The following is a 144,179-nucleotide window of genomic DNA, read 5'->3' as shown; positions in this document are numbered from 1 at the left end:
CAACACCCGGCATCATGGTGTGGGGAGCGATCTCCTACACTGGCCGTACACCACTGGTGATCGTCGAGGGGACACTGAATAGTGCACGGTACATCCAAACCGTCATCGAACCAATCGTTCTACCATTCCTAGACCGGCAAGGGAACTTGCTGTTCCAACAGGACAATGCACGTCCGCATGTATCCCGTGCCACCCAACGTGCTCTAGAAGGTGTAAGTCAACTACCCTGGCTAGCAAGATCTCCGGATCTCTCCCCCATTGAGCATGTTTGGGACTGGATGAAGCGTCGTCTCACGCGGTCTGCACGTCCAGCACGAACGCTGGTCCAAATGAGGCGCCAGGTGGAAATGGCATGGCAAGCCGTTCCACAGGACTACATCCAGCATCTCTACGATCGTCTCCATGGGAGAATAGCAGCCTGCATTGCTGCGAAAGGTGGCTATACACTGTACTAGTGCCGACATTGTGCATGCTCTGTTGCCTGTGTCTATGTGCCTGTGGTTCTGTCAGTGTGATCATGTGATGTATCTGACCCCAGGAATGTGTCAATAAAGTTTCCCCTTCCTGGGACAATGAATTCACGGTGTTCTTATTTCAATTTCCAGGAGTGTATTTTCAATGCTATGTTAATGTGTTTTCTTATTTTGCTCTTCAAATTGTGGTTTTCTGTGTTGTCGTGTGAAATATTGTGACAATAATGGCGTGTGAAAAACGTAATACTAGGCTCCAAAGTAAACAGAGAAATGACAGTGAAAACGAAAGGAGTGTGTTAGCGCCGCCGAGTAAAGAATTAACTAATGTTCAAAGTAGTAATTTGGTAATTGTGCATAGGGAAATGGAGCTGGCTGCAAATAATGGTGTAGGCATTGAAACAATTAGTGAACAGGGAAGCATTTCATTCCATTGCTGTAATCTGTAACACCTGAGGGTATAAATACATTAATCCTCAGGGGGGTACACGCTTACTTTGTGTACCATGTGTGTGGCAAGTACAAGGAGCCCTAGCTAATATGGTATTTGCTTATACAACTTTACACATCGGTACCATATTCCTCTAAAACAGAATTACACAGCTTTCTGATTATTTGACAGAGAAACAAACATCTTTTTACTACATCAGTGAGACATGTTTACACAATTACACAGTTGGATAACTTCACACTTATGAAACTGTATTTTGTCTGTACTTTGTGAACTGTTTATATTTTTTCGTAACCATTGTGATACTATGACAACTTTGAATGATGTATTTGGTGTGGGATCATGATTTTTAAAGTACGTTTAAGGTAGATGACACTATTGAAATGAGCAGAGAATTTGTTTTAGGTTTTGACATTATTGCAGAAAGCTACGACGATTTTGAGATTTGACTGAGGTGTCATGATGTTATTTTTACGACGACGATGTGTATTATGCTGTTGAGGTATGTTTATGATCAATAAGCTGATGCTATATGAGGAATTTGATTATGCTACGTATCTGTTATGATGAAATATTGAAGAAGTGTCGACGAATATGTATATGTGTAATAAGGTAAGGAATAATGTTTGGGTTATCATTTATCGAGTTTAGATTTGACCAAACTCTTTCTCTTGAATTACGTGTAGTCGTAGTAAGCAGCAGCAGCCACAGCAACAGCAGGAGCCGCCATGCATTGCACTCAGCATGAATAATAGGTTTTTTAATGTTTTTGTTAAATAATGGAATGCAGCAGACCAAGTAGGTTATTTGTTGCGCACAGGACCAATTAAAAAAAAAAGTTTTGGCGATCTCTGTAATAGTAAAGTTAACAAGAGTACAAGCACGAGATTTTCAGTAGAAAACACGAGATAAGAAGAAGATAGAGCTCGCGACTTTCAAAGTCATCAGAAACAGAAAACGGAACTGGATTGAACATTGTTTGAGGAGGGACTGTTTATTGAAGGAAGGAATAGAAGGAATGGTGGAGGGAAAAAGGAGAAGAGGAAAAAGAAGATATAAAATGCTGGACAATATCAAAGGAGATAAATATTCAGAAATGAAAAGACTGGCTATGGTCAGACAAAAGTGGAAGAGGCTCAACCCGTGACAAGACCTGCTGTAAGGCAGAATACCATACTACTCCTCTTTTCTATGTGCTGCCCAGTGATCTGTAGCGCTCTCATGTCCATCCACCTTCAGCCAGTATGTTGCAGCCCGATATCTGATGTTTATAACGAACGGGTATATTCCAAGCACCACATGCTGCGAATCGACTGATGTGGTACCCAACGCCCCAGTATTTGATAGCAACATGGCGTTGTAGTTTGACGAGACTAGTCATAGCTGTCTTCGTGGCTCCCCGTCCGGGCTTCGAAACGTAAACGTCTGTCACGCGCCGTTTGCCCGAGTAAACTCTAGTCAACATGAATTTTTCTTCGTCAAGGCTGCGGTTCACCCCGCACCAAATGAACCAGTCCCGCCTGTGTAATGACACCGTTTTCGTCGGCACGCCCGTCGGCAGTAAAAAGAGAAAAGAATGTTGATATGCGCGCTGCGACGTGGCATCTGGGACAAAAAGTGGTCGATAATCGGCCGCTATTGGGCGGAATATCGCGCGATTGCGAGCGAGGTCACGGATACTTCGCAAACAGACTCGCGGAGAGGTTCGCTGGAAAGGAGGGTGAGGGGAGTGGGCCGAAAGTGACGGCGCGCGCCGCGGCGGCCATGAAATATTCAGCGGCCGCTCTGGCTCCGCTATCGCGCCGCCTCATCAGCATATCGGGTGTCCGGCGCCCGCGCGCCTCTGTCGGCGCTCTGCCACCTGATTGGATCGCCCCAGCCCCGGCGGCGGACGCCACGAACTCTGCCAGCGCAGCCGTCGCACGTGAAGCCGTCTGTAGCGTGCCGTTCCTTATTTGTAACACAACTCTCGATATGGTCGCGAGCGTCTACATGTTCAGCTGACACGAGGCAAGCCGAGATCGTCTACTACACGCTGTTAGCTCCGCTGTGTTTATTTTCAACGCAATCATATAAACGGTATTCGGTAATTCCCTTTACAACCTTCTAGTAAAGGGGAGTGAGCACCTAATACACGCTGTGTCAAAAAGAATCGTGCGATTTAAAAAAAAAATCATAACTATTACGTTATTTGAGATACGTGCGTGAACAAGGCACATCTACATCTACATCCATACTCCTCAAGCCGCCTGACGGTGTGTGGCGGAGGGTACCTTGAGTACCTCTATCGGTTCTCCCTTCTATTCCAGTCTCGTATTGTTCGTGGAAAGAAAGATTGTCGGTATGCCTCTGTGTGGGCTCTAATCTCTCTGATTTTATCCTCATGACCTCTTCGCGAGATGTACGTAGGAGGGAACAATATACTGCTTGACTCCTCGGTGAAGGTATGTTCTCGAAACTTCACACGAGCTACTGAGCGTCTCTCTTGCATCCACTGGAGTTTGTCTATCATCTCCGTAACGCTTTCGCGATTACTAAATGATCCTGTAACGAAGTGCACTGTTCTCCGTTGGATCTTCTCTGTCTCTTCTATCAACCCTATCTGGTACGGATCCCACACCGGTGATCAGTATTCAAGCTGTGGGCGAACAAGTGTACTGTAACCTACTTCCTTTGTTTTCAAACTTGTAATGTTATGTGTGCCTCACTGCTTTTTTTTAACTAATTTGTGCCTGATATTATGCGGAGAAGCTCATTAATGTATGTAAATACCGTAAATGTAAATGTGATTCAAAAAGTACTTCAAGTGAAGTCAAGAGCAACTGGACAGCAAGAAACTCTTTAGAGCGCAATCCCTGCAACAATAGTAGTGGTGAATCTTTGAGTATGGACTATAAAAAAAAGACAATTGATTATTGAAAAAAAAGAGAACTGTTAATCTGTATCTTGTCGAAAGAGGACGTGTTGCTAGGCCGTCGCTCAGAACGTATTGTTACATTTAACGAAAATTGATATTTTAATGATAAAACCGAGTAAAGTATGTGTAAGAGTTGCCAAACATTTATGTATACAAATTTTCTGGAAGTGAAGAATAGAAATATCTTGCTTTTGGAAAAGGAGGTGAACTTCATTGTCGTCGCCGTCTATCAATCGACAGAATTGTAAGTGTACAAAGTTCTCTAAAATATAGGAAAAGAAATGCATTCTCTTTAGTTTTCATTCAATAAGTAACAACCTCTCATATTTTCTTAATTACAGTAATTGGATTATGTTCTTGTACAATAGTATGGTGTTGAACTCCACTGACCAATTTTGATGTAGCTGGACTTGTAGTTTGAAGGAAGTTTGTGTGCTAAGCAATCTCCTTTTCTCACGAAAAGCAGAGTGCTGTTTGACCTTATTTACTTACAACAGTGGACCCTTAGGTACGAAAAGCTACGAAAACTTGGGCTCACTGCTATCCGCAATACGGCCAAGTAACTAACAGAGTCGTATTTTAAACCTTAAAGAACAATAACTTCCTCCAAATTGTAATACGTCACCAACTGGTGCAGAAGCTAGCTGATCATTCAAGGAGTCAGCAACCAAACTACAGGTACCAGTTACGACTTAAAGTAAAAATCTCAATCAAAAATCAGTCTCTCTCTCTCTCTCTTTCTCTCTCTCTCCAAACGCATGTATAAATATTCATACTATTAAAAACAAAAAGTCATTTTTATAGACTGCATTTCCTTAGGATTCTTCCAATGAATCTCAGTCTGGCATCTGCTTTACCGACGATTAATTTTATATGGTCATTCCATTTTAAATCACTCCTAATGCGTACTCCCAGGTACTGTTGGAAAGAGCCAACTCTTGAGTTTTACATTGTTCCTGCTAGTTAGCAGCAGTGTGCGCCCACTTCAATTCTAGTAAAAATGGTGCCCGGACAACAGAAAGCGCTTTGTGTTCTGCGTTTTGCGCAGTGTGTGCCAGTAATAACTGTTCAGCGTGATTTATGTACTAGGTATGATGTGGATCGTCCTGCAGCACAGAGCGTTAAACGTTGGCATAAAACATTCCGAAAAACACGTTGTTTGTTTAAATTCAAATCGCCGGGCCTTCCAAGAGCGTCTGGCGCTCAGACATCGAACGCATCCTCCATAGTTTCACGAGGAGTCCGCAGAAATTCGTTCGCCGTGCAGCTCGGTAGCTCAACAAGCTCCCGATGTCCGTCTGGCGTGTGTTGCGTCGACGTCTACACATGAAACCATAAAAAACTCAGCTACTGCAAGCTCTTCGTGAAGGTGACAAATAACAACGTACGGTGTTCTGTGATTTCGTTCTTGGCAAGATGGAGGATCACAGTTTTCTTCCACACTTAGTGTTTAGTGACGAGACAACATTCCATTTAAATGGAAAGGTGAACCGCCATAATGTGAGAATATGGGGTACGGAACAACCACATAAAGTTGTACAGCCGCGCGGGATTAGCCGAGCGGTCTTAGGCGCTGCAGTCATGGACTGTGCGGCTGGTCCCGGCGGAGGTTCGAGTCCTCCCTCGGGTATGGGTGTGTGTGTTTGTCCTTAGGATAATTTAGGTTAAGTAGTGTGTAAGCTTAGGGACTGATGACCTTAGAAGTTAAGTCCCATAAGATTTCACACACATTTGAACGTTTTTTGAAGTTGTACAATATGAGAGGGACTCTCCAAAATTTAACGTGTTTTGTTCAGTCTCACAGGAAGAGGTGTATAGTCCATTTTTCTTTGCCGAGAACACTGCTACAGAAAGCATTTATCTCGATATACTTGAGAACTTTCTTTTCCTACAGCTGGAGACTGATTCGAACGACTTCATTTACGAGTAAGATGGGGCACCACCGCACTGGCATCTGGAAGTGCGGGAATGTTTAAATCAATGGATCGGTTGCACTGGACCAAATGATTCAGCCTTAAATTATTGGCCTCCAAGGTCACCGGACCTGACTATATGTGATTATTTCTTGTGGGGGTTTATAAAAGACTCTGTGAGACATCGCACAAAAGCAGCTGTGCAAGCTGTAACTCAAGACATGCTCGCTGCAGTGTGGGAACAATTTGAATATCGCATTGACATATGCTGTGCATCTCGAGGGGGCCCTATACACCACCTACGAAAAGGTATGAAAAAAAACTTTGCTATATAACTGCTCGTTGGCTGTATGCTAGTTCTTTATATATTTTTTATTTATATTGAACCTGTGTGACCATCTCCTCGCGTTACCTTGCGTCCTGGCTGCTAATATACCAGGCCCATAAGAAATGGTGTCTATATTGTGACCCTTATTTGGTTAACTTCATAAACAAATTAATTATTTTTGAAATGTGCGCAACGGAAACTGGTGCGAGTTTCTCTAAGATAACACGTTCTGGGGTGGTTGAACTCAAAGCCGTCACTATAGCAGCTGGTAGCCTATCTAAATTCACATTGCAGATTATTTCTGTCTTTCATTAACTTTAGAAAATCGAACTGAAAAGGCTTCCCAGGTTTAATTGAACTGAATAAGATACATACTACCCATTTCATGTATCAGGTGACTGGGAGAATATTTCTTAACTGAAATGCTGGCTCTCATTTAATAGATCTATTTTCTACTTTGATGAAAACTTTAGAAGACGACACATTAGAATTTTTCTTTAGTTACAAAACTTAAGTCTGCATCAGCGTTAAACCTCTCATGGGTAGAACAATGACAAAACGGAAACACTACACGAGTAATTTCATAAATGACACATAATTTCGTAATAACACAAAAAATACATATGTGGCCCACACCGTCTTTAGCGGGATAATCGTCATTCATTCTTTAAGACTCACGTATCATCATGCATGAATTACACTACTAGAAATTTAAGGTAGGCCGCTGCTGAAGATGGAAAACCTCTATCAAAGAAAAGATTCTGGGCAAAAATGATGTACTATTGGCGCCAAAACGAAGTACGAACTGAACTCACAAAGAAAGTACCAAAAATAATTAAATTTCGCGACAGAAATTTCTCGATCTACCATCTGATACGCAATCCGCACTCATTGAGCTAAAAGTGAAGCTTATAACTCGGGAAATAGCTACATGAACTGATGGTTCCTGTTGCATGTTCACTACCACAAAGCAAAATTTTGCAAACACATTTCCGAGAAAACTATTGCAGATAAATTAAAACCGTAACCTGTACCGATGAAGGTATGTTGAATGCGTGCTATGAGCATAACCTGTCATGAATTTTTAGCCACATTAAGTCATTTTTATCTCACCAAATCTGCGAGCTGCTGTGCTCCCGCGTCCGGTCCGTCTTATGGCTAGCCCCACAGTGCTCTCCACGCGCCAAAATCCGACCAACGTTCCTATTCAAACGCGGTGGTGGGGAGACTCACCTCACCCCCGCACCAACTTTGTAACCTACCTTCGTGCCTGTTTTCATCTTTGCTTGCTGCTCTGGCCTACCTGCCGTTATTCTTGTAATGTTGACAATGACTGATACTCCCTTAAACTGTTCCCTTTGGTCCATGCTCCCGCTACATTTGATTTCCATTCATACCCACGCACACTCATACAGGATGGAACAAGGAGTATACATACAAACGCGGTGTGACCTCTTTGTGAAATTATGAAAAGGCATAAACAAATGCGTCAAATATTCCTTTCGCCCAGCGAAGTATTGAAGCTGCTAGCAATCAAAGGAAAACTTATATCTCGATATAGAAAACATAATTTCTTCCTACTGTAACCTGAGGCAAAACGAAAGTAACGCCTCAACTTTTTGAGTTTCCCATTCAGCAAAAAACAAAATTCATTGTATATGTTTATTACTTTCAGAAATATAGACATGCCAAATCGGATGATTCGTTTTGATACACCCGTTATTTTGAACTGGAATCCATTCCGTAAACGTACCGTTTCCATTCCACAAACATTTGAAAACATGGTTGGGAACGGGATCACTTTTACAAATAACTGATTAGTCGCGACCCAGTACATCACTTTTTATAGTTCCAAGAAATTGCTCGTGCACATTCTCTGCAAACGTGATGCAGTACGGCCTCTTCCAGTTCGGGAGTGCGCCGTTCCCTCGGAGCACCACATTCACGCCTGCAGACGGTGACGGTACCCTTTCTGGAATCCGTTGCGTAATTGTGGTGAAAATGGTATGAGGAGAAGTCGGCTATTGTGGAGAACGATCTTGATAAAGGCGACGAGCAGCACTTCCATCACCGCGAGCTTCGCCATGCAGAAGGATCATGTCGATGTATTCTGCAAACGTGTACCCAACCATTTTGCTTTAACATTCAGAGACGCGTAAACTACGTTCAAACTAGGCAAGAGAGACAGGAAATTCGGAAATTCGTGGTAAGTTCCTCTGGGACCAAACTGCTGTGGTCATCGGTCCCTAGGCTTACACGCTACTTAATCTGACTTTAACTAACCTACGCTAAGCACAACACACACACACACACACACACACATGCCCGAGGAAGGACTCCAGCCTCCTACAGGAGGAGCCGCGCGAACCGTGGCAAGTGGCGCTTAGACCGCGCGGCTACCCCGCGCGGCTTAGCGAGGCAGGATAGAAGCCTAATGACTTCAGCCGATCCGACCTAAGCAGCCGCAACCATGACTATCCTGTTGCATACCTACTTATCAAACACGTTTTCAAACGGCTGTAGCACGGAAGCGGTACATTCCCGGACATGTGTTCCTATTGACAATGTTATGTACTCACTCCCCTCTCCATGTCCTAGAAGTTTGTAACGGGAATTTCCGAGCACACTGTAGGTACAGAGTACTACTGGCTGAACTTCAGCGTCACATGTGATGGCTGTTTATTTTCAACTTCCAGTGCGTCGCGAAATTAAAACGACAGTGAAAATCCGATGAAGCTTTGCGCAGATGCGTTCCGCAGTGTCTCTTAGTGTGCCCGTCAATCGTGTCACGTCGCACATTTCAGTTACTTAGCTAGTTAGACATTTCATTGATCATTTTGCACGATAGTTCGGAATTTATTTTATTTTGCGTATGGCAATACAGCGACAATATTTTATATAAGTACTACAATAAGTAAACGAAATGTATAAAACAAAACAATGTGTAAATAGTACACGTGTAAAAAAACAAGCAATAGCACAAAAGGATAAAGTACAAACACTCAAGACAAAATAACTACACGTTAAAAGCTTGGCAAGACTGACTAGAATCTCATTCATATATTTAAAGCTCAATATCTAGATTGCACAGCCAATCCACAGCATAGGGTTTCACATATATAACCTCAGAGACAGGTCCGGCGTATCTTCTTAAGGGGGCATTCCTCAATAATATGGCGGACGTTCTGTTCTGGTGCTCCACAGTCACAGGCTGGTGAGTCGCATAGACCCCACTTGTACTTATATGCATTGCATCTTGCATAGCCACCTATGGTAAACTAACATACGCAAACAAGCGACAAACGTCGGCAAGCCCCTGCATATCAGCAACACTGAATGGTAACTACCAGCTGCTATTAGAGCCGACCAACAGGCCACAGCAGGGACACCGACGAGCTCGCCCACAGACGCACAAACAATCTGCCAACATTCCCTCACACTGTGCTTCCGGTATATGACCTATCGGACACAAGATCGATAACAAACCTAACTGTTGCAGGTTGATGACGCTGAACGAGGACCCTGTACCAGCACCCAGCGCCAGCCGCCGAGCAGCACAAACGCACAACGTCAAGGTATCGACACGCATGATACCCACTACTAACAAAGCCTATCCTTGCACAACCTATCGCAGGCAGCAAGACAACCGCTACTGCTCTTACCACACGACCTAACTATCGCAGAGGCTTTTTTCCCTTGGCTCTTGCCTTGGCACTTTTTTTCCTCTGCCCTTCAAACCGCTACCCTTCGCTCGATTTCGACCCAATCCATCTCCAGATGAGCGCATGTTAATGGTTACCCATAACCAGACGTACGCAAACATCGCAGTACCCACATCCTGCGACACCTCACTTTAGTGAATACTAACTCTTATGCAGAGATGGCAGTATACCTATTGTGTTGGCCATCATGCCGGTGTGGGCATGGAGGGGCTCCACCTCTTTTAAAAAAATAAAAAAAATAAAAACATGGCCCGTTCTGATACGGTTTAATTTAGTCCAGGTACATCTCTTCAGGTCAAAGCCCGGTAGTTCCAGAGTAGGATCTTGGATATCTTGTTTATTAATTCCAGAATCATTCCAAAAGTGCCGCCATTGCTCCTTGATGTCAAGTTGATGTTCTTGTGTATTAACCCATATAGGCTTCCGTGACTTCAAGCGGGTCGATGGTACTTCGGTATGTTCGGAATGATGTGGAACTAGTCATTTTACATTCATACCGCAGTTCAGTCTGTAGATATGGCTACATTCTGAACATTTCTAGTTTTTACAAAAAGAGAAAAGATATACAGATGTGAGTTAGTAATTCCTACCCACAACCTTTTACACATTACAGTAATACGGAACAGAAGGAGAAAATTTCTCAGTTTGTTTTCAAATTTGACTTTGCTGTTTGTCAGACATCTTATATCGACGGGTAAGTGATCAAAAAGTTTTGTTGCAGTATTGTGCACTCCTTTCTGTGTCCGGCTAGCGACAATTTTAATGTCGAGTAGTAAATGCCATTTTTCCTTCTAGTACTGTAATTATGCATATCAGTGTTCCTTTTGGACTGTAGTGGATTATTTACAACAAACGTCATGAGGGAATGAATATTCTGTGTAGCACTAGTCAGAATGCTCAACTACTTTGACAGATATCTACGAGATGGTCGTGGGTGAACATAACAAATTATTTTTACAGCACGTTTCTGCGCAATGAAGTCTTTCTATCTTAAAGATTAGTTACCCCAGAACATTATTTCACATGTTATTATTGAATAGCCGGTCGGTGTGGCCGTGCGGTTCTAGGCGCTTCAGTCTGGAGCCGCGTGACCCATACGGTCCCAGGTTCGAATCCTGCCTCGGGCATGGATGTGTGTGATGTCCTTAGGTTAGTTAGGTTTAAGTAGTTCTAAGTTCCAGGGGACTGTTGACCACAGATGTTAAGTCCCATAGTGCTCAGAGCCATTTGAACAATTATTGAATAAAAATATGCAAAATATGTCAACTTATTGATTTGGTTGTCCCCAAGATTAGCAATGATTCTAAGTGCAAATGTGTCTGAACTACGTTTTTTTAAGGGTTCCAAAATTTGCTTTTTCCAGTTTAAATTCCGATCAATATGGACACGTAAGAATTTTGAAGTTTCCACCCTATTATTTCCTCACCATGTGTTATACTTATTACTGGTGTAGTACTTGTAGATGTGCAGAACTGAAAATGTTGTGTCTTTTTAAAACTGTGAATGACACCATTCCTAGAAAACCAGTCAATTAAACTTTTAAGAAATTTGTTTCGATTTCTTCTGTTTCTGTATGTATACTTAGATTGATTACAATGGTAGTGTCATCTGAAAAAAAGGACTAATTCTGCTTGTTGTGTATTAGACGGAAGATCGTTTTACATACAATATGAGGAATAAAATTGACTCTTGAGTAACCCTACATGTGATTTATCCACAGTCAGATTTATGTCCCCGGACTATATTGGTTGAATTACTAAGTATAAATTTCTGCACTCTTTTGGTTAGATATGACATTATCCACTGGATGGTTATACAATCAATCCCATAAATCTTCAATTTATCTAGGAGAAAAATGCCTCAGATAGGTCGCAGAAAGTACCGAACCGGCATTATTTTACTATTGAGTTTTGAGCACACAGTGAGCACGTTAACATGTTAAGAAGCCGGCTTATTCCGCTACACATCAGGATGGGTGAAAGAAACTGTGAGGGAGAGGGCAGATTTACACCGGGGTGTACAGTTAAACAGTGGTAGAACCGACGGGCATTTTTCAAGCAGCCTTGTACATCCATTGTCCTTGATCATGTGCGACAGCTACCACGGTGCCCAGCAACCCATCAGCAAATGACGCTGTGGATGCCGCTATCGTTGAAGAACGATTGTGGACCACATAGGACCTACGGAGTCTTGCCGGCTACGCACCTCTGCACTTACTTGTGGTCCCCAATTGGTGTGCTTGGGTCCAGGAGCAAACACCAGATGTCCGCTGCAGAACAGCAGTGCCCCAGTCATCTGCTCCAGGGATCGTCCAGAAAGACGGTCAATGACGTCTAGGTGTCTACGACGTTGCGAGAGCGTTCCTCCTCCCCCCCCCCCCCCCGGCCACCCCCCGCCCCACATCCCCCCCACACCAGCTCCCCACAGGTAAGCACACCTCGCTGGAGCTCGATTGGTCAGTCAGCGGGCAGATAGTCAGTCGACCTACGTCACAAAGGGTTGTCGTGTTCTTCTAAAACTCAAAAGCCCTTATTGTCTCCAGTGCAAGACGCAGACAGAATGTGTAAGTAGCCTATTTGGATTTTTATGTTGGTAACGCCACTTAGTGCTCTATATGAAAATCGCTGACTGCGCTGTGTGCACTCTGTGGCTGGTTGGACTCATTGTTGGAATATTCGCTAGTGTAGCGTTAGGCAGTTGGATGTGAACAGTGCGTAGCCATGGGCAGTTGGAGGTGAGCTGCCAGCAGTGGTGGATGTGGGGAGAGAGATGGCGGAGTTTTGAGAGGTTACTATGAGCGAACGATCTGGACGTGTATCCGTCAGAAAAGGGAAATTTGTAAGACTGGATGTCATGAACTGATATATATATATATATATATATATATATATATATATATATATATATATATATACATATATACATATATATATATATAATGACTTTTGAACACTATTAAGGTAAATACGTTGTTTGTTTTCTATCAAAATCTTTCATTTGCTAACTATGCCTATCAGTAGTTAGTGCCTTCAGTAGTTAGAATCTTTTATTTAGCTGGCAGTATTGGCGCTCGCTGTAATGCAGTATTTCGAGTATTGAAGAGTTTTGTGAGGTAAGTGATTCATGAAAGGTATAGGTTATTGTGAGTCATGGCTATTCTTTTGTAGGGATTATTGAAAGTCAGATTGCGGTGCGCTAAAAATATTGTGTGTCAGTTCAGTGATGATCAGAATGAGTAAAGAGAGAAATGTCTGAGTAATTTCAGTTTTGCTCATTTGTTTGAAAATCAAATAACGTAAGAGTTTTTCCACCACTGTCATTCTACACATACAAAGGGGAAGTTTCAAATAGCCACACGAGTAAATTCTTTGAGCGCCTAAGCTCGCTTGTTCATACCATATAACTCGACTTCTAGCGTACTCCTACTGGAGGTGAACGGTTAAGTTTGTTTCCTATTACTTGTCCTGTCAAGCTCTTCCTGGCTAACTCTACCCTGAGGATGGTTGCTATGTGTGAATTTCTTGGTTGCAGGCAAGTGCCTGAGTTACAAAATATTACCTCACTCTCAGCCACATAGTGTTAGCTGCTCTGTGCGCTCAACCATTGACCGGAGTCACAAACTCCCGTCTGCCCAGAGTGTTTTGGCGTGATGTCAACAATACCATCCAGTGGCTTACCTGATTAGCACATCGGCTGGGATGGTATCTAATGCCTCGTCGCGCTGTGGTGAGAATAAAACTTTTTTAAAATTCACAATTTGCGCTCCGAACTTTTCCGGAGCACAGCAGATGCTTAGAACAACAGAGTCTCTGCCTAAGTGCGAAACGCCTGCTGGGGCGTTGCACCTGATTTCATGCAACCCACATAACATAACTGTAATACGTTTCCTTCCTCGGGACAATGACTGCAGCTGCAACATCGACGCTCCTGAAGCGTTTTCTATTGGAAGTGTTTGATCACCCACCTTACAGCCTGGTCTTCACTCCCTCTGATTTTTATAGCTTCACTCACATGAACTGCTGGCTGTGTGGGCAGCATTTTGGCACACACAGCAAGCTGCAGACCAGCGTAGGGAGTTACCAGAAAACATCTATGATGATGGTAATGAAAAGTTGATGCCAAACTACGACAAATGTGTAAGTCGGAGTGTTGATTGTATAAAGAAGTAGCTAGAAGGTCTCGCTAAATGTTACAAATAAAACAGCTTTGATTTTCACTGTGGTTTCCATTTCGCGACCAATCGGAACTTGAAAAAAACAACAAATAGTCCTTGTGCTAGGGCTATGATAGAGCCTATTGCAGATAATCTACTAACGAGTTTCGAATCATCACATATGTAGTGTCCTCTGCGCTTGAAACAGGCACACAGTAACCAAGACCCAGTCACATGTTGCCTATCGAAAGGCTTCCATGGCAACAAAAATTTGATTTTCAGTATTTCATATAATTGTTGTCACGGCTGGGGGTCTAGCTGTAAAGAGCGTCCTGGAAAACAAGAGGTCGCATGACCAAATCTCGGCCGGATCACTGAAATTTTCAGTCTGCTGTTCATCCAGGTTTCACATCTGGACTGTACTGCTGTAGGTCAGAGTCACGCAAGTCCCCGAACTGGCGTCCGATTGAAAGACTCGCCCATTCAATAAGCCACAAGCTCGCGGTTACATTGCATAATTACTGAACGTCTTAAAAATCTAAAATGTTATCATAATCTACTCATTAATAGATGCAAACCTACGTTAAAGGTTTAACACAATAAGTAAAGTATTAATGTAAGAAACTCCGTATTCGTCTGGAGACATAACTCAGGGCCCACAAATTACCTTGGCTATATTCCTCCAGTATTTGAGAATACTTCCAGGAAAATTTACCCATAACTTCAAACTTTATCGAAATTTTTTCTCGCTGACAGAACCCACAAAAAAATGAAAGGGAACAAGTTTATCGTTTGATACATTTTCGTTGTTCCTAGTGTACAATAAAACTTCGGCATCAGTCATGACGTTTTAGTTTATTTCTTCATTACCACGAACTCTACTGTCAATACACTTTCGAAACAGTATCCACATATACCACTGTACGTACCTGCAAAATTACAACGTTATACGGTGCTTAGTTTAAGAAAGATCACGTCCTAAGCGTTATGGGTTTTTTCGCCTTCCACATAAAGGTTTCCCACGCTGAACGTCAAATATTTAACACTTTAACTCATTTGTAAAGTAATCAGACTTTACAAGCTGTTTTACATATGAGAGCTCGATTCTGTAAAGAATCGCGGTGGCAGGTTTACCGGTAAGAACTAAATACGAATTTTTGGGATATTATTTCATAAAAAATACACTAAGTTTGATTTGTGGTGAGACGTTGTCGCATGGTGTGTGGTGCATGACATTCCTTTTATTTCCTTTGGAATCTGTGAAGCTTTTTTCGACGTGATGGTTACTTTAGCTTAAACTAGTCTGAAGATTCTCCTCTGTATCATGCCATATATATTTGTATTTCTTTGTGCCCCTGTTTATTTTATCGCGTGTAACATTTATCGAAACCTTTTTTGTCACTGCTTCCGCCAATTTAAATTATCTGCTAGAAAGTATTCGAATGTCCTTTATAATGTGAATCTGACGATGTAACTTCCATGGTTCTAGGAGGAACTTCAGAGGCTAAAAAGCGTACGGAATGAAGGAGGTTGGAATACCAAATAACTGAGGATGTAGGGTGCAAGTGATATCTCTGGGATGAAGAGGCTGGATCAAACGAGTCAGAAGACTGATAAGTGAAAAAAGAGTGATTCGAAAAATATATTGTCCCGCTCTTCCCAGAAGGTAAGCTTTCGAAATTTCAATAATAAATTTCTCTTTGATACACACTGCTTCTCCTATAGCTCCTGCCAATGGATTTGTTGATGATCTCTGTAACGCTCTCGTGCCGACTAAACGATCCCGTGGCTTATCGTGTCGCTCTATGTTGGATCTTTTCTATCTCTTCTATTGATACAGTTTAGTAACGGTTGCATACTGAGGAGGAATACACAAAAATCTGTCGAACAGTTCTGTAAGCCACTTCTTTCGGGAGGACTTGCGGTTTCTTAGGATTCCCGAATGATTGATTATCAGCGTCACATCTGCTTTTCGTACAGTTCTCTTACCATGGTCATTCCTCCTTAAGTCGCTCCGAATGTGTTCTCCTTGGCGGTGCTTGATTCCTAAAAATAAAAAAAGAGAGGTTCCGCTATTGTGACCTACCTCGCGCTGTTTCTGAAATTTAGACTTCTTAAAAATTTATTTTAAAGCTTTTCTTAGTATTTTCTAATATAAATACAACATTTGGTCTAAATCACTTCAACCGCAACAAAAGTTCTTTCGCACCACATCTCAAAATCTGCGATTCTGATTTTTTTGCGTCTGATGTGACGTCACAGCGTAGCGATGCGTACCGTCAGAAATGAAGCACTGTTCTTTTGTGTTTTGCAGTTGTTACTACTTCCAATAATTTTTGGCTAATATTGTGACTGAACACTAATGGACCTCTTCGCATATTTTGCACAATATGTTACATTTGTTGACGTTTAGTGCCAACTGCAGCTGCACCAGTTGCCGATCCTCTGCAAGTTTTCCTGCATGTCCTGGCGTTGTAACCCTACCATAAACAACAGCATCGTCCTCGAACAATCTCATGGTGTCTCCCATGTTTCTATGTTGTTATTTTTACTATTGTGATTTTCTGTCCAAAGACTGGTATGGTGTTGCTCTCCATGCTATTCTATCCCTTGCAAGCCTCCTCCTCTCCGACTACCCACTGTAAGCCACGTCCATCTGAACCTGCTTGTTTTATTCGTCCCCACATGTTCCTCTGCAATGTTTATCGAAACACTTACCTCCATTACCAAACTGGCAGTGCCTTCATGTCTCAGAACGCATCCTATCAGCCGATCCCTTTTTTTAGTCAAGTTGTGTCACCTATTTTCTTTTTCCCTAATTCTACTCATTACCTCCTCATTAGTTACTCGATTCAACTAACTTTGAGCGTTAGCATTTCAAAAGCGACTATTCTCTCGTTGTCTGAGATACCTGTCGCCCACGTTTCACTGCCGTACAATGCTGCATTCCAGATTAATAACTTCAGAAAAATCTACCAAACACTTAAGTTTATGATAGGTTAGCGAACCCGGCAGAGCTTCGCAATTGCTAAATATGTTTGTGAATTGGATTGCTTCCTAATATCCTCCTCCCCTCTGTCTATCCCTTGCCTCCTCCTGCCCCGCTCCCTGTCTTTGTCCATCGCCCCCCCCCCCTTGTCCCTGTACATCTCCTATCCCACACTCTCTTCATCCATCTCCTCCTCCATCATCTCTCTGTCCATATCTCCCTTCCCCTTCTTTATATCCATTTCCTCCACCCTTCTCTTTCCATCTCCTCCTGCCCTCTTTGTCTGTACTTATTTATTGTTCCTGCAACTGAAACCTTGGTTAGGAAGAAGTCAACATGAATGGGTAAATTGGCTGCAACCATTAGTACACGGGGTATGAGAGCGACATACCGAGCGAGGTGGCGGAGTGGTTAGTACACTGGACTCTCATTCAGGAGAACGACGGTTCAAATCCGCGTCCGGCCATCAAAATTTATGTTTTCCATGGTTTCTCTAAATCGCTCAAGGCAAACACCGAAATGCTTCCTTAGAAAGGCACGGCCGATTTCTTACACCATCCGTGACACAATCCGAGCTTGTGCTCTCTCTCTCTCTCTCTCTCTCTCTCTCTCTCTCTCTAAACACATCGATGTCGAAGGGACGTTAAACCTACTCTTCCTTCTTTCCATGAGAGAGGCCTTTGCAGCTGCTGCATCTGTGAGGATAGCACCTTTAATGACTGCATGGTTTTCATTTATAAACAGGTAGGCTTACAAAGTTAGCCATAAACATAAAACCGCACTTTCTCACAGCACAGCTCAGCATTTTCTTTCTCGCAGCCAGTTTAAAAGAAACTGTTCTTTGTATAACATGTGTATAATCATTTCCATTGGTTTAGGCTGTACTCTGTCAGCCAGTCAGTCAGTCTTTGCTTGAATATGTGTGAACTGAAACAAAACAATTTCAGTTAGATCATTAATTTATAGAAATTAAATAAGGCGGAATTCGTTGTTTTGACAATAATTTAATGGTATTTTTAATGCGTTCGTCGTAACAGTTGATGACGAACGATATCTTTTGTCTTCCCGTCCGGAGAGAAAACGAATAGTGCCGATAGTTTACCGACTCTCGAGCAAGCCATTGTGTCCGTCATAATGGAACGCGCTTGAGAAATTCTCACTCGGCTTACCTCCAATCGCTGTCTACGCTCTTCGTCAGTCTCATTGACTCAATTATCATGTAGTTGGTCTGAGTTGCGAGTACGCCGACCGATATTTTGACGCCTCACTGCTGGCATTTTTTTCCCAGAGAAATAAACCACGAACTGAAATCAACTGAATGTTTGCAACACACCACATTTCCAAGAATTGTCATGAATTCAATCTTTGCAATACATCAAAGATATGATCACCACCAATAACACACTGAAATATCGCTTTAAATTGTAATATTTTCGCAAAATATCGATATTAAATGCAGAATTTGTTGTTCTGAAAATATGCAACAGCAGAACTGTCAAACTGAACGTCATTTTTTTGTTATGAAAAGATGTGGCAGCAGAACTGTCAAACCGACTGTTAAATTTTTTGATTAACGTTTCGTACAAATATTTCATCCAGATTTCCGACATTTCCGGTGGGTTTTTCCAAAAGTTGCTTTCATACAAACGTTGCCCTGGCAATTAGGAACACAGCAACACCCGTCGTTTCACCACATCCCACACATCTGGTTATCTGGCGGGCCAGGGCAAAAGGCTGACGTCCTGTGAAACCAAGAACGCACGCGCTCGTGCAGCAGTATACGGTCGTGCATTGTGTTGCTGAAAAATGCCGTCGGGGGTGTGGCGCATAAAGGGTATGGCTATGGTTGCAAGATCTCATTCACGTAGGTCACACTGGTCACAGTGGCTTCAACACGCAGCAAATGTGATCTGTGGTTGTACCCAATACCACCCAACACCATAAGGCCTCGAGTTGACGAATGCAAGCCGGCCGCTGTGACTATGGGACTTAACATCTGAGGTCATCAGTCCCCTAGACTTAAAAATGCTTAAACCTAATTAACCTAAGGACATCACACACATCCATGCCCGAGGCAGGATTCGAACCTGCGACCGTAGCAGACGCGCGGTTCCGGACTGAAGCGCATAGAAGCGCTCGGTCACATCGGCCGGCCATTCGGCACGCACTCGTTGCCTACCGAAACAGTTCGTCCCATACGAGAAGCAATTTCTCGGATAGATACGTCACATTCTCTCATGCCAATATTGCACCGTCTTCAAACTCACTGATTTGACAGTACTGTTCGCGCATACGTCTGCGAGGCATCCATCACGTCTGCTCAAGTCACACTGATCGATTACCGTCGGTTTACAGCGACAAGGAGAGCCGCAGGGACATTTTGCCAGTAGGTGGTGTTGCGCCGCCATATCGATGTTGACCTTGAACCCGAGGGCCAGAATGGTTTCAAATGCTTATCATTTCTGCGGAACATACTACTGTACATGTCTTGGGAATATGAACGTCCTATCTCTAGTTGTTCAGGGTATTCTGTTTTTTATTAACATGAGTGTATCCACCCTTCGCCTTTATGGTGCCTTCAGCTCTGCTGCGAACACTTTCAGTGAGGGGTCTGAATGTCTATGAAGGAATGCCAGTCCATTCTTCCTCGAGCCGAAACCACAGAAGGCAATAATGCTGGACACTGAGCTCTGGAGCGAAGTCGACGTTCCAACTCATCCAAAAGATGTTCCACTGGCTCAGGTCGGGACTCTGGGCGGGCCAGTGCATTTCAGGAATGTCCAGAAACCATTGCCTCACAGATCCTGTTTTATGACAGGGCGCACTGCTATGCTCATAGAAAGAGTCATCGTCTTAGAATTGTTCCTCTGCCTTCTTTCTCTCTCTCTCTCTCTCTCTCTCTCTATTCGTTTAGTCGGTTCCGACTCTTCGTGACCCCATGAACCAAATCACGCCACTTTTTCCTGTCTTGCACTTTCTCCCGTAGACCTTCCAGGTTGGAACACATTGCTTCTGTGATGCCATCGATCCATCTCATCCTCTGACGTCCTCTTCTTCTAGTTCCTTCAATCTTCCCCAGCATTAATGTTTTTTTCCAGCGAGGCATGCCTTCGCATTGTGTGCCGAAAGCAGGTCAGCTTTTTTTTTAGCATTAGACCTTCCAGAGAGATATGGTTTTATTTGCTCCAATATTGATCTGTTGGTTCTCTTTGTAGTCCTTGGAACTCTAAAAAGTTTCCTCCAACACCACAATTCGAAGGAGTCAGTTCTTCGCCGTTCTGACTTACGCAGTATATAATGCTGTAAGATGAGTTCATATAATTATGAATTTAGTATTTTCTTATTCGAAAAAAGGGGATCAGGCTATAGCCAGGACAGCCCGAAATCGGAACACCATCATCTCCGTACTTCGCTGCTGGCAGTACACATGATGAGACATAAATTTCTCCAGACAGTCACCAAACTCAAACAATCGCATCCGATTACAGCTGGTAATGATTCATCAGTCCAAATCACTCGACTGCAGTCATCCACGGTCCTGTGGCGCGTCTCCTGACACCAGTTCAATGATCACTTAATTCTGAGTACAAAAACGTGTGCCTTATACAGAGCTGCTCACCCTTGAACCCCATTCTTTTTAACTGTCTACGGACTGTTCTTGTGGTATCTGGACAGCCGTTGGTCCTTTTCAATTAAGGAGTGGTTCTTTCCGCTGGTGACGTTCTATTTTGTACAGACACCGTGCACAGTGCTCTACGGTCCATGTATATCAGCACACGAATTCTGCCTGCCCCCAGTTTAGCCGTTCTTGTTCCTTCGCGTTTCCATTTCAAAACCTCGTCATCAAGAGTCGTCTTTGGCAGCTTTAGAACGGTTAAGAAGCCCCTGATGGATTTATTACTCAGGCGACACGCCATGACTAGTCCACGTACAACGAGTGCACCTGCCCTCCCATTCCGCTGTTACTTCTTCTATGCTGGCAACACAATACTCGCCGCCTCCTTTTATTCTGGCGTCCCCGCTTCTCGTGACACCTAGCGGTCAATTCCGTATTACATAGGGGAGTCCGGATACTTTTGATCAGACAATGTATCTGCCGATTTTCTTAGTTGGAAACGACGTGTGGAGTTGTATCTGCAGTAATGTTGGGCTCTACCAAAACTTCGTTTCGGTACTTTCGGTACAGTATATAAATGTCACTGTAAATGGTAATGCAGGTGGCATTGATAGGCAAAGAAACATAAATGAACGTGTAAGACAGAAACTGAGAGCAGAGGACTTCTCTTGGGTTTTTGTTTGTTTTGCACATAATAAGAACCGCAAATCATTCAGCGCGAGTCCATTGTGTTTTTCCTATTCTTACAGAACATAAATTGTATTATATAAGCAATAAAAATTAGCTGATCACTTAACTTCTGCGCTTTTATGTAACCAAACGAATTACTTTTGATGCAAGTACAGTTAACAGGCACAAACACAAAAAAAATATTGTTGTTATTTTATACTCAATAGAATGTCCTTCGTCATGATCAAAGGAAAGAGTCTCCTGTTATTACCTGTGAACGCTAAAGTTGTTTATGAGTAGCATAAACATGTTTTTTATCAGCTCCGCTAAGTACTGAAGCGATGTTTACTATATTTTTGTTTCGGTTTTTTTATTTTACCTTTTCTTGAGGAAATTGCGTTTTCTAGCCCTGTACCATATATCTGTACTATTTGCCTCACTGTTAGTACAACATCCCTCTGTTTGACGTCACAAATCAACAATTTTCGAATAAAATCTGAATTAATGGTCGACAATTACAATTTTGCTATAAATACTGTTTATTTTTATATAAGAGACAGGAGGATAACTTAGTAGAGCAAAAATGTTCCGTAGGTTACCTGGTCCTTATATCAGTCTCTAAACAGTTTCTAAACAGTTCACCGCTTTCAGTTTTTAGGGGCCTCTAGTGAGACACAGATCGCGTATGTAAAAAAATCAATTGTTACGAGATGACGCCCGATAGGTATGCAACACACATAACGGACATGTAGCACGGGCACTGTAACTGACCAAAGGTACTAGGAAAAGTACCGTAGTCTTAGCTTACTTACGACGGTAAGGGTTGGGTGGTTTGGGGAATAAAGTGACCAAACTACAGGGTCATCAGTCCCTTTTCCCTCACGCAAACAAGGCTCAAGATAAAACAACTCCCAAAATTAGTTTGGGAAAATAAAGGGGCTTATAAGAAAGGGGAAACACACCGAAAGATAAAACGAAAGAAACGAACAAAAAAGGGTAAAACGTACACCACAATGAAAAGCAGAGGAAAGTATGAAAATCATAGAGCAGATGGCCCTGTGCGGCCCCTCCCGCCTGAGGTTCGAGTCCTCTCTCGGGCATGGGTGTGTGTTGTTCTTAGCGTACCAGTTAGTTAGTTTAAGTAGTGTGGAAGTCTGAGGACCGTAGATATCAGCAGTTTGATCCCTTAGCAATTCACACACATTTTTTAGCAGATGGCCTGGGCTGGCTCATCACAATAAGAAAAAAGCATGAGCCAGTCACTCTGCAATACACGAAAATGTCCAGCCTAAAAGACAAGGGGAGTTGAACACATGTAGGGAAAAGACGAACACCAAGGGGAACAAAATGCAAAGAAAGGGTGACAAAGAGTTAAAATGGAGGGAGGGTGGAGGCCTTGGAGAGAAAGCCAGATGCCCACCCTTAGATTGCATGATAAAAAAAAACCCTCACATATAAAATTTTAAACTAAATCTGCCTTTGAGACATTGTCCTGCAACACCGTAGGTACGGTGCTGGGAAAGTTGAAAGTGCGCCGGAGAGCGGCTAAAATTGGGCAGTCCAACAAAATGTGGACTCGTTACAGAGGAGGTGACCATGTGTTAGCCACGTACGGCCGATGCTGAGCTCGCAGAGGACATCAGAGTCCCTGCGAGTGCCTCGCATGGATGACAGACACACACTTATTTGGAGTACTGGGGGTGCGCCATTCACTATCCCAGATCGCTAAAACTTTGTGGCCGAAGACCGATCGCAGATCAGTCTCCGGATGGCCAATCTCCAGAGTTGGTTTACTGGTAGCCTGTTTGGCCAGCCGGTCAGCAAGTTCATTTCCCGGTATCCCGACATGTCCTGGGTCCAAATGAAGGTCACTAAACGTTCACTGTTCCCGAGGGCATAAAGAGACTCCTGGATAGTCATTACCAAAGGATGTCGAGGGGAGCACTGATCGAGAGCTCGTAGGCTGCTTGAGGAGTCACTACAGATGATGAAGGACTCACCGGCGCAGGAGCGGATATGTTCAACAGCGTGATCAATGGCTACCAACTCTGCAGTGAAAACACTGCAGCCATCCGGCAAGGAGCGCTGTTCAGTACGGCCAAAGTGAGAATAAGCGAAGCCAACAAGGCCGCCGACCATTGATCCATATGTGTAGGCTATTTCTGAGCCCTCGAACTCGCCGAGAAGAGACAGAAATTGCCGGCGGAGGGCCTCAGGTGGAACTGAGCCTTTTGGGCCTTGCAGGGAGGTTGTGAATCCAGTCACAATTCTGGTCCTATATTGGAGGTAGGTTTAGCACCACATTTGCCCAGAACCCTTCTGCACTTGGCCTCCGGCGTTTGCTGTGACAGCCCGATACCCACTGTGCGAGGATACGCTGCGTGTCCGTTGGCCAGGTCCGGATCTAGGGTGGCGGAGAGGGGGGAGGGGGCGCGGGCGTTGGGGGGGGGGGGGGCGCAAACCTGGTTGTCTGCCCCGGATGTCAATTTCAGGAGACTCCAAATTCATATTCTTGAAGAAAACGCCTTGTTTCGCAAAGCGCCTAGCATCCAGCGATCGTTGGTCTATCGATTCTTTTGAAACGCTTACCAATTTTTACACAGTTTTGAACACATTCTAAGTTTATTTCTGAACGAACCATAAGTTGATTTTTGAATGCGTGCATAAGATACTTAACGTCTCTGCAGCGGAATCGCCGTTGCATCTTTCCCGCAGGCAAAAGGCGATGGAGCTACACGAGCTGAGCTGAATAAACCCGAACGGGTAAATGCCAGTCGCTGTTTGTTTATGTGGTTGATTGGGTGTGCGAATGATCAATGTTGTTATAATTATTAGCGACACCCCGACTACCAGAATGGAAATAAATGATTAACTGGAATAACAGATAAGAAAGATTACATATTATCTTCTCGGTGTATCTAAGAAAATGAAATTTTGTCAAAAACCTTTTGCCACAATGCTGCACTAGTAAGCGCGTGTTGTACAGTCCCCGGTTAGCAGCCACTTTAAGTTCTATTCTCGGAATAGCTCACGAAATAACTTGTACGAACACGCAGTAACGCCTAAATAGAGAATAAACGCAGGATAACTAGGCCGTTGATTCTGGCAGGGCTAGTAAAGTTAACTGGGGAATACGTTTTGACAGAAGCAGGCATAGTTACAGAATTAGTGATGAGAAGATTATTTGTTAGAGCGAGGAAGGAGAAGAAACGGGGACATCATGCAAATTATATGGAAGAATATGACTATTCCAAATTTATACAAAAATTTCGTACTGCTGATTTTGGATCTCATGCTTGAGAAACTAGAGCATATGAGTGAAATGTGAAACTATTTCCTAACAAAAAACTTTTTGCTTGCAGTAGGCCTAATACGCATTTGATATTGGTACTTCGTGCATTATGTTCTGACGTATTGTTTAAGTAAATGAGGTATATAAATATGATCATTTGTGCCAAAACAGTCTCGCTTATTTAGCGTGTGTTACAGTTGTTGCAATATTAGAAAGGCCTATTTTGATTTATCTAGCAGACAGTGACGAAATAGACGTAATGAAATCGAGAAACCACACCAGTCTTGGGTATTATTCATATTAACAGTTTTTTCAGTATTAGACAACGACATTTTGATTTTTCATGTAGCAAAACGTTTGATGAACTTCGATGAGGTAATAGCTTTTTTCGCAGAGAGGAAAGCACTCCGTGTAAAGCTGTAACAAGATTAGAGAGAGAAAAATGCTGAGACCTAACAATTGAAGAAATGTGTACTGTCTAGGCTTTCTCTTGTCTTTACTGATTTTATGTTCCCTATATCTAATTTGACGTCACACAAAAGAGAACGTTATTATCTAACAGGCAATAAAAAGCGCTAACTTTCTGAAGAGTTCTTATTCTCCCTGTCACAAATTGTCCCACCCAGTATTAATTGTGAGTTTGTGAGTTTTTATAAGGGGTGCAGGATGTCAAACCGGCCGACTGGGAGCAGGAGGGGCACCATAGGACATTTTAATTTCCATTGTCCTGAATACAAGCTTGATGGCATCCATTACAAAAGATACGTGTCTGAATTCCACAGAGCGACATACAGTGACGTGCGATAGAAGAATACTGTGCGAAGAGGCGTGGCACTTCACTTTGGCAGACTTGAGACCAAATAACATGTCTTACATTTCCTCGAACGTATATGCTTTATACACTGAAGAACCAAAGAAAGTGGTACATCTGCCTAATATCGCGTAAGGCCCCCGCGAGCACCCAGAAGTGCCGCAACACGACGTGGCATTGACTCGACTAACGTCTGAAGTAGTGCTGGAGGGAAATGACACCATGAATCCTATAGGGCTGTCCATAAATCCGTAAGAGTACGAGGGGGGTGGAGAGCTCTTCTGAACAGCACGTTGCAAGGCATCCCAGATATGCTCAATAATGTTCATGTCAGGGGAGTTTGGTGACGAGCGGAAGTATTTAAACTCAGAAGTGTGTTCCTGGAGCAAGTCTGGACGTGTGGGGTTTCGCATGTCTTGCTGGAATTGCCCACGTCCTTCGGAATGCACAATAGACACGAATGGATACAGGTGATCAGACAGGATGCTTACGCGCGTGCCATCTGTCAGAGTTGTATCTAGACGTATCAGGGGTTCCATATCACTCCAACTACACACGCCTCACACCATTACGGAGCCTCCACCAGCTGGAACAGTCACCTGCTGACATGCAGGTTCCATGGATTCATGAGTTTGCCTCCATACTCGTACACGTCCATCCGCTCGATACAATTTGAAACTAGACTCGTCCGACTAGGCAACAAATTTCCTGTCATCGACAGTCGAACGTCGGCGTTGACGGGCCCAGGCGAGGCGTAAACCTTCGTGTCGTCCAGTCATCAAGGGTACACGATTGGGCCTTCGGCTGTGAAAGCCCATATCGACGATGTTTCGTTGAATGGTTCGCAAGCTGACACTTGTTGATGGCCCAGCATTGAAATCTGCAGTAATTTGCGGAAGGGCTGCACTTCTGTCACACTGAACGATTCTCTTCAGTCGCCGCAGCTCCCGTTCTTACAGAATCTTTTTCCGGCCGCATAGATGTCGGAGATTTGATGCTTTATCGTGTTCCTGATATTCACGGTACACTCGTGAAATGGTCGTACGGGAAAATCCCCACTCCATCGCTACCCCGGAGATGCTGTGTCCCATCGCTCGTGCGCCGACTATAACACCACGTTCAAACTCACTTAAATCTTGATAACCTGCCATTGGAGCAACAGTAACCTATCTAACAACTGTGCCAGACATTTGTCTTATTTAGGCGTTACCGACCGTGGCGCCGTATTCTGCCTGTTTGAATATCTCTGTATTTGAATATGGAAGCCTATACCAGTTTCTTTGGCGCTTCAGTGTATATCAAACTCTTCAGAAAGATGTGCGCTACAAAATGAATATACACTCCTGGAAATGGAAAAAAGAACACATTGACACCGGTGTGTCAGACCCACCATACTTGCTCCGGACACTGCGAGAGGGCTGTACAAGCTATGATCACACGCACGGCACAGCGGACACACCAGGAACCGCGGTGTTGGCCGTCGAATGGCGCTAGCTGCGCAGCATTTGTGCACAGGCTGTCAGCCAGTTTGCCGTGGCATACGGAGCTCCATCGCGGTCTTTAACACTGGTAGCATGCCGCGACAGCGTGGACGTGAACCGTATGTGCAGTTGACGGACTTTGAGCGAGGGCGTATAGTGGGCATGCGGGAGGCCGGGTGGACGTACCGCCGAATTGCTCAACACGTGGGGCGTGAGGTCTCCACAGTACATCGATGTTGTCGCCAGTGGTCGGCGGAAGGTGCACGTGCCCGTCGACCTGGGACCGGACCGCAGCGACGCACGGATGCACGCCAAGACCGTAGGATCCTACGCAGTGCCGTAGGGGACTGCACCGCCACTTCCCAGCAAATTAGGGACACTGTTGCTCCTGGGGTATCGGCGAGGACCATTCGCAACCGTCTCCATGAAGCTGGGCTACGGTCCCGCACACTGTTAGGCCGTCTTCCGCTCACGCCCCAACATCGTGCAGCCCGCCTCCAGTGGTGTCGCGACAGGCGTGAATGGAGGGACGAATGGAGACGTGTCGTCTTCAGCGACGAGAGTCGCTTCTGCCTTGGTGCCAATGATGGTCATATGCGTGTTTGGCGCCGTGCAGGTGAGCGCCACAATCAGGACTGCATACGACCGAGGCACACAGGACCAACACCCGGCATCATGGTGTGGGGAGCGATCTCCTACACTGGCCGTACACCACTGGTGATCGTCGAGGGGACACTGAATAGTGCACGGTACATCCAAACCGTCATCGAACCCATCGTTCTACCATTCCTAGACCGGCAAGGGAACTTGCTGTTCCAACAGGACAATGCACGTCCGCATGTATCCCGTGCCACCCAACGTGCTCTAGAAGGTGTACGTCAACTACCCTGGCCAGCAAGATCTCCGGATCTGTCCCCCATTGAGCATGTTTGGGACTGGATGAAGCGTCGTCTCACGCGGTCTGCACGTCCAGCACGAACGCTGGTCCAACTGAGGCGCCAGGTGGAAATGGCATGGCAAGCCGTTCCACAGGACTACATGCAGCATCTCTACGATCGTCTCCATGGGAGAATAGCAGCCTTCATTGCTGCGAAAGGTGGATATACACTGTACTAGTGCCGACATTGTGCATGCTCTGTTGCCTGTGTCTATGTGCCTGTGGTTCTGTCAGTGTGATCATGTGATGTATCTGACCCCAGGAATGTGTCAATAAAGTTTCCCCTTCCTGGGACAATGAATTCACGGTGTTCTTATTTCAATTTCCAGGAGTGTATTTTTGAAAACTCGATTTCTTTTAATTATTGGTGTCCTATCTCAAACGCTCGAAGGGGAGCAAGGGGGCACCAGTACCACGTTTTTGCTCCCGTTCGGAATTATCATAGATCCGGGGCTGCCGCTGGCTCGGTATTCTCGGCTACCTACTCTGGTTCCTTCCACCGCCTGGGCCGCCAGCGGCAGCAAGCGTGGAAACCGGTCGGCGCTCTCAGGGCGTGCCGAGCAGCGGCGAGATGTGGCGGGCTCGCATGCTCCGTTGAGCTGGCCGATGAGTTGTGATGGCGAATGCCCGGCGTGGAAAACGGCTGCGTTATTTGACAGTAATGAGTGCAGGGAGGCCCACCGCCAACAGCTGTGGTGCGAGCTCGTTAAATCAGCGAGATATGTCTCGCTTAACCAGATTACGCGCGTCGAAGAAAAGAGGCGGCGTGAAAAGCAGCCACCACAAAACTAGACCGATGTGTGTGTGTGTGTGTGTGTGTGTGTGTTCTGAGGAGGAGTGAGACTGGCGGCCGGGAGGGAGAGGACATTAAACAATTATCTTGCCTTCTTTTCCAGATCTATTTCGGATCGACAAGATATTCGAGATCGACCCTAGAACAGCGGAAGGGGCAAAAATGACCCTTGTCATTCTTTTTTCTTGAATTTCGTATCCAATTTTTTTCATTCGTTCATAAAGTCATATGACTTCCTACTTTTGATTACTCTTCACGATGATGTATTAGTATGATATACACACATCAAAAAAAGTTTTGCATCACTCCAGTTCTCAGAATTCCTGAGGATAGACGATGACTGTGGATATTGTATCACAGACACAGTCCCTTTGACTGTTCAGAGATGTCACAAAATCCGCCCAAAGATGTACACAACCATGCATGAAGAGCCCCTATGAGATGGAGGGGGTCGGACAGCCTATCAGTTCCAGCCATTCCACCAGGAAGGAGGTACACGGCTCGTGTTGTCTGTAGTTCAACCATGCATAGACGGTCAATACCGCGTTTCGATCGCGTCCACACTGTTCTTTGTGCCAGGAAGGGCTCTTAACAAGGGAAATGTCCAGGCGTCTCGGAGTGAACCAAAGCGATGTTGTCCGGACATGGAGGAGATACAGACAGATGGGAACTGTCGATGACATGCCTCGCTCAGGCCGCCCAACGGCTACTAACGTAATGGATGACCACTACCTACGGATTATGGGTCGGAGGAACCCTGACAACAACTCCACCATGTTGAATAATGCTTTTCGTGCGGCCACAGCAAGTCGTGTTACGATTCAAACTGCACGCAGTAGGCTGCATGATGCGCAACTTCACTCCCGACGTGCATGGCGAGGTCCATCCTTGCAATCACAACACCATGCAGCGCGGTACAGATGGGTCCAAGGACATGCCAAATGGACCGCTCAGGACTGGCATTACGTTCTCTTCACCAATGAGTGTCGCATATGCCTTCAACCAGACAATCGTCGGAGACGTGTTTGGAGGCAACCTGGTCAGTCTCATCGCCCTTAGACGCGCTGTCAAGCGAGTTCAGCAAGGTGGAGGTTCGCTGCTGTTTTGGGGTGGCATTATGTAGGGCCGACGTACGCCGCTGGTGGTCATGGAAGGCGCCGTAACGGCTGAATGATACGTGAATGCCATCCTCCGACAGATAGTGCGCCCCCATCGTGCACATCTTGTGAATGACTTCCTTCAGGATAACGACATCGCTCGAGAAGAGTGGGCAGCCTGTTTTCCAGACATGAACCGTATCATAGATGCCTGGGATAGATTGAAAAGGGCTGTTTATGGATGAAGTGACCCACCAACTACTCTGAGGACTCTGCGCTGAATCGCCGTTGAGGAGTGGGACAATGTGGACCAACAGTGCCTTGATGAACTTGTGGATGGTATGCCACGACGAATACAGGCATTCATCAGTGCAAAAGGACGTGCTACTGGGTATTAGAGGTACCGGTGTGTAGAGCAATCTGGACCACCACCTCTTAAGGTCTGACTGTACGGTGGTAGAACATACAATGCGTGGTTTTTATGAGCAAAAAAAAGTGCGGAAATTATGTTTTTGTTGTACTGTTTTACAATTTTCTGTACAGGTTCCGGAACTTTTGGAACCGAGGTGATAGAAAACTTTTTTTGATGTGTGTATTTTCTTCGACATTACATTGTATACAATGAGGGTATAATAAGTAATGCAACACCTGCTTTTCTGGAGACATGTTGGTTTTATGCAGGATTCCAGCATACCATCCTATTCCCCACTCTTGGTTACAAAAGCCAATTTTTCAACGTAATATGCGTTCCATGCTACAGACTTGTTCCACGTTACTGGGATGACGTGTATGCCCGTGTGGACCACACTCTACTGGTCGACGTCGGAGCCATCGTCTCTCTGCATCACTAAGCTCCCCATCATCCATGTAATGGCTCCCACGGAGTGCATCCCTCATTGGACCAAACAGTCGGAAGTCGGAAGGCCGTAGGGTGATGAGGAGGAACTGTCTAATGAAACTTTGTGAGCTCTTCTTTGGTGTACAAACTGTGTGAGGCCTTGCGTTGTCCTTGATCAAGAGAAGGTCGTCACATTTTTGTGGTGACCAACAGGCAGAAGACGTTTCTTCCATTTCCTGAGGGTAGCACAGTACAGTTCGGAGTTGATCCTTGCACCATGAGGAAGGATATCAAACTGAATAACCCCTTCAGGATCGGAGGAGACCGTCGCCATGAGTCCACCGGCAGAGGGAGCGGCTTTGAATGTTTTCTTCGAATGGGAGGTGGTGTGGCACCACTCCATGGACTGCCGTTTTGTTTCCAGTTCGAAAGATGGACCCATGTTTCACCACCTTTGACGGTGTTCGACAAAAGATTGTCACGACCGGCCTCATAAAGCGCAAGAAATTCCGCACAGATTGGCCTTCACTGCTCGTTATGATCTTCTGTTTAGGCAGCGAGGAACCCAGAGGGCACGCGCCTTTGAGTAATACAACTGATGGACAAGTCAGTCAGCACTATCAACAGAGACGTCACCTCGAATGAACAGTTCGGCCCTCTTGGCACAGTCAGATACAACGAAGGCCCAAAACACCCGGGACTCACTCTGGACAGAACATACAAAAAACACCTTTCCAACTTGGCCAAGAAGATGCAAACACGAGTGAATGGCTCTGAGCATTATGGGACTTAACAGCTGAGGTCATCAGTCCACGAGTGAACGTTGTGAGAAAGCTGGCAGGCAGTACATGCAGAGCAACCACGTCAGTCCTCCGAGGAGCATCCCTTGCACTGGCATACTCTGCAGCAGAATACTGTGCACCAGTCTGGCTCCGAAACGCCCACGTAGTGAAAGTAGATGTCCAACTGAACTCAGTTATGAGAGTAATTGGTGGTACAGTCGGGTCTACGCCTACTTGCTGGCTACCAGTGCTTTCAAACATCTGTCCAACAGACCTCCGTCGAAAGGCTGCCCTTTACAAACTCTGTCAGCAAGTTTCTGAAAACAACTCGATCCTTCTGCATAACGATTTGCTATCACTCCCCAGGAAACGCCTCAAATCCGGAAGACCAGCATATGAAATGGGAGTCCAAATGCTATCCACAGGATTCGACCAGGACGCAGAGTGGAAACGTGAGTGGTAAACCACAAGAACCCGAAACAACGAACATGTAGGAATTCCAACAGTTCCAGTTCCAGGCTTCCACCAACCAAGGGGAGTGTGGGTGCAGTTAAACAGATAACGGACTGAAGAGGGTAGTGCAAATACAACATGCACAAGTAGGGCTTTTCAAGTGACAGTGTGTGTGACTGTGGTGACACCCAGACAATGAGCCACATTGTGAATGAATGTCCAATCAGACGCTTCCCTGGTGGCATTGAGAAGCTCCATCAAGCACCCCGCGAGGCACTCCACTGGATCGAGTCCATCAACATCCGAGTGTTGAAACTTCCTGGCCGAGACTCGAACTCGGGACCTTTGCCTTTCGCGGGCAAGTGCTCTACCAACTGAGCTACCGAAGCACGACTCACGCCCGGTACTGACAGCTTTACTTCTGCCAGTACCTCGTCTCCTACCTTCCAAACTTTACAGAAGCTCTCCTGCGAACCTTGCAGAGCTAGCACTCCTGAAAGAAAGGATATTGCGGAGACATGGCTTAGCCACAGCCTGGGAGATGTTTCCAGAATGAGATTTTCACTCTGCAGCGGAGTGTGCGCTGATGTGAAACTTCCTGGCAGATTAAAACTGTGTGCCCGACCGAGACTCGAACTCGGGACCTTTGCCTTTCGCGGGCAAGTGCTCTACCAACTTTTTTTTATTTATTTTTTTATTTTTTTAAAATGAAAAAAAAGTGCCAGAGGCAGAATCGAACCCGAGACCTCTGCCATAAGACTCCGAGGCCTAAACATCTTTTTTTTTTTCGAAAGAAAACAAAGACTCCGATTATACTGGTTTCTCCTTCCAGTAAACAAAAATGAGTCTCCTTCGTCTTGTTGGCGAAGATGCAATCCTTTGGAACAAAAAAAAGTTTCTCAAAGTCAAAATCAAATTTCTTTTTCCTTTAAGAACAAACTATGACGAAGAAATAAGGAAAAGCTTTTTAAGTCGTCATGCGACTTGCAGTTAAAGTCCAGTTCTTACAGGAGCTCCTGAAGCGTATCCGCCTACAGCATGCCAGCTCGTCCAAACGTGTCTTCTCATGGCGTAGGCGTGAGTTCTGGGTAGCAGATCTATTCAGTTCGGTTCGTTTTATACAGTTTTCAGCTTCTCAGGGCTTGGACGTTCCAGCTACTATGTGGGTCATCGAAAGTGCTCCGTAAGAAATTAGAAACATATTGTTTATAGCGTGGGTTGCGTATCAGGACGCAGTGTCGTTCGTTGAGATAAGTCCAATATCCTAGCGTAGACTTGTCGCCTGAAGTCATCCGACTGAGCTACCGAAGCACGACTCACGCCCGGTACTCACAGCTTTACTTCTGCCAGTACCTCGTCTCCTACCTTCCAAACTTTACAGAAGCTCTCCTGCGAAAGGCAAAGGTCCCGAGTTCGAGTCTCGGTCGGGCACACAGTTTTAATCTGCCAGGAAGTTTCATGTCAGCGCACACTCCGCTGCAGAGTGAAAATCTCGTTCTGGAAACATCCGAGTGTTGTCTGAGCCGTTTTGAATCTTGTGTACTGTATATAATGTCACATGTTCAATTTTATATATATTTCTCTGTTTTGCTAAATGTGTATTACTGTAATTGATGCATACGATAATAATAATAATCCCGAATGAGAGTGTCCACATGTTCCCAACACTGCAGGAGTCACAGCTGTGCACAGCCGGTCGGCACGCGGTAGATCGGACAGGTTTTGCGCGACCTCGTTGCCATGATGACAGGAGCCTCGCCCAACGACTCACCTTGCTTTTGTTCACTGCCAGGTCGTATATATCCGATACACTGGTTTTCCACCAAAAGAAACTCAGTCACACCTCTCTGCTTCTAACGCACCTCCATTACAGACGCCATTTTGAAGGCGTATAGCATCGGCAACTATCGGAATTTCATGAAACTATAGGCGCTAAGGAGAGAATATTCCATAATTTCCCACAACAAATTCCGCATTTTTTCAAACGAATCTGGCTGCGAGATACGAGGGCAGTTCAATAAGTAATGCAACACATTTTTTTTTCTTGGCCAATTTTGGTTGAAAAAACCGGAAATTTCTTGTGGAATATTTTCAAACATTCCCGCTTCATCTCGTATAGTTTCATTGACTTCCGACAGGTGGCAGCGCTGTACGGAGCTGTTAAAATGGCGTCTGTAACGGATGTGCGTTGCAAACAACGGGCAGTGATCGAGTTTCTTTTGGCGGAAAACCAGGGCATCTCAGATATTCATAGGCGCTTGCAGAATGTCTACGGTGATCTGGCAGTGGACAAAAGCACGGTGAGTCGTTGGGCAAAGCGTGTGTCATCATCGCCGCAAGGTCAACCAAGACTGTCTGATCTCCCGCGTGCGGGCCGGCCGTGCACAGCTGTGACTCCTGCAATGGCGGAGCGTGCGAACACACTCGTTCGAGATGATCGACGGATCACCATCAAACAACTCAGTGCTCAACTTGACATCTCTGTTGGTAGTGCTGTCACAATTGTTCACCAGTTGGGATATTCAAAGGTTTGTTCCCGCTGGGTCCCTCGTTGTCTAACCAAACACCATAAAGAGCAAAGGAGAACCATCTGTGCGGAATTGCTTGCTCGTCATGTGGCTGAGGGTGACAATTTCTTGTCAAAGATTGTTACAGGCGATGAAACATGGGTTCATCACTTCGAACCTGAAACAAAACGGCAATCAATGGAGTGGCGCCACACCCACTCCCCTACCAAGAAAAAGTTTAAAGCCATACCCTCAGCCGGCAAAGTCATGGTTACAGTCTTTTGGGACGCTGAAGGGATTATTCTGTTCGATGTCCTTCCCCATGGTCAAACGATCAACTCTGAAGTGTATTGTGCTACTCTTCAGAAATTGAAGAAACGACTTCAGCATGTTCGTAGGCACAAAAATCTGAACGAACTTCTCCTTCTTCATGACAACCGAAGACCTCACACAAGTCTTCGCACCCGAGAGGAGCTCACAAAACTTCAGTGGACTGTTCTTCCTCATGCACCCTACAGCCCCGATCGCGCACCGTCGGATTTCCATGTGTTTGGCCCAATGAAGGACGCAATCCGTGGGAGGCACTACGCGGATGATGAAGAAGTTATTGATGCAGTACGACGTTGGCTCCGACATCGACCAGTGGAATGGTACCGTGCAGGCATACAGGCCCTCATTTCAAGGTGGCGTAAGGCCGTAGCATTGAATGGAGATTACGTTGAAAAATAGTGTTGTGTAGCTAAAAGATTGGGGAATAACCTGGTGTATTTCAATGCTGAATAAAACAACCCCTGTTTCGTTGCATTACTTATTGAACTGCCCTCGTAAATGTGTTGCATTACTTATTGAACGCGCCTTGTACCAAGAACGGCGGAAGGGCTCAACATCACACCTCTGTAATTTCTCTTCTGAATATATGTAAATAACCCAACAATGAAGCAGCAACAATCAGAAATCATCCGGCGCTTTTGGTGCTCATTGTTGCGTTTTGGCACGTGCACATTCCAGTTTGCTACAGTTCGTATCGTTTCGATTCCAGCAGTATTCTTTCTCCATGAAAGACGTGTTCGAGTATGTCTCGTCAGTGTGGACTTTCTGATGAGAACAGGTCACATCCCTTAGAGAATTCCGTTGGTGATTCGGAAACTGACTTCACTAAGATAAGGATTTTGTACCAGGATCAAGCGAGGATGAACGAGCAGGGGCTGGTGGAGTAGGATTCAGATGTTAATCTATGCTAATCCTCACCTCGTCCATCACAGGAGGCCCAATTGAATGCCTCAGCAAAGATGGTTGCTAGGGATGGAACTGAGTGGGAGATTGCCAATTTTTCATCTTCCTGATGACGGTCGGCTGTGAACGATTTAAAGGAAAGAGGAGGCCCCACTACGTATGCTTGCCAACGAGCAGACGGCTCTGTCATCAATACTTTACATCTTACTTTTGACGATGCAGTGCTAAGTGTCATTAAGTAACACTCATAATCAATTGCTCTAAAAGCGCAAGGCAAAAAAAAAATGATTGGACAGCGTCGCTTAAGGAAGTGAAATATCTGATAGCAGTCACAAATGATCAGAGGATCATTTGTACAAAAAATACGTCTGCGGATGACATTTGCGCTCCTTCTTGAGCACCTACTTTCATCAAGGACGTTGTGCCAAGGGACATATTTCAGGATCCTCTCAGATTTCTCCGTTTCGCTGAAGAACGCCTTTAGTGCTATATCTGACATTTGGGGAAGTTCGTGGAAAACTGTATTCGTTCTTACTGCCTTGCAGAAAATATTACCTCAGACGAGGAAAACATGACGTAGGTCCACTCAGTTCACGTCCAAAAAAACCGAATATGGTCACAAATTCTGGATTGTTGCCAATGTAGCAACAAAGTATGTATGTAGTGCCTTCCCACGCCTCAGAAAGACGACATACATAGAGAGAGGCAATCACTTGGCGAGTATGTCGTTCTGCGTCTCATAGGGCCATTTTTAAATCAAGGAAGGAATGTTATGGTAGACAACTACTTCACATCTACTTATCTTGGCTAAGAAGCTCAAAGAAGAGAAGGCCTCATTAGTTGGTCCAACGTACAAGATCTGTCGAGAAATAAAGAAGCGAAATACTGAAGTACACCATATCACCATCTGTGCCAGAATGGCAACACAGACTGCAGCATGACTGTATACCAAGGAAAGAACATAAAAAATTTATTTATTTAAACTGGTCTGATAAGGGCCATCTTACATCAGACGGGTGTACACTGCATGCTGAAATAGCAATTAGTAAAGAAGGAAAGATGAAACCTGAAACCATGACATTCTACAATGCAAGAAAGTATGGGATGAATGTGGGCGATTAAATGACGCAGGCCGGCCGAAGTGGCCGTGCGGTTAAAGGCGCTGCAGTCTGGAACCGCAAGACCGCTGCGGTCGCAGGTTCGAATCCTGCCTCGGGCATGGATGTTTGTGATGTCCTTAGGTTAGTTAGGTTTAACTAGTTCTAAGTTCTAGGGGACTAATGACCTCAGCAGTTGAGTCCCATAGTGCTCAGAGCCATTTGAACCATTTAAATGACGCATGTCTTCTGCAATGTCGTGCACATAGCGGCAATAAATGCAGAGGTCATCTACAAAATGGTAACGAACAAGAAAACGGGAAAGGAAGAAGTGATCTGAGTAAACAGTGCAACAAAGCCATGTTCAGAGCACATGCAAGTATAGTACGGATCGTATTCGCTAAATGTGTCTAGAATGTTGTACAAATAGTTAACATACGGAAATTCTACAGTTTAGTAAACTTGCTAGTACGAGCAAGGATAACTCTGTGTGACACTCTTCTTCATAAACATGCTCGTCGCTGTCAGATGCATTTACTAACGCTTCTAAGGGCTTGCCAGGAAGAAATCATTTCGTCATGATAGTCACTCAGAAATACAGTCAGTACCACAGGAAAGTGTACGCCGTCATCTGTATGAAATAAAAGACAATGTTTAAGACCTGAAGATGACTTCTAAGACTGTTGAAACCGGTTGCCTTGACTAAAAAATATTTTCTGCGACCTCGGCTTTTGAATCTTTTTAACAAATATGTAGACATGAGGAATAAATATGCTGAACGTTAATAAAGTTTGTTTTATTTAAGAATATTTAAGAGTTTTCACATAAAAAACTTGGAAGCATTACTTCTTAGCACGCCCTCGTAACTACATTAGAAACGCGAACTGCGTCCGCACCAAACAGTTGATGAAACAGTGCTTGTAGTGACATTACTTTACTAGTCTGAACACAATGAGCTACTTGCATTGCTGTATACCTTCACACGTTTCATCAATAAGTAGGCAGAGACCATCATTGTCATTTAAAAAATCATGCATATATCTGAGACACGTAGAAAAGAAATTTACTACCGACGTTTATACATGTTAGTTTTTGAACACCGGAAAATATAAAACCCGACCCACACAAACGGAGACTAACGAATTAAGCTGTAACAAGGGTCAGAAAATAATTTTCTTTTTCGTTTGTGTGTTAGACTTTGCAGGTACAGCAAAACAAAGTCATTAAATTCATTTATGTTTAAATATAAAAACGTTGTGGAACACCAAACTCATTTCCGGATCATGTTGACCCGAAGACAACAGCAGGGTTCATGGGGTGATTAAATTTTTTTCCGGCGAGCTTATATAGCCCGGGCTCTATACCGTTTCGATTCGGAGTGCACGACCGTCCCCCCACAGTGGGTGTTCTACGTTTCTACACTGAATGGCCAAAGAAACTGCTATAGGCAGGCGTATTGAAATGCAGAGTTATGTTAAACAGGCAAAATACAGCCCTGCGCTCGGCAACGCCTACATAAGAAACAAATGTCTGGCGCAGTTTTTGGGTTGATTACTGCTGCTACAATTGCAGGTTATCAAGCTTTAAGTGAGTTAGGACTGAGTATTATAGTCGCCGCACGAGCGATGGGACACAGTATTTCCGAGGTGGAGACTAAGTGGGGATTTTCCCGTTCGACAATTTCACGAGTGTACCGTGAATATCAGGAATACGGTAAAACATCAAATCTCCAACATCGCTGCAGCCGGAAAAAGGTCTTGCTAACACGGGCGCAACGACGACTGAAGACAATCGTTCAACATGACAGAAGGGCAACCCATCCGCAAATTGCTGCAGATTTCAATGCTGGCCCATCAACAAGTGTCAGCGTGCGAACCATTCAGCGAAACATCATCTATACGGACTTTCGGAGTCGAAGATCTACTCGTGTAACCTTGATGACGTCACTACACCGAGTTTTACGCCTCGCCTGGGCCCGTTGGACTGTTGATGACTGGAAACTTGCTGCCTGGTCGGACGAGTCTCGTTTCACATTGTATCGAGCAGGTGGACGTGTACGGGTATGGAGACAACCTAATGAACCCATGGACCTTGCATGTCCGCAGGGGAATCTTCAAGCTGGTGAAGGCTCCGTAATGGTGTGGGGTGTGTGGAGTTGGAGTGATATGGGACACCTGATACGTCTAGATACGACTCTGACAGGTGACACGTACGTAAGCATCCTGCCTGATCACCTGCATCCATCCATCTCCATTCTGCAATCCGACGGACGTGGGCAATCCAGCAGGACAATGCGACACCTCGCGGGTCCAGAATTGCTATAGAGTGGCTCCAGGAACACTCTTCCGATTTTAAACGCTTTCGCTGGCCGCCAAACTCCCCGGACATGAACATCAAATGGTTCAAATGGCTCTCAGCACTATGCGACTTAACTTCTGAGGTCATCAGTCGCCTAGAACTTAGAACTAATTAAACCTAACTAACCTAAGGACATCACACACATCCATGCCCGAGGCAGGATTCGAACCTGCGACCGTAGCGGCAGCTCGGCTCCAGACTGTAGCGCCTAGAACCGCGCGGCCACTCCGGCCGGCACATGAACATCGTTGAGCATATTCGGGATGCCTTGCAACGTGCTGTTCAGAAAATATATCCAGCCCTGCAGGATCCATGGTGTCAATTCCTTCCAGCAATACTTTAGACTCTAGTCGAGTCCATGCGTGTTCTCGGGGGGGGGGGGGGGGGGGGGGTGTACGCGTTTCTTTGGCTCTTCAGTGTATGTCAACGGAAGTCAATGCCCTCACAGGCTAGAATTAAAGTGATGTCCGACAAGGATTACGAAGTGTGTGGACTGCTTGTGCAGGCTGCGGTAGCGAGTGTGGTACATTCGTTGCTGAACACATGACAGTAATGGCATGGAGCTAGACGGCAGAAGGAGAAAAAGCGTGCTGTGAACAGCGCTTTGGTCGCGTCGACCGCTGCTATGCCAACATGCGGGTAATTAAAGGCCGCCGTCGCGAAACTGTGAGTAATTCGCTGTGTCACGAGCGGTCTACCTTTCTGGTCTCCACCGCACGTACTCCATTCCGCAGCGAACTCATCAAATCCGGTTAATTAACCGCGTTTCGTGTCGGTCGACTTTGTGTCCACAAAGAGACACTGTATTACATTCGCAGCGCAGCTGGCGTGCAGCAGCTGACGTCAGCAGGACGCGACTTCGAATAGTCCTGTCGGCTGCGCGCCAATGGACGTTGGCAAGTACGAAACGTGCAGTGACGGCGAATCTGCTGTAACGGATACGAACCTGTTTCGGAACTTGCCAACCTACACTACAGCTAGTGTTTCCGTTCTCTATTTGCAATGAAGAATGGTTGGTATCTCCAGTTCGTACAAAGTGATGGGACGTAACGCGGCCGGAAAAGTCGCCTGTGACGACTGGAACGTACTGGTGCAAGTTACCGAAAAGTCGAACGTGTAACGCATAAATGGTTTATTAACTGGCAATCCACCTAATGATGATGGTGTAACCCACCGAACCGCGCGCTCGAAATAATAATTTGTAACTGGTTACAGCAATTCTAATTTCACTTTATATTCGCAACTGAAAATGATCGCATTTAAAGTTCTGAAATGCCTCCAATCTTAGCGAATGATGCACATTGTGCTGACTATTGTGTTGAACGGAAGAATATAGAGTTCTCCGTGACAGCAATTTCCCAAGATTCAGTAGAATCCAGTAGGCCAACCAAAAGACAATAGGACAGCAAAAATCAAATCGACCGTGACGTTCATAGCCGCGGTATCTGTGAAGCCTTGGTGATGGAATCCACGCCTTTACGATGTGCGATGAACGACGCCAAATTCTTCACGAAAAGTTTTCTGGTGGACCTGGATCAAACTCTACATTTCTAAAACAGTCTCGATACGGGTCATCGCCTTGCTATGGCAAGAGTTAAATTAGTCACCATTTCTGCCCAGCGACATAAGCCCTGCAGCAATCTAATAGCATTTGGGGAGATTTCAGATCAGGCCACTGTAGCACGTTTGCACTGCTAGCAGTCCGTTTACTGCCTCCAACTGGTTCCACTCAACTTAAGATGAAATCTCTGAATAAACAAATCAGGATAATAGTCCAAATTCATGTAGGCCAAAAGCCACACTAGAACCAAAATAATTCAACTTTCCGAGCTAATAAATTGTGTTTATTTTCTTTTTAATTGACGCTCGCCAGGATCTGTGGGCTGTCTATTCAAACATTTTGGATTGATCAGACTAGTGCCCCAGTGCATACGCAAAAAAGCCAACTCTAGTATAATGGAAGGAACAATTAATTTTTCGCAGGTGATGGTATTCGAGCTCCGCAGCTGTGGATTGAATTACTTGAACAAATACATCAAGCAGCCATTTTATATAAAACTTTATTTATGCCAACCTTCAGTTAGCGTGTTATATTCAATACAACATTTTTGTCGTTTACAGTTACAACGCTACAAATGCCCTGTGCTACATAACATCTCGTTCACCTCATGATTTCCGAGTTGTATTTTTACGTTTAATTAAGAGTTAGGTGCAGTTACCTTTATTCCGTCACTAGTAAGTCGTTCTATCACCGTTATATGCATAGCACAAATACTTTTATGAGACATTTTTGGAAGATTACTGTCAACAACCGCTAACTAATGTATAAAATGCATATTTGAACCATCAGCTGTTTTTATTTTACACCGAAGCATCTACCGGTTTCTGCTCTGTATACATTTAATTTTCGTATATTTGCAGAGCAGTACTGCTTTTGAAGTCTGGTGTCATATATTTACATTCATGGCATACGCTACACATTATAAGTAATGACTAAATACTCTTATCTTCACTGACGCACTGATGCAGTACGGCGTTTGCCTTGGGGCCAGCTAACGTGTTTGTTGTACCGAAAAACACACCTGAAGCCAAATTTCAGTTTTCTCATACACGCTTAAACTACTTCACCAGTCAGTTTTGTTTATAAACCTTGCATTGCCGACAAATCCCATATTCCTTGCTCAACAGACACCTATGGACTGTAATAAATAGCGCTACGTTATTTTACGGGTAAGCTTTTTTCTGGTTACATGATACAGAACGACTTCATCAACAATTAATTATCTACGTAGTGGAGTAGTGATGGCTAGGATTAACGGAATGGTGACTAAAGTAGATTGCATGTTATAAAAGTGATATGACATATTGTGCATAACAAATGGTTCAAATGGCTCTAAGCAATATGGGACTAAACATCTGAGGTCATCAGTTCCCTAGACTTAGAACTACTTAAACCTAACTAACCTAAGGACATCACACACATCCATGCCCGAGGCAGGATTAGAACCGGCGACCGTGGCATCCGCGCGGTTCCGGACTGAAGCATCTAGAACTGCTCGGCGACAGCGGCTGGCTGTGCATAACTTACAGGATATAACATCACATACCTTACATGTAGTTAACAGATTAGCATTTTAGAATGAGTAAAGTAAGAAGTAAATAACTTCCACTGTACGCAGTTACAAAATTGTCGCACGGGTAAAGAAAATAAAACAATGATGGTCATTTATTTATTACTATCGTGCGTTGCGATGCCTTCCTTCTTACGCAAGTGAAAACATAGGAATTAGACACAATTACACGTACAAAACAAATGAAAGACAACGACTGAATTCCAATAAAAATATATTTATGTCATAATTACAGTCTGTTTTCTTCCAGTGTTCAAGTTTTATCGAGAGTGGACGACACCAAATATGGAACGAATTCAGAGCCGCGCTGACAACAGCAACTGGTAGGTACAACCCATGTGCAAGAATAGAAATCCAAATTATTGAAAGAAATGCGATAGACATCCCGCGAAACGTTGTTGGGTAAATTTTAGAGAACATCTATTCGAAGAAAATTATGACTAATTAAACAGCCAAGATCACAATTCTCGCCGGCCGGAGTGGCCGAGCGGTTCTAGGCGCTACAGTCTGAAACCGCGCGACCGCTACGGTCGCAGGTTCGAATCCTGCCTCGGGCATGGATGTTTGTGATGTCCTTAGGTTAGTTAGGTTTAACTAGTTCTAAGTTCTAGGGGACTAATGACCTCAGAAGTTGAGTCCCATAGTGCTCAGAGCCATTTGAACCATGTTCAGAAGTATCCTGAAACTTTGTACATGCGTTTATAGACATCTTAACAATTTTGTACCTGGAAATGAAATAGTTTTAAAGCTTTGAAGAGCAAGGGTATTGTGCTTTTTCGTCATGGCATCATAGCTCAGTTCCACTGTACTTAAGTTTTTTCGGGTGCGGGAAAAGAAGTGACAGCCAAAAATACCTTTCTCGGTTTTCTATTGCACTTATTCACATTGTCAATCTCCGTTCTAATTAATTACGTCACAATGACACTGTATTGGACGCTGATGCATCACAGGAAGGGGGGGGGGGACGCATTTGTAGCAATGAAATTGTTACCGTAAATAAGCAGTTTGCACCACCTGCTTTCTTTATTTGACAGCCAACAATATTCTTTTGGGTTTTCTATTGCACTTATTCATATTGTCCAATCTTTGTTTCAATTAATTACGTTACAATCACACTGTATTGGACGCCGATGCATACTTAGATACACACAAGGATTTGAGGACCTGAATAAACTGGAGGAAATTAATCACACTGTCTTACATAAATTTCATCTGCAGATGAACATAGCACGAATACGTAAACACTGACTGGCAGCTTAAACACACTTGCAAATTTATCTACCATTTATCTCATAAACACATGAGCAAAAAAAAAAAAAAATCGCAGACATTTGCTCTACAATACAAGACATTGTAATACCGACTCTCGGTATTGGTAAACGTATAAAAAGCGCCTTACTTCAATATGATATACATTATTAGAGATTTGTTGTACATACCTAAGAAAAGTAACTGGTCTTCCTTTCATGTACTTCTCTTTACATTCGTAGCAACAACAATGTTGCACCATGGCTGTTATTACTACTAAAACGTGTAGAAATGTATGTCAAAACAGACGAATACGTGTAATATAAAAGTTTCGCTGTTACCACAAATTGTAGACAAGCAGCGATGTTCCATTACCACGTGGCTACCCCGGTTGGATGTTGACAACATGTCCAGTAGGCTATGCTCACTCAGTAGATGTTTATACCCTGTAACACAGTCCAGCGACATGCGGAATGTATTTGTAGATATAGATGTAGGTGGTCGGCTGAGCGTTCCCACTGCACGGCGACACTCAGAATGTCTGTCTGCCACAGTTCAACCGGAGCAGGCGATTCGTCGCAATGAATTCGTTGATCCTCGCTGCACTGAAGGCCAGGCTCCAGCTTCAAGAACAGGCTGAAAAATCTGCTGTGTGAAAAGTGTAGTGCAGGGAACCAAGCACCGAACCTTGTGAAAGTCCAGCTAAAATGGCACTATTGAGGGTAGGAGATCGCGTGCCCTGACGCGAAAGGTTCCACCCTACAGGCAGGATTCTAGGTGTCCATTATAATTATACGGGCTGTTATGCCGTGGTCGGTTGACGAATTCTGTGTCGATTCCCAACGTTTCGTCTCCGACTGCGGGAGACATCTTCAAGGGGGTCGTAGCGAGCCAGTGGGTGTGTTGGACCTTCCATTGAGCTACGGACCCCCTTGAAGATGTCTCCCGCAGTCGGAGACGAAACGTTGGGAATCGACACAGAATTCGTCAACCGACCACGGCATAACAGCCCGGATAATTATAATGGACATGATATTTCCGGCCGTGAAAGTCTACATTTTAGTATCAGGATTCTAGGTGGTGAGCACGTAACACTAGGATTCCGTGGACAACGTGTTTGTACAGAAGACACTCGTCCGTTGAGGAGTTACATTCATACTGTCATTGTAAAGAGCGTTTAAAACATTTCCTATGCAGTGCGATTCAGCTGCCCCTACCGATGTCGTTCTATACAGCCCGCAATGCCATATCTGGCCTTCAAAATATCACGCGCCAGACATTCATACTCTCTCGCTCGCTACGCTAGTCCTATAGAAAAATGAGCAGGACCTTTTTGAGGGAAATTTGATGAAGTGAAATTTTGTTCCCGGGTACGTTTCCACTACAGGCCACAGTTTTCGAGTATTCAAGAAAAACATACATAAGTAACCTTCAAACGCACGTCCATCCCAACACTCATTTCCTACCAGTTAGGATTTCCAGTGCATTGTTCGTGGCACTCCCTGCTACCACTGTACAAAAATTTCCGATTACCTGAACTATTCCCGATATTCGACCTTTTTTGCTCTACAATGACTGGGTTATTCGCCAGCAGCATAGTCGGCTGTTTCGTTAACGTTATGAAAGGAAAACGACTTTTGTAAATGTTACGCTAAAACTAACTGCGTTGACAATTCGATACAAACTTAATCCTAACGAGGTCAGTAGTTTCGTAGTCGGAAGGCATGACGAATACATCAATGTAATTGTTATTTTATGCTCTTAAAAATCACAAAATACTTTCGTAAAATTTACACAAATTTCAGTTTTGCAATTTGTAAGTGCTCGACGAAGCCGGTGGAGTAATGAGTCCGCCAGTCAATGAAGACCAAAAAAAGATGGAATCTACGGAATAATTCGTGCAGTTGTAAATTTTTGTACAATATTCAGAGGCAGTGCCATCAACAACAGTCTAGGAATTCTGACCGTTGTGGACTGAGTACGGGTTGGAGGTGCGTTTGAAGGTTACTTTTGTACCTTTGTCCAACAACTCACCGTGCTTTTGTTCACTGTGAGGTCTCCGTAGACATTCTGCAAGCACCTATGAATGCCTGTCATGCTCTGGTTTTTCATCAAAAGATACTGAATGACAGCTCTCTACTTGTAACGCACCACCTTTACAGGCGCAATTTCTGTACATATAGAGCCGCCACCAATAGGAATTCCATAGAACTATAGGGGTGACGTCGGAATATCCCAAGATGTCACACCACAAATTCCGCCATTTTTGCAAGCGAAATTGGCCGATAAAAAAATGTTAACAGCCATTGTACTTTCAGAGTGTCTAGAGTGGGTATTAAAGAGATGAGTTTAGGAACATAGTACAGCCCCCAAGAAATCACTCCGGTACGGAGTTCGAAATCAATTACAGATTGCACAGACCCATATTTCCAGCGGCGCTCCCGACGCGAAGGGTAAGGGGAGAAGCCCTAATATGTGGTAGAATGAGAAGCACCTGCCACCACGCACGTCGCAGATATTTGCAGAGTGTGGGTGTTGATGTATGCGCAGATCTTATAATGACATTCTCTTGTAAAGAATTGTCCACTATTTATTACTCTGTACAAATCGAGAAATGCGAATCTGAATGTCAGCTTTTTGTAAAGATAATGGAAAGTTTGAAACCGCGCTCCACACGCGAATGGCACAGGAAAAACCGTGATACAGTGGCAAGTACAATCTAACATCCAGTCGACAGTGGTTTGTAGCGTTCATCTGAAGTTGTACTACAAAGATTAGTCTAATTGGAATGACAGAACACCTAAACGAGATACATTACTTAGAGCGCGAGCGTTTGTTTTGCCTTCATTCGCTGCCCGATGTACGAGGTGCATTCAAGTTCTAAGGCCTCCGATTTTTTTCTCCAGACTGGAAAGAGATAGAAACATGTGCATTGTTTTAAAATGAGGCCGCGTTCATTGTCAATACGTCCCAGAGATGGCAGCATCGTACGGCAGATGGAATTTTACCGCCAGCGGCGAGAATGAGAACTGTTTTAAATACTTAAAATGGCGACGTTTTCCTTACTTGAACAGCGTGCAATCATTCGTTTTCTGAATTTGCGTGGTGTGAAACCAATTGAAATTCATCGACAGTTGAAGAAGACATGTGGTGATGGAGTTATGGATGTGTCGAAAGTGCGTTCGTGGGTGCAACAGTTTAATGAAGGCAAAACATCGTGTGACAACAAACCGAAACAACCTCGGGCTCGCACAAGCCGGTCTAACGACATGATCGAGAAAGTGGAGAGAATTGTTTTGGGGGATCGCCGAATGACTGTTGAGCAGATCGCCTCCATAGTTGGCATTTCTGTGGGTTCTGTGCACACAATCCTGCATGACGACCTGAAAATGCGAAAAGTGTCATCCAGGTGGATGCCACGAATGCTGACGGACGACCACATGGCTGCCCGTGTGGCATGTTGCCAAGCAATGTTGACGCGCAACGACAGCATGAATGCGACTTTCTTTTCGTCGGTTGTGACAATGGATGAGACGTGGATGCAATTTTTCAATCCAGAAACAAAGCGCCAGTCAGCTCAATGGAAGCACACAGATTCACCGCCACCAAAAAAATATCGGGTAACCGCCAGTGCTGAAAAAATGATGGTGTCCATGTTCTGGGACAGCGAGGGTGTAATCCTTACCCATTGCGTTCCAAAGGGCACTACGGTAACAGGTGCATCCTACTAAAATGTTTTGTAGAACAAATTCCTTCCTGCACTGCAACAAAAACGTCCGGGAAGGGCTGCGCGTGTGCTGTTTCACCAAGACAACGCACCCGCACATCGAGCTAACGTTACGCAACAGTTTCTTCGTGATAACAACTTTGAAGTGATTCCTCATGCTCCCTACTCACCTGACCTGGCTCCTAGTGACTTTTGGTTTTTTCCAACAATGAAAGACACTCTCCATGGCCGCACATTCACCAGCCGTGCTGCTATTGCTTCAGCGATTTTCCAGTGGTCAAAACAGACTCCTAAAGAAGCCTTCGCCGCTGCCATGGAATCATGGCGTCAGCGTTGTGAAAAATGTGTACGTCTGCAGGGCGATTATGTCGAGAAGTAACGCCAGTTTCATCGATTTCGGGTGAGTAGTTAATTAGAAAAAAAATCGGAGGCCTTAGAACTTGAATGCACCTCGTATCTTTGAAAAGTTCCATTCGTGCTACTGAAGCTCGAGGCGAAAGCTTCGATTGGTTAGGCTACAAACTAACCATCGCTCCGTTACATGCTTCAAACTGGGAATCATCGCACCGCTGCGACGCGGGGCAACATGCAGGTCGAATTACCTGAAACTAATCTCCGTGTGAGTTTCGCAACTGCTACGGTCGCAGGTTCGAATCCTGCCTCGGGCATGGATGTGTGTGATGTCCTTAGGTTAGTTAGGTTTAAGTAGTTCTAAGTTCTAGGGGACTGATGACCATAGATGTTAAGTCCCATAGTGCTCAGAGCCATTTGAACCATTTGTGAGATTCGCTATTTCTTTTCGTTTCTCGCAGAGTCACTGTCGGTTCTTTAGAAACACCTGGCAAAGGTCGCAGAACAACGCTTCGTTCTCAGATTCGCTACTCGACACCGTGTGGTGTGTTGTTCATAGACAGATGTGGCTCTGTGGAATGGATGCCTCTGAAGTGCGCCGTTGAGCACAGTACACGCACCGCACCATCCGGAGGCAAACACATGTGTTGGCCACACAGCAGAGCCGCACTGTGAAGCGAGGCTCCCGTGAGACGCGATAGCGTTAATCGGGCCTCGATGCTTCCAGAGGGTGCGCCCTGTAGTCCAGAGCTCGCCATACATCACTGTCAGTCAACAAGCTACCTGTGTAAGCCACAAACAACCACGTTTCATTTCGTGTGAAAATACAGGTTCACCTCAGGTGCATCGTGCTCTACTGAATGGTGGGACAGCTGCCGACATATGTGTTAAGAATGTCAAGAACACTGTCAGCTGTAATTTTACCTCCAGTTTATTGGCTGCCGGTTTCAGCAGTACAATACTCCATCATCAGGCCCTCTATACCAGATAGTGGCTGAAGATTCTCAATGACAACAATATATAACTTTTAATTCTTAATTTTTGTGGCGGTCCACAGCCTTAAAGCGTTTTGAGAGTGAAAACACGGTCCAATTAAGCTGTATTGTGTTCGTTATTCGTGCAATTGGCCAATTTCAACATGGGTCAATTTCAGGCAGATGTAATACGCTCAAAATGGGGACACTGATTCATACGTCAAATGTCTACAAGCTCTCCCATATGCATATAATTTATAACCCAAGTTACTTACATTTTTTTAGCTTCACGCTTCATTTCACATTCTAATGCCTCACTGGTACATGTGGACAGGTAAACATCGTATTTCTCTGCGTATGAGGCACAAAAACAATACAATAATGTGCATGATTATGTCCATTAGCCGAGACAAACAGAAAGGTGCCTACCACAGCAAAGGCACGGCTGTTATGGTATGACCAAATGTCTTTAAAGTTCTATCAGATAAGTTACAAGCTCAGTATTCACTGGCATATTATGTTCGTTATTCTCACATGTGCTATGTTCTTAAAGGTAGCGGATCGAAACTCATACATCATATGTCATGCCACATGTAATATTAGAAATTACCGTACGAACTCTGACCCAGAAAAGATTATGTCGGGCCTTGTAATGAGGCGTGCCAGTCTGTCTATAAAATAAAACAATAGTGATGTAGTAACAAATACGTCATGTTATACATGAGAACCAGTAACAGATTATACAAATATATACTAAGTGTATTCCCCTCCACTTTATCTCATGTACGATGTTATGATAAAATTCGTAAACCATAACTGGATTACATCATGTCAGTACAGTTATTTCAACAATATATTATAGTACACATGTAGGAACCCAAAGGTGTTGTGTAAAGCAGAAGGGAACTACTTCGGATTGCCTTTATGGGCCATCTAAATTACTGTACAACTTGCTGCGAAATGTAAGTAGTAGCTAAAGTTTTGGAGAACTTTGTGTTTAGTGCTAGCTGATACATTGCTTATACATCACGTATCATGTTACATGTACAAATCTAACATGCATTGTCATGTTAAAACCACTAAAAATATGCCGCACTTCTTCGTTTTTAAGTCAAACTAAAATCTGCATTAGTACAATGTTAATAGAAGGAACAGAATATTTTCAACCAACATAAACATTCATATATAGCACAGCAAGTTGAATTTTTAGTACATTGTACATACAGTAAATATTCAAATTCAATATATCTCTTATATGGTGCTGTGGTTCAGTAAGATAAACAACGCATAAATCTTTCTAGTGGCCGGCCATTGTGACCGTGCGGTTCTAGGTGCTTCAGTCTGGAACCGCGCGACCGCTACGGCCGCATGTTCGAATCCTCCTTCGGGCATGGTTGTGTGTGATGTCTTTAGGTTAGTTAGGCTTAAGTAGTTCTAAGTTCTATGGGACTGATGACCCCAGATGTTAAGTATGCCATGTGAACCATTTTTCTAGTGCACGAAGTGTTTGTATATATACAGAGTGTCCCATTTGTCTTGCCCACTCAAAATAACTTTTTTGTGCTGGATTCAATGAAAAACTGTTCCAACAAATGTTTTTTAACATTATTTGGTAGTTCTTGCTGAGGATATAAGTTTTATGTATCCCCACAGATGTAGGAGACACGGGGAAGCTTTTTAAATGTAACCATGTACATTTTATTCAAGAACACACTCATCCTTTCCAAGAATTATTCTAAAATGAATTTAACTGTACCATTTTATTCACGAAACTAGTAGCTATGGAAACGATAAATAATGCATAACTTCTAAATAGCATTTGAGTGCCTTTCATTAACTAAATCATTTAACCTCTTCATCACGCGTTTGAACATTTTACAAATTACCAATAAACACTGAATGCAATAGTACTTCACTGCACAGTAATAGGGTCTTGTTATCAAACAGTGCCATATTGCAGTTCTTATGACAATGCAGAAATAATCTGGCCCTTTGTAATAACTACGTGAAAAACAGGGCGTTTGCATCACATGCGCAAAATGGTGACCGTGGCACTCATACATAATGCCACTCTGCGGATAAAGGACGCCCTACATCGTGAAATCGACAGGAAGTGCAAACTGGCTAAGCAGGGATGGCTAGAGGACAAATGTAAGGATGTAGAGGCTTATCTCACAAGGGGCAAGATTGATACTGCCTACAGGAAAATTAAAGAGACCTTTGGAGAAAAGAGAGACACTTGTATGAATATCAAGAGCTGAGATGGAAACCCAGTTCTAAGCAAAGAAGGGAAAGCAGAACGGTGGAAGGAGTATATAGAGAGTCTATACAAGGGCGATGTACTTGAGGACAATATTATGGAAATGGAAGAGGATGTAGATGAAGATGAAGTGGGAGATATGATACTGCGTGAATAGTTTGATAGAGCACTGAAAGACCTGTCTAATCAAGGCCCCGGGAGTAGACAACATTCCATTAGAACTACTGACGGCTTTGGGGGAGCCAGTCCTCACAAAACTCTACCATCTGGTGAGCAAGATGTATGAGACAGGCAAATACCCTCAGACTTCAAGAGCGATATAATAATTCCAATCCCATAGAAAGCAGGTGTTGACAGATGTGAAAATTATCGAACTATCAGTTTAAAAAACTCAGCTGCAAAATACTAACACGAATTCTTTACAGACGAATGGAAAAGCTGGTAGAAGCTGACCTCGGGGTGGATCAGTTTGGATTCCGTAGAAATGTTGGAACACGTGAGGCAATACTGACCCTACGACTTATCATATAAGCTAGATTAAGGAAGGGCAAACCTACGTTTCTAGCATTTGTAGACTTAGAGAAAGCTTTTGACAATGTTGACTGGAATACTCTCTTGCAAATTCTGAAGGTGGCAGGGGTAAAATACAGGGAGCGAAAGGCTATTTACAATTTCTACAGAAACTAGATGGCAGTTGTAAGAGCCGAGGGGCACGAAAGGGAAGCATTGGTTGGGAAGGGAGTGAGACAGGGTTGTAGCCTCTCCCCGATGTTATTCAATCTGTATATTGAGCAAGTAGTAAAGAAAACAAATGAAAAATTCGGAGTAGGTATTAAAATCCATGGAGAAGAAATAAAAACTTTGAAGTTCATCGATGACATTGTAATTCTGTCAGAGACAGCAAAGGACTTGGAAGAGCAGTTGAACGGAATGGACAGTGTCTTGGAAGGAGGATATAAGATGAACATCAACAAAAGCAAAACGAGGATAATGTAATGTAGTCGAATTAAGTCGGGTGATGCTGAGGGAATTAGGTTAGGAAATGAGACACTTAAAGTAGTAAAGGAGTTTTGCTATTTGGGGAGCAAAATAACTGATGATGGTCGAAGTAGAGATGATATAAAATGTAGACTGGCAATGGCAAGGAAAGCGTTTCTGAAGAAGAGAAATTTGTTAACATCGAGTATAGATTTAAGTGTCAGGAAGTCATTTCTGAAAGTATTTGTATGGAGTGTAGCCATGCAAGGAAGTGGAACATGGACGATAAATAGCTTGGACAGAAGGAGAATAGAAGCTTTCGAAATGTGGTGCTACAGAAGAATGCTGAAGATTAGATGGATAGATCATACAACTAATGATGAGGTATTGAACAGAATTGGGGAGAAGAGGAGTTTGTGGCACAACTTGACAAGAAGAAGGGACCGGTTGGTAGGACATGTTCTGAGACATCAGGGGATCACAAATTTAGCATTGGAGGGCAGCATGGAGGGTAAAAAACGTAGAGGGAGACCAAGAGATGAATACACTAAGCAGATTCAGAAGGATGTAGGTTGCAGTAAGTACTGGGAGATGAAGAAGCTTGCACAGGATAGAGTAGCATTGAGAGCTGCATCAAACCAGTCTCAGGACTGAAGACCACAACAACAACAAAAACAACAACAACAACAACAACAATATCGTGCTACTACTTCCTCTGTGATGGCTGTACAAGCATCAGTAACGCGTTGCTGCATGTACTCTGGGGTTATTGAAACATTGACCGCTCCCCAAAGAAAAAAAAAGTCCAATCCACCTACCAGATTATTTAAGGACCGGAATTCGTCAAGTTCATAAGACGTTATGTGCAGGATATCCATCATGCTGATACCACATGACCTCCTCTGATTCAGAGGTACGGCGTCTAAGAGAACAGGAAGGGTGTGTCTTAAAAACCGTGCGTATTGTCTGTCATTTTGGTTGCCGTTTGCAAACAAGGTCCAACAATGGTATCTCCAATAATTCCGCTCCTTTCCATGGACGTTGATGCTCTACCTGTCGGAGTCATCGTGGATTGTTGATGGACCAATAATGCATGTTTCTCATGCTGACAATTCCTTTGTTGGAGAATGACGCGCAGTCGGTAAAAAACAAAAAAAAGAATTACAAAATGTTGCTGAGCGCACTGAAACAATTGAACCCTACTGTTGAAGTCATTTCCATGAATGGCTCTAAGTACTATGGGACTTAACATCTGAGGTCATCCGTTCCCTAGACGTTGAACTACTTAAACCTAACCAACCTAAGGTCTTCACACACATCCATGCTCGAGACAGGATTCGAATCTGCGACCGTAGCAACAGCACCGTTCCGGACTTCAGCGCGTAGAACCGCTCGGTCACAGCAGCCGGCCATTTCCATGAAGATCTTGGTATAAATGAACAAGGTAAGGACGGCATTTATGACGTTTGCACTTATTCTCAAGACGCCAACTTCATGTTGATTTCATCGTGTGTTGACTTGAGGATTCACGACTGCGGCAGTGACCACAGTGACTTCGTCTGTTCGTGTTCTACGACGATTTCGAGGTCTCGCATTTAAACTTCCCGTTTCTCGTAGACGAGAAATGAGAGGACCAAACATCCAGCGAGAAGGCGATGTCTTGGCAGGGAACCGTCTGCTGTACAGGAGTTGGGCCTGAACAGAATTTCACACCCTACAGCAAATTACATTACAGGTATGTACAGTAGAGTACAATATAGGCATAGTAACATAATAATCTCAATGTTTTTAACAGTACTAAACTAAAAGTTATTAAACTATTTCCTTCAACGTACTTTCTCCGTAGACCAGCAGCATTTCTACCTTCACGTCATGCCTGTACATCATACACCTTTACATAACAAAAATTGCATCCCCAATGTGTACTTCCTCCATGCAGTTACTATTTAAAATTTTAGAATGCATTCCATAATGGAGTGAAGCAGCGATCGGCATAAAACGCTAAAAAAATTAAATAAAAACAGTCTCGATCGCGTTTTCGGACTTTCATTAGCAGCAACCGGTCTCGGCCCTTTCCTTAGACCATATTCAGGCTTTGACCCTCGAATTCAACTTCTTTCGATGTTGTGCCAGCCAATATCTGTCTTATTAGTAGTAGTGCTTTGGCTCGAGTCAGTAAGATGTTGAACAAGGATGTGTGTGTGTCTGTCTGTCTCTGCATGTGTGTGTCTGTGTATAAAACTACTTCTTATTTATTTCTTTGTCTGGCAAAGAAACAAATGAGTAGTAGTTTTATACAAAGTCACACACACACGGACACACTCTGCCACATTCTGATATACGAGCCGCTCAACACGGAAAATTTCATCCTCTACAGTCTTACGCACATAAAAACTACCAACACACTTCACCCATCATCCCCCATCCCCCCCCCCCCCCCCCGCCTCTTCTCGTTTCTGAAATTGCAGGCTTTCCGAATGCACCTGTGGTTCGCAATCTATAGCTGGTATTTTTCCCATCCTAATAGGGGACTTCCTGTCCGCGTTGGCTGCCCTGGTGTCGGGTCCTCCCTCCCATTCAGCACCCCTCGCTGCTCTTCCCACCCGCGCACACTCACACACACCCAGTGACCGCCTTTATCGCTAGACAGGTCGCGCAGAGCACCTGCTGGAAACCGGAGCAGCGATCGACGACCAGCCCTCGCCTCACCTCGCCGCAACGCCGGCTCAGCTGGTGGCTCCATTGAGCGCGCCGGCGTTCTCTGAATGAGGCCCTGGTCTGGTCCCGTTCCACTGCGGCTTTCTGCCCACCGCAGTGGCGGGACTCACGGGGATTCGTTACGCGGCCGTTCGCTGAACTCTGTGGGCGTGGCGGCACTTTAAAGATCGTGTGGGGGCCAAGTGCCGTTTAGAGGTTACCTCACAGGGCGCACGTCTTTGTTATGGGCAGTGGAGGGCGTTCATATCAATCACTGCCACACTGCAAGTCATTAAAAGAGCTACAACAAGTAGGATAGCAAGCAACAGCCAAAGAAGCGCCAAAGAAACTGGTATAGACATGCGTATTCAAATATAGACATATGAAAACTGGCAGAGTACGGCGCTGCTGTCAGCAACGCCTATATAAGACAACAAGTGTCTGGCGCAGTTCTTAGATCGGCTACTGCCGCTACAATGGCAGGTTATCAAGACACAGGTGAGTTTGAACGTGGCGTTATAGTCGGCGTACTAGCGATGGGACACAGCATCTCCGAGGTAGCGCTGAAGTGGGGATTTTCCCGTATGACCATTTCACGAGTGTACCGTGAATATCAGGAATCCGGTAAAACATCAAATCTCCGACATCGCTGCGGCTGGAGAAATATCCTGCAAGAACGGGACCGACAAGGACTGAAGGGAATCATTCTACGTGACAGAAGTGCAACGCTTCCGCAAACTGCTGCAGATTTCAACAAGTGTCAGCGTGCGAACCATTCATTGGATCACCATCGATGCGGGCTTCCGGAGCCGAAGTCCCACTTGTGAACCCTTAATGACTGCAGGACACAAAGCTTTACGCCTCACCTCTCGTCACCTGTCGTCAACACCGAAAGTGGACTGTTGATGATTCGAAACATGTTGCCTGGTCAGATGAGTCTCGTTTCAAATTGGATCGAGCGGATGGGCGTGTACAGGTATGGAGATAACCTCATGAATCCAAGGTCCCACCATGTCAGCTCGGGCCTGTTGAAGCTGGTGGAGGCCCCGTAATGGTGTGGAGCGTGTGGAGTTGGAGTGATATGAGACACTTGACACATCTAGATACGACTCTGACAGGTGACGCGTACGTAAACACCCTGTCTAATCACCTGCATCCATTCATGTCCGTTGTGCATTCCGACGGACTTAGACAATTCCAGCTGGACAATGCGACACCCACGCGTGCAGAATTGCTACAGAGCGGCTCCAGAAACACTCTTTTCAGTTTAAACACTTCCGCTGGTCACCAAACTCCCCAGACATGAACATTATTGAGAATATCTGGGATGCCTTGCAATATGCTGTTCAGAAGAGATCTCCACCCCCTGGTAGTCTTACGTATTTATGGACAGCCCTAACCACTTGTTGGAAGGAACACTTTAATGCAAGTGTAATGTTTACTATATGAAAATTATAAATATAACGTGGAAGAAAACGGAGTTATTCAACTATACCACTGCCATTCGACTTGACTGTACTCCATATCCAGGTAGAGTTGCCATCTCTCCTCAGTGCACCTGAACGCACGGTAGTTACACCACTGCCGAAATATGGTCACGCAGGTGCTGCACATCACTAATTTTGACCTCGTACACCTGACTTTTGATGCAAAGATCGGGCGAACCTGCTGCTCCGAACCGTGGTGAGTCTCGTCCACTCCAGTGTCCTAGGAAAGTCTCGTTGAAGTAATTGCCTACAACGTGCACAATGTGCCGTTGGGCGCTGTCCTGTTGAAACACCACCGAATCCAGAATGTTGTCAGCAAACAGTCGAGGCTGCAGGAATTTCTCAAGCATTTTCAGTACGATGCTGACGTAATTGTTACTTCAGAGAAAAACGAAGGACCGCAAGAGAGTTGTTGAGTGGGATCCAGCCACACATTTACCTTTAGGAGTGTTCCATTCCAATTCCATGGCGATGTGTGGTTGTTCACCAGCCCATATACTGCTGTTGAGCCAATTCACGAGGCCATAGGTACACTATGTGATCAAATCTATCCGGACATCTGGCTGAAAATGACTCACAAGTTCGTGGCACCCTCCATCGTTAATGCTGGAATTCAATATGGTGTTGGCCCACCCTTAGCCTTGATGACAGCTCCCACTCTCGCATGCATACGTTCAATCAGGTGCTGGAAGGTTTCGTGCGGAATGGCAGCCCATTCTTCACGGAGTGCTGCACTGAGGAGAGGCATCGATGTCGGTCGGTGAGGCACCAAGTCGCATCCCATAGCATCCCAAACGTGTTCTATAGGATTCAGGTCAGGACTCTGTGCACAATAGTCCATTACCGGGATGTTATTGTCGTGGAACTACTCCGCCACAGGCAGTGCATTATGAACAGGTGCTCGATTGTGTTGAAAAATGCAATCGCCATCCCCGAATTGCTCTTCAACAGTGGGAAGCAAGAAGGTACGTAAAACATCAGTGTAGGCCTGTTCTGTGGTAGTGTCACGCAAAACAAAAAGTGGTGCAAGCCCCCTCCATGAAAAACACGACCACACCATAACACCACCGCCTGACAGATGACGTTCACCGAGCATTCGCCATACCCACACCCTGCCATCGGATCGCCACATTGTGTACCGTGATTCGTCCCACCACACAACGTTTTTCCACTGTCCAATCGTCCAATGTTTACGCTCCTTACACCAAGCGAGGCGTCGTTTGGCATTTACGGCTGTGATGTGTGGCTCATGAGCAGCCGCTCGACCATGAAATCCAAGTTTTCTCACCTCCCGCCTGACTCATAGTACTTGCAGTGGATCCTGATCCAGTTTGGAATTCCTTGGTGATGGTCTGGGCAGATGTCTGCCTATTTACAAATCACGACCCTCTTCAACTGTCGGCAGTCTCTGTCAGTCAACAGACGACGTCGGCCTGTACGCTTTTGTGCTGTTTGTGTCCGTTCACGTTTCCACTTCACTATCACATAGGAAACAGTGGACCTACGGATGTTTAGGAATGTGGAAATCTCGCGCACAGACGTCTGACACAAGTGACACCCAATCACCTGACGACGTTCGAGGTCCGTGAGTTCCGCGGAGCGCCCCATTTTGCTCTCACGATGTCTAATGACTACTGGAGTGCCTGGCAGTAGGTTGCAGCACAATGCACCTAATATGAAAAACGTATGTTTTTGTGGGTGTCCGGATAATTTTGATCACATAGTGTATGAAAGATAGCTTCGTCACCGAATCGGACCTGTGCCAACTAATGTTCATTGTTTACGGCCTCAATTAAGACATGGACATGGCCATGAGTGCCGCATACCTTCAGGTTCAAGACGATGAACCGCTCTGGGATGCCGTGTTCCCGGCTGAGATGACGTGTCGACGCTTTTGGACTCTGCTCGAAAGCCTGTCGCGTAGTCCCCACAGTTTCCTAGGACGTTTTCTCTTACTCACGTTCCCTGTTCGTTAGACCTTGTTGACCTAACCTCTAATGATTGTTCTCACTGGGACTTATGTGCGGTAACGTCGACGAAGCCGTTCTTGAACCTCAGCAAAAGGCTTTCCACTGAGTCTCCAACTTACGACGCTGATTTGTCGTTCTGTGGTCAGCATCTCTCAGATTGCCCACAATAAAGAGACAGAAATTAACGTTGTCCCAGAAATGGTTAGAGATTTCTCGGGCACTCTGCATATGTAGATACGGGTACGTCATTCCATGCTGCTTCAACTCTGTCGTAGTGACTGTCGATTGTTGGCGTGCCAGTCTCTCGGCAGCCCACGACCAGGTGTTCTTAAGGGTTCACAGATACGGAGAATGTGCTGACCATTGAACACACCCTGTATCGAGGCAGATCAGGGCAGTACGGACAACACGCGGTATTGCGTTATCTTGTTGAAAGATAACGATGCGGACATCTCGAAGATAGGGCACAGCCACTGGGCTGAACACGTGAAATGTAACGTCTGATGTCTAAATCAGCGACTACACGAACCGGAAGTAATGATATTGTGTACCCAATGTATCCAATGCCATCACACCAGCTGTTGGGCCTATATGACGATGGCAAACGCTATCTAGCAAGGCGCCTCAGCGCACGGAAACGTGAATCACGACGCGCGCACACCAGATCTGTCGTCTGCAGCCTTAAAGAGGTGGCATGGCCCTACTGAACTCACCGATTACGTATTAGGCAACGCGAGCATGAATACTGCGAAACAATAAGCCGTGGAAGCAGATGACAGACTACATCCTGACACTGTCGACCTCCAACACGTACAGGTAGACGTTTCTTCTTCTGACACGAGGCGTTAACGCGAACTTCCCCACAGGGAACCAACAATCAAATGCTAAATTTGAATAAGCGTTACTCCTGCTTAATTTGTGCAGTTACGCTGAACTGTTGGTGTTTTTATGGTGGACAATCTAATCAAAAGATTGGGCCATCCAGTCACCTATTGCTACAGTAAGCTCCGACACAAGCTTAACCCAGTGACTAACTAATTATTTTCCCCATAGCGGGCCCTATACATGGTGATCCATTGATCGTGACCGGGCCAAATATCTCACGAAATAAGAGCCAGACGAAAAACCTACAAAGACCGAAACTTGTCTAGCTTGAAGGCGGAAACCAGATGGCGCTATCGTTGGCCCGCAAGATGGCGCTGCCATAGGTCAAACGGATATCAACTGCGTTTTTTTAAATAGGAGCCCCCATTTTTTATTACATATTCGTGTAGTAGTAGTAAAGAAATATGAATGTTTTAGTTGGACCACTTCGTTCGCTTTGTGACAGACGGCGCTGTAGCAGTCACAAACATATGGCTCACAGTTTTAGACGAACAGTTGGTAACAGGTAGGTTTTTTAAATTGAAATACAGAACGTAGGTACGTTTGAACATTTTATTTCGGTTGTTCCAATGTGATACATGTACCTTTGTGAACTTATCATTTCTGAGAACGCATGCTGTTACAGCGTGATTACCTGTAAATACCACATTAATGCAATAAATGCTCAAAATGATGTCCGTCAACCTCAATGCATTTGGCAGTACGTGTAACGACATTCCTCTCATCACGGAGTAGTTCGCCTTCCGTAATGTTCGCACATGCATTGACAATGCGCTGACGCATGTTGTCAGGCGTTGTCGGTGGATCACGAAAGCAAATATCCTTCAACTTTCCTCACAGAACGAAATCCGGGGACGTCAGATCCGGTGAACGTGCGGGCCATGGTATGGTGCTTCGACGACCAATCCACCTGTCATGAAATATGCTATTCAACACCGCTTCAACCGCACGCGAGCTATGTGCCGGACATCCATCATGTTGGAAGTACATCGCCATTCTGTCATGCAGTGAAACATCTTGTAGTTACATCGGTAGAACATTACGTAGGAAATCAGCATTTAGATTGCCATCGATAAAATAGGGGCCAATTATCCTTCCTCCCATAATGCCGCACCTTACATTAACCCGCCAAGGTCGCTGACGTTCCACTTGTCGCAGCCATCGTGGATTTTCCGTTGCCCAATAGTGCAGATTATGCCGGTTTACGTTACCGCTGTTGGTGAATGACGCTTCGTCGCTAAACAGAACGCGTGCAAAAAATCTGTCATCGTCCCGTAATTTCTTTTGTGCTCAGTGGCATAACTGTACACGACGTTCAAAGTCGTCGCCATACCATTCCTGGTGCATAGGAATATGGTACGGGTGCAACCGATGTTGATGGAGCATTCTCAACACCAACGTTTTTGAGATTCCCGATTCTCGCGCAATTTGTCTGCTACTGGTGTGTGGATTAGCCGCGACAGCAGCTGAAACATCTACTTCGGCATCATCATTTGCTGCAGGTCGTGGTTGAAGTTTTACATGTGGCTGAACACTTCCTGTTTCCTTAAATTACATAACTATCCGGCGAACGGTCCGGACACTTGAATGATGTCGTCCAGGATACCGAGCAGCATACATAGCACACCCCCGTTGGGTATTTTGATCACAATAGCCATACATCAACACGATATCGACCTTTTCCGCAATTGGTAAACGGTCCATTTTAACACGGGTGATGTATCACGGAGAAAATACTGTCAGCACTGGCGGAATGTTACGTGATACCACGTACTTATACGTTTGTGACTATTTCAGCGCCATCTATCACAAAGCGAAAAAAGTGGTCTAACTAAAACATTCATATTTCTTTACGTACTACACGAATATGTAATAAAAAATGGGGGGTTCCTATTTTAAAAAACGCTGTTGATATCTGTTTGACCTATGGCAGCGCCATCTAGTGGGCCAACCATAGCGCTATCTGGTTTTCCCCTTCAAGCTAGACGAGTTTCGTTCTTTGTAGTTTTTTCGTTTGATCCTTATTTCGTGGGATATTTGGCCCCGTCACTATCAATGAACCACCCTGTATATACTACTTAAATCTGCGAAAATCAGCAAATTTTTACTTATACACTTTTCTCAGAATTATGTAAGTCTTTTGTTCGTAACTGTTCGTGCACTCATCAGCCAGGACCACTTTCGTAATAGCCGGTAACAGCAGCTACGCGTCGTGGCATGGAAGCAATGAGGCCATCGTAGATCGTTGGGCACCACATCTGCACACACGAGTCACCTAATACCCGTAAATTCCGCGGAGTGTGCGATAAGCTGTGACGCCGCGTTCAGTCTGTATGAGACGTGTTCGATTGGACTCAGATCTGGCGAGTTGGAGTACCAGCACAGAAACTGGAACTCACCACTGTGGTTCTCGAACCACTTCATCACACTCCTGCCCTTGTTACAAGGCGAGTTATCTTGTTCAAAAATGCCACTGCAGTCGGGAAACATGGTCGTCATGAAGAGGTGTACGTGGTTTGCAACCAGTGTACGATACTCCTTGACAGTCATGGTGAGTTACACGAGCTCCACTGGACCCACGGAGGCCGACACGAATGTTTCCCAGAGCATAATGGGGCCACCGCCAGTTTACATCCGACCCGCAGTGCAGGTGTCAAGGAGCTGTTCCCATGGTAGACGATGGATTCGCCTTTTTCCATCGGCATGACGAAAAAGGTATCGGGAATCATCAAACCATGTAACGCTCTGCCACTGCGCCAGTGTCCAGTGGCGATGGTCAAGTGCCCATCGATGTCGTTATGTTAACATTGACACATGCATGGGTCGTCGGCTGCGGATGCCCATCGTTAGAAGTGTTCGGTGCACTGTGTATTCAGACACACTTGTACTCCGTCCAGCATTAAAGTCCAATATTAGCTCCGCCACAGTTCACCTCCTTTCTTGATTTACCAGTTCTGCACAGACTACGACGTCCGACATCTGTAATGAGGGGTCGCCGCTCAACCCCATGACGTCTGGACGTGGTTTCACTTTGGTTTCGTCACGAGTTGAAGACACTCACCACAGCACGCCTCGAACACCCGACAAGTCGTTCAGTTTCCAAAATGCTTGTGCCGAGCCTCCGCGCCATCACAATCTGCCCTCGGTCTAACCCACATAGATCGCGCGCTTTCCCCGTTCCACACATGGACAGCACGCTCATTGATACTACTTCACTGTGCGTGTGTCTGACTGTCAGTCTCTCCTCGCCAGGGGATGCTACTATTGCCTGGACGTGTTTATATCGATAGTAGGCCGGTGGTCATAATATTCTGGATGATCAGTGTAAATCTATTCTTATTATTGATTGAAGAGATGAGGAATGAAGGTAATACTGTTTTAGAAGTTTTTATTGGTGAGGTATGCCCTAAGAAATACAGGCATTTCCAACGCTCATGGACATTTCTCACACTCATATGGTGCATCACTTTTCTTCTTCTTTGCTTTGTACGGTACACAATTTCTGGAGGGTGCTTCCTTGATAGGATTGGGTCGATTAAACTTAAAAAAACTTGAAACGATTGCTCGCAAAATATCGAAAGAAATCGAGTGTTATACACGACTAAATAGATTGCTTTCTCAGTTTTCCAATGCTACATAAGATGTCATGCCATCTATTAACGGAGAAGGACAAACACTAAGAAGAAACCGTAGCTGTTCGGCCTGTCTCACAGCCGGCAATATAATAATGGACTTGAAACCTACGACAAATTGTGAGCCGGCTGTATATCATTTTCAGTCATTGAGTCTCACTAACTCCAGACTGCAAATTGCGAAACACATTCGAACATCACTTCTGCCCCACACTACCCTCGACTCGCCTGCCAACTGACTTGTAGATTCCACAAGCTCCAAGCAACATCCAAAAATTGTTTGAACATTGAGCTCTTTCAGCTAATAAGGAGAGACGGGAGGAAATGATTGGCTTCTGACTCCAATGCGGGGCTTCGGATTCCTGCCGCCAACTGTGCGTACCTGGACAGAATTGCCTCCTGCCACTAATAACCACATTCTTACTTTCTGCTTAATGCTACTGGGAGAAAATTTGGCGTCATGAAAAAGTCTCCAGCCAATACCCAAGGCAGCACATACGGAAACAACACTCAAAAAGAATTATGAATCACCTCTGAAGCTTTCTTTAGGCATATAAGTGGATAACAAACGATCAGGTTCCAGCTATGAAGTGACCATCTCTAGCCATTGGATAAGACGGACAAATTCACCAGACTCTTACATCTCTGCACCCTCACACATGATGTATTACGACGTGACACGTTTCCTTTTATTCTCAGTCCAATATCGATGATCCCCTGTCCGCTGTAGTCGTGACTGATGATGCTGTGGAGTCAACATGGTATGTCGTCCTGAACGGGTTGACTTCAACAGAAGCCAGCGTAACTTCGGGTGTGCCCCAGGGCAGAGTAATAGGTCCGCTGCTTTTTTCGATTTACATAAACGATCTGGTTAATGGTATTAACAGCGGCATGAGACTGTTTGCCAATGATGCTGTAGTCTACAGGAAAGTAGTATCACACGAAAGTTGTAAACAAATCAATGAGGATTTGCAGAAAATTAATGCGTGGTGTAATGACTGGCAATTATCTCTCAATATCAGTAATATATTGCTATACTGCGTATAGCAAGGCGAAAATCCCCATTAATGCACGAGTACAAAATAAATGCCGCGTCTTTGGAAGCGGTAACATCCGTCAAGTATCTGGATATGACTATTCGAATTGATCTCAAATTGAATGATCAGATTACACAAGTAACGGGTATGGCAAACTCTAGATTGCGGTTTATTGGTAGAATCCTGAAGCGATGCAGTTCTTCAACAAAGGAAATAGCTTACAATACCTTAGTTCGTCCAGTCTTAGAGTATTGTTCGTCTGTATGGGACCCTTACAGTTGGGTCTGATTCAAAAGATTGAGAAGGTCCAAAGAAGAGCGGCAAGATTCGTGATTGGTACATTTAGCCATCGCAAGAACGTTACAAATCTCATGGAAAGTTTGAAGTGGGGCACACTTGCAGATAGGCGGTGAGCTAAACGGAAGGGGCTGATCACTAAATTCCAAAATCCGATCTTCACCAAGGATGTAGAGCACATATTATTACCAACAGCTTTCAGGTCGCTCAATGATCACCATACAAAGCTAAGGGATATTAGAGATCGTACTGAGGCGTTCATTGACAGTCGTTTCTCCCTCAGGCGATCCGCAAGTGGAACAGAGAGGGAGGGGGGGGGGGGGGGAGGGAATATGACTTTGGCATGAATTGTGCCCTCCGCCACACACCGCTTGGTGGCTAGCGGAGTATAGATGTAGTTGTACATCTAGATGTTACTTAGGTACCGTCTGCTGCGAAGCCCCTAGTTCAACCATGTGCGCTGAACGATGTGCTCCAAACACTTGCACTTTCAGAAGTGTTGTACCCTGTCGTCACATACGCCACAGATCACCGAGTACCCTGCTCTGCAGAGCAGTCAAGCCTTTGACCCGATGTTTTGTGATGAGGGGGCGTGGACGTGTAACTCCTCGTGATTTCATTCTTCTCCATCCATTTTCGACAGTAGCACTTGAACAGGCGACTAGCTTCACCGATCCGAGAAGCTCTTTCTCACGCGCCGGACGGCAACAGTCTGCCCATTGTCAAGGCGCTTATGCTAGAGGATTTCGCCATTTGCGATCCGTATCGTCGCCAGAATGACTCCCCACAGTCTCTCCTCAGCCTATAAATATTACATTACCACGTCACGTGACTGTAGCATCACCAGGCAACAATCACTATTGCGGTAGGCAGGGGTTGTAATGTGTTCAGCGCATGCAAGGTCATAACGGTACGGACTGGTAAAGGTGAACGGTTTGGACAGCCTCTCTAGTTACAACGCATTACTGCAATTCATCCTCTATGCTACTTTGGAACGTGGCTATAATTTCGCACCTTACAAGAACTCATCCACATACTTTGCCGTGATCTACAAACACAATTAGGTATCATGCGATAGGTTGTACTTCGTATATATGAATATTTAAAGGAGACTGACATTGTCACGTACGTCTTGTAAATAATAGTTAATGCTTATTGCATGAATGGTGACGGAGTGTCTTTATTATACGAGGTGCATTCAAGTTCTAAGGCCTCCGATTTTTTTTTCTAATTAACTACTCACCCGAAATCGATGAAACTGTTGTTACTTCTCGACGTAATCGCCCTGCAGACGTACACATTTTTCACAACGCTGACGCCATGATTCCATGGCAGCGGCGAAGGCTTCTTTAGGAGTCTGTTTTGGCCACTGGAAAATCGCTGAAGCAATAGCAGCATCGCTGGTGAATGTGCGGCCACGGAGAGTGTCTTTCATTGTTGGAAAAAGCCAAAAGTCACTAGGAGCCAGGTCAGGTGAGTAGGGAGCATGAGGAATCACTTCGAAGTTGTTATCACGAAGAAACTGTTGCGTAACGTTAGCTCGATGTGCGGGTGCGTTGTCTTGGTGAAACAGCACACCCGCAGCCCTTCCCGGACGTTTTTGTTGCAGTGCAGGAAGGAATTTGTTCTTTAAAACATTTTCGTAGGATGCAACTGTTACCGTAGTGCCCTTTGGAACGCAATGGGTAAGGATTACGCCCTCGCTGTCCCAGAACATGGACACCATCATTTTTTCAGCACTGGCGGTTACCCGAAATTTTTTTGGTGGCGGTGAATCTGCGTGCTTCCATTGAGCTGACTGGCGCTTTGTTTCTGGATTGAAAAATGGCATCCACGTTTCATCCATTGTCACAACCGACGAAAAGAAAGTCCCATTCATGCTGTCGTTGTGCATCAACATTGCTTGGCAACATGCCACACGGGCAGCCATGTGGTCGTCCGTCAGCATTCGTGGCACCCACCTGGATGACACTTTTCGCATTTTCAGGTCGTCATGCAGGATTGTGTGCACAGAACCCACAGAAATGCCAACTCTGGAGGCGATCTGTTCAACAGTCATTCGGCGATCCCCCAAAACAATTCTCTCCACTTTCATGATCATGTCGTCAGACCAGCTTGTGCGAGCCCGAGGTTGTTTCGGTTTGTTGGTTGGTTGGTTGTTTCGGGGAAGGAGACCAGACAGCGAGGTCATCGGTCTCATCGGATTAGGGAAGGACAGGGAAGGAAGTCGGCCGTGCCCTTTGAAAGGAACCATCCCGGCATTTGCCTGGAGCGATTTAGGGAAATCACGGAAAACCTAAATCAGGATGGCCGGACGCGGGATTGAACCGTCGTCCTCCCGAATGCGAGTCCAGTGTCTAACCACTGCGCCACCTCGCTCGGTGTTTCGGTTTGTTGTCACAGGATGTTCTGCCTTCATTAAACTGTCGCACCCACGCACGCACTTTCGACACATCCATAACTCCATCACCACATGTCTCCTTCAACTGTCGATGAATTTCAATTGGTTTCACACCACGCAAATTCAGAAAACGAATGATTGCACGCTTTTCAAGTAAGTAAAACGTCGCCATTTTAAGTATTTAAAACAGTTCTCATTCTCGCCGCTGGCGATAAAATTCCATCTACCGTACGGTGCTGCCATCTCTGGAACGTATTGACAATGAACGCGGCCTCATTTTAAAACAATGTGCATGTTTCTATCTCTCTCTATCGGAGGCCTTAGAACTTGAATGCACCTCGTAAAAACAGCGTAATGAATGATTGCCTATATTAGTAGAGGTTCGAACTCCAGTGGAGATGAAACGCCAGGCAGAACTCAAGTTCTGGGTGGAAGACCCGCACAGGTGTTGGTCCTGCTTAAACACAGGAAGTAGCTAGGCAGACGTCGTGGCACCTGAGCTCTGGAGCACACTAGGATGACGGTCGGCCGCTGTTGTCATAGGTGAGAGGAACGAAGAAGCAGCACCTCGGAAACCACGCAGGCTGGGTTATTTCCAAGGATTTTTACTCAGAAGCGTACCATTACACGAGTATACGTTTTTCCTCGCGCTGGACGACAAAAGACTAAAATATGGTTGGTCGGCATTCGGAAGAATCCGTAGAGAGGGAGAATGTTCCGCGGTTTCGGGAATATGATCCGTTTTCGGAATTACGATGGTGGGGAGCCAAGCCTTGCTGGGAAGCCAGGCTGGAGAGACGTGGTCCTCCGTTGTGAGCGCCCGTGTGTGACGGTCGCTCGATATCAGCTTTTGTTGGTACAGACGGACTTGCTGTATCTGCTCTCAGTAGAGTTTATAGTTAGAACAGTTAGGAACTGTACTGTTGCGAACCTATACGATTCTGGACTTCACCTCCGAGTTGGAAGTCTTCATCGAGTACGCAGCGTTCAGGAATTGAGAGCACTTCCTCTGCCTATACTTACGTTGAGACGTTATCTGAACTCCGTCCTTGTGGTTCGGAGTGCGCGTTTCTCGTCTGTAGAACACAGAGAGGAGAAGACAGTATAAGAGTATATTAGTCAGAGGACCGCCTTCTGCCGTCCTAGTGTTCGAAAGAGTTTATTTGTCGCTGGAGTTGTTCCATCGTCGCAGACGAGTACGAGAACCATCACTTCGACGCTCTGGACGCAGTACATACGGTGATATCGCAAATTGCTTCGGCTTATTAGGGCTATAAAAGCTAAACAGCTGTGATCACGTTAGTTTATTTCCACTGAGGTCCCACACCACCGTAGACTATCTTTGAAAGTAGTGTCTTCTAGTGTTTGGTACGTAGATGATGTCAGTCATTCCGCGTTACTGATATTGGACCGCGCAGTCATAATAAGGGGCAGAGGTGGGCAATTGATCAGTAATTTACTTAGGAAATGTAAACTTTGTAATATAAAGTTTTTTTTAATCTACAATAAATATATATAAGCAGGAACTACGTTTATCATTTAGTAGGATCAGTTGCCTTCATCATTCATTTATGTTTAGATTGTAATTTATATGTTAAAGTCCTTTAAGAGGTCCTAAGATCTGTTTCAGGGGGCAGTCAGCCGGCCAGTGTGGCCACGTGGTTAAAGGCGCTTCAGTCTGGAACCGCGCGACCGCTACGGTCGCAGGTTCGCATCCTGCCTCGGGCATGGATGTGTGTGATGTCCTTAGGTTAGTTAGGTTTAAGTAGTTCTAAGTTCTAGGGGACTGATGACCTCAGATGTTAAGTCCCATAGTGCTCAGAGCCATTTGAACCATTTTTCAGGGGGCAGTCAGACAGGGCCAAATCTGCATTTTAGCGTTTATTATTTTCCGTTGCGCACATTCATTTTACACCCGCCTGGAGTAGCATCTTGGAACTTGGAACTGTTCTAGCAGTTGAAGGAGATGTTTCGTCAATGCTCAGATTATACCAAATGCCGTCCGTTTCTGCACCACAAACTGGGGAACGAGCCTGGTGATGTGGTGACCAGCAGAGATAATCACCATTTACAGAGCGCACTGCGTTGTACAGATCTTCAACGAACATCACACTTGATCCTTCATATTTAGGGCATCCAGCTGTGGAAGATCCACAGCTTAGCGACAAGATCTAGGGGGACATGTGAAGGCACTGCTGTATGACCGACCCATCGCCAATGTGCAGGCGTTACAGGAGCATGTGGTTAGCCTGTAGGTGGCAGCATAGTGCAGATGCACACAAACCGTCGCAGTATCAGTATAAAGATGGCCGTCCCACTTGCGACTTACACCAGGGAAGAACAGCGTTCTGTTATTCGGTTTTTGAGTAGTGAAGGTGTGAAAGCTATTGAAATTCATCGACGAATGAAGGTTCGGTACGGCGATGCATGTTTGTCACAGCAGCAAGTCTACGAATGGAGTAGGAATTTCGCAAATGGTGTGACTTCAGTGGAAGATGCTCCTCGTCCAGGTCAGGCACAACGAGTTGTGACTCCACAGAACATGGCAGCAGTTGAAGCCATAGTGAAGGAAAACCGCCGAGTGACACTGAATGACACTGCAGCATGTTTACAGATTAGTCATGGGTCAGCACACCACATTGTGCGTGATGTGCTCCAGTTTCACAAAGTGTCTGCAAGATGGGTGCCACGGCAACTGACACCTGAAATGAGAGAACGACGTGTTGTTGCTTGTGATGAACTTCTTCGGCCCTTTGAACGAGAAGGTGATGGCTTCCTTGCAAGAATCGTTACTGAGGACGAAACCTGGATTCATTTCCACCAACCGGAAACGAAGAGAGCGAGCAAGGAATGGCGCCATTCCTCATCACCAAAACCAAAGAAGTTTCGAACAGAACCATCAGCAGCGAAGGTTATGCTGACTCTCTTTTGGGACGAAAAAGGCGTCATTTTGGAGCATTACATGCCTAGAGGGGCCACTATCTCCAGTGCATCATAAACACATCTCCTAAAAAATCATCTGCGGCCTGCAATCAAATCAAAGCAACGTGGTTTGCTGTCAGCAGGCGTCCTTTTGCAGCATGACAATGCAAGACCCCACACTGCCCGTACAATCACAGACCTCCATTTTGAGTGTCTTCCTCATCCAACATACTCACCAGACCTCCATATGTTTGGACCACTCAAAGACGCATTGGGCGGAAAGAAGTTCCGTTCTGATGAAGAGGTACGCCTCGTAGTGGATGAGTGGTTGAGCGGACTACCAAAAGAATTTTTTTCTAAAGGAATTTATGCACCTTGTAAGCGCTGGAGGACTTGCATTGAGCGTAGGGGAGATTATGTTGAAAAGTGATACAGCTTTGTACCACTTCTGCACAATAAATAATATTTAAAAAAATATATTTAAGGCTTTCATTTGATTCACCCTCGTATATTGCATTCCTAAGGCGAACCGATAGTCCATTAAGCTGATGTTCATAATGCTTGGGCTCATTAACGTAATTAGCAAGTGCACAGGAGAATTCTGTCGTTACAATCAGCTCAACAAAAAACATAAGTCGATTGACATTATTGTTATTTCATTGTCATAACTTTTGCTTCAGTCTTGCAAACAGACTTACTTCACTGAAAAGCTGAAAAAACAAAACAATGATACAGGCATCGTAGAGAATTTCAACACTTGAGTACATTGGTAGGCGTGCCTGCCACGAGCGGCGACTTTTCTCGAGTCACTCTTGCGCAACAGTTAGACAGAACGCACACTGGATACGAAAGCCACCAGAACGCTGGGGGAGGGACGTGATGGTGTTCCAGCAACGAGACACGAGTGCCGCTGCTGTGTGGGGGAGGTGTGAAGGCTTCGCTAGGCCGCCCTGCTGACTCACCGCCTCTGAATGGCCGTGCCTTCCATGAAACGTCTGAAAGGCTCGCAACGGCTGCGGTGGACCAGCAGCGTGAAATCCGTGGGCGGAAGGAAATCTGGATGTTGATGACAGATTTGGGTTTGCGTGAAGCTGGCAGTCAGTTGATGGGGACAGTTGGTAGTGTAGAAAGGGAGACGGTAGAGATTATTAAAAACGCCAGTAATTTTAATCGGAAGCAGGAGGGTGTGAAACTGAATGGTGTCTGCATTCAGGTGCTGAAAAAAAATTTGTGCGATAGCAATAGCAGATGACAATGCCCAACTTCGCGTGAGGTTTGAGCCATGTGACACCACACTTCTGTGCTGGAGCAGGCAGAAACGAAATTTTACTTCGGTGAGTAGCTGTCCATACTGTGCAACGGACATTAATAAACATCTGTAACCATCTTGAAGATGTCTTCTGCACATGGTGACGAAACGTTGTATTTTTCCAAGACATTCACTCGACCGTGGCACAATAGACTGGAATAATAAAAATAGTGAAATAATTGATCAAAGTCAATCATTAGAACTACGCGTAAAGAAACTAAACGCTATGTCAGCTCCACATAAGCGTTGCTTCCTACATACACTGGCGGAAAAAATCGCAGCACCAAAAATTCATTAAATTTTGGGAATACATTGCGTAAGGCTGGTGGTAGTAGCGCCACAATGACAATCCAAACAGGTTTGCTTTAAAGTTCGCTGTAACGGTCGTGAACGTTAGTTACCTTTGAAATTGAACGTGATAAGGTGGTGTCAATTAGAATGCCTTGAAGGCTACGAAGACACCATTATCAACACCTCGCGGAGGTCGAATGGGGTCGTGTAGTAGGGCTACGAGAAGGTGACTGTTCCTTCCGCGATACTATAGAAGGACTTGGCAGGTAACATGATTAACATTACGAGATCATAGGTTAATGTAAGTGCGAGATAAGCCATTGCAAATCAGAAATGCTGGTATATTAATAACCGGTGTAACTGCTAGAACGTTGAAAGCAAGCATGCAAACGTGGATGCAATGTTTTGTACAGGTGCCGGATGTCAGTTTGTGGGATGGAGTTCCCCATGCCTGTTGTACCTGGTCGGTCAATACAGGGGCGGGTAGTGTTGGTTGTGGATGACGCTGGAGTTGTCGTAAAAAAAAATGGTTCAAATGGCTCTGAGCACTATGGGACTCAACTGCTGAGGTCATTAGTCCCCTAGAACTTAGAACTAGGTAAACCTAACTAACCTAAGGACATCACAAACATCCATGCCCGAGGCAGTATTCGAACCTGCGACCGTTGCGGTCTTGCGGTTCCAGACTGCAGCGCCTTTAACCGCACGGTCACTTCGGCCGGCGGAGTTGTCGTACAATGAGTCCCATATGTGCTCGATGGGAGACAGATCTGGTAATCGAGAAGACCAAAGCAACATGTCGACAATCTGTTGACCATGTTAGGTTACAACAGAAGTGTTATTCTATTGGAAAACACCCATTGGAATGATGTTCATCAAAGGCACGCAACAGGCCAAATCACCAGACTTTGCAGATGCGGGTCCAGTGTGTCTAGCACCCAGACAGAATCAAATGATAGTTAAATGAAGACCCTAAGCTGTCGACAGGCGTTGATATACATCAATGGGGACAGCTGAAAATGTGTGCCCCGACCGGGACTCGAACCCGGGATCTCCTCCTTACATGACAGACGCTCTATCCATCTGAGCCACCGAGGGCACAGAGGATACTGCGACTGCAGGGATTTATCCCTTGCACGCTCTCCGTGAGACCTACATTCCCAACTTAATGTCCACACAATACATTCGTAGTGCCCCTGCCCATTACACTCATTACCCGCAGCAGACAATCTTACCGAGTCCCGTAAGAGTTCGTGCAATGCGTGTGCATCTAGCACAGAAGAAGAAGTTCAATGGCCGGTTAGCCTTAACTATATGAAGATGTTCTTTCGGACATGTCCGACAGACAGTAATACCGCAAATTGAGTCCACCTTGATGCAAAACACCCTGTTATTCGTTTATTTCTTTATCATCCCAAGCTAGTTTCGGCGACAATTATCACCATCATCAGAGTTTTTTTTTTAATCTTATTTATTGTATGTTCGCGAACAGCAAGATGGCGTAATATTCTGGATCCAGAAACAAAGTGCAAAAGTTTTGTTTTCCTGTGCAAAAAACAGCTACACACAATCCAACGAACATGACATAATGTTGGCTAAGTAAAAAGACGGCAACAGAAAAAAAGAGCACAGAAATCGTGTCACAAACAGCGCCAATGATTGCTTAAAACATGCTGTAGCATACAATAAATAAGATTAAAAATTTGTCGCCGAAACTAGTTTGGTATAATAAAGAAATAAACGAATAACAAAGTGTTTGCAGGTGTGATTACTCTGCTAGCAGGTTGTAGTCCACCAGAGTGAGTGATCCGTCGTCAGTGTGCATAGGCTCGACCTCTGTAGGAACGAGCAGCGGAACAATCCGAAACCTCAGAAAGTATTTTATCTTCCTGATTATTCCTCTTATCCTTCTGAGACTTTGATTTCTGTGAAGATTTCCTCATTTTATCTTCCGGGAGCGAAGCAGACCATATTTTTCTTCGGCCTGTAGCCTGTGGTTGCTGGTCCTCGTCTTGAGAGGGGGCACCTTGACAGGCGTCCACGTCCGTGGTGACGCCAGAGGATGACTAGGCATCTCTGTCAGTGTTTAGCATCAAGGTGGACTCAATTTGTGATATTACTGTATTTCTATGCAAACACGGACCAAATGGAAGAGTACCAAGATAATATTATTGTCCGAAAGAACAGATACCATCTTCATACACGCAGACAGAATGGTTGCAAGCCCTCCTAGTCTCCTTCTAACGAACGCATGTCCATGGCTGGCACCGAGGCAGAACCAACTGTCATCAGAAAACACGACAGGCCTCCACCCCGCCATCCAATGACCTCCCGCTTGACACCACTGGAGTCGCTCATGACGGTGGTTTGTGACCAGTGGAATGCACGCTACAGAGCCGTCTGGGTCGCAGCTGTCCTTGAAGTATCCGATTTGTAACAGTTCGTTGTGTCACTGTGGTGGCAGCTGCTGCTCAGACTGCTGCTGCAGATGCAGTACGATGCGCCAGAGCCATACGCCGAACACGATGATCTTCTCCCTCGGTAGTGCTACGTGACCATCCGGAGACCGGTCTCCTTGCGACCGTACATTCTCGTGACCACCGCTGCCAGCAATCTGTGCATTGGCTACATGTCTGCCAAGTCCTTCTGCAGTTTCGCAGAAGGAACAGTCACCTTCTCATAGCCCTATTACACGACCCCATTCGACTTCCGCGAGGTGTTGATAATGGCGTCTTTGTCGCCTTCAAGGCGTTCTCATTAACACCAGCTTACCACGTTCAGTTTCAAAGGTAACTAACGCTCACGACCGTTACAGCGATATTTAAAGCAAGCCTGATTTGTATTGTCATAGTGGCGCTACTAGCGGCGGTCTTACGCAATTTGAACAGACGTCATCTTGCAGCAGAAACACGCTTACCAACTTTCGTTTATGTCGCACTCCTTCTTGGTATTGTGATGTTTTTTCTGTCAATATACACTACTGGCCATTAAAATTGCTACACTACGAAGATGATGTGCTACAGACGCGAAATTTAACCGACGGGAAGAAGATGCTGTGATATGCAAACGATTAGCTTTTCAGAGCATTCACACAAGGTTGGCGCCGGTGGCGACACCTACAACGTACTGACATGAGGAAAGTTTCCAACCGATTTCTCATACACAAACAGCACTTGACCGGCGTTGCCTGGTGAAACGTTGTTGTGATGCCTCGTGTAAGGAGGAGAAATGTCTACCATCACGTTTCCGACTTTGATAAAGTAGCCCATCGCGACTGCGGTTTATCCTATCGCGACATTGCTGCTCGCGTTGGTCGAGATCCAAAGACTGTTAGCAGAATTTGGAATCGGTGGGTTCAGGAGGGTAATACGGAACGCCGTGCTGGATCCCAACGGCCTCGTATCACAAGCAGTCGAGATGACAGGCATCTTATCCGCCTGGCTGTAACGGATCGTGCAGCCACGTGTCGACCCCTGAGTCAACAGATGGGGACGTTTGCAAGACAACAACGATCTGCACGAACAGTTCGACGACGTTTGCAACAGCATGGACTATTTGCTCGGAGACCATGGCAGCGGTTATCCTTGACGCTGCATCACAGACAGGAGCGCGTGTGATGGTGTAGTCAACGACGAACCTGCGTGCACGAATGGCAAAACGTCATTTTTTCGGATGAATCCGGGTTCTGTTTACAGTATCATGATGGTCGCATCCGTGTTTGGCGACATCGCGGTGAATGCACATTGGAAGCGTGTATTCGTCATTGCCATACTGGCGTATCACCCGGTGTGATGTTATGGAGTGCCACTGGTTACACGTCTCGCTCACCTCTTGTTCGCATTGACGGCACTTTGAACAGTGGATGTTATATTTCAGATTTGTTACGACCCGTGGCTCTACCCTTCTTTCGATCCCTGCGAAACCCTACATTTCAGCAGGATAATGCACGACCGCATGTTGCAGGTCCTGTACGGGTCTTTCTGGATACAGAAAATATTCGACTGATGCCCAGGCCAGCACATTCTCCAGATGTCTCACCAATCGAAAATGTCTTGTCAATGGTGACCGAGACACTGGCTCGTCACAATACGCCAGTCACTACTCTTGATGAACTGTGGTATCGTATTGAAGCTGCGTGGGCAGCTGTACCTGTACACGCCACCCAAGCTCTGTTTGACTCAATGCCCAGGCGTATGTAGGCCGTTATTACGGCGAGAGGTGGTTGTTCTTGGTACTGATTTCTCAGGATCTATGGCCCCAATTTGCGTGAAAATGCAATCACATGTCAGTTCTAGTATAATATATCTGTCCAATGAATACCCGCTTATCATCTGCATTTCTTCTTGGTGTAGCAATTTTGATGGCCAGTAGTGTATTTTGGTAACAAATATCAAGAACCACTGGAGCCTAGATAACAAGAATAATTTATTTTTGCACTAAACTAAGGATTTTTCAGCCCTTAAGGATTTTGTTGACGTTCGTGTGGATGTTCAAGGTGAAGATCAACAAAAGCAACACGAAGATAATGGAATGTAGTTGAATTAAATCGGGTGATGCTGAGGGATGTGGTTAGGAAATACGTCAATGTAAACTCCGTCCACAGGCCCTGGTGGACCCATGGGTACCGACCGGCCGCCGTGTCATCCTCAGCCCACGGGCGTTACTGGATGCGGATACGGAGGGGCATATGGTCAGAACACCGCTCTCCTGGCCGTAGGTCAGTTTCCGAGACCGGAGCCGCTACTTCTCAATCAAGTAGCTTCTCAGTTTGCCTCACAAGGGCTGAATGCACCCCGCTTGCCAACAGCGCTCGGCAGACCGGATGGTCACCCATTCAAGTGCTGGCCCAGCCCGACGCGCTTAACTTCGGCGGTCTGACGAGAACCGGTGTTACCGCTGCGGTAAGGAGATTAGAAAATGAGACACTTAAAGTAGTAGATGAGTTTTGCTATTTGGGGAGCAAAATAACTGATAATTGTCGAAGTAGAGAGGATATAAAATGTAGACTGGCAATGGCAAGGAAAACGTTTCTGAAGAAGAGAAATTTGTTAACATCCAGTATAGATTTAAGTGTCAGGAAGTCGTTTCTGAAAGTATTTGTATGAAGTGTAGCCATGTATGGAAGTGAAACATGGACGATAAATAGTTTGGACAAGAAGAGAATAGAACCTTTCGAAATGTGGTACTACAGAAGAATGCTGAAGATTAGATGGGTAGATCACATAACTAACGAGGAGGTATTGAATAGATTTGGGGAGAAGAGAAATTTGTGGCACAACTTGACTAGAAGAAGGGATCGGTTGGCAGGACACATTCTGAGACATCAATGGATTACCAATCTAGCCCTTGAGGGAAGCGTGCGGGTTAAAAATTATAGAGGGAGACCAAAAGACAAAAATACTAAGGACATTCGGTAGTTTGTAGTTTGCAATAGTTACTCTGAGATGAAGAGGTTTGCACAGGACAGCGTAGCATGGAGAGCTGAATCAAACCAGCCTTTGAACTGAGAACCACAACAATGACACAAGTTTCTTCCAAAGCACTTCAGCCTGACATTAGCGTTTATTACTATTTGTTGCATGTGATCATTACAATCGAGCGCATTTCAGGCGATTACTCGTGAGGTATTTAGGGACTGTACTGTTTCCAGTCATTTGTGTCTGCAAACAGCGTGATCGACCAACAGTGTGATTCATCGCTGAATACAATGGGATGTCACTCATCAGTAATCAATGCTTACCTGTCACGACACTACTTTAGACGCAGTTGTTTGTGTTGTGGTGATAAGAGTAGCCTACACATGGGACGGTAATTCCGTAGTCCCTAGGCACTACAGTCTGGAGCCGAGCGACCGCTCCGGTCGCAGGTTCAGATCCTGCCTCGGGCATGGATGTGTGTGATGTCCTTAGGTTTAATTAGTTCTAAGTTCTAGCCGGCTGATGACCTCAGAAGTTAAGTCGCTTAGTGCTCAGAGCCATTTGAACCATTTGAACCGTAGTCCCTGTGCTACTAGTCTCCAACCAATGGTGCTGGGTGACACAAATGTTGTGAGGTGCCGGGGCTAGAAGTGTATTTAACACTAAATTCTTCTAGAATTCACATATGTAAATGATGCTCTAAGCCCCCCCCCCTATTCTAACTCCGACTTTCGCTGTTGCACAAGGATAAAAAAAAATACACGAACTGACTCTAATCAACCCTGCCAGTGGAGTAGAAGAGAGTTTGGCACCTGCAATAATTTAATTTGATAAATAAGTTAAATAAACGAAGGTTTCATTAACATAGTGAAGAATGATAGGGTTGCTCTACCGATTAACAAAATGAAAGTTTTGTCCAAAATAACAATATGATTTATTAAGACTAAACACAAAATAATAAACAAAAACACTTGAAACCTTTACAATACATCAAATTGACTCAAATTGGATACTCAAACAAACGCTGTGAATGTGAAGTTGTCCCTAAACTAGATTGTGAGGATTATGACGAAGTGGTATGTGGAGCCAATTCCTTGCAACTCAAATCTTAAGAGAAAACACACAGCCAACCCAACATTAATTGCTGCTACTCAAGACAGAACAAAGTTAGAAAAAGACGAACAGGCGCGCTCTGCTGAGCTCTGATTATCACCTAGGAAAATCCCTATCTGCCGGTGCTGCGGACATACATTACCAAACTGTCTTCTTAACTGCAAGAACACAATCTGGCGTACCGCAGGCGATGGCTGGTTGCTTCGACGTCCTCGACCGAAAGGCGAGAGCCGACTACCCAGAGCACCCGTACAATGCCGAACACCGAACATTCCCGCCCCCACCACAGTGGACGTGGTTAAACGTTCCAATCAGCAAATCGAAAACCGGCGGAAAATTCCACTCCATTGCCGGAGCACTACCATTCCACCAATGGAAATTCTTGGCGCCAATTTCTGCGCTGATTTTGCTACGTCACGGAGCTATGCCCTGAGCAAGCCAATCACAGTTACTATTTTGCAGAAAGCGCGAGAATTTTCCCGCCACAACTGCCTGGGTACACAAGTCATTCCCACACCTCGCTGGTAGCCCACCAGAAAGTGTTTTCGCCAAGATTCTGCGAAGTAACGGAACCTCTAGCCCAGTCGCTACTTCAGACCCCTCCGGGCGTGTCTTTTGACAATGTCGGCGTCTGCAAAGCATTCACTCGACTTCCTCACACCCGTCGGCTTAGCAGAGCCCGCCTGTCACCGGACCACCCGGGTGACGAGAGACGCTGCGTGGGAAGTCCGCATGTGAAGGAATAGCAACTTTTCACCGCATGCAATTAGAGAGGAGAATCGTAAGATAGAAATATGAGAGGGGGCTCATGCCACCTCTCAATGTTTCAGGCGAGTCCATTACTTATTCTCAATGTCAAAGGGGTTACGATGTCATTGGTTTACAATGTGGCGGTCCCTCGCGTGGTAGTCAGACCTGGTCGACAAGAAACCTTCCAGAGCGTATGACTGCCCTCCCGTCGCCTGCAGCCCACCATAGGGCCACTGTCACGACCGAATGCCCGAGAAACCTGGACTCTGCACTGTGCGACCAACCGCCCAAATGGATATCCAGAATAACGCCCCTTTCAAACTCGGTCAAGTACTGGTAACGCTTTGTCATACGGGAATAAGCCAGCTCCGTGTCGTTCATAGTGATCAGTCAACATCTGACACAGTTCCCGCCCCTTATATACAATTAGAGATGGCGGCTATAGCTGTAATAACTGGCTTTCAGTTATATCGGTTTTTTCCACGCTCTTTCAACCGGACTGTTAAAACCATTCAAAATAACCGATTTGCTGTTTTTTATTCCCGTTATTTCCTGTAATAATGCAGAAATTAAGCGAACACTGAAATATTTTGACTCCCTCAGTTTCAAAATATGTATAATGAAAGTACTCAATTAAATAAGCAAACAAAAGAAAACTGAGTCTCTCCGCCATAAGTTGCTTTTCTCGAAAACTGAAAAGTGGTTGACTACTACGAAAAGCACCAGTATTCTTCTAGTGAGTCTAGATTTTGAAACTCTACTCAAAAATCATATTGCATCGGAAGTGACACCATTATTTGGACATTACGAATAGTTAGTCTACTGAGGTTGAATATCTCTATTTTTCGTGTTAATTTGTCCGTTTTCAAGGGCTAAAAGCAGATACTCGTAAGAGCAAACTGTGTAGACACAGGCAGGGAACAGCTACCTTCCATTTTTATTATAATTTATGTATTAACTGTTAAGTTTTAATAAGGTTTCTCTTCATATTATGTCGCGTTTCTAATCTTTTAAATCAAACGGAGTATTGTATTGCATTGATACTGCACTTCTTAAAATACTTACAGTCTAGGGGCGGTGCCATTCTGTGAGAAACTATCATATAGAACATATTGGCCAAGTCTTGCACACTGAATGTACACACGTACCATGTAATAGGCCACGACACATGGTAAGAGATTCACTACTGTCACAGCAATGCTGTACTCTCGTTTCTGTTGGCATCTTTGTTAAAATAGTACTGATCTCTTTTCCCTACTTTCTACAATAACGCAATATTTCAAAGCAACACTAATTTAACGATAAAAATTGCTCTTTCTTTTAAACAAATGTGTCTTTAAAAACGAAAAAATGTTAGCACTGCTGCTGTGGCTAATTAATGTTTCGGTTTATTTACACGCTTATTAATAAAAACTAAAAAAAAAACCTGTCAAACCGAGACCAAACAAATACCGAAAAATCCCGGTTACTCAGAACTAAAACACCGGTATCGGTTTTTACCGTCCCTGATATGCTACAGAGTCTGATAATGTCACTACACATGAACAGCAGTACTGCACTCTGGTGATTATTGTATCTGTCACAAGGAATTGCAAATTCTAATCATTAACGTATCCGCCGATAGTGTGTACCTGTACAAAGTTATACAGACATACATCCGTGTTTCACTTTTCTGGTCAGGAAGTGTACATCGTAAAGAGAAACAGCCGTACGAAGCTCTCTTGGGGTATCCCCGAAATTACCTACCAGGTGTACCGGTATGAAATGAGTGTTTTTTTGTGAAAATGAAACACTAATTTTGAATTGAAAAGTAAAAACATTTTATTCCAAGTACTGACCATTGCTTTCTATACATTCTGACCACCCTTCTGGCAATTTGTGGACACCACGCCAATAGAAATGTTCGCCTTTAGATACAAACCAATCAGACACCGAATTTTCGGCTTCTTCGTAGGAATCGAAGTGTTCCTCAGCCAATGCGTGTCCCATTGATGAAAACAAATGGTAGTGGGAAGGGGCCAAGTCTGGTGAATACGGCGGGTGAGGTAGCAGCTCCAAGCCAAGTGTTTTGATTGTATCCTGAACCAGTTTTGCTTTGTGTGCAGGTGCATTGTCGTGTAAAAAAATCACTTTACCAGGTCTTCTGGCCCATCCTGTTTTTTTTCGATCAATGCATAGTTCAAATTGATCATTTGTTGTCTGTAGCGATTAGTATTCACAGTTTCACCGGGTTTTAGAAGCTCGCGATACACCACACCTTTTTGATCCCACCAAACACAGAGCACTGTCTTCTTGCCGAATCGATCTGGTTTTGCAGTCGATGTTGATCGTTTTTCCCGTTTAGGATTCTTAAACTAAATCCGTTTTTCATCGCCAGTAACAATTCGATGCAAAACTGATTTTCTTTCATGTCTTTGAAGCAAAATTTGACAAATGATTTTTCGGTTTTCCATCTGTCTTTCATTCAATTCATGTGACATCCATTTTCCACACTTTTGGATCTTTCCCATAGCTTTCAAACGGTCCGAAATTGTTTGTTGTGCAACATTTATCATTGCTGCCATTTGCTTCTGACTCAAAGTATCATCTCCATCCAATATTGCTTGCAATTCGGCGTCTTCGAACTTTTTTGGTGGTCTTCCACGTTCTTCATTTCTTACATCAAAATCATTATTTCTGAACAGTTGAAACCATCTTTTGCATGTTGCTTTTGATAGAGCATGATCACCATATGCCTCGACAAGCTTTCGATGCGACTCTGCAGCACTTTTTTTCAAATGAAAACAAAAAATTAATGCTTTCCGCAAATATTAACTTTCTGGTACAAAATTCGACGTTGTTAACACGATGAAAGCATATGATGTTATTTGTTCCATGACTTGATGTATACTAAATATCTTTGACAGGTGTCATAGCAACCAAACAAAAAAAAATTAAGGCTCGTTCACAACAAATGTTCCCAATCGACACGTTTGTATCTTAACGCTCATTTCATACCGGTACACCTGGTACATATTTGTATATTTTGTCTCCTTAAGAATGATGAGTTTAGTTCTATAAGCGAGGAAGTCATGAATCTAATAAATAAAAATCTGATACTATGTCTTATACTCATTTGCAAGCGAAACATCCCCTTTAGACAAAATCTTAGTCTGTACTTGGCTCAATAAGACGTTATTGACGTCCACAAAGGGTCCGATTACAACTCCTTCACGAAGCCTTGTTCTCTCGCCTTATTGCAACAGAATAGCCGTTTTTTTTTCTTCTTGCAAGTACTGATTAGGAAGTTTATTAATTAACTGCCCATAGCTGCATCATATTACAATTTAATTGCAAGTGCCTCGTCCCTTCATGTCTGACCTGATTCTTACTAAAACAGCTAATTGGCTGGGAGCTTGTAATGAAAATTGCTGTCCATTATCTGAGTATCGGATGTCGTTTGGCACGTCAGAGATTGCGAGGACGCAGAGGCAACTCAGACCGGTCCCTCCCGGTAAACATGTCCGGACAGGTTCTGAGCTGGCGCACCACGGCGACCTTCAGCCCAAGCTGCCATCTAGAGCAGCACAGCCGTATCACACACACACACACACAGATGTTGCGCTCATCCGCTTCACAGGTCACATTGTGGACACTCATTATTTACAAGTTACTTCAGCGAAATTATCACCTGGAAAGCTTTCTTTATATTCGCACTGACCAACTAGGATCAAGTAAAATCTCTCATCTCTCTTTATTGTTACCTATTTTTTCAGTATCTCTTCATATTCTCTCGATGTCGTCTTATCCTTTCTTCCTTCCATATTATTTCTTCCTTAATTTATTCTGTCTTTAAGCCTTTCAAACTTATTATTTTATTCTAAAAATAATTTCTTTCTATAATTCCGATTGTTTTCTATTATTTATTTCGAGTTCTTTTCTTATTTCCGCAATCCACGACACTGTTGACTTTTTTCATAGATATACAGGAATATAGGATGACCCGAAAGTCCATAAACATTTGAAACTTCAATATTTCACGGAATAATGTAGGTAGAGAGGTAAAAACTGACACACATGGTTGGAATGACATAGGGCTCTACTGAAACCAAAAAAAAGTGCAGAAAATGACCAACATATGGGGCCTCATATAATTACCGTAATAATTGGTTTTTAGCAAAGAAAATATTATGTATAACAAATGCTCAACACGATGACCGCCTTTCATCAACAATACCTCTAGTCGAGGTGAAACTTCTTATTAAAATAACTACTGACTCACTTACACTGAAGTAACTGAGAAGATGAAACTTCTTAATAAATTTTTTACTTATATTGCTGAGTGAAATTGACTATACTGTCTCTTTACTATTCTAATCATTTCAACACTGACTCACAATATCCTAGCGCAACCTAATCTGCCTGCTCAAAAATGATAACCTGACTTCAAATACTTAATACAAAAGAATGGCCCTGAATTAGTAGAAATACTAACAATAACCTATACATTTCATAAGTCACTTACCTCAAAAATCTACATTACCCGAAATACAGCAAAGCCGCAAGCACCAATACTGCCAGCTAAATAAAAGATTCTAACTACTGAAGGCTCTAACTACTGATAGGCATGTTCTTAGCAAAGGAAAGATTTTGTTGCAATGCAAACAATGTATTTTTACCTTAATGACGTGACATCCAGATCTCAAAAATATATAATCGTCCATGACATCTAGTTCCAAAAATTATATAATCATGAGTAATATTCAGTCTCCAAGTCGGACACGTCAAGATCTCCGCTCGCGCTAATACTGCAAACCTCCAACACTGCTAATTATTAACATCTAACCTCCATCACTGCTGACTACTCACACCCAACTTCCATCACTGCTGGCTGTTCACCTCCAACTGCGAGTCCGACCAGCCACAGAGTCTCTTACAGAGTGCTCACAGCGCTGTCAGAGTTATTAATGCAGAGCGCTACATAGCGCTGCCAACGTACAAACACATAAACAGACCACTTACAGAGGGCCAATGTTGTGAACAGCACTTACAGCATCTCAGTAGGTATAGTGAGAAACTGCCGTCGGATGTCGTCTTTTAGCAACTCCAATAAGATCACCGTAGACTTGCAGCCCTACAACCAATAACCAGACGGACTGAGGTCTGCGGACCTGGGAGTCCAAACATGAGGGGAAGTGGCGGCTCAGCACCCGATCATCACCCAAACTATGGGCACAAGAGATCTTTAACGCGTGTGGCAATATAGGGTGGAGCGCCATGCTGCATAAAAGCCAAACTTTTCAGCAGGTGTTTATCAGCCAGGCTAGGGATAATGCGACTCTAGCACCTCTCGGCGAACCTCGCACCCATCATGCTGTCAGTCTGAGAAGCAGCACCCCGCATTTCCTCGAAGGAAAAGGGTCAAATCATGACTGATGTGGTAAATCCACACCGTAACTTTCTCGTCATGCAGTGGGGTTTCCACGACAGATCTAGCATTTTCAGTAGCCAAATTTTGCAGTTGTGAGTGGTTTCTTTCAGTTTATTGGCTTTCTGGAAGTGCCTACTCAGCTAGCTCAGCAGTTTAAAGCCAATTACGACGATGCGAACGTAAGGACCACACAACACCCAGTCCCTGAGCGGAGAAAATCTCCGACTCGGTGGCGAATCGAATCCGGGCCCCTTCGATTGGTGATCCGCCAGCTAACAAGGTGCACCGGTTTTGGATGTTGACGACACCTTTGGAGTGTGAAATGGCTTCGTCGCTCCACAAGACGTTAGACAACCAATTGCCATCTTCCCTCATTTTTTGAAGTGCCCACACCGCAAATGCTTTCCGTATCACGAAATCGATGGCTAACACTTTATGATGCCGCAGGATTTTGTACGGATAGCATTGGAGGATACTGACGCCTTGCTGTACTGCGCCATCTGTTGGCAGGTTTTTGCACTCGTTTCTGGTTTCAGTAAAAACCCAGGTCATTTCACGCACCTGTGTCAAGTTAACCTCTCTACCTTCATTATTCCGTGAATTAGTGCATTTTCCAATGTTAACGGAGTTTTGCGTCACCCCGCATTTGTTTTGTTAGCCTGTTCCCATTCATTAGCTAGATGTGTCCCCGTACCTGCGATATTTTCTCTACGTTTTGGTAGGTCTTGTAACACCCCCTTCTCCTTCCAGATACATAGACCACATTCAGAGTGTGCTACAGCAACACGACTTGTAGTATACATCACTCGAATTTTGATGATTCATCCGTTGATTGAAAACAGAAGCTCTGTGGTAGAAGTAGACATGATTTTCATTACTACTTTTTCGTCACACAGCTCTATATCATGTACAATCAAATTGTTTCAGAGTAAATCAACCTACCTAAGAATATTTACAGCGGATACACTACAGAGAATGATTCAAACATTAAACGGAGAGCATGACGGACCAAGATGACAGTCAGCGATACAGCTCCAACACAAGTACACTGGCGAGCAACAATAGTTTCCTCCCGTATATTGCGGCACTGTTGACACAGCCAGTTACATCCAAATGGTTCAAATGGCTCTAAGCACTATGGGACTTAACATCTGAGGTCATCAGTCCCCTAGAACTTAGAACTACGTAAACCTAACTAACCTAAGGACAGCACATACATCCATGCCCGAGGCAGGATTCGAACCTGCGACCGTAGCAGCAGCGAGTTACATCCAACATTGTTGGTGTAAATGAATGTGCTCTCTTGTGCTATGATAAGATCGTGTGGATTAAGCTACATATCTTACAATGTCCCCATTACTTCCCATTTTTCAACCATCTGTTGTTTGTGTTACACCCGTTATTTTCCTAATAATACTTCTTTCAAGTATCTCTATTCTGACCACTTATAGTCCACTGTTAAAAATTTACATGCATATAAATACTGCGGTCTTACTACTTGGTATACTGTTTCAATTTTGTATTTCTGCAGGAGTATTTCTTGTTGTACATATTTCTAGTAAACCATAAACTTTTTCAGTTTCACTAATGCTCACATTTACCGAAAACCTTTCTGATCCCTCCTGTTGCATGTTTTCTCCATGATACTCAAATTTACGAACTTTTTCTGTTTGGTCAGAAACAGTCTAAAATGCTTGTTAGGATGTTGCAAGGTAGATTGTGCTCATAAATAATTGTTAAAGAAACACTTCGATACGTCCCGCTGTTCCCTAGTTCATTAGCATTGAAGTCGGCCGATCAGGCCGTTGCAGCTCGCCATATACAGTTATTAGTGTCAGCTGTTCTCATTTATATGACTGATCGAGCCGACAGCCAAGGCGGCGTGAGGGCTGTACTTGACAACAGCGCATATGCCATCGACAAATTCCCCTCCCACAGGTTCAGCACATAGAGGCAACGGGTACTGAAACGATAAATGACAATCAAGTGACCTGTCTCACTGCCGCCTACCAACCTCCTAGACAAAATATTCCAGCTGCAGAACTGGACCATCTCCTCGACCAAAATCACTGAGTCATTACAGTAGGGAATCTAAACGTCCAGCACAGGGTATGGACCTGCCGAGTCACAAATACTCCTACAACCCTTAGACACTCACCCATAAGTGGAAATAACGCCACCAGAAAGGCCAACACACTTCCATCGCGACTCCAGATGTCACGGGACAGACTAGACATCTACTTACACAAAAATCTCACCGAGGTCATCAAAGCCTTAAACTCCGACCACGACCCCGTCATTATGCGACTTGCGAATGAGCACATTTACGCTGAGGCGAAGAAGACAGTAACGTATAACTCCAATTGGGACAGATATGAACAACTGGTATTCCAGACTTCGCCCCCGAGATGCCTCATAAATGAGACATAGACGCCGATATCGAGGATTTTACTCGTGTAATGACGAATTGCAGCGAAACAGCTACAATAAAAATTACGCTCCAATACAGGCGCGACGACTTACATCCCCTCCCGACCTCGTACAACTGCACTCTTGTGGGAGGTTTCTCTCAACTGAATTTTTATCAAATCGTAATCCCAAGAACTGAACCGTGTCAACTTCTTTCACCTCCTTACCACGTCTCGAAGCAGGACTATGCCCCAGCCTATTTAATAGACATATAGTTCTGATACCAACCACACGTATATTTAAGCGTACTTTCTCTCCGACAGATATTCAAAAATCATAAGTGAAAAGAAATTTTATATGATGAGTGCAGAGGTTCGGAGTGTGGCCACTACTGTGGCGGGGTACACTAAATGCAGAGTTGATGCCTGGTAGTCGTTCGTCGCATCGTCATGGAAACATAATTGTTAAAATAAACAGTCGTTTCTGCCGCGTCAATGCTGTTACCCTTCTGCAACCCCCCCGCCCTCCCATTGGGCAGCCGACCATTGTGGCCGAGCGGTTCTAGGCGCTTCAGTCTGGAACCACGCGGCTGCTATGGTCGGAGGTTCGAACCCTGCCTCGGGCATGGATGTGTGTGATGTCCTTAGGTGAGTTAGGTTTAAGTAGTTCTAAGTCTAGGGGATTGATGACCTCAGTCCTATAGAGCTTAGAGCCATTTTTTGAACCCATTGGCCATAGCATGTGGTAAACATCTCGAAGCGTCGGAGACAGTACTTGTCATATCAACAGGTACACCTTCATGTAACTTCGACTGGCTGACACAAAGTGAGCCGCTTCCGTAGTCTCTTGCATTAGGTGTGCATGGGGTTTTACTCAGCTATACCCAATAAGAATATACTAAAAGAGTCTGGGTTGTTAAAATTCATGGTGAAACCGTCAGCTGTCATTTATTTTGCAGTATTCACTAATAGTTACGGTCAGTGACCATGATCCAGCTTAACTGCCGTAAACGGCAGAAACGCATACCGTTATTTGAATACTGACCAGTGTGTTACTAGCTGTCAATGTGGACTTCCTTCTTGACGAAAATTATCGTGCACAGTTGCTATTGTGAAAATTTTTTTACGTACTACGGTGGGCTTAAAAGAACAAATTACTTTTGTTGAAAGTAATGGCATAACTTTCCTGCCGTTTATGCCAGCTAAGCTTGATAATGCCCATCGACCGAAATTAGTAGCGAATTGTGCAAAATAAATGACAGCTGAAGATTTCACCACGAATTTTAACAATTATTTGGCTGCTAAATATCCCCACCTGCAAACACACATAAAGAGACCGGAACTGATTTGTGCTGTGTTCACATTTTCCGGCCAATAACTTTGATGTATGATGTAAGCACAATATGAAAGTATGTGTAAAAACTTAAATGTTGCTTACTACTGTGCAATGCGTATGAATCTTGTATTAGATTAGATTAGATTCCGTTTTCGTTCCACAGACTCAAAAATGAGATGATTCTCGTGGGTGTTTAACATGCCATACTGTATAACACAAAAAGCATAGAGCATTTGAATATAATACTTCTCTGATCATTTGTCTGGAGATTGTCAAGATATGTGAAGACGTTACAGTAAACTGGAACTGCTAATGTGACTTGGCAAGACAGCCAAGCCACTAAGAGAGGAAGCCGAAAGGCACGCGTTTAAGCTCACGCAGGCTGGCGTGAGGTCTGGAACAGTTAAAGGAATAGGGACTAGCAAAAAAGGTACGTAGCTTCTGGAATACTTAACTTTAATCCATAATTGGTGAACATCGGTCTGACGGTACATGCATCACAAGATAAATAGCACATGATAATGGCGCCTTGCTAGGTCGTAGCAAATGACGTAGCTGAAGGCTATGCTAACTATCGTCTCGGCAAATGAGAGCGTAATTTGTCAGTGAACCATCGCTAGCAAAATCGGCTGTACAACTGGGGCGAGTGCTAGGAAGTCTCTCTAGACCTGCCGTGTGGCGGCGCTCGGTCTGCAATCACTGACAGTGGCGACACGCGGGTCCGACGTATACTACCGGACCGCAGCCGATTTAAAGGCTAACACCTAGCAAGTGTGGTGTCTGGCATTGACACCACAGCTAATATTCACAGAATTCACACACTGTCAGAATTAAACATAGTTAAGCACTTTTAATAAATTTGTCATACATAAAATACCTAATGTTTGCTATTATGACCAAGTGCTGTCAAAACTGAAATCCAACAGACATTTTTACCTAAGCTAAACTAGCAGTCCCTGTTAAGACATTCTTCTACACAGAGTACAAGGAGATGCCTACCAAAATGTCTTTGAACCTCTGTGTAAACTGCGATTTATCTGCAACCAAGTTTTTAACGGCTGCTGACAATTTATTGACAATGTGTGTTCCTGAATATTTGTGATTTTTAGGTCTTTCTGTAGATTGTTCTTATTCCTAGTATTGATGCTATGTATTGAGCTATTGGCTGGAAAAAGAGACATGTTATTTGCAACAAATTTTATTAAGGAATAAATGTACTGAGAAGCAGTGGATAGAATACCCTGTTCTTTGAACATATTTCTACTTGATGTTGTTGAACTAACACCACAAATGAGTCTTACTACACGCTTTTACACTCTAAACACTTTTGCGCTGTTTGACAAGTTACCCTAGAATATGATCTCATATGACATAATAGAATGAAAGCAAGTAAACTGTGCAATTTTTGTTTGTATTTATTGCTACTACGTCTGAAATCATTCGCACTGCAAACAGAGCTGTGAGACCGTGGAGCAACAGGACACACCATCAGTGAATTCCCTGATCACCTTGCTGAAATTCGAAGCTCTTGTTGTTACTGTTTGCTTGTTTTAGAATCAAATATTGTTTCTCAAGAGCTCAACTTTTCACAGAACATGAGGTTTTCCATTTTATTTGTACCCGTAACTGTTCGATGGGTTTCTGTTTTACTTGTTTGAAAATGCCATCTGTCATTTTCATTTGTTTTCTTGTTAGCTCTAAAAGTGTCCATTCTGTTGCACCTGCACGCTTGAAGGTGCACGTTTTAAACCTTGGATTTCCTAGGTTCCCCAGCTGTTTACTCACTCTATGACTTAACAGCAGTTCACCTGCAAAGTAGTCGGAAGCAGTGTGTTTCTTTGTTAAATAATAGTTGTTTCTTTATAAATTCGCCAAAATAATAGTGAACACACCATGCTATCGTTTATTATCATATTACGCAACCTTGGTATACATTGAGGGGATGACATATTAGGGATGGCGTTCAGATTGCCGTTTTTGCAGTTTCTTGCAGTTCTGTACCCTTCTCCACAACATGTTAGGAAATCTTTCGAATACTTCCGGAATTGTTGAAAAGCATTATCAATTTCCCGGTTCAACAATCGTGTTAATGGGGATGATTCCCATGACGTTTTTTTGGTGCTCCAGACACAAAGAAAAGCCTTCAGATCAGGGAATCTGCCTCCACATATGGCTTTCACTGTAGCAGCAGAAAATGTCAGTGACCAATCATGAATGTGGAACTTTATTCCATACTTTTAAAAAGCAGTGCTTCTACCAACGTATCCAACAATTTTTCTAAACTGTTACCATTCTCCTGGCTAGGTGCACGTCAGCAAACATTGAAGCCAACTGCGAATGGTAACAACCAGTTTAAGCTATTAATTACGATATACGCTGTATATATTACTCCGGGATCGAGAACGTGAGAACGGGAAAACCTTCACGTTTAAACCAGTCAGTTAATTATCTCCACGTTCTATAGGTCTTTCGCACGATTTTCATCGCGTGTAGAACAAGTCGGGCAACGTGCAGATCATCTGTTTGTGTTTATGGCCATGTACTGGCCATATACACATCACGAACTACCGAACAGACTTAAATTTATTAGCAAAAATCAGCCTGAAAGTCTGAACATTACTCACGCAGTAAGAGAAGCGTAGTTAAACGAACCTGCAAAAGTGATCTTTTTTTTATCTTATGTATGTTACTAATGTCAATACTTAATTTAGCTACTACAATAAACATATTTGCCTTTTACATTACACAACCTGTTAGTTTTCAATTCCAAATTCATCTTCAGGACAAAAGAGACGATTAGAAATACTTCGTTTCAGATTTAAAATTTGCGTAACTGAATATCAGTTATTTATGAAAAATGATGGAAGACTGGTAACATGAGTACAGCCTGCAACCTTTTCTGAGCCAGCTGCAAAGTTAGTGAAAAATAGTGGTCATTATTTACTCTACCAGTGTAGCCGTGGACACGTCTAGTCCGTTCAGCATTACAGGATAAAGTAAGGCATTTTTGCAGTAGAGTTAATTTTGCAGTTTTTGTCATAAACTCGCTAAGACGAACTCATCCAGTGCAGTGGTCCTACTTTTGACGACAGACAGCATGACAATGTCTTCACGAGTCAACAGTTGCGCTCTCCAGTCAGTGGAACGCACGGACAAAACAAGTTACTGTGGTGTGGCATATCTCATGGTGGAAGCAATGTGATTTGTTCCCTCGTATCTGTGAATCTATTTTAGGGCTACAAGAGGCAAGAACTATTCATTTTAGGTATTATGAGATCTACGGAAATAATTTATTTATTTTGTGAAATATGTAAAGAGAGGGAACCGAAAAAGTCAGCGCTTGATGTTAACAATAATCGCAATCCATCATAGGTCACTCAGCTGGACGACTGTTGCTGTTGCTCTTACATCAGCTCTATGCGTTTTTGCAAGACGTTTGTTGCAAATACACTACTGTCCATTAAAATTGCTACACCAAGAAGAAATGCAGATGATAAACGGGTATTCACTGGACAAATATATTATACTAGAACTGACATGTGATTACATTTTCACGCAATTTGGGTGCATAGATCCTGAGAAATCAGTACCCACAACAACCACCTCTGGCCGTAGTAACGGCCTTGATACGCCTGCGCATTGAGTCAAACAGAGCTTGGATGGCGTGCACATGTACAGCTTGCCCATGCAGCTTCAACATGATACCACAGTTCATGAAGAGTAGTAACTGACGTACTGTCACGAGCCAGTTGCTTGCCCAACATTGACCGGACGTTTTCAGTTGGTGAGAGATCTGGAGAATGTGCTGGCCAGGGCAGCAGCCGAACATTTTCTGTATCCAGAAAGGCCCGTACAGGACCTGCAACATGCGGTCGTGCATTGTCCTGCTGAAATGTAGGGTTTCGCAGGGATCGAAAGAAGGGTAGAGCCACGGGTCGTAACGCATCTGAAATGTAACGTCCACTGTTCAAGGTGCCGTCAGTGCGAACAAGAGGTGACCGAGACGTGTAACCAATGGCCCCCCTTACCATCACGCCGGTTGATACGCCAGTATGGCGATGACGACCACACGACTCCAATGTGCGTTCACCGCGATGTCGCCAAACACGGATGCGACCATCATGATGCTGTAAACAGAACCTGCATTCATCCGAAAAAATGACGTTTTGCCATTCGTGCACCTAGGTCCGTTGTTGAGTATACCATCGCAGGCGCTCCAGTCTGTGATGCAGCGTCAAGGGTAACCGCAGCCATAGTCTCCGAGCTGATAGTTCATGCTGCTGCAAACGTCGTCGAACTGTTCGTGCAGATGGTTGTTGTCTTGCAAATGTCCCCAACTGTTGACTCAGGGATCGAGATGCGGCTGCACGATCCGTTACAGCTATGCGGATAAGATGTCTGTCATATCGACTGCTAGTGATACGAGGCCGTTGGGATCCAGCACGGCGTTCGGTATTACCCTCCTGAACCCACCGATTCCATATTCTGCTAATAGTCATTGGATCTCGACCAACGCGAGCAGGAATGTCACGATACGATAAACCGCAGTCGCGATAGGCTACAATCCGACCTTTATCAAAGTCGGAAACATGATGGTACGCATTTCTGCTCGTTACACGAGGCATCACAACAACGTTTCACCAGGCAACGCCGGTCAACTGCTGTTTGTGTATGAGAAATCGGTTGGAAACTTTCCTCATGCCAGCACACTGTAGGTGTTGCCACCGGCGCCAACCTTGTGTGAATGCTCTGAAAAGCTAATCATTTGCATATCACAGCATCTTCTACCTGTCGGTTAAATTTCGCGTCTGTAGCACGTCATCTTCGTGGTGTAGCAATTTTAATGGCCAGTAGTGCATTACTCGAGCAAGTACTTCACATGCTTAACTATAAACATATTTACAAAATTGTTAAGGCTCTCGTGGCCACTTGTTGACAAACTGCCTATTGGCTTCTGTCTCGGGTTCTTCGGCCGACGTTCATCTAATTAGATGAACGTCGGCCGAAGAACCCGAGACAGAAGCCAATAGGCAGTTTGTCATAAACATATTTGCCAAATTACCTAACCTATTGTTCCTAACTTACATTCCTTCAAGCGGAATTTTTTATTTAACATACACCTATCTGAAATGTATTTTTCCCTTTTTTGATAATATGTTTTATTTCAAAGGTTTCCGTATTTGGTTCGACATGCGTCCTAAGATGAGGGTTGCGTGTGAAAATTAAAACTTAGAGATACCAATAAAGCGAAAAGTAAAAGAGTGTACGGAAATTACGAAGCTTCGGACCTCTCGGCTGCAGCCTTTGAGTGGAACATGAAAGTATAAATGTATACGAAAAACAGAAGTGATCATATGGCAGTGATGGCCGGGAATCCCCACATGAGGACGTTCGGCCGCAAAGCTGCAAGTCTTTTCAGTTGACACGACACTGGGCTACTCGCGTATCGATAGTGAAGAAATTATGATGAGGACAACACAACTCCGTTCACAAGCGGAGAATAGGACTCGGGCGCGCGGCGTGGCCGTCAGACCTGCTGAACACTCAGGCGAGGTCGGACGTAACTATACATAAAGCATCAAAACTATATGGTGCCCTCAACAACGCTATTAAAACGTTTTTGTTGGACAATGAAGACACTCAACTTGCACAAACGCAAAAACTGAGCAGACTATTTGCATTATTATCTGAAACGTAGCAACGAGTTGTCAGCTACATTGTTGAGATACTGGAGTTGGATTTTGGACAAACCGTGATACACGTCAGAGAACTTCAGCCAAAGGAAGAGAGCGTATGTTTAATCTCGTGAAACAGGTGATAGTAAGTGGCGGTGGTCAGAATTCAGCGAACGTTATGGTTTGAGTTGAAGGGTTCAAGAAAATTCTCAACATTTGTTGATGTTTCCTGATATACCTAAGGAGTCGACACTGCAACAAAACAGGAGGAAAAACGATTCACTGGCCAAATGTCTGAAAGTAGATTAAAGCAACCAAGATTTCAGTGCATTAACATCTAATTCCATAGTTGGAAACAATGCCCCGAAAGTTGTAGGCAATCATCCAAACAACAACCAGTCTGCTTCAAGACTTATTGATCTGATGAGAAGAAAAAACCGGTGCAAGATGGACACAATGCTCTTTTTGCTTAACACCCTATCATGCCAGCTGGTGAATGAAATTTTGTACTGCAAAGTTACCTTACCTCTACTGCAGAACTACATATTATATATCGCCAAATTACCTTTTTTGTATAGTTCAGGTCTGTCTAAAATTGTGAACAGTGCCAACAAAAGGAAGAGTGTAATATTTTGTAAAATGTGGCTCACATACGTATTAATTTAATAGAATTAACTACAATATTATTTTTAAATTTTGCTCTAATAAAACAGTAGGTGTTATTGAAATAATTGCCAAATTACCTTATTTTACCCTATATGTATTACGGAGCTGTGGCTGGAAAGCCTAACTCCTTGAAGAAGCGCCTGCTAGACGCATGTGGATGAACGATACCTAACTCTAATTGGTCTGGTTTGCACGATAAAGCCTTTCTTTCTAACCGGTGAACTGGCGCAGGATTCTGTAAACCATTAATGAGTAAAATATTTGAAGATTTAACATGTTCATTTAAGAGACTAGGATGCGCAGAGCTGATGTTGAAAAACTTAGCTTTATAGGAAGTTCTGTGATACACTCTTTTAGCACACAGCTCTTTAGCCACAGCCTAGGGGATGTTTCCAGAATGAGATTTGCACTTTGCAGCGGAGTGTGCGCTGATATGAAACTTCCTGGCAGATGAAAACTGTGTGCTGGACCGAGACTCAAAACATCCCCTACACTGTGGCTAAGCCATGTCTCCCCATTATCCTTTCTTCCCGGAGTGCTAGATCTGCAAGGTTCACAGAAGAGCGGCAAAGTCCCGAGTTCGAGTATCGGTCAGGCACACAGTTTTAATCTGTCAGGAAGTTTCAGTTTCAATATAGTTTGTAAAGTTTATTTAGAAGTAGAAACCTACCTTAGCCGCTGCCTGCTTGCTGTTAGCCGGTGCGCTTTCGAGAAATCTGCAACAACTTTGTCACACTACGTGATCAAAAGTATCCGGACACCTGGCTGAAAATGACTTAGAAGTTCGTACGCCCTCCATCGGTAACGCTGGAATTCAGTATGGTGTGACCACTCTTAGCCTTGAAAACAGCTTCCACTCTCGCAGGCATACGTTTAGTCAGGTGCTGGAAGGTTTCTTGGGGAATGACAGCCCATTCTTCTTGGAGTGCTGCACTGAGGAGACCATAAAGGTCGGTCGGTGAGGCCTGGCCCGAAGTCGGCTTTCCAAACCATCCCAAAGGTGTTCTATAGGATCCAGGTAAGGACTCTGTGTAGGCCAGTGCATTACAGTGATGTTATTGCCGTGTAACCACTCCGCCACAGGCCGTGCATTGTGAACAGGTGCTCGATCGTGTTGAAAGATGCAATCGCCATCCCCGACATGTGGGTATTTGCCATACCCACACCATGCCATCGGATCGCCACATTATGTACCGTGATTCGTCACTCCACATAACGCTTTTCCACTGTTCAATCGTCCAATGTTTAAGCTCCTTACACCGAGCGAGGCATTGTTTGACATATACAGGCGTGATGTGGGGCTTATGAACAGCCGCTCGACCATAAATCCAAGTTTTCTCACCTTCCGCCTAATTGTCATAGTACTTGCAGTGGATCCTGAAGCAGTTTGGAAATCCTGTGTGATGGTCTGGATAGATTTCTGCCTATTACACATTACGACCCTCTTCAATCGTCGGCGGTCTCTGTCAGTCAACAGACGACGTCGGCCTGTACGCTTTTGTGCTGTACGTGTCCCTTCACGTTTCCACTTCACTATCACATAGTAAATAGTGAACCTAGGGATGTTTAAGAGTGTGGAAATCTCGCGTACCGACCCATGACACAAATGTCACCCGAACTCCTGACCACGTTCGAAGTCCGCAAGTTCCGCGCAGCCCCCCATTCTGCTCTCTCACGATGTCTAATGACTACTGAGGTCGCTGATATGGAGTACCTGGCAGTAGGTGGCAGCACAATGCACCTAATATGAAAAACGTATGTTTTTGTGGGTGTCCGGATACTTTTGATCACATAGTGTAAGTGGAAATTTTAATTAGGGCCAGAAAATAGTTTTACCTCAGTTGTGCACTTAGCATTAAGACAAGCTGTATTCAGACCAACTGAAATATGTCAATAGAAAATCAACCAGGCCAAAACATAAATAAATGGAGGTAATAAACTGATGCAAAATATTTATAAGGTAAGAAATATGTAAAGAACAATTATAGTGTATAAGAAAAATGTTAAAAAATGTTTTGTAAAATTTATTTAAGTTCTTTGCATGTCGATGGCGACAGTGAAGTATCCGCACCAAGCTCTTTGTTGGCGGGAGAGCCCGCGCATTGATGCATAGGGAGAAGCGCGCAGTATTGTCGGTAGAAAGTCACTCAACCTTTGTGCAGTGAAGTTGTGTGTGGAGACAGAGCGGTGTGCCTGTTCGCCGCCAGCTATATATTACTTGAAGAATACTATAATTATGTAATTGGTAATTATTTATGAATTATTAAAAATTGATGCCATGAAGACATCAAAGGTATTTTAGCCATAAATGCATATTGTAAGTTCGTGGTTACATTTTTAATCTGTATTATGTAAACGATCCCCCAGCTAATGTTTTATAAATTGAACCATTATAAAGAGTTAAAAATTTATATTCAATCATTTTCAGAATAGATCAATTTATCTCAGTCAATGTTGTATTATTTTTCATTGAACCCAGTAACTAGAAGATTTAACTTTTGTTGAGTTTTCTCAACTTTTTTTAAAATAATGACATTGAATTTTGGACCAGAAACTTCAGTCAAAAGCAAATAAATAATAAGCACAATTTTAGCTCACATATTTGCAATCCTAGCAAGTGAATGGCAACCCAAATAATTATCAACAATAGATCAGAATGAGTACATTCAGACATGCACTCAGATGATGTTATCCAGAGGCGACCCAGTAAATAAAAGGCAAGGAAAATACAGATGTATGTTTTCAGGTTCACTGCATAGACAATCAGTATTAACGGTCACGGCGCAAGCTTGTGAGTTCACGTCGAAATAATCTTCTTTTGATCAGTCACATTAATATCGTTATCAATAAAGGCACAAGGCGTACAAAATTGTGTACGCTAAAGACTATCAGATCAGACACGTTGACAAAAGCAAGTCCACACAGGAAAGCTGCAAGGCACAAAAAGTTCAATTCTCCTTCTTTCTCTCATTCGACGGAAAGTTAGTTAAATTATTTTATTGTAGACGGGAAGGGTATCGTCTAAACGCATTAAGTTCAATCATTATTTCTTTTATTTATTCGACGGGAAGGTTTCACAATTATAGTTCAATTCAAATTATCTTCTGTTTAGTCAAACGTTAGCATACGAGTTTAAGTTGGATTACAGTATATGGGTGCATAGTTCATAGTTTTGGTAATACGTAGACTTTTATTGATTGGGAGGTAAAGGAGGAAACTTCGTCATTGTGTTATTCACACACACTTGAACATTTTCTGACGCAAGGTGCGGTACCTGCCCAATGTTGTCCGGGAAATCGACAGATTTCCAAGGTACTGTGAGGTTGTGATGAGGCTTCAGTGTTGACAACCATACGGATCTCGTCGTTGTCCATGGTCGCCTTACCATCAGGCAATACGTCGAACAGATCCTGTTGGACGACGTGGTGGCTGCTCATACGGTGGTGACGCTGAACTGCTTCAAATGCCAGGGTCTGTGTGTGTGTGTGGGGGGGGGGGGGGGGGGGGGGCATCAGCAGGAATGTCTCGCGAAACCTGAACATTGAAGAAATGGAATGGCCGGCGATGAGTCCTGACCTAAACCCATCGCGCATACGTGGGACTTGTTTGACAGACGTGTTTGTGGTCGTTCTATTCCACCACAGACTCTCCAACAACTCTCATGTAGAGATGGGCAGTTCGCGAACGAACGGGTGCAAAGGAACGGTTCACCAAGATGAACGAAAGGACCGAGGAACGAATTCCAAGGAACGATCGGTTCACAGTTCACATTGTTCGCGGCGGTCTACTTATAGTTTCCGGGAACGACGAACGATCGGTTCATAGTTCACTTCGGTCGCGGCGGTCTACTTATAGTTCTCGGGAACGAGGAACGATCGGTTCATAGTTCACTAGTTCACTTCGTTCGCGGCGGTCACTTCGCCAGTTCTCGTTCCAGCCTCGGTCGCGTACTCGTCTCAGTCTCGGTCTCCCTCGGCTGCACTCGTCTTTCTTCGCATGACCACCTGTCTCAGTTCCACTGCCGACTGCTCCTAGTTTGTTCAGTATCCAGTTGTTCATTTCGTTCACTGCTCCAAACTGTTCTTGCACTTGGTTCTCGCTATTCAGCGTCCACGACCGGTAATCAAAAAGTATTTTATAGTTACGTAAACTACAAAAAAATTACGTTGTATGTGATAGGTACGTCTGTTGTTCAGTAACCAGTTGTTCGTTTCGTTCATTGCTCCAAACTGTTCTTGCTCTTGGTTCTCGCTATTCAGCGTCCACGACCGGTAATCAAAAAGTATTTTATAGTTACGTAAACTACAAAAAAATTACGTTGTACTTAATAGGTACGTCTGTTGTTCAGTAACCAGTTGTTCGTTTCGTTCATTGCTCCAAACTGTTCTTGCTCTTGGTTCTCGCTATTCAGCGTCCACGACCGGTAATCAAAAAGTATTTTATAGTTACGTAAACTACAAAAAAATTACGTTGTACTTAATAGGTACGTCTGTTGTTCAGTAACCAGTTGTTCGTTTCGTTCATTGCTCCAAACTGTTCTTGCTCTTGGTTCTCGCTATTCAGCGTCCACGACCGGTAATCAAAAAGTATTTTATAGTTACGTAAACTACAAAAAAATTACGTTGTACTTAATAGGTACGTCTGTTGTTCAGTAACCAGTTGTTCGTTTCGTTCATTGCTCCAAACTGTTCTTGCTCTTGGTTCTCGCTATTCAGCGTCCACGACCGGTAATCAAAAAGTATTTTATAGTTACGTAAACTACAAAAAAATTACGTTGTACTTAATAGGTACGTCTGTTGTTCAGTAACCAGTTGTTCGTTTCGTTCATTGCTCCAAACTGTTCTTGCTCTTGGTTCTCGCTATTCAGCGTCCACGACCGGTAATCAAAAAGTATTTTATAGTTACGTAAACTACAAAAAAATTACGTTGTACTTAATAGGTACGTCTGTTGTTCAGTAACCAGTTGTTCGTTTCGTTCATTGCTCCAAACTGTTCTTGCTCTTGGTTCTCGCTATTCAGCGTCCACGACCGGTAATCAAAAAGTATTTTATAGTTACGTAAACTACAAAAAAATTACGTTGTACTTAATAGGTACGTCTGTTGTTCAGTAACCAGTTGTTCGTTTCGTTCATTGCTCCAAACTGTTCTTGCTCTTGGTTCTCGCTATTCAGCGTCCACGACCGGTAATCAAAAAGTATTTTATAGTTACGTAAACTACAAAAAAATTACGTTGTACTTAATAGGTACGTCTGTTGTTCAGTAACCAGTTGTTCGTTTCGTTCATTGCTCCAAACTGTTCTTGCTCTTGGTTCTCGCTATTCAGCGTCCACGACCGGTAATCAAAAAGTATTTTATAGTTACGTAAACTACAAAAAAATTACGTTGTACTTAATAGGTACGTCTGTTGTTCAGTAACCAGTTGTTCGTTTCGTTCATTGCTCCAAACTGTTCTTGCTCTTGGTTCTCGCTATTCAGCGTCCACGACCGGTAATCAAAAAGTATTTTATAGTTACGTAAACTACAAAAAAATTACGTTGTATTTAATAGGTACGTCTATTAAGGTAACAAAAGGGCTTATCAGCTCACTTCGTTAATCGATGAACAGCAGAAGACATACTTTTTGTTATTCATATATTTTTTGGTTTCATCGACTTGATTTAGCAACTAACTTTCAATAATTTGCTTAATTTTTAGTGTAAGAAAATTCATATAAAACGATTTTCGTGTATCTTTCATATACAAAACATTACATTTAGGAAGGCTCTAATTATTTTTAAGTTAGGTTGTTCCAATTTGCATTACCTGCTAGTTTGGTTTCTTTGAAAAAAAAAAAAGTGGGTTGTGAATCATTTTGGCTCAGCAGGAAAAGCGGTGCCTCTCCATTTGAAAAGACATATATTGCCATAAAATCGTATTTACTTATTATCTCAAAAACATTTGTTCGGAAGGAGCTTTCAAACCAAAAACTTTACTACTGCGAACTTAATTATTATTATTATTGCAGCATTATCTTTAATAAAGCAACATAAAAACCTAATTTTCGCTAAGCGTGTGACTCAAGTATGATGAGAAAACATTTTATTTTATGCTTCCATAAAGTCTCTACTTCGCCTACGAACTCAGAGACAACGTGAAGTATATATATATGATGTAAACGATTATTGTTTACAACATAGCATAGCTATGTAGTGGAAGTCGAAACGAAGAATTTTATACAAGACACTTGGTTGGGAAACAGCCACCATCTGGTTTACAAGGCTACATGAGCTATAGCCCATGCGCGTCGCGTGAGATTTTCATGTTCTCTTCTCCAGCTCTCTACACATCGTCATCGATTGTTTCCCAATTTTTGCTTGCATTAGCTTGTTATTTCTTCAGTGTCTAATTATTACATCTTTGTCTGTTTGTTGTATCTGCTCGTAACGAGCAACACATCGTCCGTAATTGGCGAGCAGTCTGTACTCGGGGCCGGTTTTCCGTGCGCCACCCTATATTATTTCCCTGCGATCAGCCACACAACGCTACAGTTGGCTAAACTAGAGGTTCTGCAGAATCACAGAAATTACTTCTAAAAGTGCGTAAGAATTCTGTAATGAATAAAAACTCTATACTCCAGGGGGGAGGCAAGTGCCCCCTCTTGGTGCCCTCCATCCTTCAGTCACCTACACTACTAGTTTTCAGTTTTTCATAAGAACCATATACCAAGCACAAATGAACGGTGAACGAGTAAAAATGAACGGTTCCCAAAAAAGAACGATCAGCAGTGAACTAGTTCCCAAGGATGAACGAGTTTGCCCATCTCTACTCTCATGCTCTCTAACTGAAGGATAGCCTCGGTAAGTGGTCAGCACAGCGGAATGCCACGCAAAGGGGCCCTGGTTCTATTCCCGGCTGGGTTGGAGACTTTCTCGGCTCAGGGACTGGGTGTTGTGTTGTCTTCATCATCATCACATCATCCTCACTGACGCTCAAGTCGCCGAAGGGGCGTCAACTAGAAAGACTTGCACCAGGCGACAGCTCTACCCGACGGGAGGCCCTAGCCTCAGGACATTTCACTTCACAAAAGGATGGGAACGGATGCCACAGGGTGACCTCCGTAGACTTATACGGTACATAGCACATAGGCGTCAGGCAGTCACAGCTGTGTTGAAGCTCTCGAAGACCAATGAAAAGCACCCAGAATAGCGGGATGACTGTTCCCACTATGTTTTCAACACCTGTCGGACATTTCAGTTCTTTTCATGCAAACGATCGCGGACACAATGATGCTCTATGGCGTATTTAATTTGTGAAAAATAAATGCGTAATTTTGTAACATACCCAGTCCTTAGTTACTGCTCAATGGAGTATGGTAGACACCCAGAGTCATGTTCCCCTAATTCTTTTGAGCAGTGTATATTAACCGCATACCAGCGGACATGTGTTGTGTGAGTGCCGCGCCTGCTGGTATGAGACCAGGCGCCGGCGGGAAGCGTCTCAAGGTCGCCAGACCGGCAGGCCCGTCTGCTCGCGTCAGGACCACATGTCTGCTTCACGTGGTCCACTTATTACCACAGTCTGCAGATTGTCAAATACAGTACTGCCAATAGCACATTCCGGGTTGGAAATTGATCATCTGTCACTCAGAAAGTAAATGGGCTGCTCAAGGCGTCTAATTTCCGTTTCGTTTGCTACATCTGCAGCTTGTCAGCTACATTTATGCTGTCGAAACCGTGTTACAGATAATTTTTGTGATTTTTCGTATAAGGTCCGAGTAGAAATTTTCGAAAAAAGTACGTTTGTCTCATTTCGTTTGTACGAAAGTGTGCTGAGAATTTTCTATGCGAAAAAAAATGAAAAAAAGGTTATCAGCAATCTACATGTTTATTCTTCATGTCTACAGAGTCACTCTGCCGATGAACTCATTTCTCCCAGCGAGAGATCATTCAAAAATGGTTCAAATGGCTCTGAGCACTATGGGACTTAATTTCTGAGGTCATCAGTCCCCTAGAACTTAGAACTACTTAAACCTAACTCACCTCAGTACATCACACACATTCGTGCCCGAGGCAGGATTCGAATCTGCGACCGTAGCGGTCGCGCGGTTCCAGACTGTAGCGCCTAGAACCGCTCGTCCATCCTGGCCGGCCAGTTTGTTGACACCGTCACTGTAAAATGTCTGGCTTTGTTGGCGGAGCCACAACCTCACCTCTGCATGCATCTCTTTATTACTGTCAAAGTGAGGTCCTCGAAGGTGTTCTTTGAGTTTTACAAACAGATGAAAATCGCAAGGGGTCAAGTCGGGACTACATGGAGGAAGATCGATGACAGTGAACTCAAGGCGTCGGATTGTTACAGATGTCGCAGAACTCGTGTCTGATCTGGCATTGACATGGAGAAGGAGACGGTAATCCACGTGTGGACAAACTGTTTAAATTCGAAACTCCGTTACAGCACGTTGTTTCTCACGCACCGATGTAGTTACATTACACACCAGCATGGTATACGTAGAGTTACAGAATGTTAATAACGTTTGTTTTATTTAAAAAGATTGAACCGTTTTCACATAAAAATTCGGAAGCAATACTTTTCAGCATGCCCTCGTATGATCCCTTCACGACTTAGATTCTTAATGTCATCTAGGTTTGGCAGTTTTACTTCAATTGTTGCAGTTTTAAGTACGATTCGAAACTTACGTCACGTTCGAGGAATGGTTTTAGTCACCGTGAGGTAATAGTTAAGCGGGAAATGTGGAATTTTCAATGGACAACAGTTCACAGTTTATTATAACCTTCAGTCAATGATCTTTACAAAATCCTCTTCCATTTATTCTGTATCTTCACTGGGTTGGCATGTTAACACGAATTTGACAATGGTAGTATTAGAGTGTGACCAGATGCCCTTCGAGTCAACTCCCATGCCAGGTCTGGACGGAAACTAGTGTACCCTACCTGTCTGCGTCTAGTCTTACCTCATGTAAAACTGTGAGACTTTTTCGAAATAGTGTAACCGACACGGGACGTGGGTACCAACCCAGTATTCACTTAGTCAAATGTGGAAAACCGCCTAAAAACTACATCCAGAAAGGTCAGCACACTGGCCCTCGTCGTTAATCCGCCGCTCATCTACATCTACGTCTACATGGATACTCTGCAAATCACACTTAAGTGCCTGACAGTGGGTTCGTCGAACCACCTTCACAATAATTCTCTATTATTCCACTCTCGAACAGCGCGCGAAAAAACGAACACTTATATTCCGTGCTAGCTCTGATTTCCCTTATTTTACTCTGATGGTCGTTTCTCTGTATGTAGGTCAGCGTCAAGAAAATATTTTCGCATTCGGAAGAGAAAGTTGGTGATTGAAATTTCGTGAGAAGATTTCGCCGCAACGAAAACCGCCGTTGATGGGTCGGGAGCGCGCCTCTCCCCTCCGCTTGCGGAGTATAAATGTAGATGCAGATGTAGATGTAGAATCCCGGAAGCTGCGAGCTAACGCATGCAGCTATCCGAACGGACGATGATCTTTAAGAAAATACTCTTGGCAGAACAGACTTGTGAATTAAATACGCCACATGTCTGTCTTAACAACTCCTATGCATCTAACTGAGTCGCCATTTCATAACCAAATTTCCGAGATAATCGAATCACCCTTCCGCCGTCGTTGACTCGGAAGTGACAGTAAATCCGCTATTACACGGCGCACCTATGGTACGCAAGGCTGCACCAGCGCCCCAAGCGTACAAGTCCGGAACTGGCCACTTTTTCGTTAGTCTTATTACATAGCAGACTGCACCAGCGCTCCTAATGTATATGTTCGGATCGGATCCACAGTCTTGTTTACATCGGTTCCGTCGAATGTGGAAGTTCATATCTTTGTACACCTGCTATTTACTCAAATTCAAGATTTTTGTTTATTAAGCAGTTATTGTTACATTGTACAGCTACAATAAAATTACTTTATAATTATACAGAATTATGGACGACAGTGTTCGTTTTATGTCGGGTGGTGCAAGAAAATAGTTATTTTTACGTTTACGGCATTTAAACATTGCCTACGCAGATTTTTGTGCCAGTGTCCGCCTTGGTCGTTAGAAGGGCAGAACGGTGACTTAGCGCCAGGAGTAGGAATTGGGTTCGACCCTGTCTGGGAAGAAGGGGTGAAGGCAGTCACAGACACGCAATTAGAGGTGCTGTGTACATTGATGAGACAAAACTCCTTATGACCGCCTGCTTAATAGCTTGTTTGTTCGTGTTTGGAACGAAATACATAACTGATTCTGCGTATCTGGGATATGAAAGTTTGTTGGTGAGTTTGTGGTGGTATGTGGCATTAGATATCTACGCACAGGTTACGTAATTCACGTAAATAACAGGCCGCTGATTTGCATACGCTGTGCCGTCACCCGATAGTGACCCAGATGGGTTCCATAGGACTTACATTAGGCGAATTCGGTCGCCGAGACATCAAGGTGAGGTCACTATAATGCACCTCAAACCACTACAGAATGGTTCTGGCTCCGCCACATGGACAACCCCCGTCGGGGGTTCGAGTCCTCCCTCGGGCATGGGTGTCTGTGTCCTCCTTAGCGTAAGTTAGTTTAAGTTAGATTAACTAGTGTGTAAGCCTAGGAACAGATGACCTCAGCAGTTTGGTCCCGTAGGAACTTGCCAATACCACCACACGGACAATTGCACACCTGAAGGACTACATCGCCGTCGGGGAAGACACCAAGCATGAAGGAATGCAGGTGGTTCGTAGCTGTCAGCGTGTCTTCGGCTACTACCACAGGTCCCATGCAAGCGTAGGAGAATGTCTCCCATTGTATAATACTGCTCCCACCGGTCTGCGTCCGTGGCGCGCTGCACATTTTGAGCCGCTGTTCACCTCGGTGACTGCGTTTATAGAAACGACCATTGACCTACTGTAGCAAAAATGTGATGCATCAGAAGAGCCGACACAGTCCCATCGATCGACGGTCGAACCTATATGGTCCCGTGCCCACTGCAATCGTAATCGATGATGTCGTTGGGTAAGCGTGTGAACACGTAAGGATGGTCTGTGGAGCTCCATGTTCAACAATGCACTATGAAAGGGGTGCTCCGAAGCACTTGTGCGTGCACCAGTATTGTGCTCTTTCAGCAGAGATGCCACAGATCAGCATCTATCCTATTTACCCCACGTTCTGTGAAAAGTCGTAGGTGTCCAACCATTTAGCGCCTAGTGGTAATTTCACTGTCATTCTACCTCAGGATGATTTGGACAGAGCGATGGAGGAACTGAAGAGGTTAAGGGGGGAGGAGGGTAAACAGCGGTGGGAAGTGGTAGCTGGGAACAGGGGCCACAGAAAGAGAACAGTGTCTGACAATTTCCCGATTGGCACAACCAATAGATTTGTCTTGCTACCACAGTTAAGTAAGGAAGAGGCTCCAGTAGAAGTAGATGTAGTTAAGATGCAACAGAATCTCACTATGAAACCAAATGCTTCAAAAAAAGTAGAAAGTAAGAGGAAAGTTCTGTTGTTAGGTAGCAGCCATGGAAGAGGCGTGGGCCAGATTTTGCAGGAAAAATTAGGTGACAGGTACCAGGTCACAAACTTTTTGAAGCCAAGTGCATGTCTTAGCCAGGTGGGAGAGGATATAGGTTCCTTGTTCAAGGGTTTCTCAAAGCAGGATCATGTGATGATATTCGGTGGAGTGGGAAACTGTATTGATAGGGATCAGGGCTACAGTATTGAGTGTGACCTGGTGAAAATAGCCTCGGCAACGACCCATACCAATGTTGGGCTGGTGCAGCATGATCAGCCCCAGTTGAACCGCACTGTCAAGAGGGTAAATATGGAGTTGCATCAGTTGCGTAGGGCGGCCACTATGTCAGACATTGGATTGGTTCCTGTCGAGGCTATTGATAGGGGGGGGGGGGGGGGATTTCATAAGGCATGGCATGCACCTCAGTAGGAAAGGGAAGGGTAAACTGGCAGGGTTGATAGTGAAATCCATAAGGGGGGACCCTGGTACTCATGGATGTACCTCTTTTTTAGACTAATATCAGTGTCCAATGAGAAGTTCAGGCAGGCAGGTGCTAAAGAGGTCCAAAACTCACAAGATTTTCACAACAGGAAAGATAATAATAATGTTACCATATTTAATCTAAATATTGGTGGATTAAAGAAAAAGGTAGATTCTCACAAAAGTAAAGTAAAAAATAATGTTACCATTTTTACCAAAATATTCCGGGATTGAAGAATAAAGCAGATGAGCTCCTGGTTTGTTTAGATGACATTGAATCTGATACTGTAATAGATACACTGCCTGTCTGATCATCACATTGTGTCTGATATGGAAAAGGTAAATATCAGTGGCTATAAACTAGTTGCACATATGAGTAAAGAGAATAAAGTGAGAGGAGGAGTTGCCATACACGTCAAAAGTTATCACTGTGTAAAAAACTTAGATATAAAAATGTTTTATCTAGAACAACATATAGAAGCATGTGCCTGTCAACTTAAACTGAAGGAGGGCTCTTTTATAATTGTAACAGTATACAGGCCCCCTTCAGGAAACTTCCATTTATTCCTGGAAAACTTGGATACCTTGTTGTGCTATCTGTCAGATAGGGGAAAGCAAATTATTATTTGTGGGTACTTCAATGTTGATTCACTGAAAGAGTGTAATAGGAAGATGACCTGGAAGTCTTGCTCGGGTCTTTCAATTTGACATCTGTCATTAATTTTCCTACTCAGGTAGTAAAGGACAGCAGCACATTGATAGATAACACTTTTATAAACCAAGATAAGTTTAAAAACATAAATTCTTGTCCTGTTGAGAATGGCCTTTCTGATCATGGTGCTCAGCTAGTTACAGTATATGACATAGCTCCATTCAGTAATTCAAAACTACCCTCCAAAGTTGTGCATTCAATTAATGACTCAACAATTAGAAATTTTAGAGAAAATCTTCAGCAGTTGGACTGGGATGAGGTGTTCAAGGAACAGGATGCTAATTTAAAATATAACTTATTCCATGACACACTTGTAAGAGAATTTGAAAACTGTTTCCCCAAGAAAGTAGTTAAATCTAATTATAAGAAACCATGCAAAAAACTTTGGCTTACTAAAGGAATAAAAATATCTTATAACCACAAAGGGGAACTGTATCTAACACGAAAGAGTAATAACCCAGAAACAGCCAAATATTATAAAAACTACTGTGCTACATTAAGAAAGGTTATTAAAAAGTCCAGAAGCATGTGCATCATGTCTGAGATTAATACCTCAGATAACAAAATCAAAACAATTTGGAATATTATTACAAGGGAGACAGGGCAACCAAGAGTACAGGATGACGGCATTACCATCAAAGCGAATGGAAACTTGTCAAACAACAAGCTGGAAGTCGAAAACATTTAGAATAATCATTTTTTAAATGTTTTAGAGAAAATAGGATCTAAATGTTCATTAGAAGAAGCAAGGCAGTTAATGGAAGAGGCCTTACCCACACTATTTGATACTACTGAAATTCCACCCACCTCTCCTTCTGAAATTAGGAAGATAACAAATTCCCTCAAGAATAAAAGCTCACATGGAATTGATGGTATTTCCAGCAGGATAATAAAAGCTCGTTCCCAAGAGATAAGTGGGATTCTTAGCCACATATGTAATAGCTCTCTGAAGCAGGGTATTTTCCCAGATAGACTGAAGTATGCCATTGTTAAACCACTGCATAAAAAAAGGGGTAACGTCTGATGTCAACAACTACCGCCCAATCTCTCTTCTGACTGCCTTATCCAAAATTATTGAAAACGTAATGCATTGTAGGGTAGCTTCACACACTTGTAAAAATAAAGTTTTAACAAAATGTCAGTTTGGTTTCCAGAAAGGTTTTTCAATGGAAAATTATATATATTCTTTAACTAATGAAATATTAAATGCTCTGAGTAACTGGAAGTCACCCGTTGGGATTTTTTGTGATCCCCCAAAGGCTTTTGATTGTGTAAATCATGGAATACTTCTAGATAAGCTCAAGTACTGTGGTATCAATGGGACAGCGCTGAAATGGTTTAAATCATACCTAACTGGAAGAGTGCAGAAAGTTGAAATAAGCAGTTCACATAATATGCAAAAAACTGGTGATTTCTCAAAGTGGGGAACAATCAAGAATGAGGTGCCGCAAGATTCTGTCTTGGGTCCTCTGCTGTTCATAAAGATATTAATGACTTGCCACTCTATATTCACGAAGATGCAAAGCTGGTACTTGTTGCCAATGATACAAGTATAGCTCACACACCCAACGGACAAGAATTAACTGGTGAAATCGTAAACGATGTTTTTCAGAAAATCATTAAGTGGTTCTCTGCAAATGGGCTCTCATTAAATTTTGACAAAACACAGTACATTCAATTTCACACAGTAAATGGAATGACACCGTTAATAAATATAGACTTCGATCAGAAATCGATAGCTAAGGTAGAATATTCAAAATTTCTAGGTGTATGCATTGATGAGGGGTTGAACTGGAAAAAACACACTGAAGATCTGCTGAAACGTTTGAATTCGGCTACTTATGCTATTAGGATCATTGCAAATTTTGGCGATATACATCTCAGTAAATTAGCTTACCACGCCTATTTTCATTCACTGCTTTCGTATGGCATCATATTCTGGGGTAGCTCATCATTGAGTTAAAGAGTGTTCATTGCACAAAAGCGTGTATTCAGAATAATCGCTGGAGCTCATCCAAGATCATCCTGCAGACACTTATTTAAAGAGCTAGAGATCTTCACTGTAGCTTCACAATATATATACAGGGTGATTCAAAAAGAATACCACAACTTTAAAAATGTGCATTTAATGAAAGAAACATAATATAACTTTCTGTTATACATCATTACAAAGAGTATTTAAAAAGGTTTTTATTCACTCAAAAACAAGTTCAGAGATGTTCAATATAGCCCCCTCCAGACACTCGAGCAATATCAACCCGATACTGCAACTCGTTCCACACTCTCTGTAGCATATCAGTTTGGATAGCTGCTGTTATTTCTCGTTTCAAATCATCAATGGTGGCTGGGAGGGGTGGCCGAAACACCATATCCTTAACATACCCCCATAAGAAAAAATCGCAGGGGGTAAGATCAGGGCTTCTTGGAGGCCAGTGATGAAGTGCTCTGTCACGGGCTGCCTGGCGGCGGATCCATCGCCTCGGGTAGTTGACGTTCAGGTAGTTACGGACAGATAAGTGCCAATGTGGTGGCGCTCCATCCTGCTGAAATATGAATTGTTGTGCTTCTTGTTCGAGCTTAGGGAACAGCCAATTCTCTAACATCTCCAGATACTGTAGTCCAGTTACAGTAGCACCTTCGAAGAAAAAGGGACCAAAAACTTTATTGGCTGAAATGGCACAGAAAACGTTCACCTTAGGCGAGTCACGTTCATACTGAGTTGTTTCCCGCGGATTCTCAGTGCCCCATATACAGACATTGTGACGGTTGACTTTCCCATTAGTGTGGAAAGTTGCTTCATCGCTAAACACAATCTTTGAAACGAAAGATTCATCTGTTTCCATTTGAGCAAGGATAAAATCACAGAAATCGATTCTTTTAATCTTATCAGCTGCAGACAGTGGTTGAACCAATTTCAGACGATAAGGTTTCATAACTAACCTTTTTCGTAGGACTCTCCATACAGTTGATTGTGGAATTTGCAGCTCTCTGCTAGCTCTGCGAGTCGATTTTCCCGGGCTGCGAACAAATGCTTGCTGGATGCGTGCTACATTTTCATCACTCGTTCTCGGCCGTCCAGAACTTTTCCCTTTGCACAAACACCCATTCTCTGTAAACTGTTTATACCAACGTTTAATACACCACCTATCAGGAGGTTTAACACCATACTTCGTTCGAAATGCACGCTGAACAACTGTCGTCGATTCACTTCTGCCGGACTCAATAACACAAAAAGCTTTCTGTTGAGCGGTCGCCATCTTAGCATCAACTGACACTGACGCCTAGTCAACAGCGCCTCAAGCGAACAAATGTACAACTAAATGAAACCTTATAGCTCCCTTAATTCGCCGACAGATAGTGCTTAGCTCTGCCTTTTGTCGTTGCAGAGTTTTAAATTCCTAAAGTTGTGGTATTCTTTTTGAATCACCCTGTATATTCACTTATGAAATATGTTATTAACAATCCGAATGAATTCAAGAGTAATGGCTGTGTACATGGCTACAACACTAGGAGAAAGGATGATCTTCACTATTCAAGGTTAAATCTAACTTTGGCCCAGAAGGGGGTAAATTATGCTGCCACAAAAGTCTTTGGTCACTTACCTAATAGCATCAAAAGTCTGACAGATAGCCATATAGCATTTAAAAGGAAATTAAAAGAGTTTCTTAAAGGCAATTCCTTCTGCTGATTAGATGATTTTTGGATATAGTAAGTGGGTAATTTCCCCAACCCCACCAAAAAAAATTGTCATGTAATATTTTGTGTAATGTAATATCTTGTATAGACACCTTTTATTAACCTGAAACGTTCCACATCATTACGAAGTGTCGTATTCATGATCTATGGAACAAGTACTAATCTAATCTAATCAGTAGATGATCACAATAGTAGCACGTGAATATTAGATCAGCTCACAGTCCCTGCATAATGATACTCTGCCCTTTTTCAAAGCCTCTTATCTCAATGTATTTCCCAATTTGCAGCCCGTATCATCCCCAGGGTGATGCCATTCCGTGTCTGATCCGCTAACAAACTTCTGTTACCGGGTCACGCGCTCGTAATGCCACCAGGTGCCATCCAACGTTGCGGTGGGCGGTGGTCATAATGTCCTGGGTTATCAGTGCACCAGCAATTGGAGGTGCGGTAGATACTCCCTGTTAATGAAGGAATCGAGGTCCGAAGATCCACAGACATTTAGGAACTTCATCAGAATGGACGGGGTTCGCACAAGTGGCGCAGTAATGAGGGACGCTGTTTCACAACAGCGCGACCACCAAGGTGCAAAACGACTTTACAGTCCTAACTGGCGCGGCCAACACAACTACTCTGACTCTTGTGGCTGTTTATCCTTCCCGGTATGCTGAATAACACAAAAGAAGCAGTCACATCAAATACATGCGATACTCTCACCAATTAAGGTAATATATACACATATCGAAAGTAAAAAACATTTACGTAACACGAAGAAACCCAGAATCAAGATTTGTAGAGGTACCTTGAGAGGCACCCACATGCCTTGCTTATGCTGTGGCATCAAGCAGTCAGGCCTGCAAGATGAGTGGTCTGCCAAGCGAGTGGATTCATTCTTATTTATAGAGTAACATGAACTCTCGTACTCACAATTAAGTTACAAATTATCCTCCTATATGAATAACACGCAACGGAAACGCAAACTGACTATCAGTAATTTACAGAACTCTGGCTGTTCACTACGCACTGGCAATACCACATTTTCTTTTTTTATTTAACGGCTTTTATCAACACGTGGCCATCGCACTGAATATGAGTGGCGCACACATTATAAATTCTGGATATCATGACAACATACAATTCGAAGGAAAAGGCCACCAATCCTTTTCTTTTCACTATCTTATTTATTCCGATAAATTCTATAACCTAAACACACAAATTCTATAACCTACAACAATAACACATGAGAAATTCCGCCCAGTGGGCATGGCTTTACATTGGTGATTCTCTACCTTATGGTCTCGTAATTATTTAACGCTACAGTGCACTTTCTGGATAGGATGGTGGATCTTTTGCTATATCTCACACTTCGGCTCTCACAACCATCATCACGAAACTTTCCTCCAGACCGAGCGGTACAAAAGGAACATGCATAACCCACTACCTCTGAAACTACCTTGCTACTCTCCCATGCAAACCACACATACTTAAATTACATGACATACACCACACTACAACATGAAATACAACACAGAGAATAGTCACAACATTATCACTTTCAGCTTTCTCACTTCAATTAATATTTATCCCAGTTTCACACTACACTGCACCACTTCGTAATTCTACTTTCCTACTATGAGCTCTGGAGATATATGCACGTCTTCCTGTGCAATGCAAGCCAAGTGGCGTTGCTGGATAAACGGCTGACTCACCTTGCTTCTCTCTCAGAGTATTATAGTTTGAATCAAGCGTCACACGGAAACATAACACGCAACGTAATATTAAGAACATATTCATCACACACGCGAGTCCTCAACTGATACCATGGACGAGTACTTCTCTTTATCCTTTGTCTCATACACAGATTGAGACTCTCACAGTACTCACCACGTGGAAGTTCTCGTCTCTAATTTCAAGTCCTGCACACGCCATCTCTTAAATATTTCAACTTATAGTATACACGCTAGTAATTCAGCTTAACTTAAGCACACGGAAGTGTTTCAACTTATTGCTACACGTGGTTTCATTGTGACCGTTGGTCACTTCTGAAGATTACTGCGATCCCATTAATATTACCTGCCTGACATTTAATTCTCCCCACAAAAGTTCCTGAAATAGAGAAATTATTATTTCAAACTACTCTTAAATATTCCACATGCATACCACGTCTCCACTCTTTTGTCTTTACGGAACACACCTAAGACAGGTCTTAACAGCACAAGATCCAGCGGCAGAGTGCTGAAACATGGCCGTTCTTCAGGTCATCTCGCACCTCTGTCGAAGTGGGGGAGCACCTTGCTACAGTATTGGTCAGCCACATTTCAGGCGCTCAAAGCTCAGGTAAATTTCATCTCTTTGGTCCCACCAAAGGTGGCCAAAGGATCGTCTCAAAGATGATCATATATTCACATTCACTATCTGCGGGTAGCAGAAGACCATACATTCATTCATTTCACAGATCTCACCAAACTGGATGTAAGGATTTATTTTGTGGGAGTGCACATGTGATCAATTAAATAAATAAATTGTCATTCTTTCCCACTCTGGTATCTGGCTTCGCTGTATTAATTGAAAATGAGTTATTTTACAAAAAAATGTGTTGTTCTGACAAAAATAATGAAGTATGTTGTACCTATTTTCAATGTCGGGCAGTACTGTACCCTTTCAACCTAAATGTGAAACAACATATCTAAAGGATCATATCCTTGCTGTATACCTCAGTAAGGTCACTTTCTACTTTGTTTCATTCCCTTTCAGCAATAAGAAGCTATCATTAAATATATAGCTTTTCTCAACGCCAATACAAAAGAGAGAATTTTCGTTTGTTTTACTACTGTATTTAAAAAAAATTACACACTAGAAAAAGGCGTCAAAAATTTCGCGCAATAGCCAAACGAGTGTTCAGAGCTCACGTATTTCTCGTCTGCTGACCAGACGTGAAAACAATAACAAGCAAAATGTCCGCTCGAAATGCTGCTTCGTTATGCACCTGCGCGCGAATTCGCGCGAATTCGCCAATCCACGGCCGAATAGAATATTTCACTCCGGCGGAAAAACCGTCTGCTGAAATCGCAGCTTAACCCGTTCTTCCTCTAGGTGAGAGGCTGTCTCCACCTGACTTGTACGTCGTTAGGGGTGTCGTATAACAGCGGCTTCATTCTACATTCACACGCTACGATTTCTGCCGTACGGCTAGTCGTCTGTTCTTCAATAGACCACAGCCGTACACAGGTGTTTTTAAACGCGGCGTCAAGGGGCCGGGACACAGCAACTGCGGCCCATCGACCTTATGTCCTGCCACCGCCGAAGCCAGCCGCTGTACAATAGACTGCTGTGTCGGCCTCTAGTGTAAAGGCGTTTGTGCTATGGAGGACTTCAAAACAATGCAGCGAAATAAGGCCGACGAGTATTGTCGAGCAACGACCTGCGTTACTGCTTGCGCTCTTTGTTGTCCCTTAGGACTGTTGACATTTTTAAAAATATCGGTAATTCGATAAATCGATATATACAAGAATATCATTACTGACCCGCGATACAGTGAAGAAAATTTGCGATACATCGCCAGAATAAATAGCGAAGTGCCGGAAAAAAAATACTGGTTGCACATTGTAAATATAATGCCAGTTTGAGAGCTGTATGTTTAAGTCTTGATTTATTATTAGACATTCTGTGCACCAACAAGCTAGCAGCCTGTTTATCCCCCCTTAGAGCAAGAACTGAAAGGAAAACTATGCACGTTCACGCTTGGCTATAACCATTTTGCTAACAATTGTAACTGCGTGTAAGTTGCACAATAAAAGGTGTCCGATGGATCTCTCGTTCGGTTTCGTCACATGTCGGATTTGGGTGGAACACTTCATGTCGACTTCCCTGTTTTTTTTTTTTTTAATTTTTGCAAACGCCAGTGAACTAGCAGTTGCAGTGTCAAAACTACGTGCTGAAGTGAAACGTTACGGTTTCTATTGCCAGCGCCGACCGCCGACTACGTCTGCATTTTCCCTCACCCATCTCTACTCACCGCAAAGACCGATCATGTCATTCAGATTTTTGTTTATCAGTTTCAGTAACTGTTTTTTGAAGAATGCCGATGTGAAGAAATAGCACATTAGTTGTGTTAAAAATTGTTTTCACATCGGATATCTTGTGTGGTTCATGGTGTGGGTTCCTGTAGTCATGTCCTAGTTCATGAACCACGGGCAACGTATGAGTGGCCAAGTAAGTGGTCCCGACAGTCGGGATACCAGTTACTTTGGAATAAGGCTGGGCATCTCGGACATATTCTGAGTCGTGGTCACCTTTGTGCTCATACGGCAAAGACTACCAAATCCACCGGTTAGTCCCTCAGCCGTTAGGGGTAAAACCCAATGGGACTCGGGGCAAGTAAGGCTAGCAACCTGCTTCCCTGGTACTTTAAATATGATGCTGGCAACAATCAGAGCAAAATGCCTCGGACCTTTGGAGGTGACGGAGTCCCACCTCTAACTGACAAACCAGGGACTCCTAAGATACGACTTGGCAAACAAATGGTAATGAGATGGGGAGCTATTAATATCAATGGGGGCTACTCTTGGAAAAAGGTAGAGCTGGCAGAGGCTGCAAGTAAGATGGGGCTGGACGTTTTAGCTGTTAGTGACATTCGGGTAAGGGGTGAGAAAGAAAAAGAAGTGGGAGAATACAAGGTCTACTTGTCAGGAGTCAAAGCAGGAATAGCACAATGGGGTGTAGGGCTTTACATCAGGAAAGAAATTGAACCCAGCGTAGTTGCAATAAGATATGTAAACGAACGACTGATGTGGATAGATTTGACAGTGTCTAGCAAGAAAATTAGGATTGTGTCAGTATATTCGCATTGTGAAGGGACTGATCAAGATAAGATGGATAGTTTTTATGAGGCACTCAGTGATGTAGTTGTTAGAGTAAAGGACAAGGACAGTGTTCTGCTCATGGGTGATTTTAACGCCAGGATTGGAAATCGAACAGAAGGGTATGAAAAGGTTATGGGTAAATTTGGAGAGGATATGGAGGCCAACAGGAACGGGCAGCAACTCTTGGATTTCTGTGCCAGTATGGGCTTAGTAATCACAAACTCCTTTTTTAAACATAAGAACATTCACCGGTATACTTGGGAAAGCAGGGGAACCAGATCTGTCATTGACTATATAATAACAGATCAGGAATTCAGGAAGGCTGTGAGGGACACACGTGTATTCAGGGGATTCTTTGATGACGCTGAACATTATTTAATCTGCAGTGAAATTGGGATTACGAGGCCGAAAGTGCAGGAGGTCAGGTCCATATGTAGGAGGATAAGAGTGGAGAAACTTCAGGATAAGGAAATCAGGCACAAGTACATAACAGCGATCTCAGAAAGGTACCACTTAGTTGAATGTAGTCAATTACAGTCATTGGAAAAGGAATGGACAAGGTACAGGGACACAGTACTAGAAGTGGCTAAAGAATGTCTTGGAACAGTAGTGTGTAAAAGTAGGAGGAAGCAAACAGCTTGGTGGAATGACACAGTCAAGGCAGCCTGTAAAAGGAAAAAGAAGGCGTATAAAAAATGGCTGCATACTAGAACTCAGGTAGACACAGAAAGTTATGTTGAAGAAAGAAACAAAGCCAAACAGATAATTGCAGCATCCAAGAAGAAATCTTGGGAAGACTTTGGAAACAGGTTGGAGACATTGGGTCAAGCTGCTGGAAAACCATTCTGGAGTGTAATTAGCAGTCTTCGAAAGGGAGGTAAGAAGGAAATGACAAGTATTTTGGACAGGTCAGGAAAACTGCTGGTGAATCCTGTGGATGCCTTGGGCAGATGGAGGGAATATTTTGAAGAGTTGCTCAATGTAGGTGAAAATACGATCAGTAATGTTTCAGATTTCGGGGTAGAATGGGATAGGAATGATGATGGAAATAGGATCACGTTTGAGGAAGTGGAGAAAATGGTCAATAGATTGCAGTGCAATAAAGCAGCTGGGGTGGATGAAATTAAGTCGGAACTCATCAAGTACAGTGGAATGTCAGGTCTTAAATGGTTACACAGGATAATTGAAATGGCCTGGGAGTCCGGACAGGTTCCATCAGACTGGACAAAAGCAGTAATCACACCAATCTTTAAACATGGAAACAGAAAAGATTGTAACAACTACAGAGGTATCTCTTTAATCAGCGTTGTGGGTAAAATCTTCTCAGGTATTGTTGAAAGGAAAGTGCGAGTATTAGTTGAGGAGCAATTGGATGAAAATCAGTGTGGGTTTAGGCCTCTTAGAGGTTGTCAGGACCAGATCTTTAGCTTACGACAAATAATGGAGAAGTGTTATGAGTGGAACAGGGAATTGTATCTATGCTTTATAGATCTAGAAAAGGCATATGACCGGGTTCCTAGGAGGAAGTTATTGTCTGCTCTACGAGATTATGGAATAGGAGGCAAACGTTTGCAAGCAATTAAAGGTCTTTACATGGATAGTCAGGCAGCAGTTAGAGTTGACGGTAAATTGAGTTCATGGTTCAGAGTAGTTTCAGGGGTAAGACAAGGCTGCAACCTGTCTCCACTGTTGTTCATATTATTTATGGATCATATGTTGAAAACAATAGACTGGCTGGGTGAGATTAAGATATGTGAACACAAAATAAGCAGTCTTGCATATGCGGATGACTTAGTTGTGATGGCAGATTCGATTGAAAGTTTGCAGAGTAATATTTCAGAGCTAGATCAGAAATGTAAGGACTATGGTATGAAGATTAGCATCTCCAAAACGAGAGTAATGCCAGTGGGAAAGAAATATAAACGGATTGAGTGCCAAATAGGAGGAACAAAGTTAGAACAGGTGGACGGTTTCAAGTGCTTAGGATGCATATACTCACAGGATGGCAACATAGTGAAAGAACTGGAAGCGAGGTGTAGCAAGGCTAATGCAGTGAGCGCTCAGCTACGATCTACTCTCTTCTGCAAGAAGGAAGTCAGTACCAAGACTAAGTTATCGGTGCACCGTTCAATCTTTCGACCAACTTTGTTGTATGGGAGCGAAAGCTGGGTCGATTCAGGTTACCTTATCAGTAAGGTTGAGGTTACGGATATGAAAGTAGCTAGGATGATTGCAGGTACTAGTAGATGGGAACAATGGCAGGAGGGTGTCCACAATGAGGATATCAAAGAACAGGCTTAGATGGTGGGGTGATGTTACACGCATGGGAGAAGCAAGGTTACCCAAGAGACTCATGGGTTCAGCAGTAGAGGGTAGGAGGAGTCGGGGCAGACCAAGGAGAAGGTACCTGGATTCGGTTAAGAATGATTTTGAAGTAATAGGTTTAACATCAGAAGAGGCACCAATGTTAGCACTGAATAGGGGATCATGGAGGAATTTTATAAGGGGGGCTATGCTCCAGACTGAACGCTGAAAGGCATAATCAGTCTTAAATGATGATGATGATGATCGGATATCTTGTTATTCCACATTCACACCGTCCTCCTCCTCCCTCCCTCCCCCCCCCCCCCCATGCGCAACCTGACTTCTTTGTGCTATCTGTTCTTGCTTCACACAGTCAAAGAGAAAGACTAAATGTGATGAAAGCTCAAAAGGTAGTAAGACACCTTCACACAATGAAAGCACGTAAAATCATGTTATACCACAATTTCAAAAGAATAATTTCAAATATTTAACGAAAATTGAGAAAAAATAATACAGAATAGAAATATCGGCTCTGGATATTGGGGTTTCGATAGCCATATATCGATATATCTGTGAAGAAATTTCGACGTAATATTCATCGGTATTTCTCAGAAGTAATATCGATATATGAATATTTCATGAACAGCCCTAATGTCTACCGAACGAGGTGGTGCAGTGATTAGACACTGGACTCGCTTTTGGGAGGACGACTGTTCAAAACCCGCGTCCAGCCATCCAGATTTAGGTTTTCCGTGATTTCCCAAAATCTCAGGTTCGAATTCTGCCTTGGGCATAGATATGTGTGATGTCCTTAGGTTAATTAGGTTTATGTACTTCTAAGTTCTAGGGGACTGATGACCTCAGATGCTCAGAGCCATTTGAAACATTTTTGAACCTAAATCTCACCAGGCAAGTGCCGGGACAGTTTCCTTAAAAGGGCACGGTTAATTTCCTTCCCCATCTTTGACACAATCTTAGCTTGTGCTGTAACGACCTCGATGTCGATACGATGTTAACCTCAATCTTCCTTCCTTCCTTCCTTCTTCTTTATTATGTCTACGATGCTTCTGTGAGAAAACAGATGTTTAAATCGACACACGCAAATTAATTTCACTGCCAGACATAACAGTGAAGCAGCCAGAACGGGAAGACGAAACGAAATGAAATTTCACAGGTTGAAAGGAAATTTGATGTTATTTCAATGGCTACAAAATCGAATTAAATTTGCAAAGAATTTGGGAGCATAGGCCCTCTTATCAGAGTGACAGTGCACTTTCCCTGTCCTGGATGCACGGAGTTATTCGGTAGGGAACGGTGTCATACAGCCGCTGTAACTTCCTTTGACGCCAACTGGCCCACAACTTTTGCAGCTGTTGCTTGACATCCCGCTTAATGGTGCTGGAGCGGAGTTGGCATCCACGCTTGTGCCACACATGATCTGCCAGCGACAGCAGTACCTCAACATCAAATAGACAGTTCATAGGGATAGGTGTCATGTATGTACGAGCATTGTTCTATTGAAAAATGGCGTCACAATACTGACACATGTGAGGTAACACATGAGGACGCAGAATGTCCGTGAAGTACCGTTGTGTCACTAGAATTGCCTCGATCACTGCCAGCCATCACCTGGAGTCATTCTCGGTGGCTCCCTACACCAAGACACCAGAAGTAACATCGCTGTGCCTCTCCAAAACTCTGGAGGAATGGAACATCTCCCTAGGTCACCGTCGTTGTCGTCGGCAGTGGTCCTCTGGGGTAGTGCAGAAGCAGGACTTATTGCTGAACAGAATGCGCTGTCATTCAATAGCAGTCCACGCTTCCTGGTCACGGGAGCACTCCAAATGCAGCCGTTTGTGTTGTGTTGTTAACGGCGGCCTATACGTGGGTCAGTAATTCCCTATGCCAGCTGTTGCCGGTCTCTGACCAATGGTATGGCATCACAGAGAATGTTGCAGGGAGTTCATTAATATAAACTTCCTGCTAGAATTAAAACTGACGCTCCCACATATGATTTAGCCAAACATTTTACTTACTTTCAGAGATCATTGGTTGGCAAGTGTCCGCATCATACACGGAACTCTCCCGATTTTATTAACAGGCTGGGGCCTCTCCACCTAAGTAGTTTGGATCTTCTAGTGAGTTTTGATGTGGTATCTGTTTGTACAAAAGTACCTCTTGCTGATTCCTTGGTGCTAATCGGTTAACAGTTTCAGTCGGACATCACTGCTTTGTTTCGACACGGTCTTTCCTCAACCTACGTTATCTTTAACCAAGAATATGCTAAACAGACTGACGGCGTCGCCATGGGCGAGAAAACAGCACTTAAATCAGCGGTTTCTAAACGAACTGTTTTTTGGAGATACGTGGATGATACTTATGTCGAGCGGTTCTAGGCGCTTCAGTCCGGAACCGCGCTGCTGCTACGGTCGCAGGTTCGAATCCTGCCCCGGGCATGGACGTGTGTGATGTCCTTAGGCTAGTTACGTTTAAGTAGTTCTAAGTTCTAGGGGACTGATGACCTCAGATGTTAAGTCCCATAGTGCTCAGAGCCATTTGATACTTATGTAGCGTGGCCCCACAGAGAAGATAAGTTAATGCAGTTTTTACATCATCTTAATTCCCATTTTTGAGAATATACGATTTACTATGGAATTGAAGTCAGATGGTTGTCTCCCATTCCTGGATGTTTTCGATAGAGTGACGGCTCTTTGGGACATTCTGTTTACGGTAAGCCCACTCACACTGATTTGTACTTGCGCTCCTCAAGTTGCCATCACCCTCCCCAAAACATGATTATGCTTAAAACCCATGTACACAGGGTCCGTACAGGTAGTTTACCTAAAGAGCTCGCACATTTAAGGACAGTGTTCAGAGACAATGGATGCTCGACCTGGAAAATTAACAGGGTACTCTCAGCTAAAATCAAGAACCGGGAAGTGGATAAAGAGGAGAACGCGCCAGCACAGTCCCTAGCTTTTCTTCCCTTCGTTGGAAATATTGCCTTCAAAATAGCAAGAACCCTTAGTAATTTTCAGGCAAAAGTAATTTTCCGCCCACCATCTAAGATTTCGGACCTGCTGGGATCATTGAAGGGCAACCTGTTATTGTGGAAGTCAGGAATTTACGAAATACCTTGTAAGTAGGCTGTTTAGGTTTTCTTATTGGTAACGCCACGTAGCGCTCTGTGTGAGAATCACTGGCTGTGCTGTGTGCAGTCTGTGTCTATTTTGCATTGTTGTCTGCCATTGTAGTGTTGGGCAGCGGCTGCTGGATGTGAACAGCGCGTAGCGTTGGGCAGTTGGAGGTGAGCCGCCAGCAGTGGTGGATGTGGGGAGAGAGATGGCGGAGTTTTGTAATTTGTCATGAACTGCAATATATATTATGACTATCAAGGTAAATACATTGTTTGTTCTCTATTAAAATCTTTCATTTGCTAACTATGCCTATCAGTAGTTAGTGCCTTCCGTAGTTTGAATCTTTTATTTAGCTGGCAGTAGTGGCGCTCGCTGTATTGCAGTAGTTCGAGTAACCAAGATTTTTGTGAGGTAAGCGATTTGTGAAAGGTATAGGTTAATGTTAGTCAGGGCCATTCTTTCGTAGGGATTTTTTGAAAGTCAGATTGCGTTGCGCTAAAAATATTGGGTGTCAGTTTAATCACAGTCATGTATAATTTGTCAAAAGGGGACGTTTCATATGTCGACCCTTAGCCGAGGATACCTCACTGGAATCTTCTGATTTTTTCTTGTAGTTTGTGTAATTAGTGTAGCTATTGTTTATTGCTAGCGCGTAATCATAGAGAGAATTTCCTTTGTAGTGGTAGTTTTTCATTGTTGTACAGTAAAACAGTTGTGGCATGCATGTAGATTTGCAGCAAGTATTTCGCAGCTGCAATTAACTAGATATTATTTTCAGTGCTATGTTAATGTGTTCTCTTATTTTTGCTCTTCAAATTGTGCTTTTCTGTGTTATCGTGTGAAATATTGTGACAATAATGGCGTGTGAAAAACGTAACACTAGCCCACAAAGTAAATTGAGAAATAATAGTGACGACGAGCGTAGCTTATCAGCACCACTGTGTAGTGAATTAACATTCGAAGTAGTAATTTGGTAATTGTGCATAGGGAAATGGAGCGGGTTGCAAATAATGGTGTACACAGTGAAACAATTACTGAACAGGGAAGCATTATCGATCGATCGGTCGGCAACAGCTCGCCTCAGGAATCCGAAATGACAGGAAACAATCTCGCAAATACTGTAGATTCAGGTTTTGAGTCCTCACCGTTTTCTCAAATAAGTCAAGACACATTTTCTGCTTGTCAAAATGTGAATGTTGCGAGGTGCAAATGCACTGCCGAAAAGCATAGAGGAACAGATTCCAGACACTAATACATTATTATTGCAATTAATGCAACAAATGAAACAAAATCAGAGACAAACACAGCAACAGTTAGACACAGTGGAACAAAATCTCAAAAAGTTAGACACAGTGGAACAAACTCTTAAAAAGTTAGACTCATTGGAACAAACTCTTGAACAAACACGTGAAGATTTAACTACTGAGTTACATAACATTGAATCGAAATGTCAAAAAGTCTGTAATGACGTAAAAACTCAAATTTGTGAGCATTTTCAACCTATTTTTTCGCGGCACGAAAATGCATTACAGAATCACGAAGCAGCCATAAAAGAACTGCACATTATTGTTCATGAAAATCATGAGACCTTGCAAGCTAAAACTGACTCAGTTGCATCTACCGATTCGGTTAAGCAACTTGCAAAAACTCAGGAAAACTTAAAGGACACAGTAGAAAGACACATGGAGGAAATTAGTACATTATCAGAGAAAGTAGTTGAACTTTCGGATCAGCTAAATAATTTATCTACGAAGGTAGATGATAATCTGAATGACACAAAACCGGTAGTCTTTAATGAGACAGAAGAGTGCGAACAAATTAGGAAACTGAAACAAAATCTGAATCAAATTAATACGCAACACCAAAGAGAAATCTGGGAAGTACAAGATCAACTGACACAGGTAATACAAGAATTACGTATTTCAGAGGACACTCGCGCTCCAACACGGGAAGAGGTACTTAGAAATACGGAAAAGCCGCAAGATAATAACGTAGGGCATTTCGGAAGTTATGAAAGAAATTGGCAATGTGCACCGAATTTTGAGATGGAACGGCCGACACGACCTAACAATGACCGATATGCGACTCGCCGACATGATGATTTTGACTATAAGCTGTTCATTACTACACGTAAATTTAAAACATTTAAGAATTCTGGCAACGACATTCATTCACAAGCGTGGCTCCATCAATTCTCTCATTGTTTTCCTCCCAACTGGTCATTAGAACACAGATTAGAATTTCTGTGTGGCTATTTAGAGAATGAACCAGCTGTAAGAATGCGATCGGTCATTCACGATTGTCACAGTGAAGGAGAATTTTATCATGCCTTCCTCTCAGCTTATTGGTCTCAAGCTACACAAGACCGAGTAAAACATAGCATCACAATGATGAAACATTTCGAACAATCTGAATTCTCCAGTCTTGTGAACTATTTTGAAGAAATGTTGCACAAGAATCAGTACCTGTCAAACCCATACAGCCCCTCAGAACTCATCCGCATTTGCTTAATCAAATTACCTGAACATTTACGACATATTATTTTAGCAGGACGTTGCAAAGAAGACATTGAGGCTTTTCAGGGACTGTTACAAGAACTGGAAATTGACACTGACAGTCGGGGAACGCGGAAACAGGAGCACAACGATTACAGGTCACATCTGTCACAATTCCGCGATGAAAGAAATAATAACTGGAGACGACAAGGCTATTCTCACAATACAAATCGTGAACAAGACAGACACCACCCATACGACAACCACTGGCAGAGTAATAGTTACAGAGAAAGATCGCACTTCCGTAACTATGAATATGACAGAGATAACCATAGGAACAAAGAATATGGAAACCAAAACAATTATTATCAAGGGAGACAGAATAACTTCAGACGCAACGGTCCAGCGCGCAGTTACGATTCAGGGAGAAATTCTCCACCCCGTGACCGACAAGAAAGAAACTATGGCATCTACCGACATGACGACAGACGATATGATCGTAACGACAGACCTGAATTGCATCAGAACTGGCGGGATTCAAACAGAGCAGGGCCCTCTCGGCAAGGCGAATTTGTAGAAGTTAGGTCTCCTAATCCCAATAACGGCGCGCGCCAACAAAGGAACAGACAATGACTCGCACCGTAGGCAGCCGCGTGCGCCGGCTGGCTCAGAGAAAAATAACATTGATGCTAATCTTGAGAAAAATTTTAGCATTCCTCACCGACGTATACCGCATGATAATTCTGTTCAAGCTGAACCTCTGCGCACTAGGAAGAGTAAAGGTTTACACCACATTTCACATTAAAAAACCGTTTATTGAAAGATAATCTGCTTTTTAACTTAGTCTTTGGTATAAAACTTTTCACTTCACATTTCTAGTATGCTTTGTCAGACTTAAGAAACTGTTAACATGCAACAATGTTTGAAGTTAAATATCCAGTCAAGAACCAAGAGAACTTATTTAAACAGAAATTACGAATGCGTTGTTATAGTGAACAGACGACAGAGTGTTGTTATTTGTACATTCTTGCTTGTTTGTTGCACGATCACGTAACGACTATCAGGCTCACATACTTAGAACATATACTGGCACTGCTAATGACATTTTCATGCAACATTTTGGTTTACTTGAAAAGACATTCTTTATTTGAAGTACTTTCTGTGGGATTAAAGATGACTCAGCACTTGGTTTCTTTGACAGCTACACAATTATATCACGACACTACTAATGTGTGACACAATTTACATTGTTGCTTTTGCGGTGTATCTGTTTTATATCTGCACAGTTTTTCTGAATTCTTCTGTAAAGTAAAACATGTTTTAGTAGTAACTTTTGTGGTATAGCTGCAATAAGACAGCCTTTTTTTATTAGCACAACAATAAGTTACAGTGTAGTACTTTCTTGATCACGGTACTGTACGTAATAACTACGATATCTATACGCAAAGCATTTCACTTTTGTTTATCATGAGGTAAGTACATTGGCTTTTGCAGAACTTAGCTTTCGGAGGACAATAACTACGACACTTCCACAGACATTATCTTACAGCAAGACGCACATTTAGCGCTACAGGACACGTATTTGAGTGATTAATTTCGCACTTAAAACATGCATTTTTTAAGATATTTGAAGTACAATGATACAAAGGTTTTCCGTGATACATTTCATTTCATTGTTGTAATCTGTAACACCTGATGGTATAATTACATTAATCCTCAGGGGCGTACACGCTTACTTTGTGTATCATGTGTTTGGCAAGCACAAGGAGCCCTAGCTAATATGGTATTTGCTTATACAACTTCACACATCGGTACCATATTTCTCTAACACAGAATTACACAGCTATCTGATCATTTAACAGAGGAAAAAAATTTTTTTTACTACATCAGTGACACATGTTTAAGCAATTACACAGTTGGGTAACTTCACACTTACGAAAATGGTATTTTGTCTGTACTTTGTGAAATGCTCATATTTTTCGGAACCGTTGTGATACTATGAGAGCTTTGAATGATGTATTTGGTATGGGATCATGATTTTTAAAGTGCGTTTGAGGCAGATGACACTTTTGACATGAGCAGAGAATTTTTTTTAGGTTTTGAAATTACTGGAGGAAGCTACGACGATTTTGAGAGTTGACTGAGGTGTTATGATGTTATTATTACGATGACTATGTGTATTATGCTGTTGTGGTATGTTTATGATCAGTAAGCTGATGCTATATGAGTTATTTGATTATGCTATGTATCTATTATGATGAAATATTGAAGAAATGTCGACGAATAAGGTAAGGAATAATGAGGAGTGGTTAGGGACTCTGGTTTGTGAAAAAGGTTGTTGGAAACCAAGAATCGTACTTTAAGAGTTATGAAATGTGTGTAAATGCGTGAATGTATCACAATGCCGGCGAAAATTTTTGGGACACTGTTATATTCATAAGATTTTGTATCTACACATTTGCAACGAAAATTCTCGACCTCTCAATTTTTTTATATGAGACTGCCACTGTAGCGGAAACTGCTGGCGTAAATATTTCCGTAAGAACGTTAAGTGACCACCTGCACGTAATGCGTTTTGGGCGCCCAGCTGAGAGGTAGACGTCTGACAAAAGAAAGCCATTAGGTGCAAAAAAAAAAAAAAAAAAAAAAGGGAGGCAATTATCCTTGCTATTGACATTCCTTTGTAGAAAGCATCGCAAATACAACACTCTCAAACTTGAAAACATATGATTATACTGTGGAGCTCTTAATTTACGATATTTACTAAAATGCCTAATGAAACGATGAGAAACATTTCACGGCTATTGTCTTGCTTGTTGAGAGAAATGCCATATGGCTTGCTTTATGTATTTATTTACTAATTTTGTTTCATATCTAGTTTCTAGCTGCACTTCAGCATTGGTTAAAATAAAATTTTATAGATGTACTAATATAAATATTTTCTTTCGACAGATGGAGTAAATAATAATTTTTTTCAAAAAAATGAGGGAGCACAAAGACATTTCCCTTCACAGGAACTACATACATAATTTACTTTTCAACTACTTGGTAATTTTTTTGTAGAATAACTTCTTGTGGTGCACCAGTTTAATTACTTAGACATTAAGATGTGATTATACATTTCCCTTATCTGCATTGTTATCTTTAGTGTACTTTTTTTCTGCTTGAGCTATGTCATGTTTAGGTATTTCATTTTCTGCTGCTGTTTGCCAGGCATAGTGTTACTGAATTTGAATTTGTGTTACTCTGCTAAGCCAGTTTACTACTGATTTATTTTTCTTGTTTGCTACGCATTGCCTCATATTAGTTGTAATGTTGAATTGCTTGGTAATTTAGATTTACTGTAGCTTGCTTTGCAAATTTGAATTTTTTTGTCCTTGCTGTTTGTGTTACTTGTTTTGTGCAGCTGCATTGCCTCGTCCCTTAGTTTAGCATCTGATCTCAGTAGATTTAAGTTAGCTTAAGAGGGGGTAGCCTATAAGAGAATGAGTTGCGATGAATTTGAAGAAATGCACTGAGAGGCTATAGGAGAAAATACAGAAAGCAGGTATAGATAGGACTTTTGGGAATAATGATGAATGAAGGGAGATTTCCAAGAAGTAAAGAAAGTTTTGTTTGCAAAATACTGCAGTAAAACAAACCCTGTCCTTTCCTTTTGTATTATTATGCTATGTGTTTGTGTACCCTTGTGTATTTCTTTTCTTCATGTCTCTGTGTACTGTTTCATAGAATTTTTTTTCTGTTCTAGTACTAAGCTACATTCACTATGATGAGGAATACTGTTATCCTCAAATATAATTGGCATTAATAATATGTTATTTACCTTGTAAATTTGCTTAGACATTATTTATTCTGTTCTGTTTTAATGCTCATGTTGATGTTTCAAAACTTATTCTGATCTTTTATGTATGTACTTATGTCATAATTCCTGTAACACTGATGTATGTTTATTTCTATTCTTTTGTAAAGCCTGTGTTACTGCAAATGTTATCTGTACTATTATGTTCTTAATGATGTATTTTGTACCTTTGTAATAGTATTTTCATGTTGTAAATTTATAACTGTATAGACACCAGTTCTTCAAATTAAGTTACATTTCACTGCACACATTTCTGTTGGTCATAGTATATGGACAATATGTGAGAAGTAGGGACTGTTAGTGTTTACGCATGTGTTAATAATTCAGCAAGGGACTGGATAACAGCATTGCTGGTTCTAAGGACATTTCAAACAAATTTTTTGTGAATGGACAAGTGGTGGTTTATGGACTTGCTATATTCTCTGCAAGACTCTTTGATGGTGATAGTGTACCTGCACAGTCACAACAGGTGGCTGCTGGCCATCTCTACAAGGACTACAGTGGGTCTGCATCTTTGATGGCCCACCAATACCATTATTTCTACAAGGACTACAGTGGGTCTGCACCTCTGGTGGCCCACCAATACCATACTCTCTAGCAGGACTACAGTAGGTCTACTCTGTGATGACCTACCTACCAATATTCTTCAAAACTTCGAATGACTCTGCTGTGGGTTTGTTCTGTTGTGACCCATTACTTGTCTGCATGTCGAGAGTCAGCACTGCATTTCCATTGGAAGGACAACACTATTTCTTCAAGACTGCATGGAAATCCACTACTTCCGTGTGCATTTCCTTTTACTGCTCAGACTTTGAGAAAAACACTGCAATTTTACTGTGATGAACGATTAGGACTGTCTTTATGGACTGCGAGAAAGTTTAGGTTTTGACCAACATTGTATCAGAAAGTGTGTGCATTTGATATCTTTGTTATTGTAATTATGAAAAATTTTATCAAATCATTATTGGCCACTGCCCAAAACAATTTGTAAAATTTTTTTGTGGGGAGCATGGGGGCTATGTAAGTAGGCTGTTTAGGTTTTCTTATTGGTAACGCCACGTAGCGCTCTGTGTGAGAATCACTGGCTGTGCTGTGTGCAGTCTGTGTCTAGTTTGCATTGTTGTCTGCCATTGTAGTGTTGGGCAGCGGCAGCTGGATGTGAACAGCGCGTAGCGTTGGGCAGTTGTAGGTGAGCCGCCAGCAGGGGTGGATGTGGGGAGAGAGATGGCGGAGTTTTGTAATTTGTCATGAACTGCAATATATATTATTGTTTGTTCTCCATCAAAATCTTTCATTTGCTAACTGTGCCTATCAGTAGTTAGTGCCTTCAGTAGTTTGAATCTTTTATGTAGCTGGCAGTAGTGGTGCTCGCTGTATTGCAGTAGTTCGAGTAACGAAGATTTTTGTGAGGTAAGTGATTTGTGAAACGTATAGGTTAATGTTAGTCAGGGCCATTCTTTTGTAGGGATTTTTGAAAGTCAGATTGCGTTGCGCTAAAAATATTGTGTGTCAGTTTAATCACAGTCATGTATAATTGTTCAAAGGGGACTTTCAAAATCAAACCTGTTTTTATTTCATTGTACTCACCACATTGTAACCCATCTGAACGGATTATGAAAGAAAGCAATAAGCTTTGCAGACTTTATTGTCACAGAAAGCATCAATATTGGGACAGATATTTATACTTATTTCAAAATGTGCTGAATGAAATGCCTCATGACTCCACTGCTTTACCACCTGTTCTTGTACTGAAGAATGAAGAACCACCGAACAGAAACAGAGAGCTTGTTTCTTTCCCGAATACACGTAAACTTCGACACAAAGACATAATTGATTTGACTATTAAAAATATAAAATCTGCAGCAGACAAAAGGAGAAAACTACACAGTAAAGCAAATGCAAAGAAATTATATATTGGTTAGAAAGTTCTCATTAAAGCTCATTCATTGTCACATAAGAAGAAACACTTGAGTCACAAATTCTTTCTAGTTTGCAATGGACCTTACAGAATCCGACGTATACCACATGATAGTTGCGTTGAAGTTGAAACCCTGCGTATTAGGAAGAGTAAAGGTTTACACCACATTTCACATGTAAAACCGTTTATTGTAAGATAATCTGTTTTTTAACTTAGTCTTTGCCATAAAATTTTTCACTTCACACTACTAGTACAATTTGTCACACTGGGAAACTGTTAACATGCAATAATGTTTTGGAGTTAACTATCCAGTCTAGAACCTAGGGAACATTTTTAAACAGAAATTACGAATGCATTGTTATAGTGAACAGACGACTCAGTGTTGTTATTTGTACATTCTTGCTTGTTCGTTGCACGATTACATAACGACTATCAGGCTTACATACTTAGAACATATACTGGTACTGCTAATGAGATTTTAATGCAACATTTTGATTTACCTGAAAATGCATTCACTTTCTGTGAGATACCAGATGACACAGTGGTTAGTTTATGTGACAGCCACACGATTTTATCGCGACGCTACTGATGAGTGACAATTTACAATGTTGCTTTTGCGGTGTTTCTGTTTTATATCTGCACAGTTTTTCTGAATTCTTCTGGAAAGGAAAACATGTTTTAGTAGTAACTTTTGTGGTATAGCTACAATAAGACAGCCCTTTTCCGTAGCACAACAATACGTTACAGCACAGTACTTTCTTCATCACGGCAATAACCGTAACAAGTAAGATATCTATACGCAAAGCATTTCACTTTTGTTTATCATGAGGTAAGTACATTGGCTTCTGCAGAACTTAGCTTTTGGAGGACGATAACTACGACACTTCCACAGAGATTATCTTACAACAAGATGCACAGTCTAGCGCTACAGTACACGTATTTGAGTGATTAATTTTGTACTTAAAACATTTATTTTTAAAGATTTTTGAATTGCATTGATACAAAGGTTTTCCGTGATACATTTCATTCCATTGCTGTAATCTGTAATCCTCAGTGGGGTACACGCCTACTTTGTGTACCATATGTTTGGCAAGCACAAGGAGCCCTAGCTAATATGATATTTGCTTATACAACTTTACACATCAATACCATATTTCTCTAACACAGAATTATACATCTATCTGATCATTTAACTGAGAGAGACAAACGTTTTTTTTACGTCAGTGACAGATATTTGTGCAATTACACAGTTGGATAACTTCACACTTATGAAATTGTATTTCGTCTGTACTTTGTGAACTGTTCATATTTTTTCAGAACCATTGTGATACTATGAGAGCCTTGAATGATGTATTTGATAAGGGATCATGATTTTTGAAGTACGTTTGAGGTAGATGACTTTATTGAAGGTCTTGAAATTATTGAAAGAAGCTGCAACAATTATGAGATGTGATTGATCTGTTATTATGTTATTATTACGATGATGATGTGTATTATGCTGTTGAGGTAGTTTATGATCAATAAGCTGAGAATCGTACTTTAAGAGTTATGAAATGTGTGTAAATGCATGAATGTATCAAAATGCAGGCGAAAATTTTTTGCACACTGTTATATTCATAGGATTTTGTTTCTACACATTTGCAACGCAAATTCTGGACCTGTGAAATTTTTTATATGAGACTGTCACTGTAGTGCAAACTGGTGTCGCAAATATTTCGGTAAGAATTTAAGTGACCTTCACGTAATGCATCGTGGGCACCCAGCTGCGTGACAGTCGCCTGGAAAAAAGTCATTTGTGTGTGCCTTTCAGAGGCACAGGTGGAGAAAAAGGAGGCCATTATCCTCGCTATTGACATTTCTTTGTAGAAAGCATCGCAAATATGACATGCACAAACTTGAAAACATACACTCCTGGAAATGGAAAAAAGAACACATTGACACCGGTGTGTCAGACCCACCATACCTGCTCCGGACACTGCGAGAGGGCTGTACAAGCAATGATCACACGCACGGCACAGCGGACACACCAGGAACCGCGGTGTTGGCCGTCGAATGGCGCTAGCTGCGCAGCATTTGTGCACCGCCGCCGTCAGTGTCAGCCAGTTTGCCGTGGCTTACCCAGCTCCATCGCAGTCTTTAACACTGGTAGCATGCCGCGACAGCGTCGACGTGAACCGTATGTGCAGTTGACGGACTTTGAGCGAGGGCGTATAGTGGGCATGCGGGAGGCCGGGTGGACGTACCGCCGAATTGCTCAACACGTGGGGCGTGGGGTCTCCACAGTACATTGATGTTGTCGCCAGTGGTCGGCGGAAGGTGCACGTGCCCGTCGACCTGGGACCGGACCGCAGCGACGCACGGATGCGCGCCAAGACCGTAGGATCCTACGCAGTGCCGTAGGGGACCGCACCGCCACTTCCCAGCAAATTAGGGACACTGTTGCTCCTGGGGTATCGGCGAGGACCATTCGCAACCATCTCCATGAAGCTGGGCTACGGTCCCGCACACCGTTAGGCCGTCTTCTGCTCACGCCCCAACATCGTGCAGCCCGCCTCCAGTGGTGTCGCGACAGGCGTGAATGGAGGGACGAATGGAGACATGTCATCTTCAGCAATGAGAGTCGCTTCTGCCTTGGTGCCAATGATGGTCGTATGCGTGTTTGGCGCCGTGCAGGTGAGCGCCACAATTAGGACTGCATACGACCGAGGCACACAGGGCCAACACCCGGCATCATGGTGTGGGGAGCGATCTCCTACACTGGCCGTACACCACTGGTGATCGTCGAGGGGACACTGAATAGTGCACGGTACATCCAAACCGTCATCGAACCCATCGTTCTACCATTCCTAGACTGACAAGGGAACTTGCTGTTCCAACAGGACAATGCACGTCCGCATGTATCCCGTGCCACCCAACGTGCTCTAGGAGGTGTAAGTCAACTACCCTGGCCAGCAAGATCTCCGGATCTGTCCCCCATTGAGCATGTTTGGGACTGGATGAAGCGTCGTCTCATGCGGTCTGCACGTCCAGCACGAACGCTGGTCCAACTGAGGCGCCAGGTGGAAATGGCATGGCAAGCCGTTCCACAGGACTACATCCAGCATCTCTACGATCGTCTCCATGGGAGAGTAGCAGCCTGCATTGCTGCGAAAGGTGGATATACACTGTACTAGTGCCGACATTGTGCATGCTCTGTTGCCTGTGTCTATGTGCCTGTGGTTCTGTCAGTGTGATCATGTGATGTATCTGACCCCAGGAATGTGTCAATAAAGTTTCCCCTTCCTGGGACAATGAATTCACGGTGTTCTTATTTCAATTTCCAGGAGTGGATGATTATACTGTGGAGCTCTTAATTTATGATATTTACTAAAATGCCTAATGAAATGATGAGGAACATTTTACATCTATTGTCTTTCTAGTTGAGAGTTTGCTCATTTTGTTTAATATCTAGTTTCTAGCTGCACTGCAGCGTTGGGTTAAATAAAATTTAATAGATGTACTAATACAGATATTTTATGCCTACAGATCCAGTAAATAATAATTTTATGATCTACTTAAAAAAAAACGAAGGAGCACAAAAAGACATTTCCCTTCACAGGACTTGCATACATAATTTTCTTTTCAACTACTTGGTAATATTTTTTGTAGAATAAGTTGTGGTGCACCACTTTAATTACATAGACATTAAGATGTGAATATACATTTCCCTTATCTGCGTTGTTGTCTTTAGTGTTCTACGAGGGCAGTTCAATAAGTAATGCAACACATTTTTTTTCTCGGCTAATTTTAGTTGAAAAAACCGGAAATTTCTTGTGAAATATTTTCAAACATTCCCGCTTCGTCTCGTATAGTTTCATTGATTTCCGACAGGTGGCAGCGCTGTACGGAGCTGTTAAAATGGCGTCTGTAACGGATGTGCATTGCAAACAACGGGCAGTGATCGAGTTTCTTTTGGCGGAAAACCAGGGCATCTCAGATATTCATAGGCGCTTGCAGAATGTCTACGGTGATCTGGCAGTGGACAAAAGCACGGTGAGTTGTTGGGCAAAGGGTGTGTCATCATCGCCGCAAGGTCAAGCAAGACTGTCTGATCTCCCGCGTGCGGGCCGGCCGTGCACAGCTGTGACTCCTGCAATGGCGGAGCGTGCAAACACACTCATTCGAGATGATCAACGGATCACCATCGAACAACTCAGTGCTCAACTTGACATCTCTGTTGGTAGTGCTGTCACAATTGTTCACCAGTTGGGATATTCAAAGGTTTGTTCCCGCTGGGTCCCTCGTTGTCTAACCGAACACCATACAGAGCAAAGGAGAACCATCTGTGCGGAATTGCTTGCTCGTCATGTGGCTGAGGGTGACAATTTCTTGTCAAAGATTGTTACAGGCGATGAAACATGGGTTCATCACTTCGAACCTGAAACAAAACGGCAATCAATGGAGTGGCGCCACACCCACTCCCCTACCAAGAAAAAGTTTAAAGCCATACCCTCAGCCGGTAAAGTCATGGTTACAGTCTTCTGGGACGCTGAAGGGGTTATTCTGTTCGATGTCCTTCCCCATGGTCAAACGATCAACTCTGAAGTGTATTGTGCTACTCTTCAGAAATTGAAGAAACGACTTCAGCGTGTTCGTAGGCACAAAAATCTGAACGAACTTCTCCTTCTTCATGACAACGCAAGACCTCACACAAGTCTTCGCACCCGAGAGGAGCTCACAAATCTTCAGTGGACTGTTCTTCCTCATGCACCCTACAGCCCCGATCTCGCACCGTCGGATTTCCATATGTTTGGCCCAATGAAGGACGCAATTCGTGGGAGGCACTACGTGGATGATGCAGTTGTTGATGCAGTACGACGTTGGCTCCGACATCGACCAGTGGAATGGTACCGTGCAGGCATACAGGCCCTCATTTCAAGGTGGCGTAAGGCCGTAGCATTGAATGGAGATCATGTTGAAAAATAGTGTTGTGTAGCTAAAAGATTGGGGAATAACCTGATGTATTTCAATGCTGAATAAAACAATCCCTGTTTCAGAAAAAAAATGTGTTGCATTACTTATTGAACTGCCCTCGTATTTTCTGCTTGAGCTTTGCCATGTTTAGGTGTAAGTTACAGCATTTGCTGCTGCTGTTTGCCATGCATAGTGCTACTGAATGTCACTTTGTATTACTTTGTTAAGCCAGTTTTACTACTGATTTATTTTTCTTATTGCTGCACATTGGCTCATATTAGTTGTAATGTTGCATTTGCTCTGCTAATTTAGATTTACTGCTGCTTGCTTTGACCATTTCCATTTTTTTCATTGCTGTTTGTATTAATTGTTTTGTGCTGCTGCATTGTCTCATCCCTTAGTTTAGCATCTGAGCTCAGTAGATTTAAGTTAGCTTAAGAGGGTGTAACCTCCCCCTCACTTATCAACCTTAATGACAGTGAAAAATTAAACTGCGTGTACCTAATGGAAATTTGGGAAAAGCAATCGTCACCGAAGTTAATCTGTCGGTAAAGAGGGAGGAAAGGGTTACATCTAAATGAAAGGAAAAATGCCAATGAAACTGGTGGAAATTAATTTTGAAAAGGGGTAAAGTTAATAAAGAAAGTAAATGTGCGGCCATTACGTTAACAATTAACTAGTGGTAATTAGATATTTGAGATTTGGGGGACATTACGGTCGCCAGTCCTAAGGACAATTACTATAGTAACTGAAAAAAGAAAGGTTATTACACATATAATTAGCACTAGAAGCATGGCAACTGAAGGTTGACACGTGTAGTGTGAAAACTGAAAGTTTGTCAGAAGTAATAAATTTCGCTACACTCTGACTTAATTTAACAAAAGAATTAATAAAACCGGAAAATCGAAAGCTAATTTAGTGACTGAAGTTAATAGTGAGCTTTCTTTCTGAAGCACATCGAAATTCAGTAAAATACGGTTAGTCTTGGACTACCTCAACAATCATTTCAAAAGCTACTTGAATCTACGCAATTTAGAAATAAGAGATTTAACTTTGAACTTGAATTAAATGATTCTGAACAATTAACAATAGTAAAATTTAGTACATATGAAGCTGAGCTGCAGTCACAGGTAACTAAAATACGGTAACAAAACTCGCACTCTTAATTTGTGCTTGTGCAATCTAAATATTGTAGCCAGCTATGAATACCTTAACTGAACTTTGAAATTAAAGCAGTGAAATCGAATGATGCTGGCGTTTGAATTTCAACGACACTCGGGCTCATTTCGGAAAAGGAAGGGACCCTGCTTGGCAATGCAATTGGGACAATGAGCAACAAAGGTTCATTCTAAGTTGCTGTAATTTTGTGATGCAACAATTTTAAAAGTTTGAAAAGCTGAGGTCTGCCATACAGTTCTAAAACTTTACGTGCTTCCAGTCTTCCTTGTTGGCTGATTGAAGGTTTGAAGCCATCGATCGAGGAGGTGGCGACAGTCACTCATTGTCGGCCGTAGTTGTTGCAGAAGCTGGATGTTGGCGCGCCTTCTTCTCGACACGGTCACCAGACGAAACGGGCTCTTGATGTACGCCAGCTAATGCTTCCCGTCCGCGACACCATGTCAGAAACTATCATCGCAAGTCGAGCGCAATTACATGCTGCCAAACCCCGAAAGTGCGGCAACTCGCGGGAACTTCACACAACACATCTGCTCCACTGCACCACCCCAGCCAGACTCTCTCTGCTCTGCCCGCGCTCCACGCGGCAGAGTTAACCCTACCAAAGATCCTAAACACTTTGGTTCTCCACACGACCTACCGATGTAATGGTTCAATAGCATAGTTTCCCTAGGCCAGACCCAGCGTAAAAATACAAATAATCTTTACACGACAAACCAATTATACATCTACATAAATGCATAGATATACAAATAGTAAAACAATTACAATATACAAAGACACAGAAACGTCATATATTCAAAGGAAAAAAAATTATAGTACAATAGATGGAAATACGAGAATATGCATTTCAGGCGTTACAAGGGGGTAGACTATATAAGAGAATGAGTTGTGATGAATTGGAAGAAATGCATTGAGAAGCTATAAGAAAATGGTTTGGCCAAAAAAGTACTTTGAAAGAGGATATGAACAAAAAAGTAGGGTTTGGGGACAACAGGTTTAGGTACGATTTTCTTGGAAATAAATGATGAGGTAAGATAATGAAAAATAAATAATGAGGTAAGAAAAATGTGAACATATAAATACAGAAAGCATGCTTGGATAGGATTTTTTTTGGTGGAAACAAATGTTGAAATAATAGGGAAGATCTATGGAATGAAGTTTTGGGTTGGACTGCAGTACCAAATGTCACACTGAAAACAAACCCTGTCCTGTCCTTTTGTATCATTCCGCTATGTGTTTGTGTACCCTTGTGTATTTGTGTTCTTCCTGTCTTTATGTGTTTATCTGATAAGACTTATGTTGTAGAATTTTTCTAATACTCAGTTACATTCACTATGATGAGGAATACTGTTATCCTCAAATATAATTTGCATTAATAATATGTCATTTTCTTTGTAAACATGTTTATAGACATTATTAATTCTGTTCTGTTTCAATGCTCATGTGTGAAATTAATGTTTCAAAAACTATTCTCATTATTTTATTTATTTACTTATGTCATAATTCCTGTAACACTGATGTATATGTTATTTCGATTCTTTTCTAAATCCTGTATTACTACAAATGTTATCTGTATTATTATGTTTTCATGATGTTTTCTGTATCTCTGTAATTGTATTCTCATGTTATAAAATTGTAATGGACACCAGTTCATCAAATTAAGTAACTTGTAAGCATACATTTCACTGCACAATATGTGAAAAAAAAGAGGACTGTTAGTGCTTGCACGTGTGTTGATAATTCAGCAAGGGACTGGTTAACAGCATTGCTGGTTATAAGGACAATTCCAAAAACTTTGTGAGTGCACAAGTGATGGTTTATGGACTTGCTATATTCTCCGCAACACTCTTCGATGGTGAATGTGCACCTGCACAGTCGCAACAGAGGGCTGCTGGCCGTCTCTACAAGGACTACAGTGGGTCTGCACCTTTGATGACCCACCAATACCATTATTTCTACAAGGACTACAGTGGGTCTACACCTTTGATGACTCACCAATACCATTATTTCTACAAGGACAGCACTGAGTCTGCACCTCTGGAGGCCCACCAATACCATAATCTCTACCAGGACTACAGTTGGTCTGCTCTGTGATGACCTACCTACCAATATTCATCAAAACTTCGACTCTGGGTTTGCTCTGTTGTGGCCCATTACCTGTCTGCATGTCAAGAGACAGCACTGTCTTTCTGTTGGAAGGACAACACTACTTCTTCAAGACTGCATTGAAATCCACTACTTCCGTGTGCATTGTCTTTTTACTGCTCAGACTTTGAGAAAAAAGAAACTGCAATTTTACTGTGATGAATGATCAGGACGGTCTTTATGGACTGTGAGAAAATTTTAGCTTTTGACCAACATTGTATCAATAAGTGTGTGCATATGATTTCTTAGTTATTGTAATTGTGAAAATTTTTTTAACAAATATGTATTGGCCAGTGCCCAAAACAATTTGTAAAATTTTTTGTGGTGAGCATGGGGCTTTGTAAGTAGCCTGTTTAGGTTTTCTTATTGGTAACGCCACGTAGCGCTCTGTGTGAGAATCACTGGCTGTGCTGTGTGCAGTCTGTGGCTAGTTTGCATTGCTGTCTGCCACTGTAGTGTTGGGTAGCTGGATGTTAACAGCACGTAGCGTTGCGCAGTTGGAGGTGAGCCGCTAGCAGTGGCGGATGTGAGGAAGTGAGATGGCGGATTTTTGAGAGCGGATGATCTGGACGTGTGTCCATCAGAAACAGTACATTTGTAAGAATGGATGTCATGAACTGCTATATATATTAGGACTTTTGAACACTATTAAGGTAAATACATTGTTTGTTCTCTATCAAAATCTTTCATTTGCTAACTGTGCCTATCAGTAGTTAGTGCCTTCAGTAGTTTCAATCTTTTATGTAGCTGGCAGTAGTGGCGCTCGCTGTATTGCAGTAGTTCGAGTAACGAAGATTTTTGTGAGGTAAGTGATTTGTGAAACGTATAGGTTAATGTTAGTCAGGGCCATTCTTTTGTAGGGATTTTTGAAAGTCAGATTGCGTTGCGCTAAAAATATTGTGTGTCAGTTTAAGCATAGTCATGTACAATTGTTCAATCGGGACGTTTCAGTTTACTCAGGAGAAAGAGCTTCTCAAATTAAGCAAGTCAATAACGGATTGGATTGGATTGTTTGGGGGAAGAGACCAAACAGCGAGGTCATCGGTCTCATCGGATTAGGGAAGGACGCGGAAGGAAGTCGGCCGTGCCCTTTCAAAGGAACCATCCCGGCATTTGGCTGGAGAGATTTAGGGAAATTACAGAAAACCTAAATGAGGATGGCTGGACGCGGGATTGAACCGTCGTCCTCCCGAATGCGAATCCAGTGTGCTAACCACTGCGCCACCTCGCTCAGTAGTCAATAACGCTCTTCAGGATGAGATTTTCACTCTGCAGCGGAGTGTGCGCTGATATGAAACTTCCTAGCAGATTAAAACTGTGTTTCCGACCGAGACTCGAACTCGGGACCTTTGCCTTTCGCGGGCAAGTGCTCTACCATCTGAGCTACCGAAGCACGACTCACGCCCGGTACTCACAGCTTTACTTCTGCCAGTATCTCGTCTCCTACCTTCCAAACTTGCCCGCGAAAGGCAAAGGCCCCGAGTTCGAGTCTCGGTCGGGCACACAGTTTTAATCTGCCAGGAAGTTTCAATAACGCTCTTGTCTGTCACTGGACCTTAAGCAAGCAGTTATTCGAATTGGCATTGATTGATGGTGTTGTTGGATGTCTTCCTGTAGGATATCGTCCCAAACTCTCTCCAATTGGCGCGTTAGATCGTCAGTATCGCGAGATGGCTGGAGGAGAGATCCGCCGACCTCGCTGGCCAAGATAGGGTTTGGCAAGTATGTAGACAATTAGAAACTTTCGTCTTGTAGACATTATTGGGCTGAAGTGTAAGCTCAGTTTGGCTTTCCAAGAAGGAAACAAAATAGAGAATATAATATCGTCGACTTACCGCTGCGCTGTATGGGAGCCGCAGATGACAACCAAAAGGTTGCTGCTGTGAAAAGATCACTCCTGGCTGTCGGGCCGTATGGACGACGACAGTCACTTTGGTGTCGCACTGCTGTCTGGGGCATTCTCAGGCACCTCTTCGCTGGTCATCGGAGCTCATTTCGAAACAGGACTCATCACTGAGAACAGTTCTACTTCAGTCAATAGCGCTCCAGGTCTAACACAGTGGTGGGATACAAAACCTCACTGTCGCCTGCCGTAGGCCCGGACTGTCAGGAGTGATGGTGTGAGGAGCAATTACTTTTCATAGCAAAACCGTTTTGGTTGTCATCAGCGGCAACCTTACAGCACAACGGTACGTCGACGATTTCTACACCCTATTTTGTTCCCTGGGCTTACATTTCAGCAAGATAACGCCCGACAGCACACAGCGAGCATTTCTACTGCTTGCCAAGCCCGGACCTATCCAAGAAGGTAGCCAGATCTCTCCCCAGTTGAGAACGTTTGGAGCATTATGGGCAGGGACCTCCAACCTGCTCGGGATTTTGACGATCTTACGTGCCAATTGGACGGAATTTGTCCCCGGGAGGATACCCAGCAGCTTTATCAATGGCAAACTGAATAACTGCTTGCATAAGGGCCAAAGGCGGACCATCGCGTAATTGACTTGTTTACTTTAAACGCGACCATTTTAGGTTAGGCTTTACCGTGACTGTTATTGTCATTAAATGAAACAAGTTTACTGTTACCAGTCACTATTTATTTATTTCCACGACGCGTTTCAAAGGTTTAAACCTCCATCATCAGGTGTGTTACGACTGTGAAAGGAAACTGTGACCACTGGAGACAGTGCCACAAGTACCTCAAAAAAATAGTGACTTGTTTAACTCGTAAAGCTCTTTCTCTTGAATAAATTATCCGTTTTTCTGGAATTGCAATCATTTGCTTGTCTGTACAAGTACATCACATCTACCGATGCTGCAGTTCTGACCCCTACAACGGCAGAACTCGGATATCACCTTGATGTTTTAAGAGCGACGAGTGGGCCACAGTTTGAAATTCCGCCATGAACAAAAAAAATCTTTGGGAATTGCCAAGCGTTTTACAACAAACAACGATGTTTTGAAATGACAGTGTGACTTTATAGAGACCCTGTCGATGTAGATGCTAGGTTGGAAGGAAGATGGGGGGGGGGGGGGGAGGGGCTCAGAGAAGAAACTTGTCCCGGACGACACTTTCCCGGCGACGCCGTTCCGAGGATCGCATTCGTGAGGAGATTTCGATTTTTCGCGGTTTCCCCAGATAACGGAACGAGAACGCCGGAATGGGTTCTTCCAAAATGACCCTAGCCGTTTCCTTCTTCATCCTTCCCCGATTCTATCTAGATCTCCTTCTTTGGTTGGTTAGTTGGTTGATGTGGAGGGGGGGGGGACGGGGGGGAGGGGACCAAACAGCGAGGTCATCGGTCCCGTCGGGTTAGGAAAGGATGGGAAACGAAGTCGGCCGTGCCTTTTCAAAGGAACCATCCCGGCATTTTCCTGGTGTGATTTAGGTAAATCACGGAAAACCTAAATCAGGATGGCCGGACGCGGGTTTGAACCGTCGTCCTCCCCAATGCGAGTCTAGTGTGCTAACTACTGCGCCACCTCGCTCGGTAGATTTTCTTCTTTGATGACCTCATTGTCGACTGGTCGTTAAACTCAGATGTTGTGTCTGAGGACCTCGCGTCCGTAGGACGTTAATCTGTAAGCTTTCGTCGTGATTCTCCTTGCAGAAAGTCGCGGTCGATTCATTGCTCTATCCTTGTCCGTTCCCAAGCCGTGCTTGTCCCTGATAGTGCAGGTGCCGGCGAGCCATCGCTCTCGGGTTTCGCCAGCTTCCTCAGAAAGACGGACGGCGCCCGGGTTGACACACACACGCGATGAATCACTCGCTCCTACTTGACGTCAGAGGCCACTGAATCAGCAGGCGACGCGAAGTGCTGTGTTGATGATCCACACGCGCGCCTCTTTTTGCGCGGCGTCACGTAGTGTCAGTGTCGTTGCGGCTGTAGTCAGCTGTTTGGATGTCACACAACGCATATAACTCACAGAAATGCTAGAGAGAGCAGAAGAATCACTGTTTGACGCTAGGACACACATTTTAGCCACCTCAACACTTTCCAGTTCACTTTGCAGCGCTACGCGCAGCTGTTCTGAGAACATCCTCGTGTGTTCTTGTGGTGATATCGCTGCTCATAAATTTCATTCATAGAAAGGAAATATCGAAAGAGGATTATGTGAATAAGAAGGGCTTATTTTAATAGTGGTACAAGTCCATTACCTCCACTTTTCTGTCTATAATACTTCTGAAATAATGATCCAAACAAACAGAAAGAAAGGTTCATCTCTAGCAAAAGGCCATATGTTTGAATATTTCTGGTATCTCAACTGCAGATTTTTCAGCGTTCATTTAACTTTAGGACTCTGTATCCCAAAATGAACAAAAATGGACATGTACCACTATTGAAATTAACCCTTCACATGTACCTGTTTGTTTTGCTTCCGTATGGTCAATTTATGAAATGTAACGTGATGTATATTCAGAAGTTCCATTCAGACCCTCGCGTGTTCAGGTAAGTGCCAACTACGTGTAGAAATGAGAAACAAATCTGACTGCGAGAATGTAAACGAAATATGCCCTGTCCCAACCAACACTCAAAATGAACAAAAATGGACTTGTACAACTATTGAAATTAGCCTTTCATGCGTACCTTTTTGATTTGCTTCCGTATGGCCACTTTATGAAATGTAACGTGACATATATTCAAAAGTTCCATTCAGAGTATTGAAATATGTGAACAACCTAACCTCACGGGTACAAGTAAGTGCCAGCTATGTGTAGAAATGAGAAACAAATCGGACTGCGAGAATGTAAACGAAATATGTCTTGTCTGAACCAACACTCAAAATGAACAAAAATGGACTTGTACCACGACTGAAATTAGCCCTTCATGTGTACCTGTTTGTTTTGCTTCCATTGTGAGCGTGTGAGTACTATTCTGTCATTCTGCGCAACGGATGAATCTGGGATGTACCCTTTACCCTGTGGCTCCTGCAAGATCCAATTTCCACCCCCACACCACTACAGAAGTCAGACAGACGCTCCTAACGTTCTAAAGGGAAATGCCTGAAAAACTTTACCCTGTGGCTCCTGCAAGACGCAATTTCCACCCCCACACTACTACAGAAGTCTGACAGACGCTCCTAACGTTCTAAAGAGAAATGCCTGATAAACTTTCAGCAATAAATATCTTCTCCACTGTAAGAAAATGACACAAAAAATTCACAAAATTCTTACGTAACTTGGGTACTGGAGTAGTGCTACTTAGTGTAAGGAAAACATGAAACGATCGAAAATTATTATTTATTTTGCAAAAATACTGAGAAATCACAATGGCACTTTTAGTTACGAACTGAACAAGTTATTTCCGGGTTCTTTTCGGAATGTGAAGTTACCTCTTAAGGATAGGATTCGCTAATGAAATTTCTATACAAAGTTTAAGATTGCTATTCACTTGGCAGAATGGCTGAGAGGCGCACCTACTCAACTTGAATTATTATCTGTTAGAATGTTGCTAGGTATGGTCGAGGCAGTCGCGTGTGAAATGTAGTGAAGTGTACTGTTGTGGAGGAAATATGGGGCTCGCAAGAGCTGTAGCGCACAATACCGTAAGCTGCGATGACTGCTGTCTGCGCCGCTCGCTGCTGATAAATAAGATAACTCTCGTTCCATCGGGATTGACCTTCGCCAATCAAACTCTCCCTACGCCTTGATGAAGTCAAGGACTCCTATACACTCCTAGTCTAACTATTGGCGTGGTACACCGATCAGATAACCAGTCCACCACGATGCCACTCAAAAATTCACTCGCAGGCGTTTAACTATAACTCTGTCCGTTCACACCGCACAGTAAGTGTGATGGCCAACACAGTGAACAACGCTTAATCACAAGGACTCAATATAGAGTCGCACTCCGATTCGCTCTCTACAGAGGTGCTCTCCCAGTGAAGTACTGAGGAGAGACTTGTTCCTCGCTCTTTGAGTACACGTACGAGCGCACACGCTCTCGTTACGTGTTCTCGCTCCAAGAGCGACAACAGAACGGCCCCTCCCCACGCCAGACGTGAAGGGGTATATCTTTCGGTCTCTTCCATTGCTCCTTCAGCTCAAGGCGTCAGGAATATCGTCTGCCAATCAGCATTGCTCTTCTAAAAGGGGAGAGTGACGTTTCGTTTAAGGCGACCAATCCGTAAATCTGTAGCATCAGCGTTTGGCGTTTGCTGTCTCCCCGTGAAAACCTCTGAAACTGCGTGCAATGTTTGTAAAGAATGCGTAGGCTGGGCGCTCACACACAATGTAGCGGAATTTGCTTTTAAGCCGAACACGGGGTCGTTCTTCCTTTCACTCAAGCAAACGTTGTCTGCTCTACAGGCAGTCACCGTCAGACGTATATAGGCTGGCTCGTCCTCTAAAGGGACTGGCCTCCCGGCGTGCAGTCTACCTCTACCGAACTAAAAGCCCCTGTGACCGTCTTGTCTTGAATGTGTGTGTGTACGCCAGCCTCGAGTATTTCAATCTTGGTGCGCACTTGCGATTTACTAGTTATTTGCATATCGTTTACATGAATTCATACAACATTGACTTTATCTTATCGAGTTTGGATTCGAATGAAGCGTCTTGATGTGCGCAATATGATTGTGAGGGCAGAATATGTAAGCAATGAAGGTCAGGAGACCACGACATCTTACATGAAATGACTTGGAAGAGCAGTTGAATAGAATGGACAGTGTCTTGAAAGGAGGATATAAGATGAACATCAACAAAAGCAAAACAAGGATAATGGAATGTAGTCTAATTAAGTAGGGTGATGCTGAGGGAATTAGATTAGGAAATGAGGCACTTAAAGTAGTAAAGGAGTTTTGCTATTTGGGGAGCAAAATAACTGATGATGGTCGAAGTAGAGAGGATATAAAATGTAGGCTGGCAATGGCAAGGAAAGCGTTTCTGAAGAAGAGAAATTTGTTAACATCCAGTATTGATTTAAGTGTCAGGAAGTCATTTCTGAAAGTATTCGTATGGAGTGTAGCCATGTATGGAAATGAAACATGGACGATAAATAGTTTGGACAAGAAGAGAATAGAAGCTTTCGAAATGTGGTGCTACAGAAGAATGCTGAAGATTAGATGGGTAGATCACATAACTAATGAGGAAGTATTGAATAGGATTGGGGAGAAGAGAAGTTTGTGGCACAACTTGACCAGAACGGATCGGTTGGTAGCACATGTCCTGAGGCATCAAGGGATCACCAATTTAGTATTGGAGGGCAGCGTGGAGGGTAAAAATCGTAGAGGGCGACCAAGAGATGAATACAATAAGCAGATTCAGATGGATGTAGGTTGCAGTAGGTGCTGGGAGATGAAAAAGCTTGCACAGGATAGAGTAGCATGGTGAGCTGCATCAAGCCAGTCTCAGGAATGAAGACCACAACAACAACAACAACAACGTGACGTATATCTAAAAGTCCCTTTCAGAGTACTAGAATATGCTAACTAGTAAGTGCCAACTATGTGTAGAAATGAGAAACAAATCTGACTGCGAGAATGTAACCGAAATATGCCCTGTCTAAACCAACACTGCCTGTTGCAAAAAAATAAATAAATAAATAAAAATAAAAATAAAAAAATACATCACTGAAAACCCATATCTCATGTATTTGACTTACTGCATCACAATGGAAAACACTGTGCAACTGCTCTCGTAGAAAATGAAGAAAAGGGTGC

This window comes from Schistocerca serialis, chromosome 8 (assembly GCF_023864345.2).
Source record: "Schistocerca serialis cubense isolate TAMUIC-IGC-003099 chromosome 8, iqSchSeri2.2, whole genome shotgun sequence".
NCBI lineage: Eukaryota > Metazoa > Arthropoda > Insecta > Orthoptera > Acrididae > Schistocerca > Schistocerca serialis.
The sequence above is the reverse complement of the archived record's forward strand: the minus strand, read 5'-3'. Positions refer to the sequence as shown.